Below are 116,367 nucleotides of genomic sequence, written 5' to 3' on the forward strand. Positions count from 1 at the left end.
GAACCTGTACTTTTTAACCCTGGAAATAAGATTATAAGCTAAAAAGGTAACAGGACTCTTTCCCACACTACAAAATAAAAAGGACGGTGGCAAAATTGTATTAAAGAAAAAAATAATTTTCAGTGAATGTCAAGATATTTTATGAAGTAGCTCTGTTCTTCAGTCTTTTGGCCCAGGGCCTTTTTAACAGAGCATGCATTGTTCTTAGTGATGGTCTCAAAGAAAGCCTTAGAAGTTCATAAGAAACCACAAGCCTGATTTCCTGTACCTTGAGTATTACTTCATGTACTTTCTCCTTCCACATACATATTGCTACCATTAGCTGGCAAATGTTGCTACTGCCATTTATAGCATGCTAATGACTCCTTTCAAATTCTTTAGGTCTCTGTATCCTCTTTTCAAGATAAACCATGCTGTTGTGATGAAGAACAGTTGTAATGGAAGATGCAGTGAAAAAATGTGAGCACTTGTAGTGTTTTTTCCCTAAGTATCTTTTAAGTACACTGGACAATTTCATCCAAAATTGATGAAGGGACAGAAATCTGAAAGCTACAACATTTCTACAAGTTACCTAAAAATAACTGGTCAATTTGAGACAAATACAAATTAGAAGGCAAAAACCATAAAGCATATGCTGCTTCCAGTCTTCTTAGGGATTACAGGAGTTAAGAACAAGCTGGGGATATTGTGGAGAGAAATGATAATTTCTTAGAGCTTATAATCAAAGAGCATCATATGTATTTTAGTACAATAAGTACATTTAACAATGAATGGAAAAGCGCAAAGAAAAGAACTTTGGTATCAGGAAATGCTACATAGCATAAAATCTCATACTTTGAATCCCTGGCCTTTAGTACTCTGCTGCCTACCTTTGCTCAGGAAAGTCATGAAGTTGATGTATGGCACCTTCCACAGTGGTGTACATGCTCTTTACTAACCAGTTTTTCTGGAATGAAAACATGGATATACGCTTTGAACAATCTCAAGTGTATCAAATGAACAGGCTCATTTGATACTTGATGTGAAATACTGTTATTTAAAAAGGTTTAAAACTAACAGTTTTCTGGTTTATTTTTTAAGGATCCATGTCTAAAAGATCTCTCAGAAACACTCCTTTGTATACCACTTAACACATTCACAGAACTAAATACATTTTCCAGCACCACAACAGTGCCCAGCATTAGTGATTCAGCACTGTAGAAGCAATAGCTAATACACGAAAAAGTATAAACACTGAAGTTGCAAGTAGAAGCATGTTGATCTCGAGACCGGGTGTAGGTGGAGTGCAGACTGAGAAGGGGATATCACAGGTCTCTAATGAGCATACGGGGTGTTTGAAAAGCTAGCATATGGCTTGCTTTGAGATAGACAAGTTTCTTCATTAACTCAAGGAATATGAAATTGTACTGTTTCTGCATATGGTATAAATTTTGGACCTGCACTGATGTATCTGCATTTGCCACATTATATTTGTTATTTGGTGCAGTATCTCAGCTTCAGCTGAGAAAGAAAAAATAACGTGTAATTAATTTCAGATACACATTTGCCCTTAGTAAGGCTAATTACTCCAACTTCAGATCTCTGAGATGTTGAAGAAGCAGAAAAACATTTGAAATTAAAGAAATCTTTACTGTCTTCAGAGTGCCCTAAGATGTCTCATAACAGTGATTGTATCATAAACTTAACACAGTGAAGGTGTGTGCTGCAGGGGTTTTGCAATCTAAAAGAAATTACTGAGTATCAGCTGCAAATAATATTTGTCATTGCCTTTAGAAATGCCTTTAAATTCTACCTTACAGCCTTGGAAAAGTAGATGTCCTAGTTTTGAAATAGAGTGAAACAAGAAACTGTTGAAATGCTTGTCCTTCTTTTGAAAATGAGATCATGGGTAAGGTTGATTGTAAGGAAATGATAAGAACTGTATGCTTCAGAGGCAAGTTCTCCTATTACCTACACTAGCACAGATTGCTTCACTATTACCCTTTAAGAAATCACTATACATTATTAACATTATGTATGGAGTTTGACACCATACTAAATACGTTATGGGTGAACACCTGTTATGTATTGTCCTTTATATAAAAATTAAGCACTTACAAAACACCTGTCACTACAGCAGCAACAGAGCTACTGTGATATTTCCTGCATCAGGTAGAACAAAACTAGTTTGAGATACCTTAGGTGCATGCTATGAAAGAAAAACATACAAGAAAATGTGGAAGAGGCTTATTTTTGGTTGAAGAAAACCAGAAACAGGTTTAACTCTATTCATACAATGTATTTAAGGGAATTAATTGAAGGACAAATTATGATCTTCTAATAAACATAGTTTTGACAATCTGTACAACTGAGAAGACACAGAAATTAGTGTTTCATACCAAACATGAAGCTACTGGACAGAAAACTAATAATGATCAGTAACTGGTCATATTGTATCTGTCCGGCTAAATGTAAGACCTTTGCCAATTACAGGGAGATGGTTAATTCACTTAACTTCAATGATGTAACTCTGATGATGAAAGATCATTACATTATGTTTTTTTCATGTTCTTGTTGGAAATACATTTCCATGCATCCTGCTCAATTCCTGAGTTTCAGTTCTATACATGCAATTACTGGAACCTGCCCTTTGTAGCTGTTGATGGGTTTATTTATGTATTCCCTTGAGAGAGTCAGAAAAGATCATTCAGAGATTCAAACACATTTGTACCTTTCTAGATATCCAGGAATACCTGATGATAACAACAGTTCAGTTACTGGCTTTTTTAAGTTGTGGGAGCCAAGTGTAACATATAACCTTTTGAGCAAGTTATCATATTTTTCTTCTTGCACAAAAAATTCTGTTGTAGTCTTTATGAGGGTAGCATACGTATTGAAGCTTTACACTTTCTCAAACACACGACACGTGAAGTTTATTAGATACTGCTATACAAAGTATTTGACAAAAGTGTTCTGAACTGGCCAGACTCCTCAAGAACATAGGAGGGACAACACAGAGTGAAATCAACCTGATCAGGCTTAGTCAATTGCAAATAGCATTTATTTGTTTGCTTTTAAGAGTCACAGGGTGAGGAAGGAAAGGCTTTTATGGTCTACTGGGACAAAATCAAAGGGGTTGAGAGAGGACTGCTGACAAAGTTTGAATTAGTATAAATGCTCTAGAATAAATACAAAAAATCTTAATTATTTTGAAGCTAATACACATCAGGAGCACAGGGAAAAATTTTCATCTTCATATAAGAAAGAAATTTTTTGCAGTGAGAACAACTGATCACTGGAAGAATCTCCCCAGAGATGTGGTGGAGTCCCCATCACTGGGTACAGCTGGACAGGGTACAAAATAATCTCCTCTAGACTCCCTTTTCCACAAAAGGTTGAACCAGATGATCTTCTGAGGTCTCTTCCTCAAGAGATCTATGAACATCACATACAATATATTTAACTGGTAAAGTTTGCTGTCTAAGGGAATTGGTAGTGATTCAGTAAAATGACTTAAAGATCATGCTTTCAGGGAGCTCAGAGAAGAGGATCTCATCTCTTGGTGAAAGTCGTTAGCATTTGTTGATGTTGCAAAAGTAGTTGGAGATCCTAGTCTGTTAAAGGTCCTGTTTCTAGAATTTTTATGTAAGAACTTTTACTGAACAGGTTGTCTGTAGATTTTAATCAAAACATTCACCATCCTGGGTTAAAAAAATTGCAGTCTTACAGTACAGAGAAAGAGCAGTACAGTCTGCATCCCCCTAAATACTGAATTTCTGTCACATCTCTGTTGTATGTGTTTGTGAGACTGAATACACTTGTAACTATTTCCCTAAATTTAAATTAAGGATACATGTATTTGACAAGAGGTTGGTCCTTCCTATATTCAAGTTTGACCCTATGTCCTAGAGGCTGAATTCTAGAATATTTTACAGAGCATTGCACAGCTGTCTGCATTGGTCTTACATGCAGAGGTTTGACCCAGTGTAATTATTAGGGGATTGCTCTTGATACAGCTCATTTTACGACCTCTAGTATTCATGCCACTCACATCTCTAACACAGGAATAAGGATTTCTGCACTTTGCTGTAGTCTATAGAGATTAAATACATCATTTAATCCCACTGTGATCTCAGTAAGTGGTACAATGTTTATTTACACTGAATTTAGAAGGTAAATGGAATGAGCATCTTTACCAGGCACAGACAGAAACCTCCTTATTAAGGCTGGTAGGTGTTCATAGCTATAGCTTACCCTTAGTGAATATCTGGCACTACTCCTGATGCTGACAGATGGTAGGGCGGGGATGCTAAGGCATCCTTTCACTGAGGAACCCAGTGAACTCCATTGGAAGTACCAAGAACTAACTCTCAAATGAGCTTTAACAGTCTTTAGAGGTTTACAGAATGATTTAAAAGGTAGAACAAACTTGTCAATACTCCACAGCTGCATTGGGTATGATACGGTTCATACAAATAATATCCCGATATATATCACAAAAGGTTTATAATTGTCACTGTGATTGATAAGGGCGTTATGGCAAGGGATAGATAACAAGGCTGGTTTAGTTCTGAAGAGTGCTGACAGAGAGCTGAAGCAACTCCCATCCTAACATACTCATGTCCAAAGCTGATTTATGAGCAAAAACATATATTTAGAGAAACAGTAGCATTTTGAAATCAGGTAGAAAATATAAAATAATAGAAAAATTAGTCTGTTAACAGGACAGTGCTGCCCACAGTGACAGCTGGACTGGAAAGGGCTCTTTAGATGGAAGTGACGAAGGGCATTTCTTACAGAAATGCTTTAGTGCAGGCAACGGTCGTGGCAGTACAGAAAGGATGCCTGCTATTAAATGTAGCCTTGCTGTTACCTGAACTGTAGTTGTTGGCTGCAGTTACGGCATAAAACCTTCCACAGCCTCTGTAGTTACATTAAAAAAGAAAAAAAGAGCTGAAGCGATACATAAAAATATTCAGCTAGAAAATCTGGAGCACAGACTAGGTTCAAGAAAGAGACATATTTCTGCAAAAATAAGAAAAACTCTTACCAAGTTTCTGCTAATAACTTGGAGGATATTCTGAGGTAAATAGAAGAGCGAACAGATTGTCAGTGGTGCCAAGATGAAATGTAACCTAAATACCGTTTTGGTGCCCTGTTAATGAGGCGGCTCACCACCACTGAGGTAGTTACTAAAAACGTTTCTAGTTCAGCTCTGTACTCAGAGCCCTGCACAGAGCCCGCAGGGTCTGTGTTGTTTACAGCTATTCTCCTGCCAACCCCACGAAAGTTTGGCTTTAATTCAGTTGAACCGATGCTTTGGCACAGTAATTTTATATAAACATCTAAACATCTTTTCCTAACTGAAAGTATAAAATGCATTTTTTTTCTTCTGAATACTTCCATTTGATGCTTTAAAATACAAAACAAAAATGTTCTTATGATTGAAAGGTGTATTAGAAGGAAACCCTTTTGAAAATCGTTTTGGATGATCATAGTTAATGTGAAATTTCAGAGAAACACATCTCTTGCAAAAGGAGGATTTCTCCTTTTGGAAAATGTAACTATCTTTTAAGAGTAATTTCTGAACTAAAATCAGACAGATTTGGTTTCAAATTTTATGACTTTTGGTTTTACTTAACCATTTAACATTTGAATTGAATCAGAAGTACTTACCTGAGTCTTACAATTCTTAGGGGAATAAAGGATAACTCTTACCTCATGTTGGTTGAAGGAGAAAATATTATTATGAATGTTAGTTTAATGTGAAACTTCCTGTCTGGGGAGAGCTGTGATGTTTGGATCATTCCTCCTGATTCATGGAAGATAAAGGGCCGTAATTCATGTTGACCGGGGAGAATGGGAATAGCTGCCCTGCATAAGGGCATAGGGATTAAGGAGTCCTTTCTTCTTTACCAAGCTGACTTGTATTCGAGTGCTTTGGGAGAGTCCTGCACACCTTTAGGAGGGCCCTGTTTTTCTAGGTGTATCAGATTTGACTGTGTGTATGAGAAAGGATTTCTCATGTATCTTCTTATAATCTTGGGGTAACCAAGCTATATGAAAGACAGTAAATGCACTTCTATAGACAGGCAATAAAGAAGATAGATCAGAAGAAAATTCCTGACCACCTTTAAAATCTTAGCTCCATTGCTTGAAAAGCAGGAGATTGATACTGGAGGAGCAGGGAACATCTTGAGAACTGCTGCGTGCAGTAACAGCCCTGAGTAATGCTTCTTTCAATGTGAGAGGGCAAAGGAGAATAACTGAAACTAATATATGCTCAGATGCCATCGAAATTACACATAAAGGCAATATGTACTCTTTGAGGTGATCCAGAGCCTCTAGCACTAGAAAGGCTTGACTGGTGAGCACCCTGCAGTAAAGCTTTCTTTTTTTCCTACATAACTAGCCAGCTCTCACAAGAGCTACTGCCTAAGGAGGGTTGTTAAGCAGCGGCACACCTGAGCCACTTGCAGCTTCTTACCCTCATAGAACAGGATAATTTTCAACAGCCCAACAAATCTCACCCTTAATATTTGTAGCATTTGTAACCCAGATGAATCCTTACAGGCTTTCTGCTATTGTGGAAGCGAGTTAGGGTCTATTGTAGAAGTGTTTGCTTGAAGAAGCACAGGATTAGTACTTCATTTCTCTGAGGGGTTCCTCACGTGAAGGGAGTCAGCCATCACTATGCAAAACCAGAAGTCCATGTGTAAAACAAAGTGGTCACAAGAAACTGAGCTGCCGACTTGTTATGCCACAGGAGGCAAAGATTTCCCTGTTCTGAGATGAAAAATAAGGCTAAATTATGATGCCTCTAGCAGCAGTTCAGGACTACTTCAGGATCCAACAGCAAAGTGCTACCCAGATATGTTACGAATGAATGGAGGTGTACACATGATACAGTAGGGATTTGAAGTAATTCCTGGCCTTGTATAAAACGACATTGACATTTTCAGGAATTCAGCGACTAAGAATTTTGTGTAACTGGTATATATCATAAAAGCAAGAGTATCCAGAAGTAAGCAGACTGGGCAGGGAATTAAAAGGACTATCTCAGGAATAGTGTGTATTGAAATAGCTGAGTTTAAATGCCCACATTTTAAATATTTTTTCAGTGTGTCTTAGATTAAAAAGACAGATGGGTATTACTGGTAATTATTTTATTTTAGACTATCTAGGCCATATCTTGAACCAAAACATTACTAATTGAAGCACTATCTTGCTTGCAGTTAGATTACATTTGAGTATGATGGTCATTCTGATGTAGAGATTTCACAGAAAGTCTGATATTTTGATAAATGCCCCCTTTGAAGCTGCAAAACAATACGATATAATAATATTTAACAACAGTAATCAGCATTAGCATTATTCAACAGCAGTAAAACCCTGCTGGATTATAATCTTCCTCAGGTATTATAGTACTGCAGAAATGTTTAACTGTAGCACTAGCAAAAAAGTTTATCTTGCAGTTTAAACTGTTTTAACAGTTAATACCATTTTAATACGTATTGTAATTTAAGGCTATAACATCTTAAGAATTTAAAAGCAACCAACTGTACTACATCATTAGTCTATTACCTGTATAACTTATAGAAGAAATCCAAGATACGAGAAAGCACTGAAGCCACCTCCAGGTGTTGAGCTCTATGAGATAAACTCACGACTGGCAAACTTTCAGGGATGCCAGGGCAGGTAAATTGGGTTAGTTTTGCTCCCACAAGCTGTGGGTGAAGCTGTGTTTTCGAATCTCTGTATGTAATGTGCTGCATAATGTCTGAAAAAATGTAGCCCTGACTGGGACCATGCTAGCAGTGGAAATGCTGGGGGAGGCAATATGCAGTTGGCTCGCACTACCTGAGAGGGAGCTGGAAAATGTTTCTCATCGCTGTCTCTCCCTCGATAATGATGTTCTTGGGTCTGATCCCAAGTCTTTAAGTGCCGTTCAGAATCCACAAGCTTTCCGAGACACCTGTGCTATAGGTTACAGACACTGGTATCAAATCATGGAACTCGTAGCTCTGTTGAAAGAGTTGATAGTATGGTTTAGAGAAGGCCTGGGGCAAGTTGGGAGATGTTGCTATAAAAACCCAGTAACAATTATCCTCCAAGAGCAGCAAATGACATAGGAGGGCAAAGGCCTTCCTGCTGGATTAGCACACTGAGCTCCCAGGAACTGGATGCACCGTGTCACATAATGTGTGTATTTCTAGGGAATTACTGAAGCCTGAGGATAGCAGCATTTTTCTCTGCCCTGTAGGAGACTCCAGTTATCTGGAAGATTATTGTAACAGCAGCTTTTGCTGCTGCACTTACTGGAGAAGGAAAAGAAGCAAATATGGACATGCAGAGTTGTATTCCTCCTTTTCTTCAGATTTAAACAACAGGAATTCTGTCTAGTATTGTTCTGCGCTAAAATGTCAGGTAGTAAGGCAGACTAGTGCTGAGGTCTGTTTTGTGTTGAGAAAAACCCAAACATACCCTCTGATTTGAAGCAAATAAAACCTGGACCATTTCCACTGGATTGGAATTAAACCCCACAGTGATTCCTATAACCTTGCTCTGCCAGACAGGGCTGGTAGGAAAGAGACACTATAGATGTGTTTGCAAACCGTTTTGTCCTTTTTAGCAAGAAGATTAAGTTCAGATTTTTCTGCCTGCTTTTCTTGGTGTACAGCTCTGCCTGGGACAAGGCAGTCCTGCATGAAGCACCGGCAGACTGACCACAGGGACCTGAGCTGAATGGTTTACACCCACCCCTTTCCACTGCAGAACCCTGCTGACCTGGGGGAGCCAACTGGCGTCCTGTAGGGCTGAGTTAACTCACACATCTATTTCTAAATTTAACAATGGTTATTAGTGGAAGGAGCAGAATTTCTGCAGGGTAGTTGGCTCCTAAGATGAAAATACTTTTATTAGCAATTATTTTCTTACTCCTCCCTTGCCAAGGTGTTTCAGTGACTTTTGTTTTACTGACTATAGGACAAATTTTGTAAACAAACAGAATCTGAAGACTAGTAACTCCTTGGTACTGTCAGAACATCTTTGATGAGGTTCTTAGCACCCTCAGATATGCTGCAAGACTAGACTATTTCTAGCTTTAGAACCAGTAATTTTTTTATTTCTTGTCTAAAATTTCGAGCCATGTAATCACTTTAAATTGGGCATAGATGTAGCATTATATGCTGTATTATGAAGCAGGGCATTAACTTTTCCAAGTTGTACAGGCTCTTCTGGCCTAAATTTTTAGTCTTTACGTACTTCAGCATCACTTTGTTTTGGTTTGTTTGGGAAAATTACTTTCTTTTCTTTCTCAAAGCATCTTACAAGAAGAAATGCATGAAAAATGGAGGAAAGAAAAATTAGACGACTAAGTGCAAAATAGAAGTATAAAATTTATTTAAAACCACCCACAAAGTTCTGTGTAATCAGGAATGATACAATTTGTAATAGTCTTTTTAAAAACTCATGACAAGATTTAAAATATATTTTCAATTACAGTATTCATTTAGCCTTATTCAGTTAGGACAATAAAAAAAAAAAAAAGAAAGTTTACGTTCTAAACAGATGAGACACACAAGAAAAATAGAACAGAACAGACAATTTCCACAACAACAATTTTTACATGTATGTTTCAATACTAGTATCAACATTTCAATGCATCTTGCTACATAAACATGAAATCATGTACAACAACTGCTTGCACCAAAAAACATAGCTTAATTAGATCTTTCAAGTAACATGCAGTCACAACTCACAAGTCTTCAAGTACTGCTGGTAAGGGTTCCCTTGTCTGCAAAGAAGATTTTAAGGTTCAGTTTCTCAGCTAGTGTAACTCTTCACAGCTCCACCAGTCTCGTGAAGCTATGCTCAGTTATACTAGGAAAGAATCAGGCCCCAAATGTTTTTTGAGAAAAGAAGTAATTTTTATACTTTCTCCTGTAAATACTGTGACATAATGAAGTGCTTTTTCTTTCTGATTTTTTTCTCCCTGTACGTCATCTTTTGTTTAAGAAAAGTTAATTTTATGTTCCAGATCTAAATACAGTAGGTTGTTAACTGGAAATAATCCAAAACCTCAAATTCAAAGTCGAAAAATAAAAATCAAATGCATCCCAAAGAAAAAGAGAAAAAGAAAGAAAGAAAAACAAGAAAGAGAGAAGGAAAGAAAGAAAGAAAGAAAACGCTGACCTTTTTATTTTTGTTTTGGCATACTGTTAATCTTTTAATTTTGTAAAGAAGGAAAGAATTCATTAGCCATAGCATTTCAGTCCAGTGTGTCCTTACATATTAATGTTCTTTCTTACGACAGCAAATTCTGAACAGTATTTATGACCTGGTAGGATACTGCCACATTATGAAGAGCTGTCCCTTTCAGACTGAACAAATAATCGTTGAATAATTAACTGTTAAAGACTGAAATGTTTGAACCTTTGTATTGGTTAAAACTGGCTTTCTTTTAGCGGTACTGGATATCACATTTGTTTTTCTTGCCTACAGTTATTTTTTCATTTTGAGGAGAAGCGATTCCTGAAGTTCAGATGCTGCCTTTTGAGTTGCATGGATTAGACTGGCATTTACCAAGTTAGTACCAAATCTGTTCTCATTAGGCTCTGCAGTATCACTGCAGTTTAGAAATTTAAGAATGATAATACATTTCCTTCTCCTCAAGCTTTTTTTGAAAGAGAAGTTTGCATGGCATTGCATTTCATAACTGCAGTGTAGTGGGGCTTGATGCTTACATAAAGCTTCCACTGGCAGCAAGGGAAGCTCTGCATGACTCAAGCACACAGGGTGGTGCCAACAGTTTCACTGCTGAGTATCACCACAGTTAGGGCAGTCAGAAAATGTTGGCTTTTGGCTTTGCATCTCAAAAACTCACCCCAGTGTGACAACACCACACAATACTGCACACCCTGTTGGGTCTTAAAGCAGAAACGAACAGAGTTCAGTAGATTGTCACAACCCCATTTTATATAATCAAGTAAAAGGGATTGAGTTATGACGAAGGGAAACAAGAAAAATTTTAAGAAAAACTACCAAAGCTTAGAAATAGTATCATGGACAATTCTGTGAGATTTCTGGCCAGGCCATTACCTAGAGGTACAAATCTTTTACCACATTCTCTTTGTAAAGTGTAGGGAAAAGGGCAGCCAATATAAGTAAATCCTTAAACCTGGTAAAAACCAAGCTAGTTTCTTTTCAGCCTGTATTTCTAAACTAAGAACAATCTGGATATTACTGGCCAGTATGTGCACAGTAGGGATCTCATGAAATCGATTTCAGATGATTGTACCAATCAGTCATTTGGTAACAGTTTTGATTTATACTACTGACCTTTTATACCATTATCAGTGTAATGGGATACTCTGAAGGATGCAGGCCAAATCGACATCTGTTTAAGGCCCCTTTATCCTTTTAATAGGATGCAAAGGACAATAGCATAAGTGAGAATCAGGGCCTTCAATCATATTTTAAGACGACTCCCAAACCCTAGACCCTTTGCCATTACAATATTATAATAAAAATACAGTTATACATGTAAAATATTGATCAGGTCACAAAACTTTCCACAACAGTATAAAAATGTTCTGTGGCAACAACTGCAATACTGAACACCAAACTAGCAGTTCCCTTGCTCCACTGCAGCAGCACTTCTCTGGAATACACTTCATCTGCTGGAACTGGTAACTCTGCAGATTAACTGCCAAATCTGCCCTCCTTCTTACGTAGGTTGTTTTTGAGGTCTACACCTGTGTCCTCTTACTTTATGAGGAAAGCTGGTAAGGTGTGCAAAGGGTTGAAAACAGCATTGTTAATCGGTCACCAGACAGAGCAAGTCACCTTCATGTGAAGTTATTTAGAACCCCAAGTCCTGCATTCACTGCAAGTATGCTGCTGGAAGATTCTAGCATTTTAATCTAAGCGTGTGTGCAAAAATTACATAGGTAATGGTCCAGTAGAAGAAAAGAGAAAAATATACTGTTGTGGGAAGAATTAAGGATACAGCATCAAGAAGTGCCTCGTATCTTTCAAAACCAGAATTACGAATACGTGGTTAAACACTGCAGACAATGTTGGGATGATGAACTGGGGAACTGGACTGAAAAAAGGATCCTGAAGTCTTTGACTGGGAAAAACAGTGATGCTGACACCCCTACACCCTTTCATAAAAGGCAGTAACTACTTATTTTCTGCTCAAGCTCAATCCATTCCACTTACTGCTACAGAGGAAGAAAAAAAAAAATTTACCGTTCCACTCTTTTTTCCAAGCAGTCCTATGTTAGTTAGGGCATTTAACTTACGTAATACTTGGGCTTCTCACAAGAACTGTGACTGATCACTGCACAGGGGTATAACCAGAAGATGTGAAGAAACACTCCTGCTCCTGTAATTGTGCAGGGTCTGCAGCATCTGTCTCATGTCGAGATTTGAGCAGAGCTGGGAACTCGAAAGAAAAGAGAGCACTCCAGAGATGCTAGCAACAGATGCAAAATCCTTGTGCTCTGAGAAGGGATGACTTCCCCTTCTCAGGGGGTGAGCAGTTTTCTGGACTTGCAAAGTCTCTTTTGTTTGGCTGCTTGCAGATGTAAGAACAGAATAGAAAAATTACATCAAGAAATCTGAAAATTAACTGGAAAAAAGATTATTTGATTTAAAAAGTAAGAAAACACTGATTGTGACAGATAATGAATTGTACCTCTTTCTTGGAATGAAAAAAATCTCCAACTGCAATATTCTAGGCTCCCTATGAGAGAACATAAAAGTAAAACAACCCCTAGAACTGTCAAATAAAAGATGACAGATTTTGGAAGAGTCACAAGGACAATAAATTCTTGTGATATTCCTGAGATGAAGACTGGCTGATTTACATACAAAGCAGCGACAGTGTGCGTGGGGAATTCACGAGCAGGCTGACAGCTATACTGCTAACGCCGAGCGCTGAAGCAGATCTGCAGAGGGACACAAAGAACTTCTGGAGTAGTCACAAGCATTTAAAGCATTCAGCAGCAGGTTAAAATGTCATCTGGCGCTGTGAAAGTAGCTAACTGCAGCAACAGCCGAGCCATAAAGAGACCATGGAGTAAGAAAGGTGGCTGTAGCATCTAATGTCTTCTGTACAGAGTAGCAAGCAATACCTACTAACCAACACTAGTCAAATTAAGTGTTCTTCAGGGAGACAACACAGCATTACGTAGAATTAAGTCTTCATAATTTAGTCAAGCATATAAATGACAGTATTAAACAAAGTTTTGCTCACTCGTCTAAGATAACCAAAAATGTTTTGATAGGGAAGTAATAAACACGAGACATATTTTCAACTACACTTTAGAAGAAATGATCCGTACGTATACTGGTGCCTGATGAGACACTACTGTTAGAAATCCTTGGTCTTTGAGAAAACCTCAAGTATAAAACTCTTTCCTTTATGTAATTATCATTTTGCAGCAACATAACTAGAGCAGCATGTGAACAACTTGTGGAAACTGACTAAACATCAGGTAATTCCAGAAGACACAGAAGCCAGTTTCTGTCCTGTTCCACTAAGCAGCCACATCCTCAGGACTTCTGACACTGGCTACCCTACTTAAGATTAAAGGAGAACATAAATGTGTTACAGCCTAAATAAAAAAAGCTTATGAATTTGAAGATAGATGTGCCCCAAAAAAAGTGTCAATATGAAGAAGTACCCTGGCAGCTACGGTGTGTGTGCAGAGGAGGCTCAAAAGCCGACGGCACCTTCACAGCTTTGCCTGTGACTTACCATGGTGTGTGTCCCATGGGCTTCCCATATTCTCCATCCTGATCGTGGGAAGGAGCAGCAGACTGGTGGTGACAGCAGTGCTTGCAACCTTGTTCGTCTACACAGACTAAAGAAATGGTGACCAACTCTCTCCCTCCTCTATGTTTTGTTTTGTTTTTTTTTTTCCTTAAACCAGTATATGCAGGCAGAAAGCAAATGAGATTACTGTCTCCAGAGGAACTGTGGAAAGAGGCGAATTTGTACATCTATCCACAGCTGCGTGACATGAGACACATCCTTACCGGTTAGAAACAATGCCCTAACACAGACACTGCAGCGCAGCACCGGCACTCCCTCTACACTTCCTCCTGAAAGTCAGAGCAGCACCCGATAAAACTAAGAAGAAAGCCAGAATTTCCAAATGTGATCGGACTGTTCCTCATCTCTAGTTGGTTATTTAAGATCAGATCATAGACAGCATCATGGGTCACAGTTGAGCAGACACCGTTCACACAGGAAATAAAACAATTTTATGGAAGATATGTCACAAAGACCCTAATCTGAATTGTAGTGACCACAACAGACCCAAAAGAGAGTTTGCTCAACACTGCCTGAATGTAATTGCTGTCAACATACACAAAGTGTAGAAGCAGACGTAAATTTATTTTTTTTATATATCTGAGGGCACAGTTATTTCCTCCTGTTAACCTAGAAATTACAAGACTTCTGTAGGAAAGAGAAAAATCATACATATATATATATATATATATATAAATGGATGACAAAGCTGATGACTGCTTGATAAAAAGAGCTAATTTCACATCAGAGACATTTCATGGGAAGTGAAAGGGCAAGATTGACCCTACATTTTAAACAGAAACCCACAAAGATGCAGTTTCACTAGCATACTTCCCTGCTAACCTCTCATCCAACGACCTATCAGATAAAAATCAAAAAAGCTGTCAAAAGCACAAGCCTGAATGTGGTCTCAAACGGACTTGTCTGCATGCCTGAAACTTGAGGTGAAGGTATCATGTCTCTCTACAGACCCTGAATCACTTCTCATGCTACAAACAATATAACCTCTGTGTTTAACCAGAAGTACAACATTTACTCCAAATGTCTCCCCATCTGTCCTTGCAAAACCTATTAATTGTAGGGTTGCAAGGGCCTGAGCCAGCACAGACTTTGGTCAACTGTTACTCACATCCATCCCGTTAAATATGAAAATTGCCTGAAAGCTTGATGAATGAGCACATTGCAGTCAGCAGGGCTGCAGCAAAAACAGGACTCAAATGTAACCCACCAAATTTAGCGTAATACTGCAATGATATTAAAAAGGTCTTTAAAAAACCCAAACAGCTGTACATTACAAATAATCTTAAGTACCAACAAAGTTGTCATTTACTCATGCTTAACACAAAATGTTGCTTAAGATAGTACAGTTATTTCCTGTTCTAAGTCATAGGTAAGATAAAGACTTTTAACAGCAGTTATTCCTAAATTAGCTTAGAAAGTCCTTAAAAAAAAAATAAATCTGAACACAACTGTTACAGGTAGAAAGCCACAAGTATCTGTAAGTTCACAGAACCATAGAATGGTTTGGGTTGGAAGGGACCTTAAAGATCATCGATTAAGTTCTTAAAAATATTTTTGGATCTTGTGACTAAAATATTTATAGAAATAACTTTTTCTATTTTCTGTAATACAATAGCATGTTACAAATCAGTAAGCGCAGAGAAACTGCTCAATAAAATTCACTGCTTCACTGGGCACGACTGCAGTACCTCCAGCAGGGACTGGGGGAGTCCAAGAGAAGCGGCTCCTGCAGAAAGCACTGCTCCTTCCCTCCGGGGGGAAGGGGGGTGGCACTGCCGGGCCCAGGGAGAAAGGGACAAGAGACTTTTCTTCTGGGAAGCCAGAGGTGTCCCATGCTGGATCACGACAGTTTTTGCTCGCGGGCTGTGAAATAGGGTCAAAAGACAACCACACCCCACCACCAGCCCACACCTGAACCCAGTTTCTGGTTTTTCCCCCAGGGCACTGCGCCAGCTGTTGGAAACCAAGTGAAATATGCAGGTCTGCCCCAGCCAGCTACCTTAACTTTAGACCCAGCTCCTGATGTGGCCATCCTGGGAGGACTTTGTGAAGGGGTAAGAGCAAATGACAAGTGGTTGTGTGGGCTGCAAAGGAGAGCAACAGACCCACAGATTTGCAAATTTTAAGAGACAAATACTGTTATAAAATTATAACCTTACTCGAAACAACATAATTGGTGTACAAGACTGATAAATATTCTGAAATGTTACAATAAATAGCACACAGTTGTAAAAACAGTAAATAGATGCATTTTCTATACCGCAGTCAGCAATAGAAAATATTAGCTTCTCAAATCACAACCTGCTGTGTGCCACAGCAGGAAATAAAAGCGGCCAGCTAACCCGCCTGCTAGGTACATGTTGAAAAAGTAGTTACGTGATAGACAGCCAAGGAAAAGAGCACCACAAATGATATTTTATTGTATAAATGATATATTTTTCTCATGTAAGTAATCTTAATAAAGTTGTAACTGTGAGTTTTAGCACCTACCAGTTAACAGCATTAACTATTACGTTACGGTATGCTTTTCTCTGTTAAAATTACCATTTGAATAAAGGTAGACCTGGACTTACTGACAGTCTATTGGGGCAGTCACTTTGGCAGTGACTTGCCAGGGGTGATGTTTGGAGGTCTCCTTTTAGATCCACCTTGAAGTTTCTCACTTCTTTGAGGGAAGCTGCTGGTTTTTCAATGGAACATTTTTATCTTGAAGTTTCTAATCGTACATAAGTTAAACATGGGCATTTATAGGGGAAGATTCAAGTAAAAATGATCCACTTAAAATGTTCCGATCATTAAAAAGTCGAAGAGATGGCTCTAACTTACTCATTTTGTGCAGAAAAATTGTAATTCACATGACAGTGCTGAATGAGAAATGATTTTTTTTCAATTTCCTTTTATAGGAACTAAAGCTATCAGCGCTATCAGTGAAACCAATAAACTAATCTGTTGTGTAAATGATGGATCATGGTGTCGGACAAGGGTTTTCAGATAGCAAATACATGAATGGAACAGCTAGAGAACGTACAGTACTACTTACTGTATGGACAGCTGGGATTCTTACTAATCTTCGGCTCACCAAAAATATACAAGTTTTAAAATGGAAATCTAAGGCACACAAAATACCATAATGATTTGATGTATACTGTATATTACATAGTCAAGAAGCATAAAACTGCTGGTACAAAACGATGGCATAATATTGGTCTTGTTTTATTATTATTTACAATCCCTTCATATCCTCTATTTGAACTAATATTAAGCTTTGAACTAAAATTTGCAGCATACCCGGTTTTTACAAATTTTACTTAAAATAGGTAAGATACAAAGAATGGGTTCAATTCGGCCATCCTCTGCCATCAACATTTTTGTTAATTCCGACAGAAATCTGTAGAATTGAACCCAAGGTCATTACATAGTGATTGCTACTTCAGACCTTGCTCCTGCAAACACTACACGTGTGCACCTTAACAGTAATACAGGAGAACAGTCTCAGTGACCTACAGCCGCATTGAAGTATTTGTAGCACCAAGGTCCTAACTGGCACTATGTGTTAAAAATACAATTTATGTACTTTTCGTACCAAAACTGTAAATATAGCGCTTACAGTTCAACTTTTTAAGGAAAAAGCACCTTGTCTAGGTTTTAAATAAAGCAGATCTAGATAGTTCATATTCCTCTGTTACAGCACCACTACATTATAATATTATCAAGTATATTATTAGTATATTTTCGCACTGGAGAACTCTGACCTCGTTCTACCTACAGGTGACCCAGCCGGGGAGGACTCCGAGGCAGATTTAAGGTACAGCTTCGTCTCTGGGGCCTGATCCTGCAGCTCTGAGTCACGAGAGGAGTCCTGGCCTGAGCGGGCCCCTCCTGGCTCTGACTGGGCAGGTATGGCTACGCAGAGCTGCGCTCATGGAAGAAGTTGCAGGATGAGGTCGGTCCTTAGCTAACGTTGTCATTTGGTAATTCGTTTAAATAAATAAATTTTAAAAAGAAATACATAGGAGAGGAGAATCAGAAAGAAGAGTGGGATGCTACAGTATTTAAAAGCAATGGAGTGTCTGTTTTTCCTCTGGTTTAGCAAATATTCTTTTCATGATATGTCACTTTTTCAACAGAAATGGAGAACGTAACTTTCATATGTTTGGAAGGAAGAATACAACCCTTTCTAGATGAAATGTATAAATCACTTAAAAAATTTACAAAACATTTTTGTAAAAAAACTGAACTTAGAAAGCTGGTGAATATTACAGATAGGTTATTCTTAATGAAAAATTTTCTGTTAAATATTAGAAATTTCATACTTTTCCAACACTTCCTTTGTATTTTCCCCAAATTATTATTTTTTTTTCCAGAATAGAATAAGGCAACTCTAGGGGGTATTTTTTTAATCCCAAAACAATCCTACCCCTGAGGCATTAGGAACATTTGGTTGTTTTGTTAACTTATAATGCTCCAAACGAATGAGACTTATGCACTTATTGCTCAAAGAAATCTTAACAAATGCTGCCTTTAAAAAACCAAATAATATTCATAACTCCCAATAGCAACACACTTATTGACAAGACGTCTCCTAATTCCATGTTTGTACACTCTCTTCAAAACAATAAAATGTTTCTGTATAATTGTTGTTTATATGCAACATAAAATCTTCGATGAAAAAGGGCAAGTCTAAAAACAATCACATATGCTATTAGCATACATACTGCAGCTGTAACAATATGGAACTCTACACAGCAAGAATAAAATGATTTCTTCTGTAGAGTATGCACAAACCTTAGACAATATGATCCTTATACTATACTATTTCAAGTTAATTTTAAAAATAGAAAGTGCTTTTAAAATATATATTTACAGCTTAAAAACAACTTCCAGCCATCATTACCAATAACTTCATTTCATACATAATGACAAATCTAGAGAAAAAAATTCATTGGTTTTCTAAAAGATTTATCTGTAATTTGGACTATATAGCAATGGTTGGAAGTTGTTAAAGCAATGGCACCATGAAGTAATAATTCAGCTTATTTATTTTTAACTGTTTGATGTGGTTAAGCACCAAGAGCTGTGTAGAGCTATTACTGTATAACTTGATTTAACACCATAAAATGTGAACCTGTTAAAATCCCTATAAATGATTTTTTTGTAGTAAACAGACTTGATTTAAAGCACCAAAATATAAATTCCTAAAGGTAATAAACTGAATGATTCAATCAAGGTTAATAACCTAAACAAAATCTTTTTTAGAATGTATTAAAACTATACAACTTTTTTTTTTTTTTTTTGCTTAAAATGTGCTTGAGCACCACCAAATGTTAAAGTCACAGTTTAAGAAGAAATCCCCCCCCCGCTTTTTTTTACCTCAGCCTTAAAATGGTTGAGATGAGCAAATAGTAAACGACACGAGACTTGTTCTTTAACAGCACCTTAAAGAAACACTGTGTAACACTGCACCAAGAGGAGGCATTTGATACTAACCCCTATGCCCAATGGTTGTAAGGCCCTGCAACTCGTGTAAGGGCATAAGAAGATACCGTTATTACATTATCCTTAGTTACTGTCAATGCTCTGCGTGATGGAATTTGGTTGAACTCATTGTCTTCATAAAAAATATCTCTGTTTTCACTTGTTTGCTTTGTTTTCCTGCTGCTAGAGTTTAGTTCAGTATTCTCCATTCCTAATCTTTCTGCTTCTTTTTCTTTTTCTTTCGCCCTCTCAGCCATCTTTGCTTCCCACATGGCTAAACCATGTTTTGGCTCATTTAAATTTTTGTGTTGGTAGAAAACTAAAGAAATTCTTGTGGGATGATTGCGGTTGGGTTTTTTAATAGGTGTGGTGGCATGGAGTTCACGTCTTGCACATTCAATTAAGATAGAACCATGAGAAGGTGCCACAGCAACCCCGCCAATGTCATCATCCAAAAAATTGTGCTCGCTGTCTGACCACATTTCCTCAGCTTTTTCTTCAGAATCAGTCGGTTGTCCCAGTGCACTGTTTTGCTTTTCGTCACCACAGTCAAAGTCACACATCTGTTCTCGCTGGGAGCTGCCCTTTTCCATCGGGCATCCACGGGAACAGTCAGCTGCGTTTCCGACGGCATCCTTTGCCGGCGAGCTTAGCGGCACTGACAGATCACAAGAGCTGATCATCTGTGAAGAAGGAGAATTGTCTAACTGAAGCTGACAATTCTGGTTGTCTGGCTGATGTTCAAGTATAGTGGGCAGGGGGTCTTTATGGGCTGGGGGGCCTGGAGCAGTGACCTCTGGAAGAACCGGTGGCACACCATTCATCTTATCATTCAGCAAAATTCCAGTATAATCTTTGACCGACACATCAAAGTTCTTACAATTAACATAAGGTGTCACATGAGGTTGCTTACTACTGCATTCAAAATACCCGTAGGGAACTGAAAAATCTTGTTGAATATTAGTCACTGCTGTTATGCCAGGCTTATGTGCTAAAGATGAATAAGGATGTAAACCATCCACCTTAAAGGGGGAGGAAGCCGTATACTGCTTTAATAAAGAACAATTTTTAGTAGTGTTTGAAGTATGTTTCATGGCATAGAGGTGATCAGAAGTCTCCATTTTTATTCCAGGTTTTAAAGCATCTGTTTTGTTCCCTAAAAAAAATGCACACCAAAGTGTAAGTACTTTTCCTCACTTAATAAAATAAATATTTTATAAATATTTTCATACTTGCTTTCTAATATGAGATATACACAAGGACTAGAGATTTTTCAATTTTATTTTTTTTTTTAAGCTTTTTAGGAATATCTCTATAACCTTAAGTACAGACATAATAACCTCGCTGAGTTAACACCTTAACCTTTTCCAGTCAGACTGCTGGTATATAGAATTGAAAAGTATTTCACAGAGGGATGAAGAAAATAAACAGATAAAATGAAATACACACTCAGTCCCGATTCACACAGCCCAGTTCTACACAAGTGCTTCCCAGCAGCTGACTGCTGGCCTTCAGCACTGCCCAGGCTAGCAGGACGCACTATGTAAAAGTTTTTACATAATTGGTGAAATTTAGTCTGTCTGAAATTGAACCTGCAAAACAATTAAAATTCTTGGCTGCCTTAACGCTTATGATCGAAGGAAAAAGTGTGTTTACAGATCTTGTCCTTCGCAGCAAAAAACTTACTGAATTGCAATGATGCCTGCATGAGGAAGTAACTACCCAGAAATTTTCTCAAAAAAAAAAAGTTTCTGGCAACATACTCCAGGTAAACCCATCCTTACAAAGCTGCACCATGTGATTTGGCTGTCTTCCATCTAATGCCACACATTCATTATTTCAGGTCTTTGTGGAGACATACTTGTTCAACTTATGTCAGCTCCCTGAGCAATCTCCAGTGCTGGCACCCTGCAGCTGTGCGTGTTTGTGGAACAGTCTCCTCGGATGACTCCTCCTTGTCACGGGGAAGTTCAATCCGGAGCCCACGGGGGTAACGGGAAGGAATCCCATGGCTGCGATGGGCTTTGCATCACGCCCTGAATTTGCTTTACACGTGTTTTGCTGGCAGACTGGCACCCCACAGAGAGCTCTCCCATATTCTCACAAAAGACCATTTCTGTCAGTGTTTCTTCTTTGTTCCATAAATACCCAGAACGTTTAATTGCTTTACCGAATATAGTAGAACTATTCTTTCTTCTATTCTGTCTTCTAAAAATTTATAAATAGTGATGGATTAAAAAGCTTTCTTTCAATAGGAATGCAAAAAAGGCAAAGTAGGATAAATTATAGACACAGTAGTTAGAATGAAAATACTGAAGCTGTGGAGGGACATAAGGAAACCACACCAACGATTTTAAAACCTTTTCTATGCAAACTCAAACATTTAATTAAGAACACACCGCCCAGACCAAGGCCTTCCTCCAAAAGATCTGAAACACAGCATTTGAGAACTGCCCTTCCCATCATCTCTGAGGAGACACCTACATTCTCTGAAAGTAAGTTTTAACAACCACAGCACTCTCCAAATGGCCGTGGCTCCAGCCGACTCCCCACCTCTTGCCAGAAGCTCCTTGCTCTGCAGGGCAAAGTAGCAGAGATTAAGAGAAGTTAAGTCAAATATATAGGTAGAGGGAAATTAGGAATGGTTCAGATAAGGTGGCACTGCTCCCCAGGAACAGCTCCTGTTCAAAGCAGGTCTGGTGCACCTCCACGGGGAACTCTTGGCTGAAGTGTTGCTGACACAGACAGCTGAGAAACTGTCTCCAAGCTGGCGGCTCATCTCCTGTTCTATCCAGTACGGGCCAGGAAGAATTGTTCGTGTTTATGGAGACAGAAATAACCTTTCTGCCTGTAAAGTCTTTGTCCAGAATAACATGGTTAGATGACAGGGCTATGCAAGGAAGGATGTGAGGCCTCTATCTTTAATATGTATTTTGTATTTAGGATTTCAAAGGCTCTCAGCATTAGCACAAATGTAAAAATTAACAGTTGTGCTGCTTGCTGTTGGCACGAGGTACGTGCCAAGCGCACCCTGTTCAATACACAGCGTTTCTACAAAGGACTTGGCACAGCTGAGATTCAAACCAAGTCTTCACATGTGCACGCTCTACCAAGCTGACTTGATCTCTCTTCAGCACTCAGAAGGTTCTCCTCACCACCGTCTGCTGCCACATAGAGACAGTAAATAGGACAAGAGGGGCCTCTCTAATTTCCAGCTCTACATGTGGTGAAGCTGTGCAGGTTAGAGGAGTCTCTCAAGGCTTCCGGCTGGGGGAATACCACAGTGGCTCCGAAACAACAGTCAGGTCTCTCTCAAAAGAGCATACTGCACAGCGGGCCTGGGACTCCTTCATGACCCTCCCAGGCTACTCCAAGGAGCGATAGCCTCTCGTGGCTGAAAATATCACTGACAGCATTTACCACAGTTATCTCACCTAACTGCACGTTCTCTGTATTTTTGATATTTAAAAAGCCAAGTGAATATTCTGAACTCTTGCCCTCATTAGTAAATCGAGTACCATACAGCACACACCCCATTTATCGATACCTTTTCCCTTACCGTTGAAGTGTAGCTAAGTGTTCTTTTGTTCCTGCATTATGAGAAAATTTAATAGCAGTATCTGACTTGCCTAATGTACCTTTAGCAGTACTTCATTCACTGCTTACCTAAAACTAAAGTCAGTATTATTTTCTTCCCCTAGTAAGTCTTTCTATTTTTATTTCAATCCTTTGTCTTTTATATTTAAATGGTGTGACCAGAATTGAATGCCACTATTAATATGAAGGGATCCTGATTTAAATAATTGTTTCTTCCAATTTACTGTCAGGAGTGACTACTGGATAGTCAAGTTTCAAATCCTCTTTCTCAGAGGCCCTTTTGTTTTGTTTTCCTATAAAGCCTAACAATCTCAGCTGGACTGAACTTTTCCATTCCTTGGGACTAAAATGATACCTGCCACGGGCAGAATGGAAAGAACCAATCAGTGACTGATTCCCTGTAACCACAGAAGACCTGTATGTACAACACTGGTACTCTAAATCCATAACTCACAGACCTCTGCATTTTGCTGTGGTGTGCCGAGGTCTTTACAGTGACACCCAGGCATCCTCCTGTACGACTAGAGTGAACGCGTCAACGATGGGCGTAAATGCTTGAGGTTCTTTATCTCACGCAGAGCACACGTGCCTTCTGCAAACCCGAACTTCCTCTGCCACTGCCGCCCAGTTAGCAAAGCCTCTTGGAAATCGTTCCCACAGCCAAGCGCCGCAATATGTGCATTGGCAGATTGGGGGACTACAGGCGTTGACATCTATTCTGAGGGATTCTGCTGTCAAAACTTCCATGACAGAACCTGCACTTTTATGGCAGAAACTAAGTATTTCTATTCATATTCTTATTTTTCCATCTCTGAACAACTTTTTCACTCATAAAAGTATTTCTTCCTCACTCTGTGACTTATTTTTCTCAGCAACCCTTTAAAATTACTTTGCCAAAATACTTCAAGTCCAAGTAAGTTATGTAAGTTGGCTTGTTTACACAGTTTCTTCATTGTTTTTGCATGTTCAAGGAATAAATTTCTGTGTTCCCAAAGCATATGGCAAAACTCTGGATACTGCACCATTTGTTAGAGGCACGGCTTTCCGATACCGACGCCGCGCCTGTTTGTAACTGCAGCGTCACGTTCAGGTAGGCAGTTCAAAACTCTACTGCAGTGTTTCAAACCAACGTGCCAGTGAGATCAGACAATTTCAGAACTCCTTCCCAAACCAGAGTCCTCTAATGCTTCCAGGACTTCCAGTCCACCCCAAGCATGATGGAAGTTATTAATCATTGCTTCAGAGTTATTGTTGGACGTTGTCCTCAGCCTGAGGAGTACTTTTATATTTGTTTCAAAGCCTGGACTGTGTCTCCCAAACTTGCATGTAGATTAATGGAATGTCTGTCTAATTTCCTAGGGGTGGCAGTAATACTACTTCTCTTGTTCTTATTCCATCTTGCTATATGCAAAGTTTACTGGTTGCCCTGACTCCTCCACTGAGACCAAGCAGGATGCTCAGTGCAAATTATGAAAAGGTGTTGAGTGGATTTTTTTTAAAAAAAATGTTATCCCCCAAAATGCAGACATTCTTCTAAATAATTTAACTATTATTTTGCCCCCTTAAATCTACTACATATATCTGGATGTCTCTCATGACATAAAAGTCAAAATTACAGCAGGTTGGCTAACCTTCCTCTCTTCTTCCTAACAAGTAGACAGGCTATGCTTTAATCCCTTTTACCTTTTTTTCCCCTTTAATCACAAGTCCATGGCTTCCTCTACCTCTTCCTTCTTTTCTACTTCTCATTAGTGCAGAGCCCCACAGAATAGTTTTATCCTCTGAAGTACCGGTCCAAAATCTGACCCCAGGAACAACAACATCAATCGAAAGCGTCTCCGCACAGCTCCACCAAGTCTGTGTTGCACAAACATATTGTAGCAGAAGCGACTCGCCACAGTAATCCCCTTGTACCTCTCACCTAGCTGCTGACAGAGTCCACCTCTTGCTAATAATATTCCAAGGAACAATTTGAGAAGCACTGTCTTATTTGATAAAACCCGGGTTGTTGGTTGTTTTTTTTTTTTTTTTGCAAATCTCTTGCTTTGCAGCAGTTTCGATGCCATCAATAGGAAATTATCATCAACCTGGATTCTGAGAAAGCAATTGTCTTTCATAGGAAGTGGATAACACAGTTCTCATACTTTCAAATAACAAATTCCTGCCGGTTATTTAGATAAACATTCCTACAACAGTATTTCAAGATGATCCTACTACCATTATTTCTTAGAATAAGGGAATTTGGAAATATTTCACTGGTGCTCACACACCACCACAAACTTCTTTTTGGGCAACCATCTGGGGTTTTTTCTTGTGCCAAGAGAGAATATTGGCCACAATGACTTGCTCATGAGCCTCTAAAAAGCAGAATATACAAGTGCTTTATAAAACTAAATTAAGGATCTTTTCCTTCCTCTCAGACAGGTAAGAGGCAACACAGTATCAGAAGAGACTGGCAGAATTTAATAAGCATCACTCACCTAAACAATGCAAAGTGTTGCCAAGATTTTCTGGGGCTTCAGTTTTCAGCTTTACTGGTGTTGAATATTTTTTATCTATTAATGGCTGCTTTTCAGTCGGGGTCCTCCTTGTGTCTGGTTTCTTTTTCTTTGTAGCTCTGAGAGGCTCGGCTAACATTCGTACTTCTCTGGGAAAAGCTGTGAGCACCTGTATGGCTCCAGCTTTTATCTTAGCTTCCAGTCCCTCTTCGGTGCCAAATTCATCTGTTTGTGAAATTTTGTAAAGAGGTAACACATGGAGCTGCTCATCACTTGGAATCACCCCCACTCTCCGGTTATCTTCCTTCGTTAATGTACAGACCTGGCAAGAACAGAAACATTTACAAATACAGCCACATACAGAAAGTACAAAAGTCACTGAAATATTTAAGCAGCCATCCTAGACTTCATTGTTTTGTCATATTTTATGGCCTCAATGCTATGGGTCTTTCAAATGCAAACATCTGACAAAAAGGTTGTTTGATTTATGATGTTGCAGAAAAAATTATTGGTACCTGAAGAATAAGATCAAGGCACATGTCTTGGACAGGAAAAACGAACCTTTGGCTCAACTTACACTGTCCACAAATATATGCCAACCTTGGTAAATAATTTGAGCTGTAAATTCCTAAGCATTCAGATTTTGTTTGTTTGTTTTTTATGTATTTTGTGTTCACATTGATTTTTAAGGACTAAAAAATATGAAAAAGAGAAAATATTATTTTTGGATTGAACTAGAAAGTTCTATGACATGGACCTGTTTTGGGTTTTGTTTTGGCTGGCAAATGGAAAAAAAAAAACCAAACAGGCACTCATACTGCTCTATATTTTTAGCAAATCTCAGCTCTAACTCTCTCCCTCTCTTTCTCTTTATACACACTTTGATAGATTAACACCTTTCCCCAACTCTGACTGCCTGCCGTAACGAAGTCACAAGACCCAGAAAATGTTTGGTTTCTCTTAGACCACTGACCTACTTTCTCTTATTAAATTATGTGTTGTGAGATACTGGAGCTGAAAGGAGATCTACTTTGATAAGGGCATATCAAAAATGTGGATAAACACTCAAACTTATCGCAACAGTTTTCTTAGTGGAATTTTTCTGAATCGCTGCTGAACGTCTGCAGTACTTAAAATTTTCAGCACTTGTAGAGTTCTGGCCATTATAAATACTTAAAAGCAGGGGTAAAACCAGCAGTATGCTTCCTGGTTTCATTCTGTGCTTCCCAAGGGACGGCAACAGCTTTACATGTATGAGCAAGTGTGCAAATAGACACGCCATTTATAGTTTTATTAATTCCATTCCTAAGAGACTACTGTTTTACACAACAATCTACTACATGGCTAGAAACCCAGGCATTAATATCAGGGCTTAGTTAAGGCTCTGTTTCACAGGGAGTTACTAACTACACACGTACAGGAATTTGAGTGCCATCCAAGGATGAGATGATACTCCCTAAACGGAAACGTTATCATTCCATCATTGTGTGGGCTGTATGTGATGCCTATCATAAACAGTTTATCCAATTTCCCAGAATCTTGTCCCCGTGCCTAACATTCCAGGGGAGAAGAAGAATATTGTTATTGGGGGGGGACGGGGACACACAAACATTTTTTTTCTTTATAGCACAGCTTTCACATAAAGGCATCACACAATTATTTCCAGAATAATAAAACGACAATCACAAACTAAAAATCCTAAATCAATCAGGTGGTGGTTAGGGCTTTATAGATAGCTATATGCAAAGCTGGACAGTTGCAGAGCAGCAAAAGGAGAACATTTGAGGGGTAGAGACAAAGGAGAAGAGCTTTCCAGGTGGCATTTTGAAAGGGTAGAAAGAAGGGCTCTTAAGAAGGCAAAGTGAAGGGGCAATTAGAAGCTGATGAGCAACGTTTGCTGATGTGCTTGCTCCATGCGTACTTACCTCTACTGGGCAGCCTTTGGACTACGAGGAAGATTTAGAAAAAACAACAAGTTGTTCCATGAGCAGCGAATGACGCCTGGTTCCCTACGGACTTCTCCGTCCCCGCGCTCCCACACGCCCAACCCCAGTGCCGCTCCCCCTGCTCCCTTCCCTGCCCCGTGCAGGCAGGGCCCGGCTGAGGCTCGGAGCCTCCTGGCTACCAGGCCAGCAGGCGCCCGCGGATTCACCCGCTGCCTCCTGGATCCGTCCCTCCCACTCAACAGTGAAATTTCCCAGCTTGGAACAAGGTTAAAATCTCTAAGATAATTCCGTTTCTGGACAGTTTGGTGAAATCTGGTTAAAACTTGCCAGCAGTTTCCAAGTTACTCAGGAAGGGTGAAGGAGGGTGGGACGTAGAGAGAGAACAATTACATATGTCTTGTTCTTAGAAAGCCCAGCACTTCTTCCCCTTCTAAATTAAAGGCAAAAGCAGTAATAAAATAAGCACGGATGGGTCCAGCTCCCACTTGTTCTCATCAGAATCTGTGCAATTCTCACTCTATTTTTCAAATATTCTGCCCAACCTGTACGTGTCTGGACCCATGCACTAGTCTGAAAAGTGTCCAAATATTTAAGATTCAATCCACAATCTTGCTTATTTTGAAAACAGACCCTCATCCAATTTACAATTCTAAATTTTCATGCATTTCCCCAGACACTTTCATGGAAAACTGATCCTGTACATTTATTAAATTTATTCTTTTCCATAAGAAGATTTACTCAAAAATCTTTTATAATCATCTTCCATCTGACTTACAATTAGGCAAAGGTAGATTAGCTCTAGATTTTCACAAGGCTTGCCCAAGGGGATGACGTACAAGCAGAGACAAAAATCATCACTTATACTAGTTGAAAGAAAACTTCTTTTAAGCAAAAATTGGTATTTGTCACTATCACAAAGCCAACATCCTCTTTAGAACAAGAAAGCCAATGAAGTGTTTTGAAGAACTAAAGAAGATGAGGGCTGGCAGAATTATGGTGAAAGTATAATCAACTCCAACACACACAATATATTAAATATGGAGTTAAAATATATAAAATGAAGAAATGTATATTAAAAATTATGTTATAAACCTGAAGACTCATACACCTACAGCCTAAATACCATGGCAACAAATTTAAAACACGTAAAATTTCAAGGTCAGTGTCCCCCATAATATATTTTAATATAAAAGGAAGGTCACAGTGACAAGTGGGTAACTGAAAAGTTGTTATGGGGAAACAAGCTATAAATGAAGGCCCTAGAGATAAGCCAGCAATTTACAGCTGAAGTAATCCTTCAAATGAGAAACACCTGTTTCAAAAGCCACTCTAATATTCAAATCTGTGCAAAATATTCCATTAAGAAACTTAAAGAGAAGCTATTGCTGAGAAGTTAAAAGCAGTATTTTCCATTGGTACTGATCCTGTGCTGCAAACTGACCAAAATTAAACCCAAACATGAGAAAATCATGGACTCTGTTCAAAGCCTATTTACAGAGTGAAACTCATATCCTGCTACTCTAAATACTTTTTCCAGAACATGCAGCTAAATCATCCAGGATGCTCAAAAGCCAAAGAAAATGTTGGCCAAATGGTTTGTTTAGGTTTCTTGTGTGCTTGGTGATCAAAACCAACACCTATTCTGGGTTTAGTGATGCCATGGTAAAACTTGCATGTTTGTAAAATTTTATTTCTTTTAAACTAAAAATGCACCCATGAACTCAATGAAATTCCCTTCACAGATCTCCAGAGAAACATCTGTAGCCACACAGCTACAGCGCATTATTCTGGGACTCTGATCTGCCTTTGTCCTCTTGAACTTCACACGTAGCAGTGATGGAGCCTTTTCCACTATGTCGTAAGAACAGATGTTTTAAATTCATGTTTCGGCAAAGCACTCAAACAGCCCTTCTGAACATGAAAGATGGAATCAAGTTTCTGTGCTCATCTCCCCCTTTGCAGATGGAAGGCCGAGAAGGTGCCACTTGGGACTCGGAGGTGCTGCTGCGTCGTTGCTTACCAGTACAAAGACAAACAACGCTGCTTTTCCTTTTCTGCTGGGACAAACCGTGTGGTTTACTGGCCTGTTGCAGCCTGAACCAGTGTGCCCGAGAGCCAGAGATGGGAGGCCCAAGCGTATTTGCCGTTTGCCCACCCTCCACAGCCGGAGGAGTGCCCTCAGACAGCAGGTCTGGAACACGGGGACGGCACACCGCCCGCTCGGGGAGCTCACAGGTTAGCAGAGTGAACTTCTAATGTTTCTCCATTTTCCGATATGGAGAACAGTAACAAAAATCCCTCCCTTACAGCCCTGGGGGGTTTACCTTCTCTTCTATTCGCTCTAATCTGAACCACCAATTTAAGCATCTGTGTAGCTCACTAAGTGATCTGTGGGCACGGTCAGAATGTAATTTAACCATTCAAAGACTTTCTGTCATTTACTGCAAAGGCCTGGACCTATATCCCATGACTTGATGAACGATAACTACAGAAATACAGTGAAGAGCAGAGGATTTTTTTTTTAATAAATCAGGAACAGTTTGTTGATGGACGGCTGATTGACACTACTTAGTTCTGCTACCAGTAATGAATTTTATATTGCAGCTGCCCTTGAAGCATCTTCCTCCCCTTGTTCCACCGTGCCTGCTACAGACTGTGTGGCACCAATGATTACACATAATTGCAGGCAGTCTCTCTCCTTCCTCAACCCCAGCAAAAAGGGCAGGGATGAGAACCACCCATATATGTGCTACAGAACCAGCAAAGTCTTCATTAACCATTTTGTTCCGGTCACTGTGAGATGCCCTGTGTCAGTGATTGGAATGGATGCACACAGATGTAAAGAAGGTGATCCTCTGCAGCTAATCCAATAAAGAAACAAAAATACTTACATTTCACAGACCCCATTAATAACTATAAAGCTTTTATCTCTGTGTGGCTCATTTACAGTCTAGCTTCATATCTACGAGGAACACTGCACCCTAACACTGCAGCTGTAAGGTCCATCAGTGGCCCTTCAGAGAACGTTAAAAGATGACAAAAGAGTCTGAGTAAAAATGGATGGTACATTTATTGACTTAAAGGTTCTTAAAAACCTCAATTTGTAGGCAGAAATTACTTTTGCTTCTTTCAGATAAACATGTTACTTTACACAGCTGTAGAACTGCCAAGTGTTTTCATTCTACTACAGAGAAAACAGGGAATATTCATTTTTATTTGTAGCTTTTCTACCAAAAAGCACCTCTGCTAAATTCAGGGCATGATTCTGCTATCCAGGAGAGATAATCAGCAAATCAAATTTCCCACGGTAATCCTCAGTTTACGTAAGGTAAGGTGTACTATTCTGTCTGGTATCTACAGAAGACATTTCCAAGACCTTTTTTCCCCCCACGGCTAACAAAAATGACAGCCTCATTTATTTTCAGAGTTACATATAAATAATGCAGCTGATCATCAAAACAGGTATACCCAGAAAAATACAAGAATGCTTTTCTGAAATTGTGGCAGAGTCAGAGCAGAGAAATTGTTCTTGGCAGCTCATTAGAGAATATATTATGTATGTGGTAAACTCCATGCTTATTGTGAAACTCATTTAAGTGCTTTGCTGAACTCGTGTCTGTGTCTGGTTTAAATAATTCAAACAGATTTCTAGTTTTCCTTTACTTTTGGTGCACTGTGCACCATTCCATTCATATTTGTGATAAAAGTGATTCAGCAACAACTGAAGGGAGAAAATAAAAAGGTGTCACTTATGCCGTAAGTAGTGGAGATAGATAAGGGCTGGCAGCATTCGCAAATACCACCGTATGAGGTATTTATTCTAACCTTTTTAGTCTAGAGACACTTTAGATTTTACAAATGAAGATTTTGTGTGGGAATAAGGAGGAAGGGAAGGAATCTTAACAACACTAACAAGGTGCAAGATGACAAGTACACTTTGTACTGACTTTAAACTGCCAGGTGTGACTACCGTCTGAAGAAATCCAACAAAATACAAGAGAAAAACAGTAGTTATGGATGTTTGAGGTTTTTAAGGCAGTGCAAATTGTTCTCATTCTGTTTATTACAACATTGTCAGAAAACAATTATTTATATGAAAGCTGTCACCTCGGTCTGATGTATTACTTGCAGGTTATTATGTTTTACAGACAAAATATGTCAGTTATGTAAATGACTCCTCCATCATCACCAGTGATTTATAAGAAATCATGATATATTTCAAACTAAGTAGGAAGCCAAAGCGGCTTCAGGAACTAGATGGGAATGCAGGAGGTGACCAGACAGATGCTAGAATCACACGTAGTAACTTCTGTTTGTGTTCTGACCCCTAGTTTTCCTATGTTACTGCAGATTTGGTTATAAGCCAAACACAACCTCAGTTTTGATCATCATCAGACTGACCTAGACTGAAGAAAGCCCACCACATCCTATCACCCTGTTTGCAAAACAACATCAGATTTCACTTTAGGTCTTCAATATGTACCACTAACTGTACACCTGGATAGACTAACAGACAGCAAACTCTGTACGTCCTATCGAGCACACACGTGTCTTCTCGATGTGAAGACTGTAGAGAGATCATCGGGTAATCCAAACTCTAATTCGCCTTCCAAACGCCCCGATTCAATTGCCTGTTCATACTTGCAACTATTTCCTATTTATATACAACCCTTTGTTGCAAGTATATTAAATCAAAGAGGTATCAAATCTAACTAAAGAGAATATCAGGTATGCAATAGTTATTTGTGTGAGTGAGCTATCTGATGGAAATCAGATTCCAAGGCATAGTTTTCAGCAGCTATAATGATTTGATGATGTTCTGCAAGACTTACAAAATTTGGCAGAACGTGATGGAAAGACAGTTCTGGCCTATACAATGACCTTACACGGGTCATAATTTCCCATGCTGCTTAGATTTGGAATTACTTGCAAACACACCATCTACAACCCACAGAAATAAAGTATCAACACCAGTAAGGATAATCTGAAGCTGAAATAACATCAGATGATTACAGAAAAATACATTTGTAGAACTATTCTCCAAAACATTCCTCAAAAAAAGGGCTAATTTTTCCTACAGCTGCTTCTGGCCATAACTTACGACTTTTCTGTGATCCAGTATGGCACAGTGAGTAGCAGACTGTTTCCATTTCATTTTGTCTTTAAGTTAAGAGGCAATGTATCACTTAGCAAAATATTATTACTTTCAGAATCCCTAAATTAAATTTCATTAAGAAGTAGCATACCATGCAGTTTGTCATGAAAAGGAAGTCTCATTTTCAAATTTGGGATCTTTAAGAGGTTTGAATTGCTACCCTTCAGAAGCTTTGTAGTGACTGTACTTACACGAGCTTACTCATAGCATCTTACTAATATTTTGCAAAATACCCTTTCAGCATTTTCTTATAGAATATCCACATATAAGTGGTGTTCAACACTAGGCAAATATATTAAGTCTGTTCAAGACTGGTATTCCTGGTGAATTCCAGGACCTGCTTCCATACTTTAAATTAACAGCCATTTGCCCCCCACACAAGCACACAATTAATATGAAACAATTGTACCAGTCCTTTCACTGCCGTTACATACAAATGTGAAATGCTAAGTATATGTGTAAATGAAACATTTTATTGAATCACAGCAATATAATAATTCAATTTTCTTTTTCAAATTTAAAAAAAAAAGACCATTTCTAGAATAGGCAGAGATTTAAGATAGATTTTTTTTTTTCCCCCCAGATATGCATCCTCTGATAGAGAAATTATTCTCAAGTGTTAACGTCCACTGATGTACAAGAAGTCATCCTAGCTATTTAGAGCACTACAATGCTCTAACTACAAAACCCCCACAGATTGCCAGTCTTATCTTTTCTCTTTTAACCTTGTCTTTCTTCAAGACTGTGGTCTCACTTTCTAAAAGATCACTTAACTGAGTAACTCCCAACTGATTTTCTTACTCACAATCCAACCAGGTGTTTGGTAAATCCACCACACCAAAACCCCCACATCTGTGGGTTTTCCTGTCATACTGAGATTTAAAGATCATAATAGTCACCTGACTTCACCACGACATCAGACTCTACTTTCTGACTAGTAACTATGCTAACATGAAGCCTGGTTAAGTGCACAGTGCAAAAAAAAAAAAAGTGAATTTGCTGAGAATCAAGCCCAAAGGAGGTAAATTAATAATGAATCAGTTTGTTTTAGCTCTTCCTCTACAGAGGTCTGTACAGCTCCTTGCTCAGATAATGATTTGCCTTTGAACATCAAACCTCTACCGTGAATAGCTCATCTGGCCTATGGCCAACCCTCTCCAAAGGGGCTGGGTGTCTTAAAAGAATTAAGGAATTTTCTAGGAAAGATCCCTCCTATACCTTATTCGCATGTCCTCTGTAGACCAGTAATAAATATATGCAAATAACATGTGAATGTATAAATAGCAACGTGCAATTTATTTCATGATACCTTGAAACCCTTCATGCAAATGTACCCAACTAAATGAAGCAGCATTTTAAAACACACAGCAGTCGGGACAGTAAAGAGCAGAAATGAGAAAATCCTGTGTACGTACCACAGTGCTTCCATTGTGCATGTTATGTGTGTCCTTGTGGGCGTGGGCACAGAAATCTATGCAAGCTGTCACACCAGAGAAAGGCCTCCCGTCCTTGGATCCGAGCCGACAGTCTGGGCCCATGTGTTCATTTTCCACCTAAAAGTAAAATAAACTACAGGTACTTGGGACTGAAAGTGAGCGACTTGGAACCCCATGAGCCACAACTGCACTTGTGACTGAGGAGCTGCAGCCAGTAAGAACGATCGGGAAGCAGGAAAACATATATTTTCCTATGAAACATGCAACACTCGGGACGGGATATCAGTGAGATAATCAGCTTGGTCAGAGTCAAAACATCTTTAAATACTAAAACCATCTTACTTACAGTATTATCTGTAAGCCTTTTACATGTGCACAGCTCAGGGCATAACGTAACCATCAGCTGAATAAAAAAGGTGCAGTATTTTAAAACTATCCAAATGAACCAACCACTGTAAGTAAGCAAGGGGATTCACCACATCGCCGAGGTCTGCGGCTTCTGCCCATGCACACACTTTGGGGTTTTGTCTTGTTTTCAAACTGTGCTGCCTGTTCAGAGCTACAGCTACACTAGCTGGATGTCACAGACCTACCTGGTTCTGGAAAGCTTCAGGAGCAAGCTTTTTATAAACCGGAGCCACATCAGTAGCTAAAGTTTGCAAATTATTTTCAAGAAGTTCCTCCTGCAGAGAAAGGCAACATTCAGAGCGCTGCGATTTGCTTTAAAAGAAACTAATCCCATTTAGAGATGCCTGACAACTTGGTGAAGTTATGGAAGCCCACCTCTATCTTATATTTTATTAATCTGACATGCGTTGCTGCCTTTTGCCCCCAATCATAAATAGTCTATTTCTGCATGACTAAAATACCAAAATTATTAAATATAAGTCAACCAAGTAACAGTGGAGGATATCTGCTAGGGCAAAGAAACCCAAAACACAAGGAAATAATTTCTGCATCATTTCCCCCTTCTGAATACATAGTTGAGGAATGAGTTGTGTTCCACACAAGCTAGAGAAGTACACCTGGAAGAGACAAATTATCCCACATGCTGAGTGGAGATGAAGACCCAAGTCTTTTAGTGTTTTACTTATGGGCCTTAATTTATGTCGATGCAGCCCTGCTAAAAGAATCCTAGGTTTCTGTCTTCTATTTCTTTTAATTATATGAGTAACTCCCAATAGCACATAATGTTAATTTCAACTCTCGGGGAAGAGGTACATTTCTACCTTACTAGGAACATTTAGTAACTCCTTTGTTCTTTGGAGGTGCAAAACTCAGGACTAGATTAATCTACTAGATTAGGAAGTAATATTCCTTTCCTTGGTGTAAGCCATATAAACATGGAACAAGCTAGGTGGGCTTCTATGGCAGTGTAACATTTAAGCTCTTACGTAGAGAAACAATTCCTAAATTCTTTTCCTAATTTTTTGTTTTTTTCAGGAAAATCACCTCCCAACTGGGAAAGAAAAGGGTGGTGACATACTCCCTACTTTGTTTTCCTCCAAGGGCCAGGCTTTGAGAGACAACCACAGCTTCAGTTTTGCATGCTGTATAGTGGCAAAAAATAACAGCTTATTTTATTTTGTTTTAAAACCCCCCACAAACCACTTATCACCACAGATTGTAAACATCAATGTACATAAACACGTAAGGATACTTTCACATTTCTCAGTGTGATGTTACATCACAAAATGCTACCATATTTTTAACTCATACTACAGCCAGTTTATTAACTGTTGATCACTACAAGTTTTTCTGAACTGCGTTGAAGGTAACACATCCTTAATTATCTATCCTATGTACTATTCTTACCTAGGTATATTACCCCCTTAACCTCATCTCACTCCATCCAGTGCCTCAAATGATCCAAATCTTTCTGGACTTCGAACTATCATCTTCTTAATTTGCTATACCTCCTAGCTTTATGTCATCTGCAAAATCATCAATATCCAATATTTAGCTAAAAGAAGTATCTGCTAGAAAAATTAATGACAAAACCAAATGAAGAGAAAAATTATTTACCAGTCATTTCACTTGTTTGAGATGCACTGACAACCTGGGTGCAGACTGCAACTGCCCAAGCACCACTGTCACCTACAGCTGGAGGCTCTGCACAGTGGCTTCCCTCGCAGGCACACCAGGTACCTGTGTGCTGTGTCACCCTCATCCCCTCTCCGCTGCAAAACCCAGGGAGGCTTTAAAACAACTTCCATGGAAAAAGGGAAATAAGGGAATGTGCTTTTAGATCACACATCTAGAGAATGTCCTGGTTAAGTAATCTTCTCTTTTATGCAACTGCTTTTACCCTGCGGTAGGAGGCATTCTCTTCAAAAACCTGCAGGTTTCCTGCCCAGCGAACAGGCAACGCCAGGCAGCTCTCCTGAGCGGGGCACCATTTCTAGAGGCTGCTGTGAACGCTGCTGTGCCTGACTGAGCGTCCGGACGGGGCTTGGGGGGGCCGTTTCGCCGGCGCGGAGGAAGCGCTGCCACCGCCAGAGCTGGCAGCCTCCCAGAGCGTGTGCTGATCCCAGACAGATCCGTCTGAGCTGTCCTGCAAGAGGCCTGGCGCAGCCCGGCACTTCATCAGCCAGTGCATATGGAGAAGCTGCCTTTGGCGACTCCCCAGCTGATGTTATTTAAAAGCATTGGGAACCTACAGAGCAAACACGTGCACAGAGTGCTCTGTGCACAGCACTACGCAAGGGGAGAACCTGAAAACACAAGATCATGGAGAATGGAAGAGGACAAAGGAGAAGGGGAACAAGATTCCTAAAATGAAGGAATGTCCAGTAAACATTTTTCTATAAACCGAAAACTTATAAAACAAATTCCCCCTTGAGACATTTGAGACACGCAGAGCTGTTTTCAGCGCGTACTGCCGTGGTCACATACTCAGTGAGAAGGGGGGCAGCAGGGCTGTGTGTGCCCTACCCTGCTGAGGCAGAACCCCCCACTTTAAGCTCTAATAAAGTTTGTGAATACCCACAGTGTGAGTGGACAGCACAACTCGGAGGAGACTGAGAGGTTTGCATTTATGCACATATGCAGGAAAGATGCTTCATCAACTGTTTCAGGAAAAAAATTAGGGCTTGGGAGGAATATTTAGCTCCATTGAAGCAAGGGACATCTCTTTCTCCCAAGAAACAATTACTGTTTCACATTGCATGTATTACACATTAAAAAATGCAAGAATACCTCTACTACTGTCTGGACTTCAACCAGCTCGGTCTTTCCTGTAGCTGACAGCAGTGGAGTTCAGGCTGAGAAGCTGAGAAAGATTATCAGCATGGTAACCCAAATGGAGAAGTGGGTAAGTGACTGCCCTATAGCATGTGTCTCTTAAAGCATGCCAGATGTGCTAGGAAAGGCATGATGCTTTTACCCGAGAGTTCCCCAGGGGAGTGAGGTTAGAGACATCTACAGTCACCACACAAGGCACTTCTGAGTTACCCTGAGGAATGTACGTTCACCCGGCAGCATTTATCAGTTTACAACACTTTTATTCCTTCTTCATGAAAATATTTCCAATGTAAAAAACAAATTTGTTTTTTGTGGGTTTTTTTTTTAGAGGTTTGTTGCTTCACGTCACCATATTTTCTGTGCTATCTCAGTTTTATGTCATCACGAACACTCATAAGCAGCAATTACATTCCACTGCATCGTATTTCAGTGTATTCATTCCTTCAAGCGTGTTTGAAAAACATGCTGTCCACAGAAAAAACAGTTTATTCTAGGTGGCAGAGAGAAGACCAGGTTGTCAGCGGGTCAGACAGTGTGAAAGCAGTGCAGCCCAGGGTACAAAGTTTTCTAAGACAAGGCAAAAGGACTGAATCTCTGAGGTGCAGGCTTGGTGCTTAGAAAAACCTTTAGCTGTATTTTATACTTAACAAAGAATTAACATTTCATAAAGAGTTACACAGCGGAGCTAAATATGCATACAGAAAAGCATTTAAGGATCATTTTAGGGTATTTAAATACATAGTAAACAATACTCAGTTTTTGTATGGTGGAAAAATGATAAATACTAGAGTTACAAAACATTTAATTGGGGGCCTGTGTGATAAGCTATGCAATCTACGTGTGGGAGATGGGGTGGATATCCATATATTTAATTTCTAATTCTGAAATTCATCAGAATAAGTATTTTGAGGGAAAACCCCCCAAAAATAAATAAAAGAAATCTTACTTGTTTAGGGTCATCTGTGAGAAGCCTAAATTTCCTGGGGTTTTTGCTTCTGGCAAATTTACAGCCATTGAAATACATACTCCATGAACAGCCAAATGAGAATGATGCTCCACAAGTTTCGGGATCAAGTCCTTGACATGCACAAGTACGACTATGAAATAAAGACGTCAAGTCAGCTGACAACTCATTGTTAGGTCAATGCTATTTGCCATTTCTTTTATAATACATAGCGTAACAACACTGGAATTTATAAAATATACAGTTTAATCAGATCTTTTCTGTTAAGGAAATATTCCTGTGTAGAGGATTGTCTTTTTTCCCCCCCTAAAGCCATACTCAACTCCCCAAAGCCTCACTTCTGGGAAATACGTAACACTCAGCTATAGCTATATAAACATACCCATGCTACTTGGGTTTTGACTTCTCCAGCTGCATAAAATTTTCATCCAGGAAAATAGCACTGCTCTGAAAGTTTACCCTTAAATCCAATAACTATTTTGTGATGTGCAACAGTACCATTAGTTCCAAATTGATAGAACTTTCCAAGTGGAACAACTCTACTCAGCCCAACTCTTTGAGAACACAAACATTAGATTCTATGTCGCTGTACAGCTACTAGAGTCTGTTAAATGTGGGCTACACAAAAATCAGCCCAAAGACAGCACTGCTCCAGAGCCTCAGCTGCAATGTATCGTCTAGACAAACTAAATTCCTCTCAGAGGCAGAGAGAGGACAATCCTACTTCGGAGTGTTCCATCTTGTTTATTTAGAAAAGTCACATAACACCTTCTTAGCAGCTCTTCAGCATGGCCCTGTGTGCAAAGGGCACACTGACTGTGTCTTCGGGCAGCACATGCAGAGCCAGGAGAGAAGTTCAGTGCCACCCCTTTCCCTGGGTGCAGTCTGTACGACTATCACTTCGAGCCTGATCTCTAGGAGAAGCCAGGAACTAAGTTTTATACTGAAATGACACCTAGTGGTTTGTAGTTTTAAATGAACTTTTGTATATTTATTTTAATAGTCGAACTATTTGAGTTCTCAAGTTATTTATTACAGAACATTCAACAGGCAACACAACAATAATCTACTATTGAAGTAACTTACTCTTCATTTAACGCACACCTACGGCTGGTGGGACAGCCGTATTTTCTGAGACTCTGTGTCAGTTCTTTGTACAGCGTATCAGCCAGGAGATGAGGGATCCCTTCCCAGGCCAGTATGAGAATCACGATGACGGCAGTTTGACAGTGGTGTCCTGCACGCTGACGTACCAAGCACAGCAACTTTTCCTCATCGCTACTTCTCCGTATCACCTGGAAGAATCATTTGTTTATTCTTAGAGAAGCATCAGAAACACATAATGCATTACTCTTCTTTGGGACACATAAGGCCTGGAAGAGTAAGAAATACTGCTGCCCAGAGAGTGTCCATCAGCAAGCAGGACTGGGACAGCACCACACACTGATCTCTGGTGTAGAACACAATTTCGCACTGTCTTTCTACCTGTAGAAGAAATAGCAGTACATTTTCACAGGAGGAGGAATATTTTAGGTGTTCTACACAAACAATAAAGAAGATGGATTAAGAGGAAAATAACCACTAGAAGGAAATAATAATCCTGAGACAACAGATCCACTGCAATTCTAAGTTACCTTGAAAGCAATACAGAAAATGTATTGCCAAAACCCAGAACGGAGGTACATAAAAGTACATCACAAAGGCACAGGTATACATGGGTTAGGATGGTTACTCCAGTCACGTGTCAGTATATAAAATGTTTCCCACCTCACAAAGTAAGATTAGAAGAAAGCGATGAAAATAAACTGTGTTCTTAGTGGAGGAAGCAATGAGATTTTTCAAAATATATCCCTACATTAAAGATCTTAGCAGAGTGCTTAAGTTTTTTACGAAACTGTATGAAATACAAAGCCATCTTTGTCAATCTTATCCATAAACCACAGACTAACACAATATGGAACAGTACAATATACCACTGAATTAAAAAAAAAAGAAAAAAGCTAGACAGTCCTACTCCCACATATTTAGGTTTTTATCACAATCTGAAACAGAGTTGCATTGTAAGACGACCAAAAAAATGCATTAAAGCTAGATAATACAAGAACATAATCTTTGTGACTTAGCCAGGATAGCCTGTACAAGGCTTCCAACAAAGGTGTCAAGACCTCAGCGTTAAGTTTCAAACATATTAGGTCTGATCCTCTCTTGGGCACTAGAGGCTAAATCCTCTTCCTCAGCTCTGTCACACATCGGGTGGGGACCAGCCAGTCCCTCTTACTGCGTGCAGATGGTGAGCCCTGACGTTGCCAGCACCGCTGCAATACGCTTGCTCAGGGCAAGCAGTCGGTCACCCTGGCTTCCCACCAACACCTCTCCATCAGCAGAGCTCCCACAGGCGTGTTATTAGTCACGGACTATAAAAGCAGGAAGGCAACAGTTTCACTTACTTTTTAAACACCTACAAATATCTGAGCTTTCAGGCAGCTTCCCTACTGGACTGACATCAAAGCTGCTTTGTTGCCGGACACACAGCTGCCATTCATATGTGACCCCTAGCCTGATCAGCTGTGAGTATCTAAATTATATGAACTCATTAGAAGTGGGGACCAAAGTACACTTGCAATTAATCTGCAAATGAGGTTTTCAACAGATGAACAGTTTCAGAGGGAATCTGGGCAGACTTAGCAAGAAGAAGCAAGCTTAATTTGTGTCAAGAGTGAAGAAAGTATTGTCCTTCTAACATTAATCATACAGTCTTACAATCGGCCTTAAACTTAATGAGAAAACAAACAAATGCATCCAAGATAGCATTCCTCAAAAGGAGTCTTGGTTGTGGCTGACCAACCAGTACAGTATTTTTTATAAAGAAAGAAAAATAATGCAACTCATTTACATTTGAGTGAGGTTTACAGAAAATCTATTACGGCTACTATACAATACAGGTTATTCATGTCGGTGTGAGTTTTACATTCTTGAGGCAGCACAGTTCCTTCAGGTCAGAAGGAGAGGAATTTAATTTTGTTACTCAGCAGGAAGGGTGATGCTTTTACTCTTTTTTCTTTATTTGGTTTCTAAACTTTGTAACTTCAATAAAGAAATCTGGTACCTCATCGTTTCTCAGTACAACATCGGGTTGCCCTTTTTGAGTTCTCATATAGCTCTAAACTGAAAATATCCAGTCAAGGGAAAATGACAAACGGACAGGAAGGAAATTTGTAGTTTCCTTTAAACCAACACCACACTTCCTTGGAGCGAAATATGGCTGGAATTTGCTTCATTATGCATGCAGTAGAGAATGCAATACTCTTATTGGACCCCAAAATATTTTAAAATCCATCATCTTTCAGACCGCAAAGGTAGCTCATGGATTTATTTGTTGTCTGAATTTAATTTCTGTAGCTCTTAAGAGGTTACATCCCATGCTCATCTGGCCACTACAGCTGGAATGCTCCTGTCCTTTTGTTCACAGAGATAAGGGCACTTTTCTCACCTGACAGTTAAGGTGTTAGAAGAGCACTAGAAATGGTACCAGAGCAGTCACGGTTGCTCCAGGCCCACAGCCAGTGAGAGTGCAGACGGAGCTGTATAAACTGATGATGCCCCTTCACCTGCTATGGCTGGCATTCTCACAGCAGTAATAAACAGAGCTTCTCTTTTAATAATAATAATAAATCCACAGCAATACCACACTCAATATACAGAAAAGCACATCTGACCAAAACGTCTAAAAACTATGGAATAAATCCAGCCAACAGAAACACTGTGTCATTCGTGATGACTTTACAATTTTTCTAATGGGGGAAAATGTCAGTTTGACTTGGCGACTTCTTAGTTACATTAACACTGATGTAACTCCATTAATTTCCAACTTGTCATTTGTTTTCCAGTGCCTGACTATATAAAATAAATTTTTGAACTCTACAATAAATTGTACATATATTGTATTATAGGTGTAGATATATATTAAGCAAAAGTAAAACTAATTAGTACGATCCAAAATATGATTGAACTGTGTACTGCTTATCCAAATTTAGCCTGATGTGCTTACAAGTCAGATTTCTTACTGTTTTTCTAAGTAACAGACCTAGTAAGGTTTTAGTCGACTGATCACTTCCTTAGCTGTCTCCAGTTTATTTCTTTATTTCTACTCCAGTTTCTGCAGCTTAAAGTTACTGGGAATGGTTCCAAGATCTTTTCACCCTTAAACATCACCAAACCATAGATTGTTTTAACCAACTGCCCCGCCATTTACTTTACAGAAACATCACACTTGTTAAAGTCATACAACACTGTCTCAATAATGTCCTCAGGAGAGCAGGATAAATAAAATCTCAGGCTACACTTTAGTTCACTTTATTCCTTTCTTTTCAGCGTTCATTTGACAGGGTCCTCCTCAGTAAGGCAAATGGGAATCAGTATATTGTCACAGTCACAGAGAATATGATAATAATGCAATTTTCTAAACCATTTTTCATGCAATAATTTAAAATGCATATTTATTTGCTAATGAAAGGTTGCAAACATAATTCCCAGTGTACTTATCGTGTATCTATGAAACACTGAGGTGCCAAATATTACGTTAAATATGCCACAAATAGAGCAAGTCCCTCAATGTTTCCTGGGATTGTGAACAATGCACAAATCAGTTGGCAAATCTTGCGTCCAGAAGTTGTAGGTATTACTCATGATTTCTGTGATGTCGTTCACAACAGTGATAAATTGATGCTTCAGTTTGCTTAATTTTGGTCCCTAATGCATTTAAAAGGAATGAGAAAGTAAAACATTTTTTAAGTGGTGGAACTTTAAAGCTAGTTTTTTTAAAATAGAAAAACACAAACTTTTCCCCTGTAATTACTCTTCCACACAAGATAACCCTGACTTCTTTATGACTCACTTAGAAAAATAATATAATCAACAAAACAGACTTGTAAAAAGTTTGTGAAGGATTACGTAACACTTAAATGTCATGTGGTCATCTTTTTGCAGGTATGTAGGGCCAGATGATTTCTGAAGTCATTTTAGCAAGGACTAGCTGTCATCAGTGCTAAGTATCCATCAAAAGATTCCCGCATTAACAATGAATAATCTGTTTCAACAGCAACATAACACTTCTGGAAAGCAGGAGACCTAAAAACTCCCCCCTAGCACTTGACCAATACCTGTCAGCCCTGTTCTTCACTCACAATAACTGGGCATGAAGTTACATACTACCCATTCCCTCACATGTTTACTAACATAACCATATCTAGGACAAAAGAGAAAACTGAAATGGGACACACCTCCTTCCAGATACCTTTCTTATGCACATACATATTTGGACACACAATACCACAAGTATCCTCTTTGTAGGTTGCTATTTGGGCAGGATGCTCCTTTATTTTGATCATTTTCAAGCCAAGTTCTGTACATCCCTCCTGCACTGTAGTCAGGCACCCACCACTACCACTTTCTGTACTACGCCTGTTCTGCACTACAGGGGCTACCCATGTGTCCTTGTTTATGTGTACCTCTACAGGCAGGCAGCAATTCAAGTAATCTATTTTATTAGCTAGCCCAGATATTCTCAAATGGCAGAACTTGAGAATATGAGCAAGCCTTCAAGGTGAGCCACAGCCAGTCAGCTAGGAGAGAAAAACAATCAACTGCTATTATGGCAACATACCACAGCTAAACCTGTTTCCACAAGCCACAAAAGTAGAGGTTTACCCAATTTTCTTAACAGAAAGCAGGAGCCAAAAGCTAGAGTATGTTTATTGAAGAGGTGCCATGCACAGCAGAATTTGCTCCAGCAATTTAGCAACCAGTTACGGGATAAATAAGAGGAAAAGTTTTTCACTCCCTCACATACAAGGATAGTGAAGAGACAGAAAGGGATGCTAAGACTTAAAGAATACAAGAACAAGATGAGGTCAGAGGAGTGGACTGTCCAGCCTGAAGTGGACAGGGATCCTGAGAGTGACTAACAGCAGTTGCTTAGGGATGAGTAGCAGGAAAGGCACTCGGATCCGGAGATGCTTCTCAACACCCACCAGGCACCTTCCAACCACCGCTCGGCTGGTCGGGGGACGTGCTCCCTCCCAGATTTACAAGGATTTGCCTTCTCTACATTTGTCCACTCCTAAATCTGTGCAGCATTTTACCACCCACTACATTCCTGGGCAAACTTTATCTCCAAACTACTGAAAGAAAAAACATTACCTGTTCTTTGCCCTCTAGGTTTGGTACAGGCTGGGACTGTGAGTAGCAAATTGGTACTCTGCTTTGCTCTCCATGCCAAACACTTTCAAGAGCCCTTTCTCCCCTTCCCTCTCTGCCAGGCTGGTGAATCTGTACCTCTACCTGTCTTTCCCAGTTCTGCTGTGCTTTCTTGAACTGGGGGACCAGAACAGGACGGTAAAGCCTGGGGTACAGCATGCTTCCTCACAGAGACATAATTATGTTTCATGTTTTCTTTACTCTCCCCAGTAACCCTGCTTTTTGTGTAACTTTATCAAGTGAGTTTCATCTATCATTTTAGCAGCCATTCGTTCTGGATCACAAGTCCTTCTTGCTCTTTATGATATCTGTCCCTGCTCTTCATTATCCTGAAGAACTCTGTATCGTCAGCAGTTTGCCACCTCAATGTCTCCCACTTTTTTTCAAATAATTTCTGAATGTATTGAACATCATCAGTAAAGTTATGTAATCAATAAATCCCACTTCAGCTGGCCAAATACTCGAATTCTAATGACTTGAATTATTTCTTCTAGATTGTTGAAGTCACTGTCTCAGCCCTTGGCAGGAGCTCTAGAACAAGGCATAAGTACACTGTGAATAAAAATCACTTGATGTCCTTAAACGTAAGCCAGTCTATCTAAATTAGCACGCACATGACTTATGTAAGTAGCTAAGAGTCAGACTGCAGAAGCTCAGCATACCAGATGCTGAATTACCACATGGATGAGAAATTGCTTCCCAATTTAGGATCACCAGAATAGTTGTGTTAACTTTACCATGATATAAGACAGACACCATTAGCAAATACTGAAAAATTTTAAATTGTGAGTTAAATACACCGCTATAAAATACTGGATGAAAAAAATAATGGAATCAACAAAAAGGTCCTTTTTTTAGCTTTATATCTCCACGTGGTTCCACTGCAATACTCCCTCCAGCTCATTCTGAATTTTTTCAGTAAAATAGCTATGTCTCCTTTGCAGGATATCAGTAGTTGATTTTAAAGTAAGAACATAGCTTAACTGCTCACTGTAATTTTCCGAAATAGGTGACTCATTTAGAACAGTTTGGCTTCAAGTTTTCTAACCTGCAGATTTTGCCTCTGCACAGAGTCTGTGTATGGAGTCCTCTCTACAGAGGACAAGAATCTCTGCTAAGCTACAATTCCACACCATACAATCTACACCGGCACAAAGGAGAGCACAGTGCTGCTGTTCTAGCAGGTGACAGCAGGAGAAATGTTCTTGTTGGCCACAGAAGTGAGTCTGCCCTCCTTTTTCCTCATTCAGTCCTACACACACATTAAACCACATTAAACTGTTTTCTTACAGGAAAATGTTATATCCTTTTATTCTCAGTATGTCTAAGAGATATTAAAACAGAAATAAGTTACACTTCCCTAAATTGTCTCCTCTTGAGTACTGGCAGACTACATCAAAAGAGTTAGCACAGAACAGTTACCATCAATCACAACACTACGAAGTTACTCAGCTGTTTTTACAGGAAGTTTGATATCTGCAATTATCTACAAACACCTTTTTTCAAGTTGCTACTAGAGGCAGTATTGTACTATTTACAAATGAGCAGGCTGCAGTATTAAATGATTCGTCTATAATCATGCAACCAATACTGGAGAAATTAGGACAAAATTCAAGTCTCAACTCCCAGTGCCCTCTTACCCTCCCTACTCCCTCAGACTTCCCTTTCTGTTACACTGCAGGCATTGGTAAACTGCACTTTGTATGATATGGATGACAATAATAATCTACTCTCTCAGTTTGTTCAGGTGTCCCATTTTTTTTAACTACAGTAGTTATAAGAGCAACTTAAAATGCTCGCTCTTTTATAATACTTAACTTTGTTTACCTTAATAGAGCTTTTTTTGTTTCATGTTTATTAAAATATTTAAGTAGTTCTTCATATTAAACAACATTAAAAGACTTTTATTTATTTCAGAAACCACGTAAAAGTTTAATATTTTTGAATCTCAAAGGATTACAGCCTTTAACAAAGAATGGCTCTACTTTGGATAACATTACAAACCTTTTCATCCAAAATAAACTCCCCTAATTTTGTATTTAGGAGGCACACCTTCTAGCAAACAGTGAAAATAGTGCCTACACAGCTGTAGTACCCACTACACACACTAACTTAACATATTACAACATTATGGCAAGAAAGTGATGCTCTAATACAATGTTGTCCAAAAAGGTGAACAAAACCTCTACCCTCTCCATGTGCCAAAACTTGTTTCCTTCCAGACTTCTCCTATAGAGAACATCATTCGATCATAAAGATGGTTTAATAAATGAAATAAAAGCTTCAAGTGCAGCAAGCTGTTTAAACCAGAATGGAGATGCACATTCTACTTAAACCTGTGGCCAAGGAAGAGTCAGTCCAGGAGAATTTACTTTAAAGCCCTTTTCAAATATATTTCAAAAATCCCCCATTCTACCACATTCCAAATAGCACTACCCTTATCCCCTAGCTAGCAGTGCCACACCAGATCTCCTCACCATTTCACTGCCAAGCAGGATACAGAAAATAAGCATCAGAGAGTCTCTTACAGGTACCTGACTTTCTGATGAAGCACGGTTGATTTGTAATGCTCATCCACTGCAAAGTACCTTGCTCATTCGCTATTTTATTTTCTTTAATAAGTTACATATCTCTTCTAATACTAACAATACCTTATACATAGAAAGCCTAAAAGCTGGAGTAACTTCTCAGTTTTCTTGCTTTTTCAGTTCCCTAATTTATATAATTTTCATCTCAATCAAAACTAGCAAACTGAAAAAAAAAAAAAAATCTTCTCTGCACCTGCAGAATAATCTATTGCTATTAAGGCTCATTCAGCACTCAACAAATTGTAGTTTCTGGCATTCAGCTACAAATTCCTATCTGTTCAATGATCTATAAAATCTTGGTTATAACAACGGGTTATCTAAGCATTACTTTTAAAAAACTGATTCATTTCACTGGCTAATATTAGGTTCAGGCCTGTACAGGACTGCTATTTCAAACTTAACTACATTTTAAAAGTATTTGTAATCGTGGGTTTTATCCATTTTTAATCTACTTCTATTTTTTTATTACTTACATATCCAACTAATATACAACCAACACTACAGAAAAGATAATAAAGATCTGTCAAGTTATAAATATAAAACTCAAAAATGGCAGACAGTACAGAAGTGAAAGGGTTTGAGAAACTACTTGCGAAAGGCATAAAAGCCCCATAATACTGTATTTTCAAACTAATTAGGGCCACCAGCTGACTAACAGAATCTGAAGGGTCAACAGATCATCGAAGTGTTTAAAAACAAACGCACAAAAGAAGACACTCAGAGAAGGTAAGGCTCAAGATGCAAAACCCACTTCTGCTGTGTTCACAGACAAGAAGGTTGGAAGATCCCTGTGTCAGAAACCTTCTTCACAGAGGACAGCCAAGGATATTTTTCTGAAGCTAAAGCCCTGACAGAAGTTGTTATAGGACAATAGCAACAAAACCCCTCAAAATGAAACAACCATCTCCCCTACTAAATAGTAGCAATTTGCCAAGTCCAGATGATATTCACCAAAGAAACTCAAAGATGAAATAAGTGAAATATTAAATGTCATGTGCATTGTCTTGATTTATAATACACTAGTACCAGAGGGCCTGAAGATTACCAAGAGGATACTACTTTGTAAAAAGACCCTGGAAGAAAGGTGGGTGATCACATGAGCCTGGTATCTGTGTGGGGCAAAGCAGTGATCACACAGGAAAGTGTGTTGCACAGGGAGAAGTCAAATAAACTTTTCTGAAGTGAAGTCACATCTTATTCATACTGCAGGTCTTTCTAGATTTCCAAAAGCCATTCAATAGGTCCCTTAGTAAAGGCTCTTAAAAAAACCCGTAATGTGTCTTGGGACAAATCAAAAGACCACACATGAATAATTGGTGAAAAGACAGGAAACAAAGGCTGGTATGTCTCCGATGGGAGTTCTGTTGAACTGTGCTCAAGCTTGTGCTATTCAGCATGTTTGTTAAGGGTAAATAAAAGGATGACAACATTTGTTGATGCCACTAAGCAATTCAGAGTAGTGAAGACAAACACAGTCTGCAAACAAATGAAGGAGGAGTTCATACTGCTGAGTGGGCAGTAAAATGGCAGATAAAATTCACTGTAGATGTGCACATTTAATGCACATGGTGAAAACAATTCTATTTTCAGATAGAGATGGACTCCGAGTTGGCCATTACCATGCAGGAATGAGAATCTGGCATAATGATAGAAAATGCTACGAAAATGCCAAACCAGTGCTCTCCAACAGAGAAAAAGCAAAAACAACTGCTAGGAATTACTGGGAATAGAGCACAAGGCTGAAAACATTAAGCCAGCATTTTAACTCCTCACATAAGAGAACAGGAAGGAAAAGGAGAAATAAAGATTACAACATTTATGAAAGGCAACTGAACACAAAGACACTGCCTCCAGCTCAGGGAACCGCAGAGTTGTGAATTACTGGAAACTAAGTGAATCTTCTGGAGGGAACTGCCCTGCTCCTACACCTTTCTGCTATCGGTCAGCACCGGAGAGAGGGTATCGGCAAGAAGGACCTCTGCCCTGACCTGGCCACTTCTGTCACTTCTTATCTCTGGTATTTATTCAGAGCTGGAGCCTTAAAAATTACATTGCAACTCTGAATAAAGACAACAAATAGCAACAATAGCTTAGCTGATCCAAGCCAACATCCACTGAAGCCAGGAGAAGGAACCCATAGGAAATGGGTTTAATCCAGAAAACATTAAGACCTGAAGGTGACCTCCTCTGAGGTCAGTGACATGTATCTTTGACTTCACTGCAGCAGGATTATGCCTACAGTGAGCTACTCATGAACAACTAATAAACTCATAAACCATTTCACATAAATTGAGGCAATTGTAATTTACCATCAGACACACAGAGCAGAAAAAAACAAACCACAACAAATCTGTTATCAGCCAAAGCACTGATAAAACAATGGGACTGATATGAGTCAAGTCACTTATCACTGGCTGGTTATAGAGGATGCACAGTCACATGGAGCTTTTTATTATATGAACGGGCTACTAAGAATGACAGGCAGTAATTCCAGTACTTCAAAGGGTTTTTTTCTTTAACTTATTATGAAGTATGATGAACTTGGACAAAGCCAAAAAGCAAAAGAAATCCAAACAGAAAAGAAAGAAGAGTATATTTACCCAGGCATATGTCAGAGAACGGGAATTTATTTTCTAATCATACAGTTATCACCTACACAGATATCCACACATTTGAAATCTTAGCAAAACTCTATTTTGACATAAAAATGAGACAATACAATTTCTGATGGAAAAAAATCAGAGGTCGAGCAGTCCCCTTGCCACCACACACGGTGAAAACAATAGCAAGCTCATCTTCACACAGTTCAGCTCATGTGGGTGTCAGTCTAATGCTTACACATACAGCCATCATAAGGTTTCAAACCCTAGGTAGCATTTACTGATCATATTCAGGTTCAACTAATAGGAGAATTCTTGTCCACATCCAGGGGGATAAAGTATCACTCTAAAATGTAATACATCAAAGAAATACAGAAGAAACAGATGTTTATTTCTTCTCAAAAAAAAAAAAAAAAAAAAAAAAGACTGAAAGATAGACGATTCTGCAAGTTTATGGTAACCTGAAATCTGAGGAAGAAAACCTTAACTCCTTTTGGGGAAAGGAGTCTCTCTCAGTAAATATTTAACACACCAGGCACATGTTTGGAGCCACTCAAGCAAAAACTATTTAGGAGGGAATCAGTATTATGAAATGCAGTCACTAACAGAAGAATTTATGGACACAGGTATTTTAGAGCCTACTTTAATCTTAAAATGTTCTAATGAACCAATAAGACAAAATTATCTAGTGGAAATAGGCAAGATTAATTGGGAAAAATAGTTCAATATGATCAACAGATACATTCAATTTTTTCTTATATCTGCTTCAGCAGAGCTCCACTGTGGTGCTCTCACCAGCAAGTCTCTCAGCAGCCCTAAGGGCAATAGCTTGTCCATCTGCAAAGCAGAAACAAGTCTGTCCCAAAGTACACTGTAAAAAAGTAAGTGAAAGTCTCTGTGCAGCTGACAGAACCTTGTGACTACAAGTATCAGAGAGCACAGCAAACTTTTTCCATATGCTTTCAAATAAATGTCACAATTATGTTTCTTTGTCCATGGCCAAAACCCAAATATGCTCTGTTATAAGGATTAAAATTAGCATTGCCGATGAAAAATTCATGCAGCACATTAAGAATACCAACCCCAAAATGTGGATTTTATACAGGATGAAACAGTTCTACAGAGGAGATTTCAGTGATTTCCTTCCCCTCCCTTGTACTGAACAGTCACACAGTAACAGTAAGCAGACTTGGAAAAGCTGCTTACCCATCCTCTTTGGGTCTGAACTTGCACACAAAAAAAGTCACTGTTGCATAAAACAAGATTGGAACTTAGGTGAAATGAACATTAAAGCTTACTCTCGCCGATGGTTTACATAAAGAAATGTGAAAATCTAACTGGAGAGCAGGTCCCTATGCCTTAAACCAGCCTTTTCTGTATGCATCCAAATGCTTTCTGACTGCCATACTGTACACACATGTCGAAACACCTACAGCCATGCAGATATACAATAAAATCTATCATTTCTGGTTTACATAAAAGACAGTATGCTGATACTGGCAACAGAAAAAAATCAAGGATTAAGAGTTAGTTTTAAATGCCTTCCTCCTTTCAACTGCCCACAACTATTTCTAAGATAAGATTTTTAATCCTGTTTTCTCTTAAAACTGTTTTATTTACTTGAAACACTGAGTAAAATAATTTGATTCTTTTTGGGTCAGTTGTTTATGAAGTTAGTTTTACCATCCTTTATTCATGGATGCTGATTTGTTATTAAATATTATCTGAAGCAACATGCACATATGGGATTCCTTTCTGAAAAATAGTTTATGTATCGAGTACAGAAAACACATTTTGACTGTTCCAAACATAAGCAGTGAAAGTTTAGCATGCAATACTATTCATGCACAACATGTAATAAACTCTTTTTTGTCATGTAGTTACAAATGCTGGTCTACCAACTGTACCGTTATCTTTGTTTTTTCAATCAAATCTGAAATTCCTAAATACAGCAATAATTTTTTTTCTTTTAACAACCAAGTTATTTTATTATTTTCCAAAATTCAGTTTACAAGATTTCTAGCCTACTTTTTACCTCCCTTGGTGGTTTCATCAAAGATTAAGGACAATCAATTCTTTCCAAGCTCTCTCCTGGAGCTTGTGTCTGTTACCTCATTTCCTGGCTCCTATGAAGCAATGTGAGACAAGACTTTGGTGAAAACTATCACTATAACATTTCCATTTCCAAATACTGAGTTCAGTTCCTCAAAACCAGTAATAAACTCTATGGCATAGGAGACTGAACTTCCTCATCCATCACACTCTTTTCTTCATATGTTAATACAACTGAGATGGGTTTTAAAAAACAGTTACTGGATAGTTTTCCAACTCCCCCAAGCAACCACCCCTTCTCTTTTTTACACTTTCCAATAACATATTTCACTAGATGCTCCAACTTTTGGATGCTGTCAGTGCCTTCTTACCCTTGATTTGGTCATCTCTATTAAGAACCTCTCTTTTGCACTCATTCAAACCACAGCATAACATATAGCACCACGTCTTAAATAAAATAAAAAGTTTTCCTTAGCCTCATCATTCAAGGCAGACTTTGTAGATCAATTAAATGAAGAACCAGATCTTCGTTAAAGATCTGATTATACTTAAGCTCAAGGAGTACACATAATTTCATATTTAAAAGCCACACATAACAATTTTACTGTTGTAATATAAAAACTTACCCACTTAGCAATTGGACACCCCTGAGAGCTTTTTCCTTCCTTTCCTGTATAAACCACTACCTCTATTCTTACAGCGCTTCCTTTTGCTCCATACCTGCATTAAAAAAAGTTCAGGAGTAAAACAAACTGCTGTAGACCATTTCAAAACAGGAAATATTTTCAATAAAACAAGAATAACAAATTTATTTTTACTTTACTGAGAACAGAAGAAAACCAAAATATTTATAATGTCAAAAAATACCTTTTAATTTTAAAATCCTATTTGCAAGAGTGATTTTTGATATCCTTCTGGTAACAAGTTTCAGCTGCTAAAGTAACATTATTTGCAGAAGAAAACATTATCTCTGTGTAAATCCTAGTACATTCAGTCACTAATGTGACCTTTCTGTCCAGTGTGCCACAGCTTCTTCACATGTAGGACACTATAAAACCTAATTTTGCCAGCTGCCGGTCTCTGTTATTCCTATTAACTTCAATGGCACCTAAGAGCACCCTGCACTTGAAATTCGACCGCAAAGCTGCAAGACCTCAGTAAAGACACACAAGCTTAGAACTGAAATGCTAGTGCTCACCTCATGCACATCTGAAGAAGAAAACACTTTACAAATGAGTACTGCAATATTTTAGAAAAACAAAGCTAAACATATCACCCGATTTCTCATAACTCTTCTTTCCCGTTTAGACAGTTAAAAATACTGTGAGCATTAAATGCTGAATTTTCCTCACCTGTTCTCCATTATTTCTCTCACAGCAGCAACACTTGGTCCTGTCCCGAGGTGTGTGTAGTAAGGGCCTTCATCTTTCTCTATAATTTGCTCTGTAAGCAGGTAGAGAAAACTAAGTTGGCACGTACAAAATTTATTTACACCATTACAAGTAAGCTTAGAAATTGTTTACAAAAACATCTTCCAAACTGCATTACAATACATAAAATTTGTCCCTGAAATATAATGAATAGAGTATGACAGATTTTTCTCCTCAGAGGCATCAAAATTATTTTATACTTGTTTCCTCCTATTAATGTGCTAGTATTTTTTCTTTATGTTATAAAGTAATCCTAATTATAGTAATATTTTAAATCCCTTACAAATTTTCATTATGGAAGCTGGCATGTATTGACTAAGTGAGCTTCCCAATATCCTTGTCAGTGGGAAATTTTATTAGTTAATTATAGACAAGGAAGAATTAAGGAAAAAAAAATAAACTAACTGATAGTCATATACTACAGAACAGAAAACATAACCCAGGCCTCTTAACTAGCACTCTCTTGATTCAGAACATTAAAGCAAAGATGAAACAATCTGCTTGTGTACAATCTGTTGTTAAGTCTCCAACTTGTTTTTCCATCTGTGCACTCTGATAGTCTGAAAACACAGCGTGTCTACCACCATCAAATCCAGCTATATTTGCAAAATCCTCAATACTGAGTTTGGTCTGACATCTCATCCTGCAACGCAAATTATGACGTATGTGGCCTGACCTGAACTCCACCTCTGCGATGAGAGGCGTCTAGTCGCCTTTGACACAGGCTCTTCGAGGCAAACTGACATCCGTCATCAGGACTAACAGTGACAGCAACAAGACCACCCACAACTACGCCCTGACGCTTATCTAACAGCATTAAGGCAACCATGACAATATACTGGGAAATTTCTGCCCAGACCATCTCAGGCAAAAACTAGTTCTAGACCATAAAAATCAGAATCTGATATACTTCAGATAAATTCACATAGAGCACAATGACAAAAAACTAAATAGAAAAACAGCAAATAAATAGAAAACCTCCTTTTCCTCCTGGGTTTGAATTTAAGTAGAGAATCTAAACCTGTCAGTTGCAATACCAAAAATGCTCAGTTCTGCTGTACTCTGCAGGCCCAAGAGCACCAGGCAAAAGTTACAGAAAGGGGAAAAAAATTTCCTCCTGCTTCCTAATGGCAAAGCATTGATCCTTTTGCAGCAGCTAAGGAAGCTTCAGGTATGCTTCCTCACATTAAAGGAAGCAACGCTAACACACCTCCATGTGGAAAGGACAGGCAAAAGTTAGCAAAAAGACTTACCAACACAGTCACAAGTTGGCAATTCAGATTGTCCCTTTTTTGTAGGTGTATCTATTAAATTTTTTGTAGGGGTATCAAGAAACTTCATTGGTGATTCAAGGAAACTGCTGAGCGTGTTTTTTGCTGGAGAACACCCTGAGTCACCTGTGCTCTGTGGGTGGTCAGTACCCAAACTGGTTGACGTCAGAACAGTCACTTCGCCCGCACACTCCATATTCCTGAGAGCTTCAACGGAACCTGGTACCTGGGCCCCACCACAGGCAACAGGCAGCACCTGCGACTTCGGATCTACTTGTTGTTCGACAGCACCCTGCTGAATACAGGCTTTGTCCTCGCCACGCATTTCGTTAGCTCTCAGGTTAGACTGATTAAAAGTTTGAGGCGAAGGATGCGTTTGACTGACATTCGCTGTTTGCTGTACCTGAGAATTACATTTTTCTGTAAACATCTGTAGGTTTTCACTTGGTCTGTTCAATAAGGATGCTGTTTTTAACTGTGAAACAGCCAAAGGATTACGGGAGGACAGGCTGCTATACTGGTTACGTGCAACAACTTCATTTTTCATTGGATCAATGCCTAGTGGGTCACCGGAGCCTGCAGTTTTCATTTGCTCATTCACCACTTCACAGCCAAATAACCTGTCTTTTTTTTTCTCTTGCGGTACCTCAGGTAAACATCTATGGAATTTTATCTGTGTTTGCGGGAGAAATAACCTAGTTTTTTCTTGTGACGCTAAAGTATTTTGATTCACGGCTTTCTGTACTTTGGTTCTTGGAGATTTTTTTTCAGACGGAGCTATCCTGGAGTCCTGTGGCACGGTTTGACCAAGCTTGTGCAGTTTTGATGATATCCAAATGTCCTGTAACTCGCTATGCTGGCATGACAACAGCTCTAGCTGGTTTTGATTATTTTGTTGATAGCGTGCTTCTTGAGGCTTCTTTTTGTGCCTTGGTTTCCATGGTACAGCATTTCCTTTTTTATTTGTTGGTTGTTTTTGCTTTAACAGTAAGGAACTATAATTATGCCTAAAAAATACAGATTCTTTTTTCTGCAACACATCCTGGTTATATTTTGGCTGCCTCTCGTGTGAGATTAGATTAAGCAGTGATGCCTTTATGTCATTCTTCTGCTCTGGATTTGTCTGGTTTGATTCAATTAGCGCTGCAAGTTGAGTTAGTTGTGTAGCTACATCCTCTTCATCCTGGCTGTGAATTCCTCCTTCTTTAATCAAAGAACTAGCTTCCAAGTTCAAATCATTATACGTTGGCTTTTGCTCTAGCTGGCCAAGAGTTTCCAAGCTGTTACTTGTTTGCTGGACATTGCGTGAAGCGTTGCAATACCGTGCAAGGGTGACGGGATCATGAGCGTAACTCTTCTTGGTAGCATATCCTGAAAATGATTTTGAATTAGATGTTAAGTCAGATAAAGTTTTGGTATCTCTTGAGGATAACTGTAGTTTATACATCTCACCCGCCAGATTGGCAGGTTTATCATGCAATTCAGAAACTGAACTTTGGCCATTGTATAACACTGCTTTATTAGGGAGCTGCTTCTGTGAGTGAGCGCAGTGAGCCAGGAGCTGCTGCTCATTTTGTAAGTAAGTGTCTTTGATTTCTTTTAATGCAGAAGATGTGAAAGAGGATGAAATGTCCCTTTTATAACTATGGAGCAAGTTGGAAGTTCTTTCTTCTGTACATTCAGTACTTCCAGTTTTAGCTGGTGAAGTTGTTTCTAAAGGGGCTTCAGATAACTGCGTTAAAGCTTCAATAGCTACAACCTGCTCTACAGTTAAATTTCTGTTTTTAATCAGGGACAAGAAAGTCGGCTGGAGTGAAGAAGCCTCATGCTGTGTCTCTGCCTTAGGTACTTTAAAACCATCCTTCCCTACATGCACTTCCTCTTCAGGTCGTGGAGGACAACACAAGCTTTCTTGCAGGTCTGAAATGGAACCCGTCAGCAAAACTGACTTATCAGAACCCTCAAAGATGTTGCAAGGGCAGTTTTCCGCTTTCATTAAAACATTTCCTTGTTTTTCTGGGTGAACGCAGCCAACACCAGTTGTCAGAGTGTGTACTATGTTATTCAGATTGGTACCCTTCGTCCATTGCATATGGGAGTTGCTTGTCAAATCCGTCCTTTCCTCTATGGATACTTTTTTCAGCGAAGCAACTGCTTCTGGTGGTGAATAATGTAGGGTTTTTATGCCATTTTTGATGGTCTGTGCAAATGATTTTTTTGACTCAGCTAACTGACTGGGAGAGACTGCTCTTTCACTGTCTTCAGTGTTTTTCAAGTGTTCGTTGCCTGTCACAGTTCCATGGATATCTCCGTTAACATGGACACCAAAAGATGGCTTCTCGTTATGTGCCCACTTCTCTGCTTCTAAGCCTGTCATTCTTTCCTTCTCCTTAGACTGCACATTTTCAATGGGTACTGCTTGGTTTGTTTTCACCCTGTATTTTTCACCATGACCACATATACTGCATTCCATGAGTTCTGGTCTGCGGCCATTTACTGGTTTGTTTTCTAAATTTGCCTATAAAATAATAATAATAAAAAAAATTGTAACAGCAGTTCAAAAACATTAAAAAGAAGAAGCATAAGATTTACAGAAATTAAACCCTACTTTGACAGATATGAGGAATATCCTAATTAAGCACAGGTGCAGAGATTGGAAAAAAACCTGGGAAGTCACGAAAAACCCTGAAGCCTAAAGATCCTGTCCATATTTATAGCTATTTTTCCCCACTGTTGGTGGGGGCAGAGGAAGAAAGCGTGTGCATGTGGCAGTGGTGGGAAACCAAAGAAATGAATGAACAGATAAAGGACGTTAGCATTTAGAATCAGATCTAAGGATTCAATTTTTAATGAATTTGCATAAGCAGATAAAAGTCTCCCTTGAGTTCAAAGCAGGACTGAAATCTAAAGGCTTGTACCACAGAAAGTTTAGTAGTAATTTGGTATAATTATACTGATTTGGATAGAGCAATAAACTGACACTTGATTGGACACTAGCAAGAGTGGCTGGTTTTCAGGCTTAGTTTCAAGTCCTTAAAAAAATGTCAAAAACCCAAGCTGGAATGGATAGTAAGATAATTAACATTAGCTCACCTGAAAGTTACCCTCTAAACAGTGTGTTTAGCTTCTGTATTTAGATGGTAACTTCCAGGTTTCTCAAAAGTCTCTCATGTGAGCTACTCTTTAACAGTTTTTTAGTAAGCTTCAGTATTTGGTTAAACATGTTCTTCATCTTCACTGATATTACACAATTCATGTGGTTGAAGCAATGTCAAAATCTAGACAGAGTCAGAATGCTATGTCCTGGAAAGAATACATATGTGAGCCTTGAGATATGAAGTAAGGAATTAAGCAATTTAAGTTTAAAAAACAATTAAGGCCTGAACTCAGGCAGAAGCAGCAATAAAGGCAAGAATCCAATTTTTATTACGTTAATCAAATTTTATTTCTATTTCTATTAAATTTTCTTTTAAAAAATAATTTTAAGTCACAATAGACAGTGATGGTACTTAATCGTATTGTAACATCTAAGATTTATTTAAATGATCTGTAGCCTTAAGTCTACTTAACAAGAAAACCAGTCCTGCTTTTCTAATCTAAGCAATGTAACTGGTTAATTAACCATATGTTGGCACAGTACATTTTAGCAGTTCCTAGAAAACAGGACCCAATTTAACATAAAACATTCAGTGAAATCAGACATGGTTTTATGGTCATACCAAATAAAGTGCATGGACTTCTCTGAGAAAATAATTCAGAAGAACAAATGCAAAATAGATTAATGATTAATCATAACCATCAAGATGGAAATGCCAGAATCCCCCAGGCAAAACAAGGCATACGGACCCAGCTCCATCTGGAGCCTACCGTTCACCTCACAACTGATTCCCAATTGATAAAAAACAAAAGTGGGAATCCATAGCATGCCCCAGATATTATGAGAGGCATCATAAATTCTCATGGAAATGTTATGTAAAAACATGTCCAGCACCTAGGCAGCTAAGTGAAACCTATAGACAGTATATTAACAAAGACAGATACCTTATTTAATGTTTTTTTATTACACACAGACACTGACTAATAGTCTGTGAGCCTGAGCTCCTCAAGATCCTGGTGATTTTCAATGATCCACAGACCCAGGACATCACTGAGCAATTTCTAAGGGATCCACAAAAGCAGTTAAGCAGCTCCATTGTTACAAAGAGTAAATACATTACACAGGCCTCCACAAACGTACCAGAAAATATTTTAAGGGTCCACCATGGAAAAGTAAAAACCCACAATTCTATACCTGTGCAAAAGCTGAACTTCAATTACTTTAACTTCAGAAAGAACTAGGATATGACACTGTAGTTTATTCTTCAGCAAAAGTATATCTAAGATCTCTACCAGTCCAAAACTCGTCCCAATCATGTAAAATTCTTATTAAAATTATTTAATTAGACAATTAGTAGGTTGAGGAGATAGAAACAAATAGATTAAAATAAATTCCCAGCATCTGTACATTTTCAACACAACACCACAATTTTGTATTTTCCTCATTTTTAGAGAGTGTCACTCGCTACATTTAAAAAAAAAATCCTCAAACAATTTTATAGAGTTGGGGGGAAGGAGGATAGTTCACCCACGACCAGCAGAGATGAGAATGAGAGATGACATGGTCACTGACACACTCAAAGTGCAAAAGAGCAAAAATCACACTCCCCTCCTAACTATGTTGCTCCTCAATGAAATATTTTCATGTGAACAAAAAGCACTGTTACGCTCAAAAATACTCAGGATATTCCCTGATCTGCTAGTAGTGCACAGGTGCAGTGCTGTGCCCCCGTAAGACCGCAGTGATCCCGGCAGTAAGGTGGGATTACTTTTAAAATAAAATTATTCCTCATACATCATAATTTCCACTAACATTATTGGAAGCTGCCCACATGCAACAAGGAAGAAAAAAGAACTAGATGAATCATATCATTGGCATGATTTGGTTCATATTTTATTTTTCCACACAAAGAATAAATATTAATATAAAATCGGATGTATTTTTTCAAACCAGACTCTTTTCCTTTTGAGCACTGCGTTGCTTTTTCTCTTCTGTTACTGAACTGCAATGAATCCTAAAAAATACTTTTTTCTTGCTTCTCTTACCAGACTTTCCAATGGCCTTTTCAGTTTAATATGTGAAGTTATTGTTTCCCAACATAAAAAGAAATGTAGACATACTAGCAGGGGCAGAGTTCATTTGATTCTTCTCAATGTAAATCTGGCAGACCAAAAGTAATAGCTCAGCAAAAACCTTTTGCAGCTGAACAGCCTAGGAGCAATTTATCTTCAAGTCCCGAATCAGGACTAAGGGGGAAAAAAAAAAAAAAAAAGTAGTGAAAACTGCAGACAAGGATACCACAATTCCAAGCAATGGTCTTAAAATTAATGGAAGTTAGGCACACAAGTCTGATCTGACTGATTTCTAAATCTTTTACACAAGCGTAATGAAAAGCTGAAGAATCAACTGGATCAATAAAAGTAATTTCCTCTCTTCCTCATTAAGGAGAGCACTACTCTATCTGGAGCCATAAACCAGTAACAAATCATGCTCCAGCCTAGACTCTGGAGTAGTCAGTGCTATTAGGACAGGAACCACGGGGTGTCTGCTGTAGCCATTGCTGTATTACTTAAACTTTAACCAGACACTATCTCTTATATAATTCACCAATACCCCCCCAATTCACCCCCAAATAATTCACTGTGTGAGCTAATGCTTCCAGCACACACGAAAAGCCAGTTACAGCAAATCATTTCACCATTCTGAAAAGGGTCAAACTTTAATATTAACTTTTCTTTTAACCACAAATGCCTCTGAGGAAATGCAAAGAGTTCACCGATTCACAATCAAAATACAATGCTAAAGCTATCCTAAAGACATTTTCACATCTTCTGTACAAGAGAGCAGGCCATAGATTTATGTCTTGTTTCACACCCCTAGAGGTGGTAACAAAACACTGTACTAAAGGACAGTACCAGAAATCACTACTCCCATAAACCAATAGTAACAGATGATGCCCAGATCAACTACTGATAAAATGGCTCTACTAGCAAGTTGTGACAAGTTACACGGTAAGCAATGCCAAGTCCCCCTAACTAGCCCTCCCGAGAGGATTCTGCCCAGACCCCCACAAGAATACAGCACACCCAACAGATCAAAATATACTCGCACCTCCTAGCTTGTGCTATTAACAAAAAGGCAGTTCTTTGAAGGTCACAACATTTATCAACATAGAAGGATAAGCAGGTAAGAAGCACTTGCACCTCTTTTCTGCTGCAGTGCAATGGGTAAGTTTGGATCCTGCTGCAGCCATGTAGCCAGCCCCACATGCCCTTCCACGTTAGCAGTTCTGCAGAGCTCAAATACCAAAACAGAAGTTTTCTTTCAGAAAAACTGTTTGGAAAAAAGCCCAAACATACTTCATCTGACACTTGGACACGGTGGTTTATTCATGGTCCAACTGTTGGATGTCACTGCTCCACCAAGAGGTAAGAAAGCACCATCCAGCTGACCAGCAGCAATTTACTCCTGCTCTCTAGGGTCTGCTCCCCAGGACATGCAGAAATTCAGTGAAATTCAGGACCTGCACTGTACAGGACTGACATACAGGGATAAGGAGGTACAGGACAGGGGAGACAAAGAGCACAGGTGTGGAGAAACAGTTGCTTATGCTATGTAGCTGTCCCCTGCTTAGAAGAGATGGACATAAGGTGGGATGCTGTGGAAATCATCGGCCACCTTCTAAGCACAGCCAAGTTTTTTTGCATTCCAAAATAAATGCAGATACAACAATACACTTAAGGGTAAACTTCTGTTTAAGACCACACTACTTAATGTTTGACTCCCATAACAGACAACAGCAACGTGCTGTAAGTTCTGCCCAAGGCTGCAGCCTGAGCAGGGTTTCCGAGCAGGCTCCCAGCAAAGGCAGAACAGCCAAGTAGGGGCCAAGCTGCAAGCCGGCGTCTATTCCATGAACCTCAGCCGAGGCGGAAAGCAATAACCACCACACAGCGTTAACAACCATGGATGGGAAACAGTCTCTTGGTGTACTGCACTTCTAGAGCAGCTCAGGTAAGGCACATTTTCTACAGTCTCTGTGCAGAGAGACAGATTTTTATTAATGTAACACAGTCTGCATATACAAGATGGTTTGTTCCTCAAGAGAACATTCACAGGTGGCACTGAGGGACAGGACAGGTAATAACATTTTAGAAGCTACTCCAATCACAGCAAATAATCTCTACTCTTGGCAAAATGATGTAGACAAGTTTTAACAGAGAGACTGGTTTATACTGAAACTCGGGGGAACAAATGGTTCTGCAAATCAGGAGACAGGGACCCAAGGTGGGACATGAGGCAGAGATCGCGCAGGACACCCAGACCTCCCTGGAGGGATCCCCCTCACGCCCAACTCCCCTCACCCCTGAGTATCAAATACACCCAAACCCACCAATTTGAGTATCACAGGAGGTACTGTTTCACACCAAATCTTACAACAGCTGCAAAAGCCTGCTCTAGATGATGGTGCTTCTTTTTTTTTTTTTTTTTCATATCCATAGCCATAACAGCAAGGAACATTCTCCAAGCTACAGCTTAGCTCTCACCTTCTCAGCTTCATCTCCGTTTTATCTACAATTATATCCCCTTTGCTATGTTCTTCAAACACCAGACAGCTTTCCCAACAGGAAAGTTCCTTATCTTCTCTTTCCATGAGGAATTAGCCTTAAAGTCTTTGCATCTTTGTTCTCGTCATTCTCTCTCCTACACCATTACCACAGTCCTCCTGCTCACCTCGTGTAACAACTTCAGAGACCGCTTATAAGATGATCTACACTCTCAGACCCTAAAGGATGCACTTACTAACAAAATCAAAAACTACAGGATACTAATTCTGGTTCTAAAGGCTTCAAACAGTGACCCCGAGAGAAAGTGTATTTTTTGGATTATTACTCAGAAATAGGCACTCTCAGCCACAAACTGTTTCCATCAACCCTAAGCTCTAGGTTGTGAAAGCTACAAACAGAAGCAAGAAAAAAAAAAGAGTGAGGACACCCCTTTCTCCTCCACAGGCACCCAAGAATTGGATGTGTTAAGAAATAAAAAACCCCAAACATTACAGCACTTTTTCTGCCACAGAAGCAAACATAAACAAGCCTCTTGCTTCGTGGTTTTTGTTTGGTTTGGTTTGGTTTTTACTGGTGTTTTGAATTACTCAATCATTTGTCTTCAATATTGAAACTGAACACTCAAAGAGCCACTGGCAGCTCTGGAAAACATAGCACTCAATTAAGCCACAAAAGAAAAATGATACAATCAGCAGCAATATGTATTCCCTAATACAACTTTCCCCTAATGTGCTTTAACTCAAATGCAGAGATAAAAGACATTCAGTCTTTGAATTTCTCCATCCTACCTAATGTCTCTTGTGGTCTACCCATCTACAAAACCATCACCATAGCACTAAGTACTGCCCAGCCCTTAGGTCTAAATGGAGAATCAGCTCAGCATTTATAACAGGGTCTTCAGGGAACAGATCACAGCTATATATAACATTTTCAGCAATGATCTGAAAGAACAGTGAAATTAATACTAGTAGAAAAATAACAAATAATTAAAAGATCAGATATAATGCTTCTTAAGCTATCTGGCAAGCCAGCTGCAAGCACATATTTCAATACAGCTAAAGGTGAAGTTGTATATCTAGCAACAAAGACATGGGACTATATTTACAAACTGCAGGTTTGTATCTTAGAAAGCGATGCCTTTAAGAAGGACATTAACATGGTCAATAATCAACTGTGCAGTAACTATAGAAACTCCTGTTGCAACTTTATGGCCAAAAGGGTTAGTGAGATTCTTGGGTGCATAAATAACAATATAATTAAGGAAAGACGGGTTACTTTCTATCCTGTACTTGGCACTTTTGCACCTGCTAGTGGAATAAAGCGTCCAGTTCTGACATACCCAATTCAAGCTAGACATTGATATGCTGGAGAGGGCTTGGAGGACCATGAGAATCACAAAGGATTGAAACATCTTGAAGTGAAAGCCTCAAGTTCACTCTCTACTCACTCTCTACAATTTACCAAAGAAAAAGAAAATTGAAAAGCCACAAACTGCAGCTAAGTCTATGTGGAAAAGAAAGCTGATAACAGAAGGGTCCTTGTTCTAGCAGACAAAAGTATAACAAGACTCAATGACTTTAAGTTAAGGCCAGAAAAGTCTGGCCTTGAACTATGGTGTACATTTTTGCAGAGGGACAGAGAAAGAGTAAAGAATCTTTTAAGCATCATGTTAGGTGTTTTGATGCACTTTTAACCCATGGGAATTTTCAAATTCAAGTTCTCTGAGGCATTTTTAAAACATGATGCTTAATCCAAATAAACTGATACAGTCTTAGAACCTCTCAGCACAAGAAGTGATTGCAACTATCTTGCCTGGGTTTACCATATGTGAACCAAACTGATACAAGTTAATAATTTTCCTTCAATTTCTGTTCAGTAAAGATCTGAACTGCTAAGGTAACAACATAACCTTCCAGTTCCTATAATCGAACCAGGAACATACTCAGCTCCTTAATTGAGGGCTCAGTTTAAGCACCTAACCATCTGTTGTACAAGCAATGATATTATTCACAAGTTGCTACATGCCAGTAGCTGCTCTCAGACCAGATCTGCTCAGGACATACACCACCGTAAGTTAACAATGCTAACCAGCTCCTGTTTTCCCCCCATTCTGAAATATCAGCACTGGTCCCAAATACACACTGCAGCAAGTCTCACACAAGTCTTCTCCAAATCTAAACATCCTTGTTACAGCTATGTTCTAGCCTGGTTTTAAAGCTGATGAGGGGCCACAAGACTAAAAGGAATAACTGATACTCTAGCAATAGAAAAGTCAGTGACAGGTATCTCAGAGGAACAGCTAACTCATAAAAGAAAGAAAAATAATCATGCTGATCACTTAAGCCACCAAGCTACAAGGATGTAGCACTATTCAGGATTTTCCATCTAATGTTTTATTTATTTTCATGAGGAAAAAAAGCCTAAAAAATGGCAAATGTTTCTCTTCTGTCTCAATCAGAGCTAGCACGTACATGATTTTAAGTAAAGCTCAAAATGGAATTTACACTGTATGTAACTTCCGCTTTCTCTTTACAGAAGCACAACTTTCACTCACATACCTAACAGCAGCAATGTTATTCTGGAGCAGCACTGCAGTACTAGTGCTTGCACTGCAGAATTCAGACAGTGATCATCTGTCACAAATGCTTCATATTTTTAAATACACAGAAATTTTTCCTCTTATTCACAAGTTCAGCATAACCTTTATTTTAGGAAGACTAAAGATAGAGCCAAATTTTACTACAGAGCATCAATTAAATTGTAACACAATCCAGACAACACCAACAAAATACCGACTGAGGAATTCAGTCAATGAATTCAGCCTTGAAAAATCCTAATATTCTAAAAGGCTTAATATTAAAGCCATTAGGACAACGAGGACAGCCAAATATATTCTACATACTAATTTTATGTAAGTTAATGAAAAGTGATTAGTGTTAGATCCTTAATGTCCTTATATATCTTTTGTTGATATTGGTTAAGTTTCATGTACCTGACATTTAAAAAGAAAACACCTTTATAAGAACGCGTGGATTCTTCTTACCTCCCAAACAAAATCCTGTAATTAGGAATTTATTTTAGTAGGAGTTAAATCTTTTGGTCTCTACATAGGCAAAGCTCCTACTAATGTCAATGGGAAAGTTTGCTGCAATAGTATCTGCAAAATTAACTTTCTCATACTCAGTAACACTAAATATAAAAACCTTAGTATACCATCACAGAAAGAAAATGAATCACAGAAGTGAAAATCTGCTGCCACTGAAGTAAGTCTGGGGCTTCTCACTGGTTTTCTCCCACATCAGTTACTAAAAGCAATAAACAAACTTGCTTAGCAACGTGGTATCAGATTCTAAACAAGGAGTGCCCATTTTCAAAGCATCTTCCTAGATACTACTATCTATAAATGTGTGGACAAACAGCAAACCGACAACAGATTTCTGGAATTTGCAAAGCCATCTCAATTATTTCAATGCCTATGTTACACACAGCAAGCACAAGTATTCAGTAAATCTCATAATTCAGTAGGGAGTACAAATAACATCAAAAAACCGTACCTGGAATAGGAAAACAGTGGTTTGTTTTGTAATGGTCAACCCTCATTATGAGCACCTAAACAAGTATAAATACACCTGTGCAACTGACCTTCATCTACACATGTACATTTTCCTTCCTTCCCACAAACTCTGTTACTTTTACTGGTTATTTTATGACATTTTTGATCACAAACACATTTTCTACCTTTTTAAGAAGCTCCACCTCTAAATCCACTAAATTGGAAGACTCAGCACTGCACTAAAGCACACAGTGACAGTGAAGATCTACAAATAAATAGAATGACAGAAACACAGAATCAACTAGGTTGGAAAGGACCTTGAAGATCATCTAGTCCAACCATTAACCTAACCCTGACAGTTCCCAACTCCGCCATATCCCTAAGCACTACATCAAACAAATAGTGATTCAAAACGTGCAAAAACCCTCCCAAGACTAATCACTAGGTTCACTCAGCCTGGCCTTGCTCAACACTTCCCAGTCTCATTGTGCCCCTGCATCCACTATTCCCCGAGAAAAGGAGGAGTGGTTCTATCCTCACAACTGCTCTAATACAGCAACAAATGAGTCAAACCAGAAAACCCTATTCCTCTCCTGTCCTCCTCCCAAAGGAACACGTCCCTTTCTTCCCCTCAACATTCTGGGGAATTGGGTTGTGAGGGCAAAGTGGTGGTGCTGCTGAGGAAGCAGCATGGGGGTCTGGAGAAGGAGGTGGAGGGGAGAGGGAGCAGCACTCAAGTAAGGGAGCTCTGCAGGCACAGCTGGGCGAGGGAAGGAGAGAGTCTCTGCATCCTATCCAGCTTGCTCTGCACCACAGGAAAAAGTCCACAAGGGACAGGCATCAACTCCCCCAGAAACTGGCTGGAAAAACTAAGGATTAGAAAATTACTAGAGTAAGATCAATAATTTACAGACCATTTACAAAGGCCTTTTTTGTCAGGACTCCAAAAAATGTCTACATACATGAGTAGTCTTAGCAGTACTGTACAAACAAAATATGAAAGTGCTTCATATGTTCGCATGAGTGCAATCACGTGGAAGTGCTAGAAAGGCTGCACGTTGGAAGTGTGCTACTAAATTACAACCCTCACCATGCCTGCTCACATCAAGTGAGATTCATGACCTATCAAGAGCAAAAAAAATGTAATCCCATTTAGACAGATATACATCCAGCTTGAAAAAAGGTCAAAATTAGAAGAAGACTTCTTTCAAAAAATTACACCTAGATTTTTTTTAAACTAATAGCCGAATTACTTATTTTTTTAAAACTAATCTGTGTAGGCCACTCACATAACAAAAATAAGCTCTCCCTATCAAAAAAAGGGAGCTAAAAGGCACACAAGAACTAGGCAGACACTTTCAACCAGTACTAAAAGCAATTACTGGAGGAATACGTTCCAATGTGATAACAACTCTTTAAAAAACACAAAGAGTAAGATAAGTATTTTCTGGACAACATCCTTTCCAACTTGTATTACACCATTCTGTCTTCTTCCTCTGTAAAATTCCACCGCAGTGCAATTCCATCCACCGACTTGCTCGTATCTTATTTTAAAGGTGATAAAAAGCAGTAATATTTAAGTTCTTCCAGGTAAATATTCTGGCAGATATTTTGCACTAAAAACATACACCCAAATTTAGAATAAATCTTCCAAATCAGTTCAAACCATGCTCACTCAAAGCATTATCATGAATATTAGCCTTTGCTATTACTTTCCTTAACTCTTATTAGCACATATATGATCTTGACCAAAACCATGTACTTCTAATTTCTTTCAGCAGCAAAACTAAAACTGCATTGTAAAAGGGGCAACAGCAGGTCTGCCAAACCAACTTTCTATTTTAAAGCTGTTTTTGATAAAAAAAGACTATGCTTTTTATGTGTTAAGGAGAAAAATTAAGAGTGCTTAAATAAATATTTCTAGCTTTGATGGAAATGAAACTTTTACTGGTTCCTAATATGATGTTTATAAACAAACCAAAAGTTCTAGATACTGAGTCATCTCTGGCTTTTGGCTTGGCTTAAACTGAAGGGATTTTACAGAGTTTAGCAGGCATCATTCACACTTTCCTGGCGCACACGATTACCATTATAGTGTTTATGCATAAACACACAAACAGATTCAGTCAGAGAACAAAGAATGTGCATGCAGTTATAATACTCACTTAGCACTGCATATATTATTCTGGATCTCTCCCACAGTCTCTTCCCTTTTTTTTTTGTATTTTTTTGTGTTCCTTTTTTTTTTTTTAAATCTCCATCAACACAGAAAACACCTGCAGCCATCCAAATGGTAGCCCTGGCTCCACAGAATCTAGTAGAGAGACCATGGACCGTTCTTCATCCATTGTATCTTGATCTGTGTGAGGTTTTCTTACTCGTGCCATTGCTGCCTGTTCTCAAAAAGTGTAGGTTTCCCTGACAATATGATGCCGCGTTCGACTGTTCCATTCTTCTGAGCTCTGTGTTAATAAACTTGCACGTGACTGCAAACATTCCCCCGCTGTTGAGGAGAGGTGCACTGCACTGCCCAAATTGAGTGAGAACACTGCTAAGTGGCTAAAAGGAAAATTATAGTAAGTGAAGCAGGGTGTATAATATGCCTTTTGAAATGCAGGCAAACTAATTTTTAAGTATGAACCCCTTCTATATAGACCTTCTATTATCAGGAATAAAATTAAAGAAGTGTCTGCTTAACTGGGGAAAACAGACAATACAAATGGTAAGAAAAACCGTGAGTATATTCGTTCCTTAGTATCCATTACCATGAACTCACAAAGACTCTTTCTTCAATAAGTATTTGCTTGCTAGACATGATGAATATTTCAGATGTTCTTTCAAAATAAACATGGAGAACCTAATACAGTATTTATGGCACACAAGAATTTCCTAAATGACTCCTCCAATAACCAGAAAGGAGCATTAACACACAAGTGTGGAAAATGATAAATAGTAAATTAAAGCTACAGTATAACAGTACGTATTGCATTTAGTCTTAATGTTCATATCTGTGCAACCTGTTTTCAACAGGAAAGCACTGCTTATTTTCACCCTGTACAGAAGAATTTGTAAGTATGTTGGTCCTAAGAAGCACAATTAGAAAAAGCACTAGCCCGCCATGTAAATAAATGTGCCTCTATAAAAACTTAGGAGGATTAGAAAAATACTGACTCCATGTATGATTAGAAGAAAGTACTACAGATCCTCCTTTAAGAAAGCTTACAACACTATTTAAAGCAAAATACAAAGAAAAACAAAGTATTCTCTTAAAATTTTGTGTCACTGGTCAGATTCCCTCAATCACTATTGATTATTAAATCAAATGCTGAATTTATAATTCAATAGATATGACAATACCACTTCACATTGCAGTCCCACCAAAAACAGAAGCCAGGTTAGAGAATCACATACCAGAACGTCTATTTCTAAAAATGCCCTTGTAAAGAAGTCTTACATAGCTTTTTCTAACTTTACTGCAGCTGATAGAGAGCTGCAACATAACTTAAGATGACCAACCTCCCTTCTTCCCTCCAAAACCAAAGGAAAAGCCCACCAACCCCAGCCTAGACTTTCATGAGATGCCTTCAGCAGTACCATACCTCACTTGGTGGATGCAAGTGAATAAACTCTTACGAAATACACTTCAGCACCACAACCTAAAACAAACACTAGAAAACACAAAGAACAGTACCTAAAACCAAAGAGGAAACAACCTCGGAATCAATTCAGCAAAGGAAAAGTTGAAGCAGAAATAAACACAAGTCCAATGACTAACATACGATACTACGCACACACACAAAAAACAGACAAGCCTTTCCATTTAAGAGTCAAGGGAAAAAAAAACTTTTCAGAAGGCTTTTTGGAAAGGAGAGAAATGACAGCATCATATTACATAGCAACCTGCTCTGCCATCAAATCAGAAACAGTGGCAAAATGAACTCAAGGTGAAAAATCTGAAGACCCACTATGAACCTCTACTGTAGACAGCCGCCTAAGACAACATATCTGCCTATCACCAAAAAAATAAGACTTTTCACACTTTGACAGGTGTCATACCAATTACACGTTACAAAACTGTATGACTCATTTATAAACAGTCCTTATTTTGCACGCTACTATCAGCCGTACAAAACATAAAATGAACAAATGCTAAAGTTTTAACTACACCTACGCGCTATGTTACAAGAGCAGCAGTAATTAAAATGATTAAAAGCATATCCACGACAATGAAAACTGCTAGGGTTTTAAGGGATTAATTTATTTAATGCAAGAAAAAAAAAGCACTTGCTAGTGTTGTACAATCACAATTACTGTTAGCATACAGGGGGGTGTTCTGCACAACTACTCCCACATGAAAAGACAGACTACACTTTGAGGTGGAACATACTCGCAAGTCAAAGAAGGTTGGCTCCTCGCTTAATCTTAACTTTTAATTTTGCTTTGTCTTACAAAATTTTAACTTCTTTAAACAAATTTCTGTAACGTGTAACAGTGAAGACGAAACTGATAATAAGTTGGGATGTTTTCAAATAGAATTACGCTACAGACATTCAGCATTTATCAAATCCACTATGTCCAATAACTGCAGGAATTTTCGTGTATTGAAACAATACTGAACTATCTTATATTACATTTATAAGAGAATAAGAGAAGTCTTAACAACATATATTTTTTCTCATTGCCCTTAGCTTCACCTCACATATACAACCCATCTTACTTACATCATCCATCCTCCAACATGCTAGCTTGCAACAAGACTTAATAACTTATTTCTATTCAAAATGTCCTAAAGACTAACTCAAAGGTGCAATATCAATGTGCTACTTAATACCTTTTTAAAAACAAATTAACCATGTATCGAGTCTGTATTTTGTTACAAGCCCTAAAACATTTCCATTTGAAACACCGATCTTTTGTTACCATGAAAGATAGCCATCTTAAAAATCTTGAAGAAACAGTGTTACCACGTGAAACTGAAGGCTGGTGTAAGTTTACAGAATCTTCAGTTTCACTTGAGGTGTAGTAAAGTTTAAAAAAAAAAGGAAATCAAAACTACAGTAATCTAAGCATAAAATTTTGACTTTTGTTCATTTGGTTTGCATTATAACATTGACTTCTCGCATAAAATTTCAGATGCCATAAAATCTGTACACTACAAGCCCCACCAACATTTAACTGTTACCTTTGGAAGTAAGAAACTAGGAATAGAGGAAATTAGAGTGAATCTTCGATGCAATGGAAAGCAAACTTTTGGTCTGCAGACTTGTGCAGAAAGATTCAAATAGGTATACAACATGCTGGAGAGAGAGAGAGAAAGAGAGAGAGAAAAAAAAAAAAAAAAAAGAACATGTTCTGTTCTTTTAAAATTAGCTAATCTCCTGAATAGCTGGAAAGCGCCGCTTCCCAGAGGTTAACCCTTCGGTTTCCTAAGCTATATGACAAGAAAACGCTGCTTAAAACGGGAGGGGATAAATATCAAAGCAATCATCGGTTACCTTTAAAACTCTTTGCTTCCTCCTCTGAGGTCTTTTGTTTTCAGTTAGAACCTAAAAAAACATCAAATTGCAGAATAAGTTGTGGTCACAAAGGCAGACACCTCCGATTTTATTATCAAACTGCAAGATTTCTCAAATACCCAGAATGCTTTACATGCGGCACTTTAGCGGGCTGGACGGAGGCTCTACGCGGCCCCTCCACCGCCACCCCGACACACGGCGACGCCGGAGAGGGCCGAGGGGAGAGGCCCCGCCGCCGCCCCCCTGGAGCCGGCCTCGCTGGTGCCCCGCATTCCTCACAGCGGCGCCCACGAGGCGGCCATCTTGCTTCCTGCCGCAGCGGCGCCCTCCTCCAGGCGGCGGCGGCGGCGGCGCGGGCGCGAGCCTCGTGCGGCTCCGCGGCGCGGGCGCGCGCGCCCCGCCTCCCGCCTCCCGCCTCGGGCGCGAGGAGCCGCGGGCCGGCCCCAGCCAATGGGGCGGCCCCGGCCCGCAGCGCCCCCCCCGGCCCGGCCTCCTCCCGCGCTCGCGCCGGCCCTGCCCAAACAAAGGGTCTCCTGTGCGGGCGCCGCAGCGGCCGCCCGCAAGAGGCGGCCCGGACTCGCCGCGCCTGCGGATGCGGAGCCGCCGCCGCGCGCGTGCACGGCCCCGGGCGGCGGCGGCGGCGGGGGGGGGGGTGAGTTGTTGCGGGGAGCGCGGGGCATCCACCCGGGCGGCGGCGGTCCCGGCCCCGGGGGTCTTTCGGTTCTTGCCAGGGCCGCTGCGTGCGGGGTCAGGCGAGGACACGGCCCCCCCCCCCCGCTCCCGCGCACCCGGAGATGCGCGCGGCGGCACGCACGTGCGAGCGCGCCTGCACACACGGGCCCGTGGGCACCGACCGGCGAAGCGGCGGGGGCACAGTGTCGGGCTGTGGGGTTGTGTGTGTGCGTGTGTGTGTCCCGCAAGGCTGCCCCACGCGCCGCAGCTCGGCCTGCGAAGAGCAGCAAGTGCCGCTCAGCCGGAGGGAGCCGCAGCCCAGGGGCTGCCTTCACCAGCTGACCCCCGGCCCCCTCCAAAATCTCTGCCCGGGACCCGGAGCCCAGCACCCACCGGACACGACCACCAAGAGGCTGGCACGGACCCTGCCCGCCCGCCGGCCCCCGCTGCGTGCACCCCGCACGGCCCCGCCGCAAGATAAGGCGCCGTCTTCATCTATTCCTACGGCACCAAACAGAAAGTACCTGCTGCAAACAGTTACCGTGTGAGCACGCCACCATATAACCATAAAATGCAATTATTTTCCCACATCCCCACCTGCTTAAAACGCTCATCCAGATGGAAAAAGAATGGGGGGGTCCGAACCCTACCACAAGTTTTCACACCAAGCCCTGACGTATCCCTCAGACACCTGCTAAGGTGGACAAACGACTAACAAGGTATCTAACACACTGCTAGTCGCTGAGGCATTCCCTGAAACAATCTGCAGTTGACCTCTAAACCAGAAAGTTGGCCATGGATTTATGCACTACACATGAAAAAAAACAAAACAAAAACCCAAACCCAAACCATCTTTTCAGCACCTACAGACTGCAATTCAAAACTGTTCTCTTCACTGCTAAATTACAAGTGTAATTCCCGTCTGGTTACGGGTGCAAATCAGTTAAGCAGTGCAAAAGCTCAGATGTAGACACACAACTCATTCTGCAGCCTGTCTACTGACTCAGAGAAAGCTCTTGCCCTTTTTTGTGGTCTGATGCTACCTTCTATTTAAGCTCCTCATTTGTTGCACCAGACTACTGTATTGATTAGGATTTACCATCAGGTAAAATGAAAGTATTGATTTGTAATGTTTTCCCCAAATACTGCAAGTCTGCAAGGGTCTTTAAGCATAATAAAAAGAAGAGAGGTACATACACTCGGTGATGTGATTCTTCTTTGCAGTTTTGGCTACTTAAGGTGCTTTACCATCCAGAAAGACAAAAAAATATTTTAAAAGTATTTATTTTGTTAGCTTAGAAACCTAAAACCCAGTATTCTGATTTAGCCCCTGATGTGTTGCGTGCACTGGACAGCACTTAGGTGGCAGTTTCAGGTTTCCTCGTTATTCAGGCAGTTTCCCCTCCCGTTAGGATGGGTCCTTGTACACAAGGAAGAAAAGAAACCTCTTCAAACAAAAATTTCTCTGTAAGAGCTGTAAGAACTGGCAGAGAAACTAAGGAGCAGTGAAGAGGCAACTTTTCAAACACATCCTCTGAAAATAACTAGACCCCAAACGAACCCATTACCCTGTAATTTAGGATGCATTATGATCCACACCCAGGATCACAGGGAGTGACAAAGTGCGAGTTGCAATTATTTTACACACCCATAGAGCATGCATGTGTAAAATAAGAGTAAACTGTACTACTCAAACTCCCTGCTCTGCATCCGCTTTACTCATCTTTGCCACACGCGTTAGCAAACTCCTCTAGCCCATGTGCCCCCCTACAAAACTCTCAAGCATCGTATTCAAGAGTGCTTTTATGTGCACTGATTTTAAAATTTAACTGGCTTAAATATTTCTGGAGCCTATTGTAAAATAAATACCACAAAGCCTAAATTTCTTGATTATAACTAGGTCTGGCTAGAAAACAAGAATTCCATTTTGCTTTTTTTCTTTGAAATTTCGACACTTGGTTGTGTTCCAAAACAGAACAAACCTTTCAAAAATTCAGGAGGAGACAGATGGGATGTGGGAGACCAAAGTTCAAGCCCCTGGTCTGCATCAGGCAAAAAGCCCTAACCACCAAGCTGTTCTAATAATTCTTTCTCTCCATTTAAGTTTTAAGCAGAACTTTCATTTGGAACCTTGAGAAGCAGCTTTCCCCAAAAAATAGTTGCATGGAGACAGATAGTAGCTGTGAAAGCTTCCTGTTAAATCAGCATTTTCCATTCAAGGAATGTCTTACTGGAAAGTTCCCAACCAACTCTAATTGCAGCATCCTTTTTAAATATGTCTGGGTTTTCGGCAGCACGTTAAAAACCCACAAGCAAGCAGGCCCTTATTGTTATTTAATATTTCCATGTTACTCAGATTACAGCTGTTAAATAAGAGGTCTCAAGACACCGTGGTCAACCCAGTGACCTTACACTCAGTGACCGGATTTTTTTTTCCTTCAGTTTTTTGACTCCAGGTCCCACTAAATCCAACATTAGTCTCTTAGCTAACACAAAGTAAAGCTCTCCCCGGCAAATGCTTTCAGTCCAAGAGGGATCCCTGTCCAGGTAGGACCCTAAAATGTAGATGCCTTGGCAAGCCTTGCAGAAAGGAGCCTTTGGAGATGAGGTCCACCACGCACCACAGTCAGTTCAACCGATGACTGCAAGCACCCAGAAGGCAGCATTTTCATCCCGAGCATGCGCTGCTACATCTGCAACACCCGCCTGTGCAGAATGAGAATCCTTTTTCCAAGGAGAAAATATAATAAATCATGGAGCACCTTCCCTAGCTACACGCTGGTTTTGAAGCCTACAAAATCCTTACCCCACGCTGCAACACATCCAGACAGCCTCGATGCGCGGGATGATGCTATGGCAGCAAAGCAGAGCACTTCTTGGAATGAAATATGCTTTTTGGTAGAAAATAGCTGTAAAATAGCCTTCAGTAACTTCTATGCGATTTGAGAAAACAGCAGTCTTGGAAAGACAAGATAAAAACGTGGAAGCACCACACTCTTGTGTATGTAAACTTGCCAAACCCTCTCTTCACTGTGAAGCGTTCCCACACTCTTCATTCCGAGAGGGACAGTAACCCAAGATAAAGCCTTTTTCCTTTTCTTTACAAAGCTTGCTTACAGTTTTTATTTACTGGGCTGCTCTTTCAAAAAAAAAAAAAAAAAAAAATCAGTAAGCAAAAAAGGCTTTTTCCCCTACGTATTTTGGAATTTTTTCTTTACCAGCTCCTAATCAAGCAGCCACAGCGTGAATCCCTCAGGAAGAGGGTCGTTACATATAACAAAATTGTTACACACGGGGGCTGTGAACTAGAGCCCACAATGCTTTATCCAGACTCTCATGATGTCACGTCCCTGCAAAACCCATTACACGTTCAGCAAGGTAAAGTATGACTGAAGGTTTATGTGGATGTTATTTTTAAGTGATATTTTTTAAGTCCAATATAGTTTTCAAATCTTTATCTGGATTATGTGTGAATTAATGAAAATAACAGTAACGTAACTAATACCAGCTCCAAACATGCAACCGATACTCTCTGAGGGTTGAATGCTTGTGCACACATGGGCACGTGTGCTGGAATATGCACTTCAGTCTACATTCACCGCTTTGACCAGCCAGGCGTCACTCCCTATAACTGCAAATCCACATAAGTTCTTAAGGAAAATCACCACTTCTTCTGTTTTAAACAGCATGCACGGATTGCCAACCCCCCGTACTGGCTATCCTACAGCCATCTGATGTACAGAGCTCTCACTTTTTTGTGATTTTTTGGTGACTTTTGCACTGGTTAGTTCGAATGAGAAAAGATCATTTCCTTTAAGGCAAAACACCGATGTTTAAACTACGCTCAGGCAGAGCGTGGCTATCCCCTACACCCTCCTCCCAGTGAATCACCTCCAAAAAATGCTTGCAGTCCACCAACATGAGAGAGAGATGCACCCGAACAAGGAATGCACTGAAGCCAACCTCATTTCTCTTAATTACTATGTTCACTTTCTATACCATGGACAGAGACCTACAGTTTTGGTTTTCCCCCAGCTGCCCTCTATTTGAAACACATTACTGTCATAGAAATCCCAGCTGTTGCAGTCCCAAGTCCCACCAGTTTGGAAAAACACAATGGGATTCCCTTCCGGAGTGCTACAATCTTATCTAAAGGATAGCTGCTCAACAGTGATATAGTGTTTCCCATCCCCCAACACCTGCTCCTGTAATCTCAACAACATTAAAGAGCTCTCCTAACAAATCTACATTGTAGAAATACTATTCTCTTTCATTTTCTCAGAGCACGGTTTCTAGAGATTACAAATGAGGCAAGGCTTGGTTCTAGGAATACCTGAAAAGGCACCGGGTTTCATTCAAGTACAATTTTATAAGAAAATAACCTGACATGTTCTTAAATGTCAGGAATACTTCATTTCCTCCATGCAGCACTCTGAAACTTCATACAACATTTAACGAGAAATGAAGGAGGCCTCTGGTGCAGCTCTAAATGCATTGTACAAAATGCGACTAGTTTAATAAAAGCGCACACACACACACAAAAAAAAAAAAAAGCTGCCAAAGAAAAGAATAAAAACAAGGAATCTCTCATAAAGAAAGCAAAAGGCGCACCCAGAGAGGACAAAGGTGAAGGGGCAAAGCTAATCTGCAAGGAGAAGGTCAGCCTGAGCAACAAGAAAAGAAGTATGTTTAGCCTGGAAAACAAAGGTTGACAGAAAAGCTGGAGTGCTTCCTTTCACCGACCCTGCCAAAACCCTTTTTAAAACATGGCTTTTAGATCACTTCCTACCTCAATTCCACCAGTTCTCTCCCATGAGCTTCTCCAATTCCCCTAACTAAATACACAAAAGGATGTAATGTCGCTACTCTTTTGCTGTAAAAAGTCAAGATCTGTCTCTATCCCCTTTATTGTTTTAATATATAACCTACGTTATATTGTATCTGTCCCTCCCCTCACTTTTATTTTTTTAAAGAGCATTTAAGAGCAGTTGAGACACAAAGAGGTTTTTGAATGAACTCAAGGCCAAGCTGTTTAAAACCTACTTCCCTAAACGTTGTAACTTAAAATATACTTCCCCCGCAAAGGGGAATATATCATACCCCCTCACTGCTACAGGACTTTTCTTTCTGCTCGCCTACCTTAAAACCAGAACAGACCTTTCTGCAAACCCTGGTAAGCACAGGACAGAGCAGCGCAAACAGGAGGTCTCCTGAGATCTCCGCAGCTGACGGGAATTTCTACCTGCTGTAAGAACACACCATTTTAACAAAACTGCTATCGAGAAAGGTTTTGCAGGTGCATTCTCCCCAGTGTGAACTGCTCCGCTCAGATGACACACTGGTGCAGAGACTTGAACCTCAGATTCCCACATCCCAAAGGCAAATGTCCCAGTGACTTAACTACCGAGACAGCATCTCCCCCTCCGTGGCTCAGGTACTATGGGATCACACGAAGCACAACACTTCTAGCAGGACGTGGCAGTGCAGAGGCTAACTCTGCAGCTCAGAGGTCAGGGAATTCAGTTGGGATGTGGGAAATCTATGTTCAACTCCCTACTTACCTGATTTAAAGCCTGATCTGGAACTGAAATCTCTCAGAAGGTCAGTGATGTTATCACAGGGGCATACAGACTGTCTTTTCCCCTTCTCTTTGTTCCAAAAGTAATGACCTGGGTTACAAAAGGCTGATGGATCAGAAAAATGAGTAGGAAACACAGAAAAAGAAAGTATGTATGGGGGATGTGGTAAAAGACAAAGGGAGGCAGGCAGGAGAAGTGAAATGAGAGAAACAGAAGAATAGACAATTAGAAAGGCAGAGAGATGTGAGAGGGGAAAATGCAGCTACAATTTGGTCCTGAAGTTTATAAATTTATTTCCACTAAATCTGTCATCACAAGCAAATTACTTTAACTGAATTAAAGAGCAAGCAGCCTGCCTGCCTTTGCTTTTTAACCTTAAGTATTTTGGAATACAGACACGCTCCCTAACAGTTCACAGTCTCCTCAGACTACCCTCATTTTCTTCCCCCTCCCCACATTTTGCACTTAAATCTTTCTCATGTCTTCATGCCCTCAGTCAATTCATTGTTTTGGCCAATATGCCAATATCTGGAACACAGAGTTAAAGCCATACTCACCTCTGATTTTATGCATTTACACAGCAGGATCAATAATAACCCCAGCTCACTTTAACCTACACCTCTACAGATGACGAGAGAAAGTTACTATGCAACCTGTTAGCTCCAGCTCTAACCCTAAGCTCTCTAAATCTGTACAGTGACCAGCATTTCCCTCTGCAGAATTTTAAGATGCACCTCAAGCCTCAAAAGAGTGACTTAATTTGCAACTTCTTTGGCTTACCTCAAAAGGTAGCATGATTGGTGGTGGTGGCTTTTTCAGTTCTTCACATTTTCTCTTTTTACATATCCGGTGACTAGTTTTGCGTTTCCTGCAACAGCTGCATTCTTCACAATTTGTTTTCCGCAGACAGGGCTCACAGACTCCACAACGCCTTCGTTTCTTTTTCTCTAGCATAGGGAGCAGAGATGAATATGGAACAGGGTAATCACCAGCTGGATTTTTAAGAGAGGACGGCCCTGAGGCCTCAACTGCTTCAGTGCTGTCGCTCACGTTGTCCTGAACCAAATTCAAGCTTACTCCGACACTTCCCAGCTGTGATGAATAATCATTATGCTGCAGTCTTGAGTCAGCTGGCAAATCTGCATTTATGGCTTTTTCTGTGGCAAGAGCAGAGATTTCCGTGCTTGAAGGCAACTCTGAAACAAAACCCTCAGAGAACTGTCCAAAGCTTTCACCAGAGATTTTATCGTCTGTGCTTTTTTCTAAATCTGGAGATAAAGTGGGGACATAACCTGAATTCAGAATTAATGTCTCTGCATCGATACATTTAACGAGCTGTTCAATGTCCTCCACTTCAACATTGTTTAAAGAGGTATTGGAAACTGGTTCACATACTGTAAATAGGTTTTTTGAGTCAGATTCTGAATTCTCTCTTGTACAGCTCAAATCCGAATTTGAGTCAAGTTCTTTGTGAACAGGTACAAAATCCACAACCAGTTTCATGTGGGATTCTGCAAATGAGCTTGCACCTTCAAAATGTAAAAGCAAATTTGATTCAGTGGCAGCTACAGAGCTGGAATTTGAACCAACGTCTTTATTCTCGGACTCTAAATCCCAGCCTGCCTTCAAGCAGGACTCTGCAAGTGAGCTTGCATCTTCTAGTAAATGTTCTTGAGAGTTAAACTCAGAGGTAACTATAGGCGCAGAATTCGAGTCTTGTTCTTCACTAGGTAGCACCAGGTCTGACTCTGCTTCGATGGGGGATTTGGCAAGTGGGACTGACTCTTCTAACAGTACTGCTGAGCTGAGGTCTGAGGTATCGACAGAACTGGAGTCAGGTTCTTTACTGTTAGGCACCAGATCGAAGGGAGTCTCTGCACACACCTTCAAGTTTGATTCAGGGGCGATTACAGAGTCAGAAAGAGAAGACGGAAGCACAAGCGCAGCATCTTCAACAAATGCTTCAGCCGAACTACCCGTATCAAGATCGCTGGGTGTCTGCTCACAGGGCAGGTCTTCGTGCTCGCATTTCACCTCTGACACTTCCGTACTGTCATCAGGTACCTGACTGCTTGGAACGGAGTCGTTTGTTTCAGGTACTTCTACCTCTTTGTCTTGACTGGCACATGTGGTAGCGGGCTCTTCGCCTACACTACATGGAACGTCATCTGCAGGCAGAGGAGCTAACTCATTTTGTGCTAAATCTTGTTTTAAACCTCTTTCGCCTGCTTCAATGCTTTTTTCTTCTACTACTGACAGGGCTTCTTGTTCATGTTTTTCCTTTGTTTCTAGCCTTTTTTGTGCTGCAGCTTTCCTGGGTTTTGTAATTGGAGTTTGGGACAATCTACGGGAGAACGACCGGTTACGGAGAGACATTGTAAAGCCATTGATGTTGAAAGAATCCTGGCTATGAAAGAGGATATTGTCAGCTTTCTCCAAACTCACCCAAGATGCTCCAGACAAGGTTCTGCTTACACTGCTCCTGAGAAGTCTACCTGAAGAGCTCATGATTGGTTTCTTTTCTTGCTGTTTTTTCTTAACATCTTTTTCTTGCGCTGGCTTTTTGCCTTTTCCAGAACTAACAGCTTTTGTGGAAGTCTTTGTGGTCTTCTTTCTCACTTGGCTAGATTTCTTTTTGCCCTGGTTAGTTTTCCTTTTGCCTAATTCTTCCTTTTTGCCTAATCTGGAAGACCTCGCGTGGTGAGCCATGTCTGCGGAGTAGTAGAAATGTTAAGAGGAGAGATGGAAAAAAAATCATGAGCTCTTGAGAGAACTTTTCAATAGAAAACTGCACACTCCCATTGCTGCTCTCTGTGGTGATACAGCGTTAACTCTGAAATAGAAGAAGATATAAAACAGCATTAATAGTCTAACATATAACTCTCTATATATTCTAAATAATGAAGGGTGCATGTATATTAAACTGACCATTTTTTAATATTTAAAAATACACAGGTTGTCTTAGAAACACTGGTATTGGATGTTAAATTCAATTAACACAAAAGCTGTGAAAATACTAATATATTGCAAAATGGACAGCTTGGTAACACAAACGAATAAGCAAATGGAGCACAAATGACCAGGCAACATGACATATTTACTGTTTTATGTCAGTTCCAAGAAGTTTGAATTTTCTCAATCTTATTAACAGATCATTAACCACCCCTTCCCTTGAGTAAGAACAGGTAAAGTTTACATCCATAGCTTTATGTTCAACAGCTTATCTATCACTGGAAGAACATTCAGGAAAAAAGAACAAAGCCGAGTTTACTGGGGGTGTGTGCACTCGTACACCATCACCAGGGACCTCTCATTCTTCTGTCGTCCATCAGCTGCCCACCACGGCGTAATCCCAGGTAGAATGTGAGAAGTTACTAGCTCTCCAAAGATGTCTAACTTGTGGCGTTACTCACGGGGGAACTGGACCAGGGAGGAATTGCCTTTCCCAGTGTTATCTCCCGGGATAACACACCAGCACACTATATTACATTGAAAGCCTTGATTCTGTCCTGTCTGGCTACGCAACGTATTGCACGGGCAGTCATCTCCGCTTTGTCATTATGAGCACTGACACATTTGCCTTCAACAAAATACCACACATTTGTCCTAAGCATTTGTCCTCAAATACAACTGCAATGCAGAAGTCCCCCAACTCCCCAAATACAATTCAGTCATCTCAGAAGATACAACAGATTCTTCATGCTCCAAAACAAATTCCTTCAAGGTGGGTTGAGGTTTCTTAGATGTAAAGCAACACTCCTAAGTACATAATTTTTAAGTACATGGTGCTTTTAAGTACCTGTGGAAGGCTTTTAAAGATTTATTTAGCTGTTCGAATAGATCAGATGGGTAGACAAGAGCATTGGAAAAATGTGAGCAGGCAGATCAAGAGGCTCTGTGGTCTCAGGCAGGAGGGTACCTTCCCTTCATCATCGTTCCTTTGAATTCCTTAAGCTGAAATCAAGTCACCTACCCGCCACCTGCACCTCACTGATGGGAAGAGGGAAAGAAAAGGAAGAATAAAAAGCATGGGGATGATGTCTAAAATCCTGACCTCTAAGGGAAGTTAAAAAACAGGAATCTTGACTTCTAAAGGAAGTAGGAAAGGGAAGAAGGGTGCTACCGAGCCCCTGACACCACCACCACCACCAGCACCTCAAAAGGCTGGTGAGGCAGAGCCCACTCTCCTTTCCATGACCTCAACCCCACCTTGAAGCCAGCAGGGTGAACTTACGAAGGCTGCACTTACCCACAGCCTGGTCTGAGCTCTGCTGGAGGTGAGGAGACCTACGCTGGTGCACCCCAGTCTACTTAACGCCCAGAAATGTTTAATAGTACTACAGCAGCCAGGTTTGGCTGGTGTGAGGCAAACAAAAAGACACAGGGCAAGTGCAGAACAGACTCCCAGACCACCAAAACATATCTACAGCACAAGAGGTGCAGAAAGCTTAACAACTATCTGCACCAAACAGTGCTGTTCTGCACCCAGATAAGCTCCTTAGCCTGCTGACGGGGTGGTCTAGCACAGCCAACGTGCACGGCTGCTGTGCAGGACCACCAGCTCCTGCTGCTCCCCAAACCAGCACGCTGGCAGCAAGCTTGTTGTCTTGACTGTCTCAGCCCTGAGCAAGCTGCCCAGTGGCCACAGTACCTACCCAGGCTAACAGTAATTCCCTAAAGTATTTTCAAATGGCTTATTTAAAGCATTTTGAAGCTTAACTCTTGTTTATTAAGCAGTAATAAGCCAACTGATCCTGTGTACTACAACATATAAACCAAGTATTTTACCGAGACATGATGGGATTATTCAGTATCATATCTTCATATTACATAACACAAGAACATTATTCCTGAGACAGCAGTTTTTCCCTGCACCCAAATACCATTCGAGAGCTAGCACTGCTATACAAAACAAGGCTAAACCCACTTCTTAGGTCAGATCAGAAAATTATGCCCACCAAACACACATGAACGAGATAATGGTATCCCTCTTCCACCACAGCAAAACGTCCAGCCTGGAGAGACTAATCTGACACGTGTATTTGTATATAATTGCAGGTAATGCTTCAAAGGCTGCAGAAGAAGAGACGTGAACAGCTCCTGCAGAAGTGCTCGATAAAAGTTGGGTCAGACACTGAAATAGCAAAATAAATATAAAGCTGAAACAAAGGTAATCCGAGTACTTTCCTGCTCCTACCCTTCTCTGGAGACACGTGGGGGAAGGGGAACATGGCTATTACTAGTCACCCCATGAATCAAAGAGGGCACCAGCATCACGTCAGCAGGTCCATGAAATAACTGTTGGCAGCCTGCAAAAAGCTTCCTCAGTTTCTTGTGGTTTTGACAGACGCTGGGCTCCTCATTCCAAAGGATAGCCTAGAGGGCTGCAAAACCAGTTGGAAGCAAGCAGCAGGCAACGTATCTGTGGCCATTAGCAGCTGGTGCTACATAACAGTGGCAGGATAGGAAATGAGAGCTCCTTTCAGAGGCTCTAGCCAGGAGAGCAAGGAAGAAAGCAAGCAAGCAAACAAGAAGGGCCAGGCAACGTGGGAATGTGTGAATTGGGAGGGAGGCTGAAGAGATAGTTTTTTCCCTTTATCAGCCCCGAAACAGAAGCAGAATGACCAGAGGAGAATACAGGAGACCTGGACTGGAAACAGACTGGATTTTTGAATGTGTATGATGCTTTGCTAATATCACTTCTCTACATAAGCAGTTGCCACTGCTGTTGTGGAAGTTTGGGAAGCATGATAATCAAAATTATCAATTAGAAGCTCCATTTATAACAATTTTGTTGTTTTTTGGTTTTAAATCGTCATTATACTTCATGATAATACATCTTCACTTGCATTTGGAAATTGTAACATGGTTGTTTCAGGACTAAAGAAGCAAGACCATCCTAGTTTGTTTGTTTTTTCTTTTTAATACAGAAAAAAATACCTGTCTGGCAGGAACGTAGAAAAGCATCAATGCCAAAGCGTTGCTTCTTTTCAGGGCCAAAATTAGAGGCTATAAAAATCGAATGCAGACTTCCTTTCTTCTTGATCAACAAAGAATAGTGATACTTGAGTAAACTGACTGGCATTTAAATGCTGCATTAAAGAAGACGGCAGATGATGCTAGTATTTGTCTCACTCCCAGATGACAATACAGGGCCACAAGAACAGCAACAGTTTTATCCATTTTGTTTCAATTTTGTCACTGGAGTAAATTTAGGTTTTACAGAAGAGATCTTGGCAACAGACATCTAAAGGAAAATTTAATATTTTTTTTTTTAATTGATTAGTACTTGACTTCAGTTATGTCTGGGACTCCGAACACCTGATCCCCAAGGTGACTGTAAGCTCTTGGGAGAAATGTCTGTCAGCAAGAGACCTTTGGTTGACTTAAAGAAAGCCCGCAGCTCATAGTCTTGACAAATACTAGCCCGCCACAAGCAGTGTCTAATAAGACTAAATTACATTGTTATTTCTTTGTTTACTCTTCCGCATTTAGGACCAAAATATTAGGTAGCTCCAAACCCAGTACTCAAGTTTAGCTTTCTGTAACACCAGGAAATATTTTACCTTCCCTTTTCTGTTTAAAGCACTGGCAATGACTCCGCTGATGCCAGCAGCAGTTGCAAATTGCCTCATGTCACTACTCAAGGACAACAAATGGCTCTATCACATCAGTCACATTTCATAGCAAGAAATTAATTGTATTTCCAATCTATTTGGACTTAGCAGGATTATAAAACATAAACCTCATGGGGCAATATAATAACTTGGCAGTTTTCCATCATCCTGGAGAGAAACAAACTTACTTCAGTGCTCTCTTCTGAAAGCCAGCTCAGGTGGCACCTACCATACCCTCCCTGAGAACAGAGGACAGGCATCTCTATGAAGTAAAACGGGTAACAGGTACAGGAGGGTTTGCATTGAACTGCCCTAGATAATAACAGTGAATCCCGAAGCTGTTTGTTACTTGAGCTGACTTATCTCTTCTAATTCATGTGCAAAGCTGAAAGCTGGTTTTAAGACCAGTTGCTTAAGTTTTACTCATTCACAGTAATAAATCTGGAGCAATCCTACTGACTGCTATAATCCTCAACAAATACTGCTAAAAAGCTGATCAAGGGCTAAATCTTTTAGTCTAGTCCTGGTCAAAACTTAAAACAGTTATAATGACAATTTTGCCTACAAAGTAATTGGGGAATTTAACCCCATATTGCTGGAATGCCTCCAGAAAAAACCAAGCCAAGACAAAAAACAACCCCAAACCCTCCCTGATTTTCTCATTTACTTTCCCTTAACACAAAAGGATAAAAAAAAAATGGAGCGAGTTTTCCTTTTAGAGGTAGTGGCCAGCAAGATTCTGTTCCATAACTCAGTTCTTATTGGAAGATGAGGGAAAAAACAAAGACATTAAGAGATGTGTTCTCATAAAATGGTGACAGCTTTTTATATGGCATTATGAAAGAGAGCAAGTAACCCCTGAACAAATACAGCTGCATGGGGTAGGGGGGGAAGTGACACAGCTAGGACTAGTTAAACCTGGTTTCACTATACTCAGATGCACTAATTAAATACATTTTGTTTCAGTGTTTAGTTATCTTTTAAAAAGTCGCTTGAGATTGACCTGCTGGAGAAACAAGACCTGGAAGCTTTCATAAAAGCCACTTAATAATAGGCAGGTCCCAAGCAGTAAGGGCCACAATTTGGCTTAGAAGTTGTCACACAAACTCAGATCTACAACTTCAGATTGAAAAGAATCTCATCTTCTGGCAACAAATGCTCTAGAAGAAGATGTAAGAGATACCAGGTAAGACAGGCATTAGAAAATCTGACCCTCCTCTCAGGTGCAAAAGGTTTTTCCACTGTCTTTTCAGGATTATGTTATATCATCTGCGTATTCTTCTCAGCTGCACCAATGTCAGCCTGCTTTTCAACCTTGCCTAACTCCCCGAGTCTACAGATTGCTCTGTACAACACTTTGTATATGAAAAGGAGGGAAATGGGCTAGGAGGAGGGAATTATCTTTAATTTTCTCTTTTCCCCCTTCTTTAATCTTTGAGTACTATTTGGATTTGGTTAAGAAATAAAAATGAAACTTCTCATCCACCTTCTCAGTACCGTGAGTTATTTCATACACGGTCTTGCAAAGAGGCCTCCCCAAGGTCCCTCTGCAGAGGCACCCCAAGGTCCCCCCTCACACCCCACCCTGCAGCCCCCCAGACCTCTCCTCCCGCAGTCCTGGTTCAAGGGGTGTTTCTGTAATCTCACATGCCAGTCAAGAATACTGCTTTCCATTTTACTACGTACAAATTTTCGTGTTTACTTTACAGCATTATGCCACTCTTAAGGCAATCAGGCATATTTTATCCACACGTATTAAACCTCGACTTAAGTCAACGCTTTTCCAGTAGCAGAACTGCAAATCTGGGACAGGCACTGCAGGATGCCACCTCAGTTTCTCACAGGCAAAAGCGTATGCTCAAAGCATAATCCTTTTCCCACTGACATCAATAACACAAGATGTTGAGCAGACCAAGGCCTAAATTTTTGTCCTCGCTGGACCTGGAAGGCCACCTCTGCGCTTGGAGGATAAGCCTGGATAAGGCGGGACTGCCACCACGTCCTACTTCCCTTCACTGCACGGGGAGCTGAAGACTGCTGTGAAATACACGTTCTCAATGAATTCAGCAAGAGATGTCAACGTCTAGCATTTCGCAGTGTCATGACTTCACACACCTTGGAGCCTGTACAGTGAGTGAAACAGATAAAAAAAAACCCACCACCAAAAAAATAATGTACCCTCCTGATTTAGGGAAAACTCTTTTAGAACAATTAAAAGAAAAAAAGCATGGCAAGGAACCACACACATGCTTAAACCACAAAACCAGATTAAGCCTCAGACAAACAACTGGCACCAAAAATCCATTGTGAAGACTCACGCCGCATGTGCAAGGATCCTCCCTCCAGCTCAGGCAGGAGCACGGGCTTGCTTTAACCTCTGTTCAGTGCAAACACTGACCTTAACAGGGGGAATACTAAAAAGTAAAAAGATATCAAGTAATTTCTAAAGGTTCAGCAAACGAAAGCCCATCCCAACAGTACATTCCAGGTACTTCTGAATATAAAAAAGCAAGCAAAACAAACAAAACCCCTCAGCTAATTGCATGCCCCTCTAATTCTACATTTATGCTGTTTCAGACACTGCATTTCTTTTTGCTACTATAATTCTTCGGGGGTTTTGCCTTTTCTTAACAACAAAAAAAACCCCAAAAACCCACTAACTGAATCACCTTATCTTAAACCCAATTAAAAGAAGGGGGAGGTGGAGGGAAGAACCTCCAGGCAAAGATTAAGCCTGGAAAATTTCAGACTGAAAGGTGTTTTGAAATGTAAGTAACTGAAAACAGAAAGCAGGATGGAAATGCTTAGGCCAGCTTTAACAACCACGGGTAGCACACCAGCTGCAATAAAACACTATCAGTGGGGATTTTGAATTATTACGTAGTGAAGACTTAGGTCTTACAGAAACCATAAATATCAGAAAGTTCCGTGGTGTCTCACCTGGAATTCTTCCCTAATTACCTGCTTTGTGCAACCCAGCCTGTCCTTGTCTCCTCCAAGCACAACCAACCCCTCTTGTCCAGAAGGGCTGAGCCTCATCCCAAGAGCAACGGCCAACCCCCTCCTTGTGCCGCCGGACAAACTGCTTCTGAAAAGTACAATCCAGCCTTCTCCTCCTTTACAGCCAGGGTCGACCAGGCTACCTGCCCAATTTTGCCCAGACCAACAATAAACGCTAAGTTTTCTGGATTCAATCTCTACTCCTAATTCATGTTGACTGACGTTAATGAAAACAAGGTGATTACTGCACGGAATGGCCTTCTGCCTCTCCACAAGAGCACCTTAAAACCAGCACTGAGCACAGCTGGGAAGAGCTGCTATTTAGAAGATCTTTTTTTTTCCCCCCCACTCTTACTATTTTCACAGGTTTCTCCATTAGCTTTAAAATTTAAAGGGACGCCTTTGCCCTAGAAGTCTGCTCGGTCCCATTTAAATATCCAACGCTGCAAGTGCATCTTTGCCCCGGTTCGCCGTTACTGTACTAACGCTTCTAGAACGGGGCTGGGGCCGCGGCCCCACTCGCGGCTGTGCGCTGACACCCGTGGGCTCACCCCCTGCCCCGTGTGACCGCTCGCCCGTCCCCTCTCCTCCTCCTCGGAGCAGCAGCTCGGCACGCTGGGCTGCGCCTGCCTAGGCCGAGGTGCGAGTGATGCGGCCAGCGCTGCTCTTTAAACCTCCTCGGGGTGCCGCAGGCCGGGCTGGCTGGGGTAGGGCCGGCGAGGCACAGGACAGGCGCGACTCCTTGGACTCCCGCTGCTCCTGGTCTTTGCAAGGCCAGCGTGCTCCACCGCTGGCACCTTTGTGAGGTTCCCCGGTCCCGCCTCGCCGCTTGGTCCTTTCTCCTCACCCATCCCGCTCGGCCAACCGCGATCCCTCTCCCCGGGCTCCACCAGGAGCAGGGCAGGGACCACCCCCGCCAGCACCAAACCTCCACTCGCGACACGGCCACCGCCTCTTCTCCCCCCAGCTCCGAAAGCTGCTGGAGGGGCACCCGGCGCCCAGGAGCACCCCGGGGGCTGCAGCCCCGCCGGGCTCTGACTCCTTTGGCGCAGGCAGGCGGACCCCGGGGAGGGGGGGGGGGAAGGGGCAGGCAGGGCCCGCCTAGGGGGGGAGGCAGCGGCTCCTCGTGGCCCGGCCCCGCCGCTGGCCGTGCCCCCCCAAACCCAGGAGCCCTACCCGGGGCTGCAGACAATGGGGCCGGCCCCGGCGGGACCGCTGCGGACCCGCAGCGCCCATCCGGACTCGCCCGGCTGCTCCGACGGGGAGCGGCCCCCGGGGATGCTCCCCCCGGCCCCGGCACCCTCCGGGGGTGCCGCTGTTGCTGCGGGACCCTCGCTCACCCGAGTTGGTTTTTTTTTGTTTGGTTGGTTGGTTTTTCTTTCTTTCTTTTTGGAGGTGGGGGTGGCTGCGGAGTTTTTCCGGCTGGCCGGGGGCCCCGGCTGCCGGGCAGGGTCCCTTTAATTGTTGCTGCCCTCCGCGAAGGCTGCAGGCAGTTTCTCTCGCCTGGCGGGTTTTTCCAGGCAGGCTCTGGCTGCGGCAGCGCAAACACGCTCCAGCCCAGCCAGGGAGACCGGACTTCTTCGATCTTTCGGCCAACAAACTACGTTTTGCATTTGAATACCCCCCCACACCCAGCCTGCCTTCCTCCTCGCCTCCAAACGGCCCGACCCGCGGGGCGAGGAGCCCGGCCGCGGGGGTGCCCTCCCCCTCCTCCACTCCACCCTAGCTCAACTTTACAACGAGCCAAGCAAGAACGGGAGGGTGGGGAGGAAAAAAGAAAAGAAAAAAAAAAAAAAAAAAGAGGAGTGGGGTCCGAAAGCAGAGGTCCCGTGCCCCCCCGCCCGGGCCCCGTCCCACACACGTACCAGGGCTGCGGCGCTGGGGAAGGGGCGATGCTGGCATGGCTCGGCGGGCCGGGCGGGGAGCGGGTCAGGGCCCGGGCCCCCGCGGGCGGGCGGCTCCCATGGCGCGACGAGCCCCAGGCGGGGAGAGGGAGCCCCGGGCCGCGAAACGTGCTCTGGGCGGCGGCGCGTCGCCCCTGGCCGGACCCTCCGGGAGGGAGCGGGGAGGGGGCGGCTCGGCGGGGCGCTCGCCGCACCGAGCCCTCCCGGCAGGCGGCAAAACGCGCCCTGGATCCCCGCGGATGGAGCGGGATTCGCTGTCCCCCCCCCCCCAGCCCCACATACACACACCAACCCCCAACACCCCCCGACGCGGGGTGACCCGACGGCGCGGCCGGCCCCGGGGACAGCGAGGGGGGCGGCTGCGCCCCTCCCAAAGCCCAGGCGCCGTGCCAGGCTGGGAACGCCGCGGGGGGGGTAACGGCCACCAAAATAAAGGACCAGAATAAGGGAAAAGGCAAATTATTCCGTTACTCGCAGGGGCTGCGGGTTAGACGCCGCGTACCGCCCGATCAGCAGCGGAGGCGACACCCTCTAAAATCATCCCCCCGTTTTGGTTTTTTTTTTAGGCTGGAAGAGGGAAAGTCCGCTCAGTGGTGAGGGGTTCGCCGGGAGCCAAAGCCCCTTCCCCTCACACGTGCCGTCCGGGAGGACCCTCAGACACCGGCGTCCACCCGGACCCGGCCGTCCCACGAGAGGAGCGAACACGCCCGGGAGGATGGGGAAGATGCTGGTTGAGAAGAGGAAGAGCTGCTGAGCCGCCCTCTGCCGAAGAAAAAAAAAAAAAAAGCCTTGCTCTTCCCCATCCCCCACCTCATCCATTAAGAGCCGCTGATGATATTTGCTGCTCCTTCCCAGAGGGAAGCGGGTGAACAAAATGTTGTAGTAAGAGGAAGAGTCTGTCCAGCCTTCTCACACGGCTCTTCACCGCTACCACCTTTTGTCAGAGTGGAAAGCAGGCCACCAAGTCTAACATCTCTCCAGACTGGAAAACAGATGTTGCAAATAGGATTTGTGAAGCAACATAGCCTAGCAGTACTTTTTTAAAAAAGCTTCATTATTATTAAGTCTCTAGCTGCTGCAGTATTCAAACGGGAACCAACCCATTCAAGTGTGAGCCTGCAGAGGGGCTTTTCTGCTGCGTGCAAGAGAGCAGCACTGTCCACATCCACTCCATAAAGATGCTTTAAATGCCAGTGTTTTGATAACTATTTTGTTGACATGTGGGAAAGGAGCAGCAGTGGCCCAGATGTGCACAGCTTAGTGTTACTGCTGCAGCTCAGTGCCAGGGGGTAGGTAGCCCGTCACCAGTGTGTACCTCCATCCTCCTCATTCCTCCCCTTTATTTCCTTGCAGTGGAAAAGGAATACAGTCTGGGAATCTTAACCAGGCTCACAGACATTTCAGATGCAACAAGGTGAAACCAACAGCCGAATTCTGACCATTTGCCTGATCGGTTCTCAGCAGCAGGTAATTTTAGCAATGCACATGAATTCTCTTTGTTGGGTGTAACCATACCATCTCCTCAATCTGACAGTTTCTGGAAAGGCTGCTTTTCTAGAAGGCTGGATATCAAGACTTCTGTCACTCCAAAGACCTGCCATGCTAAAAGAAGAGGCAACACAAGCTATTTTCATAAGGTAAAATAATAGATGATCTGAAAAGTAAAACAACTATTGCTCTCCAAGTGCAGCACACAGCAAAAGTACATAGTACAACTTGATGATAGAGCCCCACATAAACAGAGTATATTTCTTGGAAAGACAGTAATAAAGTTGGAAGTTGTGGGCTTGAACAAAATGCAGAGCAAGGAATAGTAACTCAGAGAAAAGCAACAAGCAAGGAGGGGTAAGACTTGGTTAAAATAGGCAGGTTAATAGGAGCACCCAGTCACCAACACATGCAATCACAGCTCCCTTAAAAACATGCTAAAGGCTAGGAAACAAACAAGAACTAACAATTATTCATTTTCACAGCCACAGACATATGTGCTCATGGTCTTTTTCAACACTAATAAATATCCTAGGAAGGGAGAAACACCAGGTGACAATCTTTCCTGGCAACACTAAGATACTCGGCCTACCAAGACAAGCTGAGCATAAACATTTGGAGAAAGATCTCACAGTAATGACTGCCTGGGCAACAAAATGGTGGATGAAACCCTTTCACTAAAATGCAAAGTGAGGCATATGGGGGGAAACATGGAAATCACGACCTCTGAATTAGCTACTACCATTCAAAATAGCAACGCTGGTACCATGACAGATACTTCTGTGAAACTGTTCTGTGTGCTCAAGTGGAGTGTTAGGAAACATTCCAATAGAAGGGGAGAACAGAACAGAACATATCACTACGCTAACCATTATTTAGTCCAGATCTATTGTCTGCTTACATCTTGAATAGAACATGCAGTTCTGGTCTGCTTAAAAGGTGGAAAGGTGGAACTTAAAGGCACAGAGAAATGTAGCAAGGGTGGCCAAAAGCACAAGGAACAGCTAAATACACCAATATTTTCACCCTGGAAGAAGGCAATCTGGGTGAAATGCTAACCACTATATTGAAAAAAAACAAGAGCAGCATGGAAAGTGTTATCAGACAGTGAACACTCACTGTTTCTCTGAGGTAGAGGTTATAGAGTCAGTTTATCAAATGCAACAGCTATTTCTTCATGCAACCTGTTGTCAAAACATGGAACTCACTGCTACGGCACAATGTAGATGCTAAACACTTCACAGGTTAAATTTTTTTAAAGCAGAAGTAATGGAAGAAAGCTTAAGCAAAAGCTACTTAACATAAAACTACTATTTTAGCTATACATGACTTGAAGCTGGAAGAGTGTGCTGAGGAAACAGCCCTGTAAGCTACTCAAGACTTCTTCCCTGTGTTTGTGCTACTGGCTACTGCCAGGGGTAAATTTTTGAGCCAGTGGACCTTTGGTCTGACACAGTGCCACCATCCCTGTGTTTTTATCCAGAATAACATGCACATGCAAATTGGTACATACCTGCAGCATAAATTAAATTGGACAACATAATACCAAGGAATAACACACACAAACCCATAAGTAGTTCTGCACTGCACATAGCTCCAGCAAAATTTGAGTCTGGAGTAAATATCAGAGCTGTGAGGGGTAGTTTCTCCCTGAGAGACAGGGAGCCCCACACAACAGCCAGTGGGACAAAGACCTCACTAGCCAGCACCCAGCCCCCCCCATACACAGACAAAGTAAACAGGAGAGGCCAGGGGGTGGTATCCACACTCAGCCAGGAATCCAGATAATAAATCAGCTTCCAGGAGATGAGACAAGTCTGAGGCTGAACCAAAAAGTCAATCCACAGGTCTGGGGAACCCCACAGGTAAGCAAAGTTATACACATTCCAAGTAGGCACTGAGCAGGGTCCATAGTGACTAAACAGGACCAAGGCTAGACGCAAACTCAAGAGGAGTCATAGTTTAGCCAGGGCTGAGCTTAAATAGAGCTCCTGGGCCCGTGGGCAGAGGAGGTGTGTGGAGGCCCCAGGTGCAGTTGGTCAGGTCCATTAAGGCCTACTAGTGCCCGCAGGGGTCTGACCCTGTGAACACAGTTATTCAGGTGTGGTGTCCCTAAGTCAGTCCTGCAAAGTCACCTGGATCAGACCTCTGCAACAGGCTTCAGTCCAGGCTGGGGAAGGTTAGACATGTCACTGATGCTGAACCCAAGTTAAGCCCTCCACAAACCAAAAGCTCTAGGAGTTACAGTGCAAAGATACCTATGGTGCTTTGTAAGGGAAAGATTAGATCTAACCAGACCTATCTTGGCTAGCCCTGCTTCCCTCATGGAAGCGTGATACTGAGACATTAGAGCTGGCTCCTTGTGAAGGTACAAAACATGGATTAAAGCACCTACCTTGCAAAGCCTCCCTCACATTTATTAGCTCAGACTCCAGTGTGACAAAGTGGCCAGCCTGCTCCCAGACCAGACGTGACCTGGGACTCTGTACACTGCACCGACGTGGTGCTGTGCCTGCGAACCCAGCTGAACACGAGCCAACCACTGCTAATGCCTTTGTGTTTGTAACACAGATGATCCGATAAATCACCCACAGTGTTGTTAGTTGGCAGTATCTGAAAGAGAAGAGTCTTGAACAACATGAGTTTAATGCAGAAACTCTTGAATTCTAATTGTGGTTTTGACAATGACTTCCTCATTTAGTCTTTCTTGGCCCTGGTTCTGTAGATAGTATCTACCTGGCTGACTGGCACTGAAAGTAAGTTAACATTTGTAAGCATGCTGAACACAGGTAGTTTAAGTGTTAATATCATTTTACATGAAGTAAGGCCAGGAGGGACTATTATTTCATCTTCCGATGCCCATTATACAGGCCCACTGCATTTATTCTAACCGTTTCCTATCAGATGTTCCTGACCTGTGGTTGAGAGCAGTTTGCCCCCAGCTTCTTTGTTGATTGGAAATCTTGGCTCTTACTTCACTGCATGACTGTGCATGAACAATATAAAGCTCGAGTGCAGAAGGATCGTGTCGTGCCTGGCCGGTAAACGCTGCATCTGGAAAGACTTGGCTAATTTTGCATGCACTGGCCTGGCATTTTTGGATGCTTCAAGTCTCCTGCACATTTGCAGTAAGCCATGTGATACCAGAGGGCGTGATGTGCACCCAAAAGAAAGAGGCCTGCTTAGCTAGAGAAATTTGGCACCACTCTATTTGCAGACTCAATGACTTTGGAGAGGCAAGTATTTCTGTTCCTTACAGACCTCACTGCCACACTATGGGTAGGAACTGTCAGGGTGTTCTGAGGGTGTCAACAGGCATTAACGACCCTGACCAGCCTCACCTGCGGCCTCCACTCGTGTGTCCAGGAGCTCCACCTAAACTCAGGTTATGTTATAGGCATACTTGTTTTGAGTCCTGTCTTAGGCTTTGTTTCTTGTCTGGGCTTAGCTGGTAGGTGAATCTCAGATTTGTCTCTAGCCTTGCTTTGAGCTTTATCTCCTGCTGTTCCTCACTTGACTCTCTGGATGGACTCTAGACCTGCTTTGTGCCTGTGCTGTGACTGTTGATGGAGCCGGTTCCCAGCACCCAGCCCTGCCTGTCCTGCTGCAGGACTGTGCCCTCTTGCTGAGGATACCACCCTGCTGTGGTCACCCTTGGCTCATAGCTCATCTCACCTCAGGAAGTAGCACTGTCCTGCCTGCTTGCTGACAGAGACAAAAAGATCTTAAGAAGCCACATCGACAAGGCATTGAGGTTTGCTTGACTATCTGCAAGCCATAATTCCTGTTGCAGAAGAAGAAAAAAAGCTCCTTGAATTGCTGAGTCTCATATGGGTAAAGTTCTGTACTTCTACTGGTTTCAAATATGTTTTGAGGCAAATGAACAGACAACTAGATAGATGTCACTTCAGATTACTAACAATAAAGACTTGGAGCAAGTATAATATGCGAAAAAAAAAAATCTTTGATGCCTACATTCCAGAGGCATGAAGATAATTTGTACAACTGTCTCAAAATGTACACCAGCATTTTAAGAGCATTGAAAATAATCTTTTCAGCAACAGCTGCTATGAGAATAGCTTACCTAACTTTAGACTTCATTATTTATTTCTATTGATAAATATTTGAAACAATCTTTACAAAAACAAGCGTTCTCTACAACAAAAAATTCAGAAGCAAATTACAGCTGTTGATAAAGCTACTTACCTGCTCGATTTTTTTCTTCAAGTTAGCAGCTCTGCTCTTTCATATCATAACGTTAATGTCTCTCCCGTTTATCATCAATCTGCCAGGAGAGGATGACATGGTGTCAGGCATGAGTGTAACCTGAGTGACATTAAAAATGCTGATGACTTTTAAGAATGGGTCATAGAAGAGAAGTCACCAAAGGAATTCTCTGAAGGGCATAAACACTTCAAGGTAAAAAGATGAAGTGACAGCAGTGAGAATGTTAAGATTTGAAGGTGCAAATAATGAACTACTACTGAAATTTGGCTTTCTTTACTAGCTTCTGAGAATTTTGTATCAGCAAGTATTTATTTTAAAGTACACACATAAAGCTTGTTGATTAATTTTTTTTTTGTTAGTATATTTCTATGAGATGTTCTGTTTAATTTTGCAATACAAGTTTCTTATTGCTTCCCTAAACAGTATGCACTCATGGGGTACACCTCCCTAAATTGCAAGGGTTGACAAAGTACCTTCCTGAAATATCTTGCCTGTAGCCAAAAGAAGTAACAGTCCATTTACGCAGTTATCAGATTTTTCTAGTCACTGGTGAAAACTCTAGAAACTAGATGACTTTCAGCTGTTAGTGTTGCAACACTTTTCTGTGTGAAATGAGTAAATGAATTAAGGTTTCTACAGTTGGAGCTGCTAAAGCAGTATGATTGCTGTGGTGCTGGGGGAGGCTTTTCCTGAGCAGAATCCCAAAAGAACGTCTGGGGAAAACCACATCAACAGTGACTATAAAGCTTGTTTCAATAACTCACAGAACAGTTGCGCTTCCATTAGACACTTAAACATCAGAGTGACTTGTATAAAAATTATGAATTTCCAAGGTATATTAAAAAATGTAAAAAGGCTTGAGAGTCTTCTGTTATAAAGGACTTGCTCCATATTTTATGGAAGAAATCTGTCCACTTTTGCTATGTATTTTTTTTATTATTGGAAAAAAATGCGTATTGTAACAGCCAATATATAAATGACATAATGATCAAACAGAGCAAAGTAAGTTTTCTCAATGCTGAAGCAAACTTAATTTTAAGGAATGTAACCTATTAAAGGAAAAAATGAGTAATTTTTGTTGAAGGCAGCTTGACACAAGCGGGAAGAAAAAACATTCCAGCAAATTTGTTTGGAAATGGGTTTATTTTACTCGTGCACGCATTGCGATCCGTTTGGCTGTTCTCTTCGTGTTAAAAGATGAAGTTTTAAAACAGGGATCTGTGTATACGGAACACTTGAAACTCAGGTCAAGAAGCATGGGGCAAAAGTTGTGTGAGAAACATGAATAACTGCAGGAATTGGAGAAAAGCTGACAGCATTAACTTCCTCACCAGTGTCTGGCATCAGGTATGCTTTCCTTCCTTACACCACGCACCAGCATTCAGAGTGTGGGTATTTTTTATTTCAAGAGCTGAGGATAAAAGTTTAACCAAATGCCTCCTGGAGAGCCCTACAACCTGTATTCAACAAAGACTTTGCAGAAAACCAAGAAAAACTGCAAAAACTGTTGACAGCTGCAGAAACGATACTGGGTTTGACCTTCCTGACTCCGCAGAAGTTCTACTTTTTTTTTTTTTCTATACCCACTTCCTGTTCTGATGCATTTTGAAACTTGAATATGAATAAAAATACTATTTTTTTTTTTTTTTGCTAGATACGAAACTATGATCGTAGACAAAAGAGAGGCCGATGTCCTCGCACGCAGCTGCAGCAGCCGTTCGAACGCGTTTCGCGGCCGGCCGGATTTTCTGGATGGCGGAATTGAAGCCGTTTAGGTCTCGGCTGCGCGCACCCGCAGCTCTCGGCGTGCGTTCGCCGGCGCAGGGCCCCGGTGGCCGTTTCCGAGCGGCGGCCCGCGCGCTGCCCCGCGCCGCTCCGCTGCGCTGCGGGGCCCGGCCCGCCCCGCCCCGCCTCTGACGCCATCCGCCGGCGCCGCGGCCCGGCCCGACCCGGCGCGTCGCGGCCCGGCGGCCGCGGCCATGGCTCGGCGCGGCCGGGAGCGCGGGGAGGGCGCGGGCCGCCCCGAGCTCCGCCCCTGCGCCGCGGCGGGGGCTCCGCGCGGCACCAGGCGCTGCCCGCTCGCCGCCTGAGGGAGCCGCCGCCGCCCGGCCCGGCCCGGCCCTGCCCCATGGCTTCCCCGGCGGCGGCGGGGCCCGGCGCCGCGCTGCCCGCGGGCGCGGCGCGCCGCGACTTCTACTGGCTGCGCTCCTTCATCGCCGGAGGTGGGTGCCCCGCGCCGGGCCGTGCCCCGGGGCCGGTGGGGGGCCGGGGTTGGCCGGGCAGGGCCGGGGGCGGCGCGGCGGAGGTCCCCTCCCTGCTCGTATCCCCGGCGAAGCCGCGGGCGGGAGTTTCGTCACCTGGGGGAGCGGGGGGCGCTCCTTCCCCCCTGTTCTCCGCCCGGAGGTGAGGGGCCCGTGTGTCGCAGCCCCGGGTAGTCGCCAGTTCCGTGTTCGCGGAGCCCGGTCCCTCGCCGCGGAGCCGGGGTCGTCCCGTGTCCCCGCGCTGTGGCGGCGGCTGCTGTTGGAGATCGAGGGGGCGGGGGGGCAGCCCGGCAAACGCCACACCGCGTTATTAACCTTTTGGAGAAAAAGCCTCTTTATTCTACCCGGAGGGTGTTGTCCCGGCTCTCCGCTTTGCCGGCGGGCAGGAAGGGGGTTGGTTTCCATTAAAGTTCTCCCCCTCAGGCAGCGCCGGCTCTGGGTCTCCCGCCGGAGCAGCGGAGGGTCCGCGGCGGCCTCGGAGCCCGCTCCGGGGGGAGCGGCGGGGGCTGTGTTCCGCGGAAGGGAAGGAGGAAGCAGGGCGGAAAACTCTTGAGTAACTTTGAAAGCCGCTGCTGTGACTTCAGCAGCTGAGAGATGATGTCCCGGGCTTTTGTGATCGGGAGAAGTAACTAAGATATTTCATTAGGGCTTTAAGCGGTTTGTAACATGCTTCTCATAGTGGCTGTTCACTCGTTGTCGGGCCTTTTTCCAGTTCCTGAGTTTCTCCTCCCCTATTCCATTTAAAAATACATTAGAAAAACCCCTTATTTGTCTGCTGACCTGAAGAACTTCTGCATCCCATCACTTTTCTGTTTCCCTTCTTGGAAAGGTATTGCAGGATGTTGTGCCAAAACAACTACTGCACCACTGGATCGAGTAAAGATTTTGCTGCAAGCTCATAACCACCATTACAAACATCTAGGTAAGATGGCTGCTGCGTGTCTAATTTTTGGTTTTAAATGCAATGTGTATGGTTTGGGTTTGTTGGTTTATTCAACGATGATGTGGCTGGTAAGGCGCTAATCAGACAGAAGGTTGGATCTGTCTGCTCAGCCTCTGGGCCGCGCTTTGTTTGTGTTTCGAAAGAAAAACAAAGCCCAGCCTGAGCAAGTTGTGGTATTGGTTTAGCGATCGAGATGTGCGAACGGTCCCCAAAACGGCGCGTAAAAGCCAGGCTTGATCTTCCCCTTAGCGAGGCCAGCAGGAGGTTGGTAATCACAGCGGCGGAGCTTGGGCCGTTTATGTAAAAACTGTCACCGCTGGTGACTGCTGCAGTCTGCGACAGCGCCCGTCGGCCCCCAGGGGCTGTGGGAAGCGCGATGCTCGGAGTTGGTAGCCCTCTCGGGGCTGGCGGTGACGGGACGGTGCTGGCCGCATCCCGCAGCGCCCCGGCGCGCTGGCACAGCAGCGTGCGTGGGGCCGGGGCAGGTGGAAGCGGGTCTGGGCTTGGCGGGAGGTGCCGGCGAGCCGTGTCGGCGTCTGTGTGGCATCGTGGTGAGAGAATAAACTCCCCGTTGTCACCGTGTTCAGAGCCGTTCTCTGTGGGGCTGTAGCAGTGCCCTCTCGTGCAGAGTATTTGAGGTATTTTATGCCCTGTGCTCTTCAAGTGTGTCATAACTTCTGTTCTGAAAGTGTGTTACAGTTGGCAAGAAAAAAATAATTCTGAGTTAATTTTACATGTAATGAAACTTTGAACTTTGTAATTTAGACACTAAAGATTTTTTTTTTAAAGGCTGGAAAAATAAATCTTGAAACAAAATTCAGTGCATATATCTTCACTTCACGGTACCAAAAAGGGAACCACAAATAATGTGGCGTTTTGGCAACGCAGTCATATAAGAATGCACTCAAATCTGTAGTCTAAGGAATGAAGGCTGAAATAATTGGCTTGACCAATACTTTAAATCCTTATTTTCTGTTTACTTTGTATTGTGCTGTAACTGGCAATGAAAATCTTACATTCTTCCCTATGTAGGGAGTTAGATGTGGTGCTCGTTGTTTGGCACGTGTCTGACATCAGTGTATGTTCTTGTTACGTGTAGACAAGAAAGAAAATGATGTGGATGAGATACCTGTAAGCGCAAAGACATGGTGGATGGGTTCATTGAAGTGCTCACTGAATGTTTTTCCTGCCCTTGCTCTGTGGAGAGTTTGTGCTACATGGGTTGTCAGAGCATGTTTTAAGAAATAAGAACAGTAACTCACCATTGCAGAGTAGAGAGAAATTCTAGTCATGGCATAAGTATTTTCAGATTTCAGTATTTGTGTTGTATTTTTAGAACCTTAGAAACTAATTAATACTTGTTTTACTTAGACTTCAAATGAAAGTTTGTCAAGTACTCTCTTTTTCTGCCTGAAAGTAAAGGTGTGTAAGACTTTTTCATGTTCAGCTCTTATTAAGTAGTTCTGTATGAATGAAAACTGTTTAACTGTTACAGATTTTTCCTTTACCAAAAAAAGTTTAAAAGCCAATTTGATAGCAATTGTGCGTAACTAATAATATGTTTATAATAAAAGCGTAGGTTTTGCCCAAACTTTGTGTGATCTTGCATTATTCCCCACCTATTAAAAGGGAATAGGATTGCTTTTTGCTGCAACAGCTCTGGGACAGGAAGTGTGAGATGTGTAAATTGTAAGGAGAGTCTTCAACTTATTTACTCCATTTCCTCAGTGATGGTGTTTAATCTGTAATTTAGCATGTAGCAATATTAGATTCTTTTTTTCCCCATGGTTTTAGATTTTAAAGTATTTGTTTATCTATTTTGAATTGACTGAATCACAAGCCAACCAGTTTCCTTCCTTCTGTTGCTAGTATTAGCTTCTGTGGGTGGATAGTATCATCTGCAATAGGATTGCGTGCAGTCCAGGCAAGCCACGGAGCCTGAACGCATGAATTCAGAAAGAGGTTCACTGAGGCTGGGAGGTGAGAAAGCTGATAAAACTTAACCTTAAACCTCTTCGTCTGGCAATGTTTGGGCACGGAAAGTGGATTTTCCACTCTCCATAGTTACATGAGCAACATGATCCCATCTTAGTTCTATGCATACTTTCTTATTGTCAGTAATATTTGCTTGATTTTTTTTTTTCCTTCCCCTCAGTGTAATTGTTAAATACCTCTTTTTGTATTGCTGGCAGGAGTGTTTTCTACACTGTGTGCTGTCCCCAAAAAGGAAGGTTACCTTGGGCTGTATAAAGGAAATGGGGCAATGATGATTAGAATCTTCCCATATGGTGCAATTCAATTTATGGCATTTGACCAGTATAAAAAGGTTAGTTGAATTTATTTTATTTTCCTTTTTTTTTCCTGCCTACAGTGAATACAGATTCTTTAAGTGATCAAAACTAACACTGAAACTTGTGTCATTAATTAGCTGCATGTCTTTTCTAAGGTTGCTTAATTTTATCCGAATCTACCCATTAAAAAAGTCAGAGCAACAGTGAAACATTCAGCAGTGTTGCTTAAGGAAAAAAATTCTCACCAATTTTTGTACCTTTGTATTGTTGAGAATAATACTTTTTTTAGGAAAGAAAAAGGTAGTCTAAAGTCTGCTGCTATTTGTATTGTTATAAGCTAGCCCTTTGTGAATAATGTAGGAACAAAATGTAAAATGGAACCTCTTTATGATATTGTATTGGGAGTCTTAGTACTTGATGGATGGAATAACTTAAACTTGAAAGTCTCTCTGGATGTGACTGTTATATTTGACCTGGCAAATGACTATGTCAAGCTCTAGAGAAAAATGACCTGGAAGAAAAAATGCTTATTTCAGGATCCCACAAGATTTGTGGATTCCTTTCTGCTCTCGTGCATTTAGTCTTTCATAATAAATACATAATAAATCCCTGTAACAGCTTTGGAGGTCAGGTGTTACATGAACATGTTTTTAAACATTGCTTATGTGTGGTCAGAAATACCATTTTACTGTTAGTGATGAGTAATTCCGTATTTGAAAGCTGGGATTTAGTACCCAGTGAAGTAACTTGCATGATCTTTACTGAAGACAGAGAGACTGAAATTATGATTCCTTTCCCTAAAGAGTGAATTTCAGAGTGCTGATACAAAGAAGTAACTTCAATGAGTTTCATATGTTCTGAGTTTTTTTTGTGGTGTAATCATAAATGCTGTTGATCTGAATAAAAGACTGCATGCCGTGCTTTGTAATTAAATGGTTTATGAATCTGCAAATTTCAAGAAAACATTTAGCATCATAGCAGTTTCTTTTATCTATTAATTGTCAACAAATATTCAAGATGTTTTTCTGGAATATGTAAAAGGAAAAAACCCAGTTCTTAAGGAAGGAAGATAAGAATTAATCTTCTTTATAGCAGAAACTGCTTCTTAGTCTCAGTTATTTGATAAAAGCCTGGAAACTAATTTCTAACTTCCTTCCAGAACATAATGTAACTTAGGAAATTCTTGCTCTCAAATGCTTGATGGATTTCTCTCTTTTCCTTTTTTTTTTTTTTTTAAAATGCAATTAAACAAAGCCTTAAAAAATACCTTCATAGGACTATGTTTCACATGCTGTGCCTTAAAGGTGTCACCTTTCAACTTTGCTCCGTGTCCTTTGCTCTCTATCATGCTACAAGGACACTATTCGGTTTGCCTTGTTTGACACACATTAAAGATAACTAAATAAACAATTAATCTAGTTTCTGAAGTAAACAGTACAAATACTTCCAACTAATCAATTTGCCCTGTTAGTAGAACTCTAGCGCTTCCATGTTTTTAATAAGAAAGTGGTAACAGTAGCAATGTTCAGAAAATTCTTTTAATTAAGTGTTCTGGATTGAATTTGCAGTGTTACAAACTTCTTGGAAACAGCTACAGAGTTTGCACTAATGTGCTAATAAACTGAGTGATGTATTTCCCTGTATTTTTTGATATACAACTACTGTAAACGTTCTGTATTTTGTAGGTAATAAAGAAGCAGCTTGGGATTTCAGGGCATGTGCATCGATTAATGGCTGGATCCATGGCAGGTATGGTTTTGTACTTGGATTTCAGATGCCCCTTTTGCTGGAAAGCTAATATTTGTTTAGAGGATGATTTGACGTGTTTTCAGGTCAAACTGTTGCAAATTTGTGTTAAGCAAAAATACTAGTAAATGGTTAATGTAACGAGTAGTTGCCTAATTGAAAACTGTTTGTCTAAGAGTATTCTTTAAAATGTATTTGTTGAAGCATTGAATTCTGTGCGATGTTGTGAAGCACAGTTTTTATAGTGTTTATTAGGGCTTTTAAAAAAATACAGAATCCAGTGTCATCAAGGTGAAGTATAAAGATGTAGGTTTTAGCAGAATTGGTTCATGAGCCCGTCTGCCTTTGCTACTAGGTTGAACATAACTCTTTTTCATAGAAATAGAGAGAACTGCAGCTCCTTAAATGGGTGAATTCTTTGGATTTGCCAGAAATACTGTTCAACATCCAGTGCAGGATTGTCATGATACTCTAGCTCGTATGTACGAATGTTAAAAATCATCATTTATCAATTAGTGCAATAGCAGTAGAAAAACCCATTTGTAAACTGCCAGTATATAGTATGATTATACGTTTCTGTTTTCCTCTTGCTAGTCATTCAGCCAAAAGTAGCTAAGAAAAAACAGGGAAAGGTAAGTTATAGTGGACTGATTGTCAACTGAGGTGATTCTTCATGTCCTTTTACTTTGTAAAATGGCCTTAATACCATCTAGTGACAGTCCTTAAATACTTATGACACAAGTGTTAATATTTATCTTATTTTGGAATAAAAATACTGGGGTTTGTTAATACTACCTTTAGTTAAACTAGGAAGACCTCATAAAAGTATTTTGGCTTTGCATATGATCAGAGGAAAAGAGAATGAAATGGTTCAAAGATCCTAAAAACTAGCAACCCCCATTTTGACAAGATATGTTCCAGAACTTGGCTGGCTTTCTACCTGAAAGAGGTGGAAAAAATACATAATGTATTTTTTTCTTTCTTTCCCCCCAGCTTTAACTGTACTAAAGAGCACTTTATTTATTTATTCCCCAAAAGCTTATTATAAGCTTTTTCAGGAGCCTTGTCAGAGACCTGGAACCTGACTTGTGAGGCACTGTGAAAACATTGAATAATCAGCTTAACTTCGTCAGTGTTGGGCATGCTGGGATTCTTTGTGTAGATAAATTAATAGCATCTGGCATCGTTTTAAGCACCTTACTGGTTAAATCTGTTTTGTGTGGTTAGAGTAACAGAAATAAAATAAATAGACAGTACTGTCTGGAAAGCACGATCCAATGAAACGCTTTGTGTGGTGCATTTAAGTACAGTATACTCCATAGTCTGGTATTGAGAACCCCAAAACTGAGTAGATGAGCTAGACTTAGGTGGGCAGTGAAATGAATATAGCAGTCAGGTATAGTAATAGCATCACATGTGAGTGTCTTACTATTTGTTTACTAGGTGGCATTAACTGCTTTTTGGGATATTCATTAGATCGATAAGGGGGGGGTTACCTTGACTATTCCAAGAGGGTACAGAGGAGGAAGGAGGCACTAAGAAGAGCTTCGAGTTTGAAATCTGATACAGAAGTTCTCTAGATTTGCAAACAAAAGAATAGACTTCTAATAGCAATTGGTAAAATCTGCTTTAACTCCTGTGGCTTAGTCTCTTGCTGGCTCTAACAAGGGGTATTGTTCTGTTTCTTCCAAGCTTAAATGACTAAATGAGACGGTGTGCTGCATGCACCCCGATGTTGATGGAGAGGGGTCCTCACAGCTTTCTGGAACCCAGTATTACCCAATTGAAAATGCATAACCCTTGTTTCCCTTTCATTTTTGTCCCCCCTACACCATCTAGCCACACAGCTGTCTGTTTTCACTTCTATGTACACTACTGATACTTAAATCTTGGTTGTGTCAGTGTTTTCAACATTACTAGCGGTCAACAGACCTGAATCAGCTTCAGAGTGGTGGGAAACATTTGAGTATCTTCTGAAACTGATAAACAGGATCAAAAGCATATCCACAGGGAAAAACAAGGCAATGAGGGTGGGGGTAGTGGAATGAGAGAAAAGAAAAACCTATTGTAATGCATATATTTCAGGAGGCCAAGTTAAAGTTACTGTGGAAACTTTAACTCTGGATTTCCTGAGTCTTGTGTGATTTAAATTTCAGTTGTAACACCTCATTAACAGATAAATGGTGTATAACTTCTTTTAAGGAAAGGCAGAGCTGGGGAGAAGATAGGAAAATCATAGAGGTTAGCGGGGTTTAGGAAACAAAATGATCAAATAGCACCTGTATCATAGGATGGTTTTGCAAATCTAAATGTTTTTTAGTTTTCTATTTGAAAAATCTTAATTAAACCACAGAAATATGTATTTCCTCCCCTGCACTTAACTTTAAAAAAGCCCCCCAAAATTAGATGCTATCTAGAATAAACTCCATGAACCTAATACAGAAAGCGTGGGTTTCTTTTTACCTTTTTATGTTTATTTTTGGTAAAAACGATTGGAAAATAGTGCTGATCTAGGAGGATACTGACTGTATACTCAACTTTAAATAGGATGTAATTAACAGTTACCTATTTGAGTCAACCTTTTAAAAGAATCTGTGCTGTTTATTTCTTCAAGTGCAATTCAGAAACAGAATTATATATTAGATGTCTAGAAATGTTAGGACTTGCAAATTAGGCAGCTCTTTGTCATCAGCTATTTCTCTGTATGTATGGTTCCTGAAGCTTTGTTTTGTTCAGAAGATGCCTCCTTGATGAATTAATCTTTATGCTAGTGAAGGAAGGCATTTTCTGCAGTTGGAGGCAGTGATTTATGCTTATCAGCTTTTGAACTGTAGACCTCTGATCACCTAGTAGTACTTAATTTGGTCTACATAGTTATTGATAAAGTACAAAGAGCATGATACACAACTTTTTATGACTTCTGTATCAGATATGTTTGCAGTACCTGACCTTTGTAAATGTATCTCACTTGGGGTTTTTCTTGCTCCAGATGATTTGGGTTGTTTTTATTTTCAAAGAAAAGAGTATTACTAAGGATGGGGGAATAGTAGGAAAATTGGGAGACAGAGATAAGTCCTTTTACAGCTAATCTCCTTGTTAACTCCCAAAGCCTGGGAATCAAATTGAGGACAGTCTAATTCCTGTTGTGCTTCATTGACACTAAGTCTCAGTAAGGGTTTGTGTCACCCGGTATCTTGTTCCCAAGAGCGGTCAAAGATGCTTGAGGACAATATGGTAAGTGAAGAATGGTCTTTCCTTGACTTCCTTGACTTCTGAGTCAGCATTTGCAATGAAAAAGTCTGCTATTCTTGAAGAAGTGGTTCTTAAAGGAGGTAGAAGCTACGTTGCCCTATTAGGATTATTTCAGATTAGACACTGGGAATTGCAGTATGTGTCTCTTAACTGTTGAGATATTTCCAATTCTGTCCTGTTTAACCAACCGTGGGAGAGATTTTTGGCCCAACTTTCATTATTTGGCATAGACTTTGCTTCCTCAAGACAGGGAATTGGGCTTAAGATGCTGTGGTCTGACTTCTGATAACTCATACTGTTTAGGGAGCTAGAGAGAACGTTATTAATTTTGCAGACTTCACCACAATGACTGTGTCCCAAAGCTGGCCGCTATTTCTCCCAGAAAAGATAGTGTGTCTTCTGAGCCCCAAAGGAAACCTTGATCCCTTGTATGTACATTTTGCTTATGTGAACAGTAAGGATTAACATACTTCTCCCAGTTGCTTCAAGAAAGCGTATTTTGGGGATGATGTTGGGAATCCCCCCCCCCCTTTTTTTTTTTTCAGAATTCTTGGCTAGAGAATTTTAAGAAAAAGTGAAAAGAAAAAAGAAAGATTCTATTTAAATCCTTACTCCATACGGTTTCTTTCAGTTCCATCTGTTTTGTTTTTGGGTTTTTTTTCAATTGTACTATTTTTGGGCTATGTTCACCAGCTAGTGCATTCACCAAGCTCTTGGTTGGTCTGTTTGCTAATCTTTGTTCAGAGAATATTCCTGGAAACGTATCAGTGCATGATTGGAAAGAGAAGGGGGATAAAGTTTTCTGGTTTCTGAAGTGGGATGACTTTCCTGTGAACTCTTAAGCTCTGTAAAGCTTTTCTCTCTCTTTTTTATTCTATTTTTTTTCTAAACTGCTTGAATTCATCCATTTTACAATATTTCTGGACATCTCAGGCAATCCATTAGGAAAAGGCTGTAGTCTGAGGGATTGCTTTTAATGATGTAGGTCTGTGGAAAGTCCTGAAGTTGCTTTGGTGTTTTGCGGCTTCCAACTTTTGAACCTTATGGGTGAAACAACATAACAGAAATCAACTGCAGATGTCTGCTTTTTGTTCAGAGGAGTCGTCCAAAATCTCTTGACAGAAATGTTTTTGTCTTCTAAAAAAATAAATTACTGGTAGGCTACTCTAGAAGGCCACAAACTTTACTCTTGTTTGATGGTCGACCAGTATCAGCTTTTTGGATAGCTCCCTTAGGGTGTTAATATTTTTTTTTTCTCCCCATCTAATCATGATATCTTATGTCAAATCACTCAGCTTACTAAGGTTGCTTTTTTTTTTTTTCTCTCCAGACATAAAAGTTACCAGGAGTCTCTTTGCCGGAGTTGTTGTGTTGTGTTTGGGTTTTGTTGTTAGTTTAGTTTGGTTTGGTTTTGTTTTGTTTTCCCCTCTGTGTCATGGTTTTTTCTTAACCTTGTGGAAAGGAGGGGAAGTGATATACCTACAAAAAGAGATATCATTAAGAGACTATTAAAACTTAAAAGGAAGTGCAATTTCCTGCCAGCATAAAAAGTGTGCTTGTCTTCTGTAGGACCAGTTTTTAAGGGTGATGTTTAGCTAAATCAGAGGAGCTGGTAGAAAACAGTGTCAGTCATGATTTTTCTCCTTTTCCCAGTATTTTTTTTCCAAGTGATGGTGGTATACCACCAAAAAATGATCTCTGTTTTTAGTAAACAGTTTTAGCTATTCCCTCCAAATAATTTGTAAGCCGATGAGTGATTTACCTCAAAAACTAGCAGGGGGAAAGAATTTGTTACTCAGGTAACTGTTGGAGTTGTTCTCTGTACTGGAACTCTGTTTCCAAAGTTACAAGTGGGTCAGTATGGAATCAGTTTTGAAGCAGTTCATAACTGGATGAATCCTAATATTTGATTTTTTTGGCATCTTAAGTCTAGAAATAACTTTTTTGGTCAGAGTTTTAAAACAGAAGTGCTGGTGTAACATGAACTATTAAAATGCAGTAATGCAATGCAGTTAAGTACTCCTCATCCGTACAATCCTGACTTTATTTTCATAGAATCACAGACTGGTTTGGGTTGGAAGGGACCTTAAAGCTCATCTAGTCCCAATCCCCTGCCATGGGCCGGGCCACCTTCCCCCAGCCCAGGTTGCCCAAAGCCCCGTCCAACCTGGCCTTGAGCCCTGCCAGGGAGGGGGCAGCCACAGCTTCTCTGGGCAACCTGTGCCAGGGCCTCACCCCCCTCACAGGGAAGAATTTCCTCCTCATATCTAATCTAAATCCACCCTCTGTTAGTTTAAAACTGTTACCTTACTCCTTGTGCTATTTTAAATGTCATTAGAATATATTTAGTATTTTCAGATGTAGTAGATAAATGCAGGTATCTATATCCAGTAATCACATCAAATTCTGAAAGAAGCTTTTGAAATTAAACATGTAAATTTGGTGTTTTGGTTTGTTTATTTTTTTTTTTTTTTAAGATATGTAGGATTAAGTTTCATGGTTGCAATCCAGTAAAGCTGATGCACTTGACTAGCCTGTTACTTACGAGCCATGGACTTAAATAAGATTGCTCCTGTGAATACAGTTAGGTGCTTAAATCTCTGGAAAATCAAGGCCTAGGTATGCAGCTTCAGTGAACACCAAGTATAAACATAAATCCTTCGTGTGTTGCTGAAGTTACTGTTCCTATTTGCTGATTATAAGTGACTTTACGTGTTTCTTTAACAAAATAATTTGTATATGCTATTATATTCACTGCCACAAGAGGAAATTCTGACTTTTCAAAATAACCCTAGAATCAGATAAGGTGTAGGTGAGTTTTGTTTGCTTGTTTTGTTTTTGTTTTTAATAAAGGTATTACAGCAGTGATTTGTACTTACCCTCTTGATATGGTTAGAGTTCGTCTGGCGTTCCAAGTAAAAGGGGAACACAAGTACATGGGGATTATCCATGCATTCAAGATGATTTACACAAAGGTATTTTTTCTTTTAATCTTCAGTCCTGTCAAAGCAAAACATGCTCTTTAAAGAATGTTGCACTGCATTGAAAATAGTAGCCCGGTGGAAAAATAACGTGACTTCAGTGCGTGCACATTGAGTTTTTTAATGTAAAAATTTATCTGGATGCTTCCTTCTACTTAGGCTGCTAAGATGTAGCTAAGACTTATGTAAGTGGGAGGTTGAAAACAGCAGAGAGAAGTTGCTTTTCAAGAATGAGTAGTAATGATACAAAAAAATTTGGGGAGGAGGGATATGTATAATGCAGAGTGTCTCCTATATTATGAAGTTGGATGTAGATTGTTCTCCTTCATTTTCACTTCTTTATCTCCAATGGAACTAGGCAGTTGTCCCCTTAGTCTTCAGGCACAAGAAACGGATGTTAGCTCCTTGGTGCTAGATGATGCTAGTCAGATTGCTGTCATGTGAATCTGTATGCACAACCATATAACTTGTTAAGACATTTGGTGTATTTCTTGCCATAAATGTACCTGTATTTTTCTTTCAAAGGAAGGTGGTTTTAGTGGATTCTACAGAGGGCTGACGCCAACTGTTGTAGGAATGGCACCATATGCGGGTAAGTTATTGCCAGGATGTGGCAGTCCTTTGGCAGTGATGTGCTCTACTAAATGTACATATTATAGTTACACAGTTAATTAGCTCCTGTTAAAATCAAGGATTCTGCTTTTTACTCTATGGAATGGGGAGGCCGCATTTGCAACTCTTCAATCTTAATCTAGAATTGGACAATGTGTGTTAAAGCATCTTCAGCAGGCAAAGCTGAATCTTGGAGTTGAGAAGGAGAGAGGTCAAGTAGTTGTTCTTTCTCTTCTGCTTCCCAGTTTTCCCACAACAAAGCATGTAGGATGCTTCTCTCAAACAGGTAGATGCATGAGAGCAGAGTGCTCTATAGATGGGAGTTGTAGAGCCTCTGTATTGGCTCCATCTCCTGGTGACTTCTATGTGAATCCTTAAACAAGCTAAAGCAGCTGGTGACGTGGGATGGAGGAACATCAGAACTGCCCAGCTAGACTACGCTCATATTTAAAAGATGAAGATATTTTAGGAGTTACTCTTAACAGCAATCCAGTAATTTAAAACCTGCAGTCTATCGTATTTAAAGCATTCTTTTAATGTTAATTATAAACACTAATTCACTTGGACAGAAGTTACTGTAGAAGTTCAAACTATTATTTGTCTATTTCTTTCTGCTTAAGAAAAATCTCCTAAAAGAATTGGAAAATAGTTTCATTTTGCATTTGTTTATGATAATGATGCATCGACAAATAGTTTGCCTTTTTATGAAAGTACATAAAATTAAATTTCCTTTTAGGTTTTTCATTTTTTACCTTTGGTACCTTAAAGAGCATTGGACTTGCTCAAGCACCTAACTTGCTTGGACGGCCTTCATTAGATAATCCTGATGTCTTAGTTTTGAAAACACATGTAAATCTGCTGTGTGGTGGCATAGCTGGAGCAATAGCCCAGACGATATCGTAAGTTTGGGTATTGTGGGGTTTTTTGTTCTTTTGTTTTTTCTGTATAGCTGTTCATTTTAAAGAAACTTTTATCTGAGAATATAGTTTTATGTAAGTCTAGTTATCAGTAAGGTTTTAAAATCAGGTTAAGCAGACACTGGAATTCAGTTATTACCTGTTGTTTCATTTACTAAATATCTATTTAATCTTCAGGGTCTTTAAAGGTACATGCATTGAATCGATTAAACAAATTCAGACAAATCTCCTAAAATCAGTTGGAATCTTGTTTGGTAAGCTATGAAATTTTGACCATGAGTATAATTTGCAGATTTTTATTATTGCAGTTTATTTTCAAAACTATGTAACCTGTGAAGCTGTAGAATTAAAAACAAAACCCCAGAAGTCTTAGATATTGTATTTGGCATTAATTTTTTTATTACTTTGCCCTCTTTCTCCATTCTCATGCTGTCCTTGTCATATTTTATTTTGTCCATAAAATAAGTTTAATTTAATGGACTAATACAGCATCAATTTTTTACTAAATTGCTGCATTACAAATGTCATTTTCTATTAATCCTTAAACTGTTAATTTTATTTTTGATTCAGGTGTCTTCTCCCTCCAGCGTTTTACAGACTGTTTTATACTCTCATCTGATCTTCATGTGTCTTCCTCTAATTGTGCCAAATGGAATATATTAAAAGATCTGATTTACTGGTTTTGGTTGTATAGGGGAAGTCTCCCTTTTTGGAGAACTTTCAGCTGTGTTGAGAATCTGAGCTGGATTTCTGACTCACTGAAAAGGGAACTTGGAGGTTGCACATGGACTGCTTTGTATTCTTTTTTAAACTAGTCATCACACATCTGGTTGAACTGCTGTTCAAATATCTCCTCTGTAGATATCCCCTTGATGTAACTCGAAGGCGAATGCAGTTAGGAGCCGTTCTCCCAGACTCTGAAAAGTGCCTGTAAGTATTTTCTTTTCATCCATAGTAACTGAATTCTTAGACCTCTTGAGCAAAGTTAAATTGTTTTAAAGTTTAAAAAAACCTAAACAAAGCCCAAACTGCTACTTTGTTGATTTCATTGTTCTTTTAATGAGTAAGTTTCCACTCAGACAAAAGCTGCTCTTACTGCTCTGAGGTTAAAACCCCAACACCCCCCCCCAATCACATGGCACTTTTGTTACTAATTCTGCGTTTGTATTAGTAATGGGGTGTGGGTGTGGGTGTTGTATTTTAAGTCACCTTGTGATGTCCTTCTTTAATATCAGCAGGATCCCTAAGAGATAGACTGTATGCTTCTATTGAAGTGAAATGTTTTAAAGTGTTTTTTTAACATCGCAGAATCTGTTCCATAAGATGATTTTGCATAATACTGTTCCATTTGATTTTTCTTGCATTTACAGTAATGTCCCACACCCCACATGTAGTTGGGGTTCCTCCAGTAGTAGTGGAAGTACCATAATATCCTTAAAATCATTGTATTAAATCTGTTCTCATCTTGACAAACTTCCTGAATTTCAAATTGCCTCAGCCAAAAGCAGTTCTATCTTGGTTACTTTCAATCTTGTGGAATTGTGCATGTCTGAATCCAGTGTGATTCAGTGTGAAACTTCTGCATGGCAAATTGGATCTTACTAACAGTAGTGATCTTCCATAAACAACCGAGATATTGCTTACTGTGAAAGCTGCTGTTCTATTTTCCTTAGCAGCCTTAACAGTTTTTTTGTTTGGCTATTTTCCACTCCAGATACTTTTAAAATAAAAATGTGTTAATTGTTATTGGGGTTTTACTTTTTGCATTTGTGAGAACTATTTTACAGACTTCAGAGTTCCCAATTTAACAATATTGTGACCGTGTTTGAGAGCTGCACCTTGAAGGACAGTAGACATATGTCTTTAGAGGATGCGATGATAAAAAAAGTAGAAAATTTTGAAACTTTGAGGCATACGGAAGGTGTTCTCAAAGAGCAGTGTCTTTAATAGCTTGGAAATATTGATCACCTTAGAGATTCTTACATTGCTTTGCATTTAGTGTCCACTCGCTCAGTTTCAATGTAAGTATGTGAGGAAAATCTTTCTTGCGTATACACTGCAAATTCTGCTTTTAATAAAGTTAGATATTATATATGTAAATTTTAGCATTTCTCTTTTGAGAGAAAATACTAGGTCTTTGTCATGGTGGAGGAAGATACACACATGCAAGATATACAGAGCTAAATGTAAATTTTATATGCAGAGCTTTAGAAGGATGTGTGATATGATCAAGTGTTCAAAGAAGCAGAATGGGATACAAGCCTAAGTACTGATCTTTAATGCAAGGAGTGTGTAATGCATTGGGCTAATTATGTTTCTGTTACTCTGTGTTATGTTTTTAAGAAGAATTGTTTCTTCTCAACTCCTTCCTGCCAGATAGGCAACAGAATATGCATAGCCATTCTGATGTAAAGTGTATTAATATGACTTTTCGGGCAGGTGTTTTCAAACTGAAACTTCTTCAGATAGGATTGCACTGTCCTCAGATTTCTAATTCCCAGCCTCCTGGCTCAGATCTCTTGCAGACTTTCTTCTGGGTCCTAAAAAGACTATAATGCTTTGCTGTATGGAGTCCCATGGGCTTTTCTCCATAGATCTCTTAAGAACTAAGTAAAACAGTGTCTTGTATTTAAAGAAAGTGATTTTTGACTATTGAATATGTGTATCCAATAGTGATTTGAGTTCTTATTTTTCCAGTACAATGGTGCAGACACTGAAATACGTGTATCAACAACATGGAATACGAAGAGGATTATACCGTGGTTTATCTCTAAATTATATTCGTTGTATTCCTTCCCAGGCTGTGGCTTTTACCACATATGAACTTATGAAACAATTCTTGCACCTCAACTAATTTTTTTAGAAGACTTTCCTGTAAAACTACACTATCAGTCCTCAAATTATATTGCTGAGGAAATTACTTGAAGTTTAAAAAAAAAAAAAAAGCAAGCTATCTGTTACTGTGGAACTGCTGTTGTCTGACTTTTATTTGCCAAAATGTGGTTAATTTCCTGGAGTCAAACCAGGAGACGGATCAAAATAAACATTAGTTAGCTATAAACATTTTTTTGTACTTGATCTTGTAGGCTTCATTAGATTAATGTTAAGAATTACACCCACATTTTATACGGGTTTCAAGCTGTTAGTTATTTAGCTTTATCACCATTCCAGGAGTTACACACATGGTTATACTGCTTTTTAAGCTAGTAGTTAGACATCTGTGCTTCTTTAAAAATTAAATTGAATAAACTGATTTGAACAAAATGCAATGATTTTCATATTCAAATACTTGCCAACTCTGTAGAAGCTGAACTCAGCAGACCACAACTTACGCATCTTTTCATTCTTTTTTTGTACAAGTTTTCTGTATGCAAGAACAATGCATATATCTTCGGATTGGTACATGCGAGTCTCTTCAACCATTTCAGTACAAAATGACAAGATGTGTTTAACATAATTAGAAATTTTGCAATTTGGAAGCCAGTTTCTTGGCATACATTCTGTTATAAAACATGATGTATCTATACAAATAAAACCAGAGGGAAGTTTTACTAGTGCTAGAAAAGATCTCAAGGCAATTAGTATGGGTCTAATCTTAAAAGGCATTTCTGTACCTTTTCTGTGGAGCTGAATGTTCTCGATTCAGTTTATTAAAGACTTAGTATTTTATGTACTTCCTAGTACTAGCTTGTGTAAACAGGTTTGTCCCTACCTTAAAACATGGTGACAAACAAGACTGCATGCTGCTGCATTTACTTATTTAGGCATATGGACCATATTCAACCTCTCGTGCAGGAAAAGAAAATGAAGATTGTATTGGAGTCTGTAGATGTGTATATGTACTGTTTCTGAAGTATGGTATGCAATAGACTATTACATGTTTTCCTCTTACGATTCCTTTTATAGAGGGAATTATTTTCCAGACTTGTTTATACATGATTTGCATTGGTACTCTTGATTTTACTCACTTGATTCAGGAAACTGTAAAGCATTTACTTTAAGTGATGTAAGTTATTTATTTATTGTAAATATTTTAGCAGTGTCATTTAAGAATTGGTAATGGTTATATTAAGTGGTGGGTGGTAAGATTGATTTGGTTAGTTTGGACAAATTTGACAAATTGGATTTTGAGTTATATATTCAATACCAACTTCTGTGGCTCAATTTTTTTTTTTTTCCAGTTTCTTAAAAGTGTGTATTTCTTTGATATTTAACAATGCAGCTATGGATGGAGAATGAGACGTATTTGAATTTATTTTATTAAAAATTTTGAACTAATGGCTCTGTGTGATTTGTATGTGTTGCAGCCAGAAAGAATGGATCTTTCTGGAATTATCTGTATGTTTGCCCTTATAGGTAAATCTATACAACATCATCATTATTAATTAAGAGACAACAAATACGATTTTTCATCTGATCTTTAGTTTCACTTAAAGGAAAACTAGCCAATATCATAACGAATTTTTGTCTTTTAAAGTCCTTGCAGTACAGCTAAATCCACTGTATTAAAAAAAGAGATGTGCCATTTTTCTTTCCTGCATTGTTCTCCTGTGTGAGCAAATAAGCATCTTCTCAGGTGCCAGTTCTGTGCCATGTTAATGCTGTTAAGGATGTTTAGAGTTTTGCATCTTCATTTTACTAAAAGTGATATATTTGAGGAACTCAAACAGGTTTGAGCTGTGTCATGAAAAGCAGTTCTTATAGAGAATAAAGCAGAATCCAGCATATTCACTCGTGAGAGGAAAAGAGCAGTAAAAAGTGTCCCCTAAATAACTGAGTAAGATACTGAATGTGAAAACCAGACCTACTGGATGAAACTGTGCTGTATTTTCAGGATTAGTTTTTCAAAATAAAATTTAGAAGTGTATGAATAATTTTAAAGTTGGAAGCATTTTAATACTTTTGAGCGAGGTCTGTGAAAGAAAAGTACTCTTATCCAGGGGCTAGATGGGAGGAAACTGGAGTTTCTAATTTATTTTTTTTTTTTAGTAGCTATTTCTAACTCCAGAAAGCTTATTCAGGTTTGGTTTTTTTTTTTTCTGTTAGAACATAGAATTTGTTAAGAATATCTGACTACCAGAGTGGAAACATGGGATTTAATTGTAAATCCTCTTTCTTTCTCTGGTGACAGCCCTATGAAAACTGGGTTTATATTTGTTTTGAACTACTGAGGGGTTTATTCCCTCGTTTTTTCCTTGTCTGTCACTCCAGTATTTTCAGTGTACTGAACAAGCCGTATCTAATTTTAGCCAGTAAAAAATATGAGATTAGGCTCCAACCAAGTTCATTTTAATGACTTAATCATATACTTTCTAATTATTTTTTTCTATTTACTTTTTCATCATATGGAAGGGGCCTGAATATCTGTTTTTGACTTTATATCTAAAAATTTATATCATAATAATCTCATAACTAATAGTTGTATCCAGTGAAATAATTAGTTTGTGAAGAACTGGCTTATGTAGCCTCAGGTAATATTTTTAAACTCTCTTAAAGCCACCTCTTTCCAATGTAGTTTGACATAAAGGTAGAAAAGAATTCCATCACTAGTTTAGGACTCCTTCAGGTGAGAGAGTCTCATACAGGCTTATTCATGACACACCTTGAAAATCTCAGCCTCAGGTTTTTTTTTTTCGGTGATTAAACATTGTGTCTTTAAAATCATCCCCTTACTTCATCTCCACATCTGTATAATTGAAAATTTTCCCTGCTATAACTAAGGCACTTATGTATGACCAATAATGCAGTCTGCAGTCTTTACACAGAAAAGTTTTGTGTATTTGAACCATTTTTTTACACTGATTAATTCCAATGTCTCTTATTTATTTCATTACTAATATTCTCTAGTTTTTTTTGTTGCTCATTTCAATTGAAGTGGACGAATTCTGTGGACACTCTTCAAATTCCTCCCCTTCTTTCCTGAAAAAGGATCATGAAGGGTACTTGTTACAGGCCACCTTCTATGTTTGCAACTCAAAACAACTCAGTTTGTCCAATTCAAACAAGTATAAAAGGAAAGATCTCCGTGCTTGGTCCCGAACTGTGTTTTCATTCTGTGCAGTTAGTGTGAGTGAGCACTGAAGTGACAGACTGGCCCCTGGGCATCCTCAGAGTAGACCTTGGAGTGCTCCAGGCTGGTGGGAGTTAGGTTTCCTCTACTCTCACTCTCCTTTCTACTCCCCTGGGAGGATCTGTCCTGTTCTTTTACCGCAGTCCTAGCACAGTTGCAAAGTTCATCAGTTCAGGAAGCTGATGGGTTTCCCTGAAGCTAATTTATACTGTTTTGTTCTGCTGTTTGACTGCACCTTTGGGTGCTGTTTGACCTTTTGCCTCAGCCAGGGTAGCTGGACTAGATACCATGGTGTTTCCACTGATCTGATGAAAGGTTAACCCCACAAAAGAAACAGTGATTTTACTGGTGTCACTTTACTGAACCAGCTCACGCTGTGCCTGCACACTTGTTAGATCTGATGCAAGGTAAATTTAATCTCAGATTTAGCTTTAGGAATAAACTTGCTGCCTGGGGTGGCAGCAGGCAAGTATTTATTACTGAGGCAGTTGCAGGGGAAGACACAGCTGTAGGTTCCCCTCATACATTTTCCTGATTAAATCCATGGCCTAAAAAATCAGGGCATATAAAGCATATGAACTTTTTCTAGCTAACTCCCTGTTTGTCACAGGATTGTGAGGAGCAAATTTCATTATCTTGTGATAAATTTTGGACAATAAATTCCTGAATTTACACAGTTCAAACTTGATGAAGAACATTGATGTATCTTAAAATTGTATGAACATTTTTTTCAACCAC

General features: G+C 40.5%; 2 protein-coding genes across 6 annotated transcripts; one reads left to right on the forward strand and one right to left on the reverse strand.

Moving 5' to 3' along the window:
* Positions 1-9,364: 9,364 nt before the first annotated feature.
* Positions 9,365-88,963, reverse strand: TET1 (tet methylcytosine dioxygenase 1). 2 transcript variants are annotated; one of them, XM_074924458.1, is made up of 13 exons: positions 88,803-88,963; positions 78,101-80,153; positions 71,049-71,099; positions 54,318-56,853; positions 52,987-53,077; positions 52,261-52,354; positions 39,226-39,434; positions 38,122-38,272; positions 34,526-34,615; positions 33,912-34,049; positions 27,321-27,341; positions 25,378-25,717; positions 9,365-20,456 (listed from the first exon to the last, which is right to left on the reverse strand). In XM_074924458.1, exons 2-13 carry the CDS (start codon positions 80,027-80,029, stop codon positions 19,315-19,317), a joined length of 6,792 nt encoding a protein of 2,263 aa, XP_074780559.1. In that variant the 5' UTR covers positions 80,030-80,153; positions 88,803-88,963; the 3' UTR covers positions 9,365-19,314. The 2 variants fall into 2 exon arrangements, with proteins under 2 accessions (XP_074780559.1, XP_074780560.1); XM_074924459.1 differs by lacking the exon at positions 27,321-27,341.
* Positions 88,964-96,670: 7,707 nt separating this feature from the next.
* On the forward strand, positions 96,671-113,864 carry SLC25A16 (solute carrier family 25 member 16). 4 transcript variants are annotated; one of them, XR_012634974.1, is made up of 10 exons: positions 96,671-96,778; positions 97,647-97,739; positions 99,953-100,086; positions 101,737-101,800; positions 107,903-108,024; positions 108,556-108,622; positions 109,379-109,541; positions 109,737-109,813; positions 110,421-110,489; positions 112,257-112,393. XR_012634974.1 is itself a non-coding variant. In XM_074924330.1 (9 exons), exons 1-9 carry the CDS (start codon positions 96,685-96,687, stop codon positions 112,411-112,413), a joined length of 963 nt encoding a protein of 320 aa, XP_074780431.1. In that variant the 5' UTR covers positions 96,671-96,684; the 3' UTR covers positions 112,414-113,864. The 4 variants fall into 4 exon arrangements, 3 of the variants coding, with proteins under 3 accessions (XP_074780431.1, XP_074780430.1, XP_074780432.1); XM_074924330.1 differs by lacking the exon at positions 109,737-109,813 and having other exon boundaries at positions 112,257-113,864; XM_074924329.1 differs by lacking the exons at positions 110,421-110,489; positions 112,257-112,393 and adding an exon at positions 110,130-110,414.
* The last annotated feature ends 2,503 nt before the right edge of the window (positions 113,865-116,367 follow it).

Source organism: Athene noctua, chromosome 21 (genome assembly GCF_965140245.1).
Source record: "Athene noctua chromosome 21, bAthNoc1.hap1.1, whole genome shotgun sequence".
Lineage (NCBI taxonomy): Eukaryota > Metazoa > Chordata > Aves > Strigiformes > Strigidae > Athene > Athene noctua.

What these genes read in the sequence shown, in the direction of transcription:
- TET1 (XM_074924458.1), bottom strand. Translation starts at nt 80,029, where the DNA reads ATGGCTCACCACGCGAGGTCTTCCAGATTAGGCAAAAAGGAAGAATTA. An exon ending in GGAAGCAAAGAGTTTTAAAG is followed by an intron (nt 56,854 to 71,048) that starts GTAACCGATGAT and finishes ATTATTTTATAG; the next exon opens with GCAAATTTAGAAAACAAACC. An exon ending in TCACAGATGACCCTAAACAA is followed by an intron (nt 34,616 to 38,121) that starts GTAAGATTTCTT and finishes CTTTCTCTGCAG; the next exon opens with GAGGAACTTCTTGAAAATAA.
- SLC25A16 (XM_074924329.1), top strand. Translation starts at nt 96,685, where the DNA reads ATGGCTTCCCCGGCGGCGGCGGGGCCCGGCGCCGCGCTGCCCGCGGGC. An exon ending in CCACCATTACAAACATCTAG is followed by an intron (nt 97,740 to 99,952) that starts GTAAGATGGCTG and finishes TATTGCTGGCAG; the next exon opens with GAGTGTTTTCTACACTGTGT. An exon ending in GCAATAGCCCAGACGATATC is followed by an intron (nt 109,542 to 109,736) that starts GTAAGTTTGGGT and finishes TTTAATCTTCAG; the next exon opens with GGTCTTTAAAGGTACATGCA.